The sequence below is a fragment of the Pseudophryne corroboree genome, chromosome 10 (genome assembly GCF_028390025.1).
Source record: "Pseudophryne corroboree isolate aPseCor3 chromosome 10, aPseCor3.hap2, whole genome shotgun sequence".
NCBI lineage: Eukaryota > Metazoa > Chordata > Amphibia > Anura > Myobatrachidae > Pseudophryne > Pseudophryne corroboree.
In genome coordinates, this window is record NC_086453.1 from 333,586,375 (window position 1) to 333,730,553 (window position 144,179).

The 144,179-nt window shown below is 46.8% G+C and overlaps 1 protein-coding gene across 1 annotated transcript; it reads right to left on the bottom strand.

Moving 5' to 3' along the window:
• Positions 1–28,363: 28,363 nt before the first annotated feature.
• On the bottom strand, positions 28,364–98,230 carry LOC134965605 (nicotinamide N-methyltransferase-like). The gene is made up of 3 exons (XM_063941949.1): positions 98,069–98,230; positions 53,749–53,956; positions 28,364–29,163 (listed from the first exon to the last, which is right to left on the bottom strand). Exons 1-3 carry the CDS (start codon positions 98,217–98,219, stop codon positions 28,740–28,742), a joined length of 783 nt encoding a protein of 260 aa, XP_063798019.1. The 5' UTR covers positions 98,220–98,230; the 3' UTR covers positions 28,364–28,739.
• Positions 98,231–144,179: the final 45,949 nt, after the last annotated feature.

The following is a 144,179-nucleotide window of genomic DNA, read 5'->3' on the forward strand; positions in this document are numbered from 1 at the left end:
AGTGTGGCGCATCCGCCACACTTCCGGTGACCGAACATACCTTCTGGGCATGTGCGGCACTCCGGCCCACTTCCATTTCCTAAATGCGCAAGTCCGCGGGAGGGGTCGTGGAACACATGACGTTTTCTTGGATGCGCTTCACATGGTCTTTAGGATGCACTCAGTTGATCCTGGTGGCCATCTTTATGGAGACCAGGAACTGGGGACATTTTTTTATTAATGGTGTTTTCTTTCTCCATAGTTAACATTAAAAACGGAGACACATAAAAGACAAAATAAAGGAAAATAATTATAAAAACGTTTTAGTACTTGTTTTAGCATAATATTAGGAGTAGAGATGTGCACCAGACATTTTTCGGGTTTTGTGTTTTGGATTTGGATTTGGTTCCGCGGTTGTGTTTTTGATTCGGACGTATTTTGGCAAAACCTCCCTTAAGAATTTTTGTTAGATTCGGGTGCGTTTTGGATTCGGGTGTTTTTTTTTTTTAAAAAACCCTCAAAAACAGCTTAAATCATAGAAATTGGGGGTCATTTTGATCCTATAGTATTATTAACCTCAATAACCATAATTTACAATCATTTCCAGTCTATTCTGAAGACCTCACACCTCACAATATTATTTTTAGTCCTAAAATTCGCTGGATGACTAAGCTAAGCGACCCAAGTGGGCGGCACAAACACCTGGCCCATCTAGGAGTGGCACTGCGTGTCAGATAGGATGGCACTTAAAAAATAGTCCCCAAACAGCACATAATGCAAATAATAAATAAAAAAAGATGTGCAAGATGGAATTGTCCTTGGGCCCTCCCACCCACCCTTATGTTGTATAAACAGGACATGCACACTTTAACAAACCCATCATTTCAGCGACATGGTCTGCCACACGACTGTGGCTGAAATGATTGGTTGGTTTGGGCCCCCACCAAAAAAGAAGCAATCAAGCTCTCCTTGCACAAACTGGCTCTACAGAGGCAAGATGTCCACCTCCTCCTCATCCTCCAATTCCTCACCCCTTTCACTGTGTATATCCCCCTCCTCACAGAGTATTAATTTGTCCCCACTGGAATCCACCATCACAAGTCCCTGTGTACTTTCTGGAGGCAATTGCTGGTAAATGTCTCCACGGAGGAATGTATTATAATTCATTTTGATGAACATCATCTTCTCCACATTTTCTGGAAGTAACCTCCTACGCCGATCGCTGACAAGGTGACCGGCTGCACTAAACACTCTTTCGAGTACACACTGGAGGGGGGGCAACTTAGATAAAATAAAGCCAGTTTGTGCAAGGGCCTCCAAATTGCCTCTTTTTCCTGCCAGTATATGTACGGACTGTCTGACATGCCTACAGTGATGCTGTCACTCATATAATCCTCCACCATTCTTTCAATGGTGACAGAATCATATGCAGTGACAGTGGACGACATGTCAGTAATCGTTGGCAGGTCCTTCAGTCCGGACCAGATGTCAGCACTTGCTCCTGACTGCCCTGCATCACTGCCAGCGGGTGGTTTTGGAAATTTCATCCTTTTCCTGGCAGCTCCAGTGGCGGGAGAAATTGTAGGAGGAGCTGTTGGCGGGTCACATTCCGCTTGACTTGACAAGTGTCTCACCAGCAGGTCTTTGAACATCTGCAGACTGTTATGCACACCAGTGCCTGCAGGAATGTACTGGTGTCTGAACTGTTATGCACACCAGTGCCTGCAGGAATGTACTGGTGTCTGAACTGTTATGCACACCAGTGCCTGCAGGAATGTACTGGTGTCTGAACGGATAGGGATGCAAAACAAATGAACTCACAGTCAGACTGGGGAATATGACATTACGTACACAGAAGGTGATAGGGAAACAAAATAAACACAAAGTGAACAGAGAAGCCCAGAGGCTAAGAAACTGGGTGTCTCCCTAGTATTAGGAATGCTCAGATGGAAAAAGCAAGATGTTGTGTTTTAATACGTAGAGAACCCGAAATGCTGTTGCTAAGGGCAACAGCAAAACCCTAAAGGGTTACCAACGGGTGTGGCAGTAAACTCCTTGGTCAGAGATGGAATGATAGACACAAGGAGAGTCTCCACAATCCTAATCCTCATTTGCAGTGCACAGGTTCAGCTTACTGCCACTAAACTGACACCTGAACACCTTGCACAGTGAGAGAGGATTTAGGCAGGCAAGTCTGAGAATACAGCCGCAAACTTGCTAAGTTCACAGAGTAGTAAAAGAACCCCAGCAAGCTCATGCGAGGAGAGGCGGGTAGCCCCAATCTGCATAGGCTCCTCGGAAAATTCCTCAGAGTCTGAGGTTCCCTTGGGAAAGAAGGAAACCTCGGTCTCCCTTTCAAGCCTACGCTCTCTCAGCCGTCTATCCACCCGGATGGATAACTGCATGAGCTGATCCAAGCTATCAGGCAAGGGATATTGTACCAGTTGGACTTTTATCTGGTTAGAAAGACCTCTTCGGTACTGGTGTCTCATTGCTGGGTCATTCCACTGGGTATCATGGGCCAACCTCCGAAACTCCGTACAGTAAACCTCAACTGGCCTTCGCCCTTGCTTAAGGATCGAAATCTGAGCCTCGGCTGAGGCCGTCTTGTCAGGGTCATCATACAACATGCCCAGTGCCGTAAAAAAAGCATCAACACTTTTAAGCGACGGACAGTCAGGCTGCAACCCATATGCCCAGACCTGTGGGTCTCCTTGTAGCAAGGAAATCACTATGCCCACCCGCTGAATCTCCGACCCAGAAGACTGAGGCCTAAGCCGGAAGTATAGCTTGCAGCTCTCCTTGAAACAAAAGAACTGCGAGCGATCTCCAGAAAAACGATCCGGGAGATTTACTTTTGGCTCCTTAACCCCTGAAGGTGCTGCTGCTGCGGGAGCTCCGCCAGCGGCCTGGGAGGTGTGCATTTTAATGGATAAATCATTAAATTGTCGAGTCAGGACCTGCACCTGATCGACCACCTGTTGCAATGTATTTTGAGGGGTATGCTCCATATTCCCACAAAATTTCAACAGGAGTATTGGGCTGCTGAATATGTTATGCACACCAGTGCCTGCAGGAATGTACTGGTGTCTGAACTGTTATGCACACCAGTGCCTGCAGGAATGTACTGGTGTCTGAACTGTTATGCACACCAGTGCCTGCAGGAATGTACTGGTGTCTGAACGGATAGGGATGCAAAACAAATGAACTCACTGTTATGCACACCAGTGCCTGCAGGAATGTACTGGTGTCAGAACTGTTATGCACTCCAGTGCCTGCAGGAATGCACTGGTGTTTGAACTGTTATGCACACCAGTGCCTGCAGGAATGTACCGGTGTCTGAACGGATAGGTATGCAAAACAAATGAACTCACAGACTGGGGAATATGACATTACGTACACAGAAGGTGATAGGGTAACAAAATACACACAAAGTGAACAGAGAAGCCCAGAGGCTAAGGAACTGGGTGTCTCCCTAGTATTAGTAATGCTCAGATGGGAAAAGCAAGATGTTGTGTTTTAATACGTAGAGAACCCGAAATGCTGTTGCTAAGGGCAACAGCAAAACCCTAAAAGGGTTACCAACGGGTGTGGCAGTAAACTCCTTGGTCAGAGATGGAATGATAGACACAAGGAGAGTCTCCACAATCCTAATTCTCACTTGCAGTGCACAGGTTCAGCTTACTGCCACTAAACTGACACCTGACTCCTTGCACAGTGAGACAGGATTTAGGCAGGCAAGTCTTAGAATACAGCCGCAAACTTGCTAAGTTCACAGAGTAGTAAAAGAACCCCAGCAAGCTAAACGACTGACTCCAGTCTTACTGCTAGGTCTGGATTGGCAGAGTGTAGTACCAAATCCCCAGGCCTATTTGCAGTAAGCAACAACAAATACAAAGCTACACAGTACTGGCTAACTTTCAGGAACTGACTAACCAACAAAGATTCAGCAGCATCTGCTTAACCTGAGAAGAGGCCTTATAAAGCAGGTGCTGTCCACGCCCCACTCAGACCTCACAGACTGTGAGCACAAAAACCAGCACCGGATCCCCTGCCGTGCACAGAGCCTGTAACCACTGCACAGCACAAGACCCGAACCGGAGTATCAGCTGCGCTCAGGTTACTCCGCTAGCACTTGTCTCCCGGTTGCCATGACGACGTGGCAGCACAGGGCAGGAGACCCTAACAGTACCCCCCCCTCTGATGAGGGGTCAAAGAACCCCTACCACCGGGTTTATCGGGGAACTGCGAGAAGAAAGAGCATATCAGTCTGGGGGCATGATGATCACAACTGCGCACCCACGACCGCTCCTCCGGGCCATACCCCTTCCAGTGCACCAAAAATGACAGCCGACCCCGAACCATCTTGGAGTCAAGAATCCTTTCAACAACAAACTCCCTCTGGCCACGTATCAGAAGAGGGGAAGGTTTTCCACTGGAAGAAGGATTACTAATCGCGCGTTTTAAAAGGGAACAATGAAATGTTTTATTGATACCCAAAGAACGGGGCAGATCTAACTGAAATGCCACCGGATTGATAACCCTGGTGATCTTATAAGGGCTGAAGAACCGGGGGCCTAACTTATGAGATGGCTGTCTCAACTTCAAATTCTTGGTAGACAACCAGACGAAGTCTCCTAATTTGAAGCTGCAGGGTCTTTCCGCTTATCAAAAACCCTTTTGGTCACTAATGACACAGACACAAGGGCTTTCTTCACTTTCCGCCAAATACCTCTAAGGACCGAAACCACAGAGGAACCACCAGGCGTGGAGTCCAGGGGGTCAAAAGAATTGGCCTTAGGATGATGCCCATACACACAAAGGAAGGGAGAGATCCCTGTAGCAGAGTGAGCCGCGTTGTTATAGGCAAACTCCGCCATGGACAGATGAGCAACCCAGTAAGTCTGACACTTGGAGACATAACACCTGAGGAACTGCTCCAAGGACTGGTTCACCCTTTCAGTCTGCCCATTAGACTGCGGATGGTAGCCTGACGACAAGCTGACAGAAATCTGGAGATCGGAACAAAATGCCCTCCAGAATTTGGCCACAAACTGGGATCCGCGGTCAGAGACCACATCAAGTGGCAACCCGTGGAGACGCACAACATGCAGCATAAATAATTCAGACAGGCGTCTGGCCGATGGCAGCCCAACCAGTGGAACGAAGTGCGCCATCTTCGAAAACCTGTCAACGACAACCCAGATGGCTGTCATCCCCGAGGATTTGGGCAAGTCCACCACAAAATCCATTGAAATGTGGGTCCATGGCTTAGATGGGATAGAGAGTGGATGTAATGGGCCAACAGGAACCCCTCTAGGAGTCTTATTTCGGGCACAGATGTCACATGCCCGAACCCACTGATCCACATCCTTAGCCACCGAGGGCCACCACACCGCCCTAGATAGCAACTCCCGAGTTCTGGCAATACCCGGGTGACCTGCCGACTTCTTGGCATGGAATTCCAGGAACACTCGCTGTCTTAACCTAGGAGGCACAAACAAAAGACCTACCGGAAGGTCTGGAGGAGCCTGCTCCTGTGCTCTAAGGACTAATGATAAGAGGTCCTGGGTAATGCCCACTTTAATACATGATGGGGACACAATGGGCAACAGCTCCTCTGTGGTCTCCTGGATTGGAGCAAAACTCTGCGAGAGCGCATCAGCCTTGATGTTTTTTGACCCAGGGCGATATGTTATCAAAAAATTAAAGCGAGCAAAAAACAAAGCCCATCGTGCCTGCCTGGCATTGAGACGCTTCGCTGACTCTAAATATGCCAGATTCTTATGGTCGGTAAGAATTGAGACCACAAACTTAGCCCCCTCAAGCCAGTGTCTCCACTCCTCGAGTGCATCCTTAATAGCCAACAATTCCCGGTTACCCACGTCATAATTCATCTCGGCAGGCGAAAATTTACGGGAAAAGTAAGCACAGGGATGAAGGCGATTATCAGACACTCCCATCTGAGAAAGCACTGCCCCAATACCCATCTCAGAGGCATCCACCTCCACCACAAAAGGACGCTCTGGATCTGGGTGTCGCAGCACCTTGGCCGATACAAATGCCCTTTTGAGACGGGCAAAAGCCGCTTTAGCCTCACAAGACCAGTGAGCAACATCCGCCCCTTTCTTAGTGAGTGCCACCAAGGGCGCCACTATAGACGAAAATCCAGCGATAAATCGTCTATAAAAATTCGCAAAGCCCAGGAAACGCTGAAGCGCCTTCAAACTAGTGGGCTGCACCCAATCCAGGACTGCCTGTACCTTGGAACCCTCCATTTGGAAACCTTCTGGGGAGATAATATATCCTAGAAATGCGATTTGCTGAACTTCAAATTCGCACTTCTCCAGCTTCGCCCCAAGCCGGTGGTCTCTGAGTTTCTGGAGGACTAAGCGTACATGCTTCCGATGTTCCTCCAGGGAATGGGAGAAAATTAGGATGTCATCTAAGTATACAACTAAGAATCTATCCAAATATTCCCTGAGCACATCATTCATGAAATCCTGGAAGACTGCCGGGGCATTACAGAGCCCAAAAGGCATCACCAAATATTCACAATGCCCTGAGTGGGTATTAAAGGCAGTCTTCCATTCATCCCCCTCTCTTATTCGGATTAGATTGTACGCACCGCGTAGGTCAATCTTAGAAAAAATGGTGGCAGTACGAAGCTGGTCAAACAAGACCGAAATGAGAGGCAGTGGGTATGAGTTTTTAATCGTGATACGGTTCAATTCCCTGAAGTCGATGCAGGGTCGCAACGAACCGTCCTTTTTACCCACGAAGAAGAACCCCAACCCAACTGGAGACTGTGAAGGTCTGATAAATCCCTTAGCCAAGTTCTCCTGAATGTACTCTGCCATAGCCTGAGTCTCAGGACGTGACAGGGAGTACAACCTGCTCTTGGGAAGCTTAGCATTTGGCAACAAATCAATGGCACAGTCATAGGGGCGATGGGGAGGTAGTACCTCTGCAACTTTTTTGGAGAACACGTCCGCAAAATCTGCATAACACCCTGGCAATCCTGGCAAACTTAGCTGCGAGAGCCTGACTGGAAGGCTCAAGCAACTCCTGAAACAATCAGTACCCCAACTAAGAATCTCCCCAGAGACCCAGTCAAATTGAGGATTGTGGGCCCTTAACCAGGGTAACCCCAACACCAATAGGGCAAAAGTACAGACAGTCACATAAAAGGACAATTTTTCAGAGTGTGTGACTCCAATAAACAAAGAAATCTGGCTAGTGCAAGAGGTAATTTTACCTTGGGATAATGGTTCCCCGTTTAACCCACAAATCTCAATTTCCGATGCCAAGGGTACTAAGGGAACAGAGTGTTTCAGGGCGAATTGGCGGTCCATAAAAACCCCGTCGGCCCCACTGTCCACAAAGGCCTCAGTCTTGACAGTTTGACCGAGGATCTTCAAGGTCACCGGAATGATAAAAGTCTTCTTGGGAAATTCTGACTTCTGGCCTGACAGGATATTTCCCATCACCCTCAGGCCCTGAAGTTTTCCGGCTTTTCTGGGCATGATACTACCACATGACCTTTATTCCCACAGTACAAACACAACCCCTGCTGTCTCCTCCGCGTCTTCTCATGCGAGGAGAGGCGGGTAGCCCCAATCTGCATAGGCTCCTCGGAAAATTCCTCAGAGTCTGAGGTTCCCTTGGGAAAGAAGGAAACCTCAGTCTCCCTTTCAAGCCTACGCTCTCTCAGCCGTCTATCCACCCGGATGGATAACTGCATGAGCTGATCCAAGCTATCAGGCAAGGGATATTGTACCAGTTGGTCCTTTATCTGGTTAGAAAGACCTCTTCGGTACTGGTGTCTCAGGGCTGGGTCATTCCACTGGGTATCATGGGCCAACCTCTGAAACTCCGTACAGTAAACCTCAACTGGCCTTCGCCCTTGCTTAAAGATCGAAATCTGAGCCTCGGCTGAGGCCGTCTTGTCAGGGTCATCATACAACATGCCCAGTGCCGTAAAAACAGCATCAACACTTTTAAGCGACGGACAGTCAGGCTGCAACCCATATGCCCAGACCTGTGGGTCTTCTTGTAGCAAGGAAATCACTATGCCCACCCGCTGAATCTCCGACCCAGAAGACTGAGGCCTAAGCCGGAAGTATAGCTTGCAGCTCTCCTTGAAACAAAAGAACTGCGAGCGATCTCCAGAAAAACGATCCGGGAGATTTACTTTTGGCTCCTTAACCCCTAAAGGTGCTGCTGCTGCGGGAGCTCCGCCAGCGGCCTGGGAGGTGTGCATTTTAATGGATAAATCATTAAATTGTCGAGTCAGGACCTGCACCTGATCGACCACCTGTTGCAACGTATTTTGAGGGGTATGCTCCATATTCCCACAAAATTTCAACAGGAGTATTGGGCTGCTGAATATGTTATGCACACCAGTGCCTGCAGGAATGTACTGGTGTCTGAACTGTTATGCACACCAGTGCCTGCAGGAATGTACTGGTGTCTGAACTGTTATGCACACCAGTGCCTGCAGGAATGTACTGGTGTCTGAACGGATAGGGATGCAAAACAAATGAACTCACTGTTATGCACACCAGTGCCTGCAGGAATGTACTGGTGTCAGAACTGTTATGCACTCCAGTGCCTGCAGGAATGCACTGGTGTTTGAACTGTTATGCACACCAGTGCCTGCAGGAATGTACTGGTGTCTGAACGGATAGGTATGCAAAACAAATGAACTCACAGACAGACTGGGGAATATGACATTACGTACACAGAAGGTGATAGGGTAACAAAATACACACAAAGTGAACAGAGAAGCCCAGAGGCTAAGGAACTGGGTGTCTCCCTAGTATTAGTAATGCTCAGATGGGAAAAGCAAGATGTTGTGTTTTAATACGTAGAGAACCCGAAATGCTGTTGCTAAGGGCAACAGCAAAACCCTAAAGGGTTACCAACGGGTGTGGCAGTAAACTCCTTGGTCAGAGATGGAATGATAGACACAAGGAGAGTCTCCACAATCCTAATTCTCACTTGCAGTGCACAGGTTCAGCTTACTGCCACTAAACTGACACCTGACTCCTTGCACAGTGAGACAGGATTTAGGCAGGCAAGTCTTAGAATACAGCCGCAAACTTGCTAAGTTCACAGAGTAGTAAAAAAAACCCAGCAAGCTAAACGACTGACTCCAGTCTTACTGCTAGGTCTGGATTGGCAGAGTGTAGTACCAAATCCCCAGGCCTATTTGCAGTAAGCAACAACAAATACAAAGCTACACAGTACTGGCTAACTTTCAGGAACTGACTAACCAACAAAGATTCAGCAGCATCTGCTTAACCTGAGAAGAGGCCTTATAAAGCAGGTGCTGTCCACGCCCCACTCAGACCTCACAGACTGTGAGCACAAAAACCAGCACCGGATCCCCTGCCGTGCACAGAGCCTGTAACCACTGCACAGCACAAGACCCGAACCGGAGTATCAGCTGCGCTCAGGTTACTCCGCTAGCACTTGTCTCCCGGTTGCCATGACGACGTGGCAGCACAGGGCAGGAGACCCTAACAGTACCCCCCCCTCTGATGAGGGGTCAAAGAACCCCTACCACCGGGTTTATCGGGGAACTGCGAGAAGAAAGAGCATATCAGTCTGGGGGCATGATGATCACAACTGCGCACCCACGACCGCTCCTCCGGGCCATACCCCTTCCAGTGCACCAAAAATGACAGCCGACCCCGAACCATCTTGGAGTCAAGAATCCTTTCAACAACAAACTCCCTCTGGCCACGTATCAGAAGAGGGGAAGGTTTTCCACTGGAAGAAGGATTACTAATCGCGCGTTTTAAAAGGGAACAATGAAATGTTTTATTGATACCCAAAGAACGGGGCAGATCTAACTGAAATGCCACCGGATTGATAACCCTGGTGATCTTATAAGGGCTGAAGAACCGGGGGCCTAACTTATGAGATGGCTGTCTCAACTTCAAATTCTTGGTAGACAACCAGACGATGTCTCCTAATTTGAAGCTGCAGGGTCTTTCCGCTTATCAAAAACCCTTTTGGTCACTAATGACACAGACACAAGGGCTTTCTTCACTTTCCGCCAAATACCTCTAAGGACCGAAACCACAGAGGAACCACCAGGCGTGGAGTCCAGGGGGTCAAAAGAATTGGCCTTAGGATGATGCCCATACACACAAAGGAAGGGAGAGATCCCTGTAGCAGAGTGAGCCGCGTTGTTATAGGCAAACTCCGCCATGGACAGATGAGCAACCCAGTAAGTCTGACACTTGGAGACATAACACCTGAGGAACTGCTCCAAGGACTGGTTCACCCTTTCAGTCTGCCCATTAGACTGCGGATGGTAGCCTGACGACAAGCTGACAGAAATCTGGAGATCGGAACAAAATGCCCTCCAGAATTTGGCCACAAACTGGGATCCGCGGTCAGAGACCACATCAAGTGGCAACCCGTGGAGACGCACAACATGCAGCATAAATAATTCAGACAGGCGTCTGGCCGATGGCAGCCCAACCAGTGGAACGAAGTGCGCCATCTTCGAAAACCTGTCAACGACAACCCAGAAGGCTGTCATCCCCGAGGATTTGGGCAAGTCCACCACAAAATCCATTGAAATGTGGATCCATGGCTTAGATGGGATAGAGAGTGGATGTAATGGGCCAACAGGAACCCCTCTAGGAGTCTTATTTCGGGCACAGATGTCACATGCCCGAACCCACTGATCCACATCCTTAGCCACCGAGGGCCACCACACCGCCCTAGATAGCAACTCCCGAGTTCTGGCAATACCCGGGTGACCTGCCGACTTCTTGGCATGGAATTCCAGGAACACTCGCTGTCTTAACCTAGGAGGCACAAACAAAAGACCTACCGGAAGGTCTGGAGGAGCCTGCTCCTGTGCTCTAAGGACTAATGATAAGAGGTCCTGGGTAATGCCCACTTTAATACATGATGGGGACACAATGGGCAACAGCTCCTCTGTGGTCTCCTGGATTGGAGCAAAACTCTGCGAGAGCGCATCAGCCTTGATGTTTTTTGACCCAGGGCGATATGTTATCAAAAAATTAAAGCGAGCAAAAAACAAAGCCCATCGTGCCTGCCTGGCATTGAGACGCTTCGCTGACTCTAAATATGCCAGATTCTTATGGTCGGTAAGAATTGAGACCACAAACTTAGCCCCCTCAAGCCAGTGTCTCCACTCCTCGAGTGCATCCTTAATAGCCAACAATTCCCGGTTACCCACGTCATAATTCATCTCGGCAGGCGAAAATTTACGGGAAAAGTAAGCACAGGGATGAAGGCGATTATCAGACACTCCCATCTGAGAAAGCACTGCCCCAATACCCATCTCAGAGGCATCCACCTCCACCACAAAAGGACGCTCTGGATCTGGGTGTCGCAGCACCTTGGCCGATACAAATGCCCTTTTGAGACGGGCAAAAGCCGCTTTAGCCTCACAAGACCAGTGAGCAACATCCGCCCCTTTCTTAGTGAGTGCCACCAAGGGCGCCACTATAGACGAAAATCCAGCGATAAATCGTCTATAAAAATTCGCAAAGCCCAGGAAACGCTGAAGCGCCTTCAAACTAGTGGGCTGCACCCAATCCAGGACTGCCTGTACCTTGGAACCCTCCATTTGGAAACCTTCTGGGGAGATAATATATCCTAGAAATGCGATTTGCTGAACTTCAAATTCGCACTTCTCCAGCTTCGCCCCAAGCCGGTGGTCTCTGAGTTTCTGGAGGACTAAGCGTACATGCTTCCGATGTTCCTCCAGGGAATGGGAGAAAATTAGGATGTCATCTAAGTATACAACTAAGAATCTATCCAAATATTCCCTGAGCACATCATTCATGAAATCCTGGAAGACTGCCGGGGCATTACAGAGCCCAAAAGGCATCACCAAATATTCACAATGCCCTGAGTGGGTATTAAAGGCAGTCTTCCATTCATCCCCCTCTCTTATTCGGATTAGATTGTACGCACCGCGTAGGTCAATCTTAGAAAAAATGGTGGCAGTACGAAGCTGGTCAAACAAGACCGAAATGAGAGGCAGTGGGTATGAGTTTTTAATCGTGATACGGTTCAATTCCCTGAAGTCGATGCAGGGTCGCAACGAACCGTCCTTTTTACCCACGAAGAAGAACCCCAACCCAACTGGAGACTGTGAAGGTCTGATAAATCCCTTAGCCAAGTTCTCCTGAATGTACTCTGCCATAGCCTGAGTCTCAGGACGTGACAGGGAGTACAACCTGCTCTTGGGAAGCTTAGCATTTGGCAACAAATCAATGGCACAGTCATAGGGGCGATGGGGAGGTAGTACCTCTGCAACTTTTTTGGAGAACACGTCCGCAAAATCTGCATAACACCCTGGCAATCCTGGCAAACTTAGCTGCGAGAGCCTGACTGGAAGGCTCAAGCAACTCCTGAAACAATCAGTACCCCAACTAAGAATCTCCCCAGAGACCCAGTCAAATTGAGGATTGTGGGCCCTTAACCAGGGTAACCCCAACACCAATGGGGCAAAAGTACAGACAGTCACATAAAAGGACAATTTTTCAGAGTGTGTGGCTCCAATAAACAAAGAAATCTGGCTAGTGCAAGAGGTAATTTTACCTTGGGATAATGGTTCCCCGTTTAACCCACAAATCTCAATTTCCGATGCCAAGGGTACTAAGGGAACAGAGTGTTTCAGGGCGAATTGGCGGTCCATAAAAACCCCGTCGGCCCCACTGTCCACAAAGGCCTCAGTCTTGACAGTTTGACCGAGGATCTTCAAGGTCACCGGAATGATAAAAGTCTTCTTGGGAAATTCTGACTTCTGGCCTGACAGGATATTTCCCATCACCCTCAGGCCCTGAAGTTTTCCGGCTTTTCTGGGCATGATACTACCACATGACCTTTATTCCCACAGTACAAACACAACCCCTGCTGTCTCCTCCGCGTCTTCTCATGCGAGGAGAGGCGGGTAGCCCCAATCTGCATAGGCTCCTCGGAAAATTCCTCAGAGTCTGAGGTTCCCTTGGGAAAGAAGGAAACCTCAGTCTCCCTTTCAAGCCTACGCTCTCTCAGCCGTCTATCCACCCGGATGGATAACTGCATGAGCTGATCCAAGCTATCAGGCAAGGGATATTGTACCAGTTGGTCCTTTATCTGGTTAGAAAGACCTCTTCGGTACTGGTGTCTCAGGGCTGGGTCATTCCACTGGGTATCATGGGCCAACCTCCGAAACTCCGTACAGTAAACCTCAACTGGCCTTCGCCCTTGCTTAAAGATCGAAATCTGAGCCTCGGCTGAGGCCGTCTTGTCAGGGTCATCATACAACATGCCCAGTGCCGTAAAAACAGCATCAACACTTTTAAGCGACGGACAGTCAGGCTGCAACCCATATGCCCAGACCTGTGGGTCTCCTTGTAGCAAGGAAATCACTATGCCCACCCGCTGAATCTCCGACCCAGAAGACTGAGGCCTAAGCCGGAAGTATAGCTTGCAGCTCTCCTTGAAACAAAAGAACTGCGAGCGATCTCCAGAAAAACGATCCGGGAGATTTACTTTCGGCTCCTTAACCCCTGAAGGTACTGCTGCTGCGGGAGCTCCACCAGCGGCCTGGGAGGTGTGCATTTTAATGGACAAATCATTAAATTGTCGAGTCAGGACCTGCACCTGATCGACCACCTGTTGCAACGTATTTTGAGGGGTATGCTCCATATTCCAACAAAATTTCAACAGGAGTATTAGGCTGCTGAATATGTTATGCACACCAGTGCCTGCAGGAATGTACTGGTGTCAGAACTGTTATGCACTCCAGTGCCTGCAGGAATGCACTGGTGTTTGAACTGTTATGCACACCAGTGCCTGCAGGAATGTACTGGTGTCTGAACGGATAGGTATGCAAAACAAATGAACTCACAGACAGACTGGGGAATATGACATTACGTACACAGAAGGTGATAGGGTAACAAAATACACACAAAGTGAACAGAGAAGCCCAGAGGCTAAGGAACTGGGTGTCTCCCTAGTATTAGTAATGCTCAGATGGGAAAAGCAAGTAGTTATGTTAATACGTAGAGAACCCGAAATGCTGTTGCTAAGGGCAACAGCAAAACCCTAAAGGGTTACCAACGGGTGTGGCAGTAAACTCCTTGGTCAGAGATGGAATGATAGACACAAGGAGAGTCTCCACAATCCTAATTCTCACTTGCAGTGCACAGGTTCAGCTTACTGCCACTAAACTGACACCTGACACCTTGCACAGTGAGACAGGATTTAGGCAGGCAAGTCTTAGAATACAGCCGCAAACTTGCTAAGTTCACAGAGTAGTAAAAGAACCCCAGCAAGCTAAACGACTGACTCCAGTCTTACTGCTAGGTCTGGATTGGCAGAGTGTAGTACCAAATCCCCAGGCCTATTTGCAGTAAGCAACAACAAATACAAAGCTACACAGTACTGGCTAACTTTCAGGAACTGACTAACCAACAAAGATTCAGCAGCATCTGCTTAACCTGAGAAGAGGCCTTATAAAGCAGGTGCTGTCCACGCCCCACTCAGACCTCACAGACTGTGAGCACAAAAACCAGCACCGGATCCCCTGCCGTGCACAGAGCCTGTAACCAATGCACAGCACAAGACCCGAACCGGAGTATCAGCTGCGCTCAGGTTACTCCGCTAGCACTTGTCTCCCGGTTGCCATGACGACGTGGCAGCACAGGGCAGGAGACCCTAACACTCACAGACAGACTGGGGAATATGACATTACGTACACAGAAGGTGATAGGGAAACAAAATAAACACAAAGTGAACAGAGAAGCCCAGAGGCTAAGAAACTGGGTGTCTCCCTAGTATTAGGAATGCTCAGATGGAAAAAGCAAGATGTTGTGTTTTAATACGTAGAGAACCCGAAATGCTGTTGCTAAGGGCAACAGCAAAACCCTAAAGGGTTACCAACGGGTGTGGCAGTAAACTCCTTTGTCAGAGATGGAATGATAGACACAAGGAGAGTCTCCACAATCCTAACCCTCACTTGCAGTGCACAGGTTCAGCTTATTGCCACTAAACTGACACCTGAACTCCTTGCACAGTGAGAAAGGATTTAGGCAGGCAAGTCTGAGAATACAGCCGCAAACTTGCTAAGTTCACAGAGTAGCAAAAGAACCCCAGCAAGTTAAACGACTGACTCCAGTCTTACTGCTAGGTCTGGATTGGCAGAGTGTAGCACCAAACCCCAAGGCCTATTTGCAGTAAGCAACAACAAATACAAAGCTACACAGTACTGGCTAATTTTCAGGAACTGACTAACCAACAAAGATTCAGCAGCATCTGCTTAACCTGAGAAGAGGCCTTATATAGCAGGTGCTGTCCACGCCCCACTCAGACCTCACAGACTGTGAGCACAAAAACCAGCACCGGATCCCCTGCCGTGCACAGAGCCTGTAACCACTTCACAGCAAATGACCCGAACCGGAGTATCAGCTGCGCTCAAGTTACTCCTCTTGCACTTGTCTCCCGGTTGCCATGACGACTTGGCAGCAAAGGGCAGGAGACCCTAACACAGACTTGTGTATGCCGGAAAGAGAGATACAATGTAGGCTTTAAACCTAGGATCGAGCACGGTGGCCAAAATGTAGTGCTCTGATTTCAACAGATTGACCACCCGTGAATCCTAGTTAAGCGAATGAAGGGCTCCTTCCACAAGTCCCACATGCCTAGTGGAATCGCTCCGTTTTAGTTCCTCCTTCAATCTCTCCAGCTGCTTCTGCAAAAGCTTGATGAGGGGAATGACCTGACTTAGGCTGGCAGTGTCTGAACTGACTTCACGTGTGGCAAGTTCAAAGGGTTGGAGAACCTTGCACAATGTTGAAATCATTCTCCACTGCGCTTGAGTCAGGTGCATTCCCACTCCTTTGCCTATATCGTAGGCAGATGTATAGGATTGAATGGCCTTTTGCTGCTCCTCCATCCTCCGAAGCATATAGAGGGTTGAATTCCACCTCGTTACCACTTCTTGCTGCAGCTGATGGCGGGGCATGTTCAGGAGTGTTTGCTGGTGCTCCAGTCTTCGGCATGCGGTGGATGAATGCCAAAAGTGTCCCGCAATTCTTCGGGCCACCGACAGCATCTCCTGCATGCCCCTGTCGGTTTTTAAAAAATTCTGCACCACCAAATTCATTTTATGTGCAAAACATGGGACGTGCTTGAATTTGCCCACATGTAATGCACGCACAATATTGGTGGCGTTGTCCAATGTCACAAATCCCCAGGAGAGTCCAATTGGGGAAAGCCAATCTGCGATGATGTTCCTCAGTTTCCGTAAGAGGTTGTCAGCTGTGTGCCTCTTATGGAAAGTGGTGATACAAATCGTAGCCTGCCTAGGAACGAGTTGGCGTTTGCAAGATACTGCTACTGTTGCCGCTGCTGCTGTTGTTGCTGCAGGAGGCAATACTTCTACCCAGTGGGCTGTCACAGTCATATAGTCCTGAGTCTGCCCTGCTCCACTTGTCCACATGTTCGTGGTTAAGTGGACACTGGGTACAACTGCATTTTTTAGGACACTGCTGACTCTTTTTCTGAGGTCTGTGTACATTCTCGGTATCTGCCTGCCTAGAGAAGTGGAACCTAGATGGTATTTGGTACCGGGAACACGCTACCTCAAGAAATTCTATAAGTACCTGTGAACTAACGGCGGATACCGGACGCACGTCTAACACTAACATAGTTGTCAAGGCCTGAGTTATCCACTTTGCAACAGGATGACTGCTGTGATATTTCATCTTCCTCGCAAAGGACTGTTGGACAGTCAATTGCTTACTGGAAGTAGTACAAGTGGTCTTCCGACTTCCCCTCTGGGATGACGATCGACTCCCAGCAGCAACAACAGCAGTGCCAGCAGCAGTAGGCGTTCCACTCAAGGATCCATCGGAGGAATTCCAGTTAGGAGAGGACTGGTCAGTCTTGCCAGTGACATGGCCTGCAGGACTATTGGCGTTCCTGTCTAAGGAGGAAATTGACATTGATGGAGTTGGTGGGGTGGTTTGCAGGAGCTTGGGTACAAGAGGAAGAAGGGATTTAGTTGTCAGTGGACTGATTCTGCTGTCACCCAAAGTTTTTGAACTTGTCAATTACTTCTGATGAATGCGCTCCAGGTGACGTATAAGGAAGGATGTTCCTAGGAGGTTAACGTCCTTACCCCTACTTATTACAGCTTGGCAAAGGCAACAAACAGCTTGACACCTGTTGTCCGCATTTCTGTTAACATAATTCCACACCGAAGAGGTGATTTTTATTTTTATTTTGACCAGGCATGTCAATGGTCATATTCATCCCACGTACAACAGGTGTCTCCCCGGGTGTCTGACTTAAACAAACCACCTCACCTTTAGAATCCTCCTTGTCAATTTCCTCCTCAGTGCCAGCAGCACCCATATCCTCATCCTGGTGTACTTCAACAGTGACATCTTCAATTTGAATATCAGGAACTGAACTGTGGGTGCTCCTTCCAGCACTTGCAGGGGGCGTGCAAATGGTGGAAGGAGCCACCTCTTCCCGTCCAGTGTTGGGAAGGTCAGGCATCGCAATCAACACAATTGGATTCTCCTTGGGGATTTGTGATTTAGAAGAATGCACAGTTCTTTGCTGTGCTCTTTGCAGCTTAACTCTTTTCATTTTTCTAGCGGGAGGATGAGTGCTTCCATCCTCATGTGAAGCTGAACCACTAGCCATGAACATAGGCCAAGGCTTCAACCATTCCTTGCCACTTCGTGTAGTAAATTGCATACTGGCAAGTTTACGCTTCTCCTCAAACGATATTAATTTAGATTTTTGGGTCATCATTTTACTGAACTTTTGCTTTTTGGATTTTACACGCTCTCTACTATGACATTGGGCATCGGCCTTGGCTGACGACGTTAATGGCATTTCATCGTCTCTGCCATGACTAGTGGCAGCAGCTTCAGCACTAGGTGGAAGTGGATCTTGATCTTTCCTTATTTTACTCTCTAAATTTTTGTTCTCCATTTTTTAATGTGTGGAATTATATGCCAGTAATATATCTGGAATTAGACGGCAGTAATCACTAGATGGATACCAGATACCACTGTGACTGGAATGATGATGACCTATGCACAGTGACAGGACACTAGCACAGCACCCTACAGCAGCAAGATGCAGCACAAGACACTGGACTTTTAGTCACCACAATGCAGCACTGACACTGACCAGTGATTCTGAACACTGATGAGGATACTAGAACTGCCACTGGGCAGCAAGAACAGCACTGGACTACTGTACTGTACTACTATATACTGGTCACCACAATGCAGCACTGACACTGACCAGTGATACTGAGCACTGTTCAGGATACTAGAAGTAACACGGAGCAGCAAGATACAGCAATGGGCTACTGTACTGTACTACTATATACTGGTCACCACAATGCAGCACTGACACTGACCAGTGATACTGAGCCCTGATGAGGATAGTAGAACTGACACTGGGCAGCGAGAACAGCACTGGACTACTGTGCTGTACTACTATATACTGGTCACCACAATTCAGCACTGACACTGACCAGTGACACTGAGCACTGTTCATTATACTAGAAGTGACAGGGAGCAGCAAGATACAGCAATGGGCTACTGTACTGTAGTACTATATACTGGTGGTCACCACAATGCAGCACTGACACTGAGCACAGATATTGAGCTTTTTAGGCAGAGAACGTAGCCACATCCCCTCTGCTCAATCTACAATGCACGAGTGAAAATGGCGGTGACGTGCGGTTCTTTATATGGAATACGAATATCGTGAGAATCCGACAGCGGGATGATGACATTTTGCCTCGTTCGGGTTAACCGAGCAAGGCGGGAAGAACCAAGGCTGCCTCAGACCCGTGTAAACCACGTGAAATTCGGGGGGGTTCGGATCTCGACGAACCGAACCCGCTCATCTCTAATTAGGAGGGGTTTATGATACACATATCTTTGTATTAGTATATATTAACATATTATTTTATGTATCAACTGTATATATGGAATGTTTTAATATATACTGTACATCTCATTGCAGGGATTTAGAAATCATATATATTAACATGGAAGACTTAAAATAATAACGTTCTTTTGCTTATTGGTTTGTAATATAGGGTAATTCAAGGAAAAGCTATAGAAGATCCGTGCAGCGTTATACCGAATAAAAGCTCTCTTAAATGTGCCCACATTGTATTATTATAATGCTTTAGATATAGTAAAGTGCTGAGTGACCTGTACACTATAAGTGCATGTATAGTATAATTAAAGTGCACAAGTTCTATGAGGTATTGACTATATTATTGTGAAAACATTCTAAGTATTAAAAATTATTTTATATATATATATATATATATATATATATATAATAGTGAATGATAAGGACTATATCCGTGTTGTATTTTTTAGAATTATGTGTATACTTGTCTATTAATAGTTTACAGTTCCCAATCTTCCCAGGTGGTCACCCAACCTAATACTGGTCAGGCCCCACACTGCTTAGCTTCCAAGATCAGACGAGATTGGGCATTTCCTGTGGGGGTGGCCATATGCTTATAAAACACTTTCACACTACAAGATTCATACTAATCTTTATTTATGAAAGAAAATAAATAAATATAAAGATGTGCAATAGTGTATTATTATATAATTGTATTTAATTTCTTATAAGTAAGAATATGATGAGATGGACAGGTTGTGATATGTGCACAGCAGTGAGGATGAACAGAGGTGTTAAAAAAATACTTCCAGAAGACAGCACCTCTACAGAAATGGAGCTATTTCATAATTGTCGTTGAACCCAGAAGGATGCATGTTCTGAAGTTGGAAAATCCAAAACATCTCACGTCTTGAAAGATTATTCGCCAAGTCCCCTCCTCTTTCTCCAATTTTGCCCATTTCGATTGTTTTTTTAGTTAAATCTTTTGGATTTTTAATGTGACAAATGTTGAAATGCTTGGATATTGCATGAGTCTCTACTTTGTTTCTTATGTTTCGAATATGTTCTTGAATACGAATCTTCAGTGGTCTTTTGTTTTTTCCAACATACTTTTTCTTACATTTACATTCCAGGAGATAAATGACCGAAGTGGTGTTGCAATTCATAAATTCTTTGATATTATATTCCTTCTTCTCCTGTGTGTCACTAAAGGTTTTCCTGTTCGGGTGAAGATATTTTCATATGTTGCCTTGTCCACATTTATATGATCCTATGCATTTCAGGGTGTTCTCAGTGTTGTTTATGGTTCTTGGTAGCATGCTTGGTGCCAATAAATCCTTAAGGTTTTTGGATTTTTTTGTAGACAATCTGAGGTTTTGGTGGTAATATTTCTTTCAAAATCGGATCCATAAGTAAAATATCCCAATGTTTACCAAATGAGTTTCTTATGATATCCTCGTGACAACTGTAAGTAGCGATGAACTGTAAGTAGCGATGTAAGTAGCCACCTGTTCCTTCTTTTCTCCTTTATTCTTATATTCCAGTAATTGTTCTCTGTCATCGTCCATTACTCTTGTGATGGCATCCTGTATAATGCATATATAATTTCTTAGCAGCACCATAACGGTGTTGTTTCATGGTTCGTAATAAAACCAAACACTTATAATTTACCATTTCATTTGCACAAACTGTATTAATTCTGATGCAAAACATAGACAAGTAGTTTGCACTCATGGTCTTTGCAAAGCTTTGCACAGCACAAAAACATTATGTACTTTGAGTATAAGTATATATATATATATATATATATCAAATTGTAATGGGTGGCACTTCAAGGATTTGAAAAAAACAGACAGCTCACCAAGCTATTGACATAAAATTCTGAGCAGTATACTGAATGAAGCAGCAAGGTAACTGCTGGACCTATGAGATTGCTAAGGAATCTGGTGATGGGAGGGGCTTAGCCCTTATGACGGGAGGACTGATTAGGTTCTCCCTCTTTTCCTCAGAAAAAACTGAACAGTGAAGTGCTCTGTGTTTGTGTTGTACTGAACTGTTTATAACTGTGAATTTGTGGTATTTTCTTCTAAATTTTCCTTTCAATCTTTACTACTCTCTATTTTTCTCACCCCTTTTTCTCTAAATCTTTTTTTTTCTAACTATTCTATCCTTTAACATGCTAAGGCCTAGTCGTGCTGCGGGTCCCCTATCCGTTTTATTGAAAGTGGTGGAACAGATACTGCTGCGTCTGTGTCAGGTGGGGGACAGCTTATTTTATCACAGGGAAGACAGTGAGGCGTATTAAATCTGGGTAATTCTGCCACCAGGGCTCGTGTACTTTTATTTTATCAACAGTGCCCCTGTATTTTTACAGCATACAGGACCAGTGTACTTTTATTTTAACAACAGCACCCCTGTATTTTTACAGCATACAGGACCAGTGTACTTTTATTTTAACAACAGTGCCCCTGTATTTTTACAGCATACAGAACCAGTGTACTTTTATTTTAACAACAGCACCGCTGTATTTTTATAGCTTACAGGACCAGTGTACTTTTATTTTAACAACATTGCCCAAAGTTTTTTACAGCATACAGGGCCAGTGTACTTTTATTTTAACAGCACCCTGAATTTTTACAGCATACAAGACAGGGACAGTGTACATTTATTTCACTGACTACATCCCAGATATTTTACAGCATACAAGACAGGGCCAGTGTACATTTATTTTCACTAACTGCACCCCAGATTTTTTACAGCATTCAAGACAGGGCCATTGTATATTTATTTCCTCCGCTCCCTAGATTTTTTTACAGCAAACAAGACATAGACAGTGTACATTTAATTTCAATAACTGCACCCCAGATTTTTACAGCATACAAGACAGGGCCAGTGTACATTTATTTTTACTGCTCCCCAGATTTTTTTACAGCATACAAGACAGGGTCAGTGTACATTTATTTTACAGCACCCCACATTTTTTTAAGCATACAAGACAGGGACAGTGTACATTTATTTTCAGTGACTGCACCTCAGATTTTTTAAGCATACAAGACAGGGACACTGTACATTTATTTTCACTGCTCCCCAGATTTTTTTTACAGCATACAAGACAGGGAAAGTGTCAATTTATTTTCACTGACTGCAACCCAGATTTTTTACAGCCAGCACCCCTGTATTTTCACAGCATACAGGAGGGCAGTGCCCCTGCCCCCTGTACTACACAGTGACAGCCAGGACAGCACCCCTAACAGCACAGGTACATTACAGTGACAGGAACAGCACCCCTAGAGAGCACACACTGAACTCACCCGACGCCACCACCCACAGAGAGACAGAGGTCTGTCTCCCTCACTCTCCAAGTACGGAGTGAAAATGGCGGCGACGCATGGCTGTTTATATGGAATCCAAAACCCTATGAGAATCCGACAGCGGGATGATGATGTTTTGCCTCGTTCTGGTTTCCGAGTTTGGCAGGAAGTCCCGAGCCAGGCTCGGAGCTGTGCTCGGAGTGTGAAGTTTGGAGGGGGGGGGTCGGATCCGAACCTGCTCATCTCATATATATATATATATATATAGTTTTATGATCCAGCACTCAGATGGCCTCTGCTGGCCCAATAGCTTGCTCCTGTGCCATCCAACATGGGGTGCATCCCCATACCATATAACCAAACAGCAGAAGGCGGCACTCAGAGACTCTTTGCAAAGTGAAAAAAAAAGTGGTAGCCTTTAATCAACATTTCGGGGCCACAACGCCCCTTCCTCAGGATACAGCAAATACAAGTGTCAAAGTGATAAAAACACAATTTATAACACACCCCTCCGGACCCCACAGCCATCCATCCGTGCACGCCGCACCAGCTTCCGGGTCGTCCACTTCCGGTCGCAGCCGCCCATCATCATCCTGAAGTGACGTCACCTGTCACCGGCGGGTGGCTCTGTGGACGCTGTCTAAACAAATATAAAGTGAGTTAAGTGCATTAGGCTTGGTTTCATATCAAATTACAATAGGATATACCAAATATAAAAAGAATATATCAACATACACACGTGCATAAATACATAAAATATAAAATTGCTTCTCTGACTTGCCTCTTAATGTGAGCTGCATGCAATAAGTGACATCTGACAATAGGTGTCACTATGCTAGCTACAAATAAATGTATTATAATTTTGTAATTTAAGATCACTATGTTACAGTGTCAGTTTTTCAACATTTATTAACTTTTATAGTTTTAAATAAACATTTTTCATATTTAATCCCAGATAAATAAATTCCTGTACTTAATGTCATATAACAAACTGTCCTAAATGGAGAATTGTGACAAGATTATAAAAAAATATGCATATGTGCTGACTCATTTAATCGCTTAGGTAACAGGGTATCCAGTTAAAATATCCATTGCGCTTCTAGTTGTAATAGCTTTTTCGCTCTCTTACCACCTCTCAGGGACATTGGGATATGGTCTATGATTATATATTTTAATTAAGTCATACTATGGTTAGCAGCCGCAAAATGACTTGCAACCAGTTGTTCACTGACACCCGATTATACTGCTGCCCAAATGGCTGACCGGTGTTGCGCCAGTCGCTCCTTGAATTAGCACTGGGTCTTCCTAACATAGTATAACCCACAAGGGCATACCAATACATATATAACAAATGTAGAACTGCAGGTTAGGGGCCAACAAATATACATTTTCTCGCCAGTATACAGGTGTGAGATAGTGTCACCTGCCAACATGTACCCTCAAGTCGTGCATCCCACACATATGTAGCAACCATTTTTTGTGCTCAAAAAATGTGTAGGTTTACTTTTAACATCTGTAATGTCATTTCTCACAACCATGTCCCTGATATTCATACTACGGGTATTTCTTGGCATTACCCTAGTGTTTTTTATCAACAGCAACTCAGTGGGGGCCATTCTGACCCGATCGCACGCTGCAGTTTATCTCGGGACAGAACTGCGCAGGCGTCGGCACCGCAGTGCGCCGGCGCATGCCAGACGGCCAAAGGCCGTCAGGCAGCTACTATCGATTGACAGGCAGAGGCAGTCGCTGGGCGGGGGGGGCGGAACGGCGGCATTTGGCCGCCGTTTTGTGGGCACGGTCCGGCCAACGCAGGCATGACCAGACCGAATGGGAGGCGGGCCGCAGCAGCTGCGTGACGTCACACGCAGCCGCTGCCGGCTGTGGAGCGATGAATAGCTCCCGGCCAGCACGCTAAAGCTGCGCTGGTCAGGAGCTACTCTTGAAGTGCAAAGGCATCGCCGCTGTGCAATGCCTTTGCACTTCTGCGGGGAAGGGGGGGCGGCACTGACATACGGGGCATGATAGCCCTGTGCTGGGTGCCCCCCCACATGTCAGTGTGAATGATCGTAGCTGTGCTAAATTTAGCACAGCTACGATCATCTCGGAATGACCCCCAGTATCTGTTGCTACCAAGGGCCACCATTTTTTAACCTGTTTGCTTATCACAGTGCTTGCAGTGTTACACTCATTGATCTATGAGAAAGGGGATACCTTGCTTTTCTTTGTTTGAATTTGCAATAATTATCTCCTGTCCTTCGCTAAGACATGTTCTTTAGCATTTTTTAATTCACGTTGGGGATAACCCCGTTGTGCAAATTTATCCACCTTCAGATTTAACTGGGTCTCTGTTTCTGCTGGCTCACTAGTAATTCTGCATACCCATAATAACTGGGAAAATTGAAACCCCTATACAGTGGCTCCAGGGTGGAAGCTGTCATGTCTCAACAGAGTAATCCTATCCGTTAGTGTCGTAAATAAGGTGGTCTTGATTTTCCCATCTTGGATTGAGATTTTAATATCCAAGAAACAGATCTCTGTATCACTTCTATTCATCGTGAATTTTACTGGACTGTCTGATACATTGTGTTGATGCTTTTAAAATGCTTTTAAAACTGCTTCCTCCCCCGTCCAAAATAATAACAAATCATCTATATAGCAATGATACAGGAATAGATTGTCTTCTCCCTGTCCTCCAAAAAAGGGGGGTAATTCAGATCTGATCGCTGCTGTGCTCTTTCGCAAAGCGGGCGATCAGGGCCAAACTGCGCATGCGTATGCATCGCAATGCACAGGCACATCCGATAGCTACAACGGGAATTGCCAGTCAGTGACGGGATGGTGTGAAGGTCCATTCACATGGGCATACGTAAGGTGATTGATAGGAAGAGGTAATTTGTGGGTGGCAACTGACAATTTACAGGGAGTGTCCGGAAAAACCCAGGCATGTTCAAGCATTTTGAGGGAGGGTGTCTGACGTCAGCTCCGGCCCCGATCAGCCTGAATCTATCGCACTGGAAGAGTAAGTCCTGGGCTGTGCACACACTGCACAAACTGATTTTTAGCAGCTCTGCTAACACATAGGAGCGCACACTTGTGCAGCGAAATAAACTCCCTCTGCAGGCAGCAATTATCTGATTCCAGGAAATCAAAAAAGCAGCCCAGTGATCAGATCTGAATTACCCCCAGGGTGCATTCCACCTGCCACATATAGGCATTGGCAAAGGACGGTGCTACGGACAGTGCTACGCGATGATCCCATCATGTTAACTTTAGGTATATCCAGTTGTCCAGAAAATTAGACACAGAGATTACAGATTCCATTACAATACAATCCATTTATTTTTTTGGTGTGTTCTCAGGTGGTTTCATGGAGGGACACTGTGGTTCTACCAGTTCTCAACAACATCCTACCACAAGTGAGCCTATGGAATGTGAACCATGCCTGTCCTCCTCAGTCCCGCTGTCAGAACTGTGTCAGTCCTCCACCGTGCTTCATCAACCCGGTCCTGCTCTGTCAACAGATCTCAGTTCCGATGACCCTGTTCCTGCAGCTCAGACTACAAGTAAAAGAAAGAGAGGAAAAAAGTGCAGGAAAAGATTCACGGACGCTATTCACAAAAAACAAAGTAGGGATGCAGCTAAAAAATATACTCAATATCATCTTGATGTTCATAGGAAGGCAGTAATAATGATTCAGAAGACAAAACAGAAGTTAACCATGCAGCTGTAACTAAGTACAATGAAAAAAGGTGTCAGATTAAACTATTGACTTGGACCATTAAAAATCTATCAGGTCTCAAATATGACCCCCAAGTTGATTAAGGTAAGGACAAGATTGTCGATGTTGGGCCTCAGTCGACTTGTAGCTGATGCAATGCTAAGAAGTGGAAGGATGAGAACCACGGCTTGTGCTGAAGTAATGGCAAAGTCCAGCTGTCTGCCTTACAACAGTATCCTGAACCTCTGCTTAGCCACTTGCCTGGCATGGTCGCATCAGATGCGACCACACCAGACAGTGTTTTATCTGACCTGGACACACAGGATGCGACCAGTCAGATAAAGAGTGTTAGCAGCAGCAGGGAAGAGAAACTTCCCTCCGCTGCTGCTGTCAGAGGGACCTGAAGATCACGCTGCCTCCCTGCACCCTCCCCTCAGTGTTGACGTGCTGCCGATCATTGCTGATCGGTCGGCACGGCAGGACACCCCACCCAGCAGCTGCAGCCAATGGCAGCCGCTGGGAAAGTGTAAAACAACCCGCCCAAGCCACCCCTAGACACCTCCTGTGTACCTGGCAGCTGTCTTGGGGGTAAAAATTAATGTTGTGATGTTACAGATGTTCAGATGTTACCGATCTTCCTGACGATGTTTGAGAAAAAGGATTTTTGAAACAAATATTTTTAAAAAAAATATTATTATTTTTTTCGTTTTTTTTTAACTAAAATCATTTTGTATTCATGTTATTTACCTATTTGCACTGATAAAAATAAAAAACAATTTTGGAGCGGTTTTTGGGGAAAAAAATTGTCAGTTAAGTGGTTTTCATCCCTTTGGGATTATAATATACTTGAAATTATGCAGTGAAGCATGGGTATTCAGCTAGGATATTGTCTGTCTATCTATCTATCTATCTACATATCTATCTATAAACGTATATACTGTATATATGTTACGATCTGTTCCTATTGGATCAACTTGATATGTTTTCCTGCATTCCCAGTTTATTTCAGATTCCTGCATGTCCCTGTGTGTTCAGCTTCAGCTGCAATATAATGAGGAGTTTTGTCTGTGTGTGTAGCTGAACAGGTGCATTGAGTCTCCTCATCAGAGGGCCTGGTCTCCCTGGCTGCTCTGATTGGGTGTCGTCTCCTATATATGTGTTTCCTGTCCCTCATTCCATGCTGGTCATAGTTCCTGGTTCCGGGTGGAGCCCTCATCATTGTGCTCCAGTCATCGTCTGCAGAGATCTCACCTGCCTTCCAGCTCTCACAGTGTCAGCTCTGGTGTCCAGCCTCAGGTCGTACCAGCTTACTATAGAAAAATCCTGCAGTATATATACCCTGTGTCTTTACTTTAAGTATTAGTTAGTACTTTCTGTTAGTGTTAGTACGGCACCTCCCATCACAGGGGTTATCTCCAGTTAGGGGTATATTTTGTGTTAATTCTCCTCAGTATTTTCCTCTCCCTGTCCTGGCAGTCCCTTATCCTCTCAGTACTTTAGTTCTAGCTATTTAGCCATTGTTTGCCTTCCCTTCTCCCCATTCATCTCTGCTGCACACTAGTTATTTTAAGGTTCAGGTCCTGCCGGCTTTAACTCAGGTCACCCAGGTGTTGAGCTCATACTACCACCAGTGGTGTAAGTCCTGGTGGGCATCCCTGTACCAGTAGACGCATACAGTCTTATGGGAAAAGCGGCTCTTATAGGCGAGAAGACCTGCTGTTTGCGTTCTTTGAGTCTCAACCTTGGGTGTACAGGGGTCACTGCCTGAAGACTTGCAAGAAACTCTGAATCCATATGAAGAACTCCATTCCAATGTTTCAAAAAAATAAAATATATATATATATATATATATATATATATTAGCCCAGATCTGTGGCTCAATTCCTAATGCTGGGTGTGGCTAGGAGCTCTCATTGGGTTAGCGGCAGGTCTATCACACCCAGCCCACAGCTGATTGGGCGAGAAACGTCCTCCCATACAGGTTACTCTCTCCCTGACTATTCTTTCTATACTCTGTAGTAGGACTCCATAGATTGACTCTGCATGTAAATGACCATTTGAAGTTCATGTGTGGATTGCAGGTTCTTGTGTTGTGACAAGGTTGTCAGGTTCTGAGTGTCACAAGCCAAGTGCACACAGCGCTGCCCTGCCAGGCACTCTCTCACCTCTCCTGCTCCAAATTAGTTCAATGAAAAATGTTATAAAGTTACCTTAAAGTAAACCACAAACAGTTATAACTATCCCTCTTCTTATCTGTGGCATCAAGTCTCATCTTATCCTTATACTTATGTCAAATAAAAAAATTGGTGGGGTGATAAAATATGTTGGATGTTGTAGTAAATGTGAGTTTTCTGAGAGAATTACAGCAATGATCCTTGGTGGGCTGACAGAACTACACACAGATCACAAATGATTCTGAGGCTCTTTAATCAAAGCGTAAGCTGCAAACATTGATTAATTACTTTATGTTAACCAGGTCTTAACATCAATAAGGTCAACAAATTTACAGTTATATATTGGAATTATTTTTGGTAAGGTTTAACACTTTAATAATTTATAGGAAGATCTGTTACAGTTATGTTTCCTTTGTTTGTAATTATCTCTGAGCTGTGATAACAAAGAAGCTTTATATATACTTCTGCATGTATGCATCTAAAATCACTACTGTGGCCCTGTATACCCACAATCAGGATGCATGTGCTCAATTTAGATGCATGCACAGGGAAAAGAAATTGCTCAGCTGCACCACCCAACATCAACGTAGCATGCAACTCAGAACCAGGCCCTTAATTCTCTTTGTGAGCTGCAATATATAAAATTGCACCATAATCACAAAGGTCACTCACTGCATTTCTTTTCTTGACTGCACAGTGATCAATAATAAACCCTTCTTCAGTGAAAACTTGTTTGACAAAGTTCTCATCATGTTTGAACACATGAATCTTATCCTGCCCAACTGTTAAATAAGTTGTATTTAACATCGCAATGATTATCAGGTTTCCTTTAGGTTTCAATAACTTCCCAATTTTCCTGAAATTCTTTCTATAAACATCTTGGTCTTTGCTGATGAGTTCCAGCAGCCACACAGTGATCACACAGTCTGCAGGTGGAAGCACCTCCGGGTCTGTCAGATTTTCTTTTTCAAAGTCACATTTCATGATGTTTGCAATTGCTGTCTTCAACGTAATATCTTCGCCCTGAAACAGGTCACTGAAATATACAATGACAATAAGGTTAATTTGGATGTATTACTAGCTATGCATGCACACAAGAAATAACATAGACAGTAGTTTTGTGTAGACCAGATTTTAAACTGAGATTCAATTGGTGGGACGGGAACATTTAGGGAGGCATTATCTGTTTTCTGGAAGGGTTCCTTAAAGGTGGTGGAGATTCAGTTATATTCGGAACCTTTAATGAGACACCCCTTTAATCTTCTGTGTGCATTTTTAATGGCAGTAGTGGCCTTTGGGTACCTTATATTTTCAGTGACACTAAGCTTCTTACAACTTTATTGTATTGCTCAGACTTTTTCTCGGCTTAAAACTAGAGATATCATTGGGTTTTGGTTCGGATTCAGTTTTTGGTTCAGTTTAAAAATTGTTAAAAAAGCAATAATTATTGATAAAAATTAGGGATGAGTTGGTTCGGCTCCTCAGGGACCGAACCCTATTGCACATCATGTCCCGAGCCCGGATCTGAGTCCAGCTCGGGATTTCCCACAAGACTCAGAAACCAGAACGAGGCAAAACATCATCCTCCCTCTGTCAGATTTTCGCGGGCTTTGGATCCCATATAAACAGCCGCGTGTCACTGCCATTTTCACTCCGCACTTGGAGAGTGAGGGAGACTGACCTCTCTGTGGGTGGTGGCATGGGGTTAGTGTGTGCTCTGTTGGGGTGCTGCTGCAGTCTAGTAGTGTAGCTTTGCTGTATTAGGAGTGCTGACCTGGCTATCCCTGCTGTCCTGGCTGTCACTGGTGTTACTGCCAGGTGCTGCAGTTGTACATGTGTGTTGCTGTCCTGGCTGTCACTGTGTTGTACACAGGTCAGGGACACTGTGAAATATAGGGGTGCTGATGTCTTATTAACATTACACTGGCCCTGTCTGCTATAACAGTTTGGTTGCTGGTTAAAAATTAAAATCCAAGAAGCAAAAATTAATAATCAGAAAAAAAAGAAATTATCTGATGAGAAATGTAAAATTGGCAATATGCCATTCACTACACGAAGTGGCAAGGTGAGCAAGCCCAGGTGGTGAAACGTACGTCCTAATTACGGCCCTACGCACAGTCTCCTCACTGCAGGGGGAGCCGTGATCAGCAGCAGCAGCTTCAAACGGTCGAGCGGCTTGGATCAACTGAACACGGAGACACCGCGGCCAGCAGCGGTGACTTATAGCGATTTGCGCTTCAGATACAACAATCCGGGGGAACCGTGATCAGCAGCAGCAGCTTCAAGTAATCGAGCGGCTTGGATCAACTGAACACGGAGACACCGCGGCCAGCAGCGGTGACATATAGCGATTTGCGCTTCAGATACAACAATCCGGTACTCCCCATATCTTCTCCTTTCCCCTCTTTCCCTTCACGGATGGACATTTGGTTTCCGGTGGCGCATCCGGACCCTGCAAGGCAATCTAGCATCAGGGTCCGCCTAACACCACTTACGGTTTCTCAAGTTGCCATCCGCCTTTTTCTTCTTTCACGGCACAGCCCACGATCCTACTCTCATCTGTCCTCCGCTCTAATGATGAGGTCAGACAGCAGATGGGATCAGTGAACTGGAGTGCCTACTATCCTTTTTCTTCAGCTTTCACTTGTTAGGAATTCTCAAATGTATGTTTTTCTTTTCTTTTTGCAATAGGTATAAACCTCTTTGAAAAATATGGCAATGAGCAAGGTGTAACAAACGTGGATACACTAATATCAGAGATATTATTCAGTCTGTGCTCACAAGGATATATATTGAAATCAGTCTCTAATAGCAATATTATCAATTTAGGAGCAATTTAGATGTGGGCAATTGCAGTCTAAATTTTAAATTTAAACCTTGCTCTAAAGAACAAAAGATTTATTGATCTTATCTCTCATAACTTTAGCTGAGAGCATAAATTTAATTTTTCACTATTTATTATTTTTCCTTTCATTTCGGACTCTGGCTCTGTCCCAAGTGGCGCATTTAGACCCTGCAAGGCTCATCAGCATCAGGGCCTACCTAACACCACGACGGGGTCTTCAGCCAGTGTGCCTGTCTTTCATACTTCCACGGCACAGCCGACGGTCCCACTCTCATCTTTCCTCCGCTCTTGGATGAGGTCGGACAGCAGATGGGATCAGTTTACTAGAGTGTCTACACTTATTTTCTTTACCCCCCCTCTCTTTTGTTATATCACAATATAAATTTTGCCTATATGCAGTAATGTGATTCCAGAATACGGACAATTACTAAAGAGTACAGGATCTGTAATGTATATTGATACCTTTTTTTCAAATGTGATTATGTGCTGATTGATTCATATGTTTTTGTTACACTGTGACTGGAATGTGGCCCTAACACAAGGTGGCTATCTATGCACCAGCACCCGTTCCATACAATTTTGATACAACATGTATCAGGTTCTTGTTTAAGAAGTCAAATTGCAACCATGTATTCTTTATTTACTAACACAGTTATGGATAACATTTCTGTTCCATCTCTATGGAAAAGGCATCAGTCTTTTGTGCACAAGCTTGACTGAAGGGTGGGGAGAAGCTGATCCAAAGAAGTTTTCTAGCATTATTTACACCGCTTGATAAAATCCAGACGCATATAATTGGTCTGAATTTATTTGTGATATTTAAAGTTCAAAAAGATTAATGAATTTTCTGATTATATGTGAGTAAAAAATATCACTACTGCTGTCTATCTGAATAGTCTGATAGATTACTATCATTGTCCTTTTTATTTTTGAGCAAAATACATCACTATAAAAAACGACTGTATTTGCTCCCATTTATAGATTTTTACCACTGTTTATAAAGGGATTCATTAATTGATACTTATAGTATACCCCTTTCATTTTTTAGTCAAGTAATGAATAATAAAAGCTAAGTTTTAATATAAAGTAATTTTTCATCAATTCATATAGATTATTTAAAAGAGTGCTCCAAACAAAGGAATTTCTTTTCTTTTGGTGAGATGTGGGTTCTTCCACATCCACTAAATCAATGTGTATCTGGTACATTATTCCTTGGAGCACCTCCAACGTTAGAATAGTTGCCCATGGGGGCCTTATTTTTTCTTTTTTCTTTTGTTCAGTTGGTTATCACTATTTAGTCAATTAATTATATTTAGTCTGGTGCAGGATAAACCTTGCTTTGTCATAAAAATTAAAAGCACACTGCTCCTGTATGCTGTGAAATATAGGGGTGCTGCTGATTTCTTAACAACATTACACTGGTCCTGTCTGCTATAAAGGTTTGGGGGCAGTTAAAAATTAAAAGCACACTGCTCCTGTATGCTGTGAAATATAGGGGTGCTGATGTCTTAATAACATTACACTGTCCCTGTAGGTTGTATATATTTAGAGGTGCTGTTGCTGTTAAAATAAATTACACTGGTCTTGTATGCTGTAAGAATACAGGGGCGCTGTGAAAATAAAGGGGTACAGTTCTGTGTGCTGTAATAATAAAGGGGTGCTGTCCTGTAAAATGGAGAACAATTTGGAGGAAAAAATACTGGAAGATCAGGAACCACTTCCAGTTCCTAGTACTAGTGATGAAGCTGCTGCTGCCACCAGTCATGACATTGATGATGCAATTCCATCAACGCTGTTTGCTAAGGCCGATGTTTAATGTCATAGAGGGTATGGAAAATCCAAGAAGCAAAAATTAATAATCAGAAAAAAAAGAAATTATCTGATGAGAAATGTAAAATTGGCAATATGCCATTCACTACACGAAGTGGCAAGGAAAGGCTAAGGCCTTGGCCTATGTTCATGACTGGTGGCTCAGCTTCTCATGTTTAGCTTAGCCCTCCAGCTACCTCAGTGCACCTCTTTTTTTCTTTGCATCATGTGCTGTTTGGGGCCTATTTTTTAAAATCTGCCATCCTGTACGACAATGCAGTGCCACTCCTAGATGGGCCAGGTGTTTGTGCAGCTCACTTGTGTCGCTTAGCTTAGCCATCCGGCTACCTCATTGCACCTATTTTTCTTCTTTGCATGATGTGCTGTTTGGAGCATAGTTTTTAAAAGTGCCATCCTGTCTGCCACTGCAGTGCCACTCCTAGATAGGCTAGGTGTTTGTGCCGCACACTTGTGTCGCTTAGCTAAGTCATCCATCTACCTCAGTGCAACCGTTTGGTCTAAAAACAATAATGTGAGGTGTTCAGAATAGAGTGGAAATGAGTGGACATGAATGTTATTGAGGTTAATAATACTGTAGGATAAAAATTACCCCCAAATTCTATGGTTTTAGCTGTTTTTTTAAAAAAAATCATCCAGATCCAATCCAAAACTTCAGGAAATCGATACTGGGTTTTGGATCAAATCCACAAAATTTATCTGGATTTGAATTTCTGAAGAACCGAACTACACATCTCTACAGATAGAATAAATTATAAAACAGAGATTTAGGCTGAACATGATCAGAGCATCAGAAATCTTCATTTATAAACCTCTTTCATACAGTTCAATGAGGATATTTGGGATCTCTGAGCGTTTGTGGCACTTTTGGGTTAGTGGCAGAATTTAGTGGCATGTACAGTTATGATTGGCATGTGGGGGCATTTGTGCCCAGTGGTGATTTGAGGGCATGTGGGGGAATTTTCAGGTGAGTTTAGTGTCTGAGTTGAATATGGAAGATATAGCAGCATATAGTTGTATTTTTGAAATGCAAGTGGCTAATATAGGGTGAGGAAGACATCTGGGAATTGTTTTTTAATATTATTTCTGAGATTAAGTGCATCATTAAGGATAAAGCACAGCACCTGCAAAGTGTTTTTACAAGAACACATAATTACTGCATACACTAAATAAAACAAATGATGTCACAATTTTATACAGAGAAATGCGTTGTTAGTAATATTGCCAAATTATGATGACTGCATTTTGGAAATTACTTGCATCCAAAGTCTAAAAATAAAGATTCCTGACACAAAATGACTGTGGATCCCTAATTGAATACCTGGGAGAAGTGAGAACTCATGCCCATTTATATAATTCACTATTAGATAGATAGGGACAGTTAATTGTTGGAATTAGTAATCCAATTATTAGTGAATTTATGAACATTATGGGCCAAATGTAACAGCCTGGGGGAGGGGGGGGGGGGGTAATTTAGTTTGCTGATGTTTCAGAGATTTAGCCACACGATTTTAATCAATATAATTTAGGAGAATTTAGGCCAAAACACTGGGTGGATTAAAGAGACGAGTAAGGTGGGAAGTATTAAGTATGGTGGGGGTGGAAAGGGCGTGAGAAGGACAGTCCATAAGAGTAACTCTAGGGAGGCTCTAGTAAACCATGATAGGATACCTTTAAAAAAAACAAGTGGATAAGGGAACCACAAAACTAAAATGTATGCTTGCAAATGCAAGAAGTCTAGCAGGTAAAATGGGGGAATTGAAATTGTTAGCATCGAAGGCTGAGTATGATATTATAGGTATTACGGAAACATGGTGGGAGTGACTCTTAAGACTGGGTTGCAAACTTGGAGGGGTATTCTCTTTTCAGGAGGGACAGGGCAAGCAAAAGAGGAGGAGGTGTATGTCTTTATGTTAAACCATCTCTTAAACCAAATAAAGGAGGTTATTTATGAGGAGCCAGGCAATAATGTGGAGTCACTATGGGTTGACATCTCAAGTGGGGGTACTGATTAAATTTTTTTTACAAATAGCAAGATATTAGCATACAAGAGGAAGAACAACTCTTGCAGGAAATCGAATGGACTGCGGGATTGGGGGACATCCTAGTGATTGGGGATTTTAAGTATCCTGATATTAATTGGAGTAACGATTCATGTGTTAAAGCTAGGGGCATCAGGTTCTTGAATATGTTAAAAGATCACTACTTGCCTCAATTAGTCGAGGACCCTACTAGAGGTAAAACTACTCTAGATCTACTAATTACTAATAATGTAAACATCATATCAGATACTAAAGTTGGGGAGACTTTGGGTAACAGTGATCACTATATGATCACATTCGACATCAGTTTCAGGAAACATAGCTATAAGGGTTCAACAAAAACATTTAACTTTATGAAGGCTAACATCAGTATGCTGAGATGTACATTAATCGACATTGAGTGGGAAGTTTTGTTTCATGGTAAGAACACTTCTGAAATGTGGGATGCTTAAAAAGGGTTGCTAGATAGCAATATTCACAAATTTATTCCCATGGGCAGTAAGCGCAGGATTACCAAACTTAAACCAAAGTGGCTTAACAAGAAGCTCAAGGTCTGAAATCGATAAAAAGAAGCGTTCAAAGCATTTAAATCTAATGGAAAGGAGGATTCATTCCAGTACTACAAGGAATGCAATAAAAGATGCAAAAATGCAACAAGAGCAGCTAAAATTGAAAACAAAAAGCAAATTGCTATAGAGAGTAAAACCAATCCTAATTTTTTTATTAAATACATAAACCGTAAAAGGTTAAAAAAGGAGAACATAGGTCCATTAAAATATGAATTTGGAGTATTGTTAAATGATAATGAATCAAAAGCAGAAATACTGAACAGATTTTTTTCATTAGTGTTCACCAGAGAAGAACTGACAGTGGGAGAAGTACATAGCGATAGTGACCGTAAGGATTCGTGGTTAGATACTGTACTTGTTTAATTGAAGAAGTAGTCAGAGAGAGATTAAACAAAATAAAGATTAATAAATCACCTGGCTCGGACGGACTTCATCTGGGGGTTTTTATGGAGCTTAGGTCACAACTAGCAAGACCCTTATATTTGATTTTCAATAGGTAAATTAGATCTGGCATGGTACTGAAGGATTGGCGTATAGCAGACGTAGGGCCATTATTTAAAAAGCGATCTAAAAATAATCCAGGTAACTACAGGCTGGTTAGTTTGACATCTATAGTGGGGAAAATATTGGAAGGAATTCTAAGGGATAGCATACAGGAGTATCTGCAGACCACTAAGATTATTAGCAAGAACCAGCATGGGTTTGTGAAGGACATATCATGTCAAACTAACTTAGTTAACTTCTACAAGGAAGTGAGCGACAATTTTGATCAAGGAAAAGCAGTGGATGTGGTCTATTTAGATTTTGCAAAAGCCTTCGATACAATGCCTCACAGCAGACTAATCATCAAATTAAAAGAGCTTGGCCTAGGAAAAACTGTTTGTACATGTATAAGTAACTGGCTGGACAAAAGGGTACAGGGAGAAGTGGTCAATGGGAAGTCCTCAAGCTGGACACCAGTAGTCAGTGGAATACCACAGGGGTCCGTACTCGGGCCACTACTGTTCAACATGTTTATCAATGACCTAAAAATAGGCCTGGAACGCACAGTGTCAATCTTTGCAGATGATACTAAACTGTGTAGGGTAATTAATTCAGAAATAGATGTGGAGTCTCTGCAGAATGACTTATCTAAATTAGAAATCTGGGCATCTAAATGGAGAATGAGGTTCAATATAGAAAAATGCAAGGTTGTGCATTTTGGAACTAAAAACAAACTTGCATCCTACATATTAAATGGGGAAAGTCTAGGGATAACAGTTTTGGAAAAGGATTTGGGGTACTCATTGATAATAAACTTAATAACCGTATACAATGTCAAAGCGCAGTAAAGAAGGCAAGTAAGGTGTTAGCGTTCATAAAACGGGGAATTGAGTCAAGAAACGTGGATGTAATTCTGCCACTGTACAAATCATTGGTACGTCCGCAGCTGGAATATTGTGTTCAGCTTTGGGCACCACTGTATAAATAAGATATTGGTGAACTCGAAAGGGTTCAAAGATGAGCTACTAAATTGATTAAATGGCTAGAGGGACTGGATTATGAGGAAAGGCTTACTAGGTTGAACATGTATACACTGGAAAATAGGCATCTAAGAGGAGACATTATTAATGTCTTCAAATATATGAAGGGGCACCACAAAGAGTTATCAGAGGAATTATTTATTAAAAGAACTCTGTTTAGGACACGTGGGCACTCGCTGAGGCTGGAGGAGAGAAAATTCTGTACACAACGGAGGAAAGAGTTCTTCACTGTTAGGGCAATAAGTATTTGGACTTCCTTGCCAGGGAAGGTGGTAATGGCGGACTCTGTAAATGCATTTGAAAGGGGATTTGAAATGTTAAAAATCAGAAATTTGTCCTATCAGCCTAATTATATATTGTCACTAATTATATGCTTAGTCTACACTGGAGTTCCAGATGTCAATAATTAATCTGCTCAATTACCCCTATACATTATTTTAAGAATTGTCCATTAGGGTGCGCTGTTGTTTAATCCAATCTAGGATCAATTATGAATTAATTTTTCGCTGCCTATTACCCAAGATGGGAGTAAAAATATTAAAACTGTTACTTTTCTAACAGTTTCATGAGGCTATATTATTATTTCAGCTAATTTGTGATTTGACTGTCTCTCAGGGGACCTGTATTTTAACTACACCAATTAATGCTAATATTATTTAAACTTTCATTACATTTTTATTTTCCCTACAATGAGTGCGCCTGATAAGGGTTTTTCTTTCTTTTTCCTTGTGTATATCTGAATATACAAGGAATGATATGCCTACTTTTAGCTTCTCTGCATGCTGTAATACTGCCACTGTTACTTTTGATGCCACAATATTACACCAGTGCTCAAACAATCACCACTTGCATGAACCCCATGGTAGGTGCAATTTCTCTGCCTGATCGTGGCCTCCTATGGCTGCGGCTGTGTGTCTATGAATGTGGCCGGTTATATTGATACAGGCAACTACCATAACAACCCCATGAGAAGAATTTTTTTTGTGCACTTTAAGCCATCTCCCCGCAGTGCCGTAACTAGACATTTTAGCGCTGCGTGCAAAAACCATCATCGGTGACCCCACCTCTTATGTAAAATAAGGACAGTGTGCGCCGCAGGAGTGTGAAAAATATATAGGGGCGTGGCTTCATGGGGAAGAGGTGTGGCCACAAAATAATACCAATTCATGCTACGTTGCACAGTAGTCTCCATTATTCAAATTATGCCACGCAGTAGCGCCACTACACCATGTAGAGCCCCTGTTACACATTACGGAGGACAGATTCCCCTTTTTACACATTACGGCAGACAGTCGCCCTTTTTTACACATTACGGCAGACAGTCCCCCTTTTTTACACATTACGGCAGAAAGCATCCCCTTTTTACACATTATGGCAGAGAGCATCCCTTTAGTATACATTACGGCAGACAGCATCCCCTTATTACACATTACGGCAGACAGCGTCCCCTTTTTACACATTACGGCAGACAGCGTCCCCCTTTTTACACATTACGTCAGACAGCGTCCCCTTTTTACACATTACGTCAGACAGCGTCCCCTTTTTACACATTACGGCAGACAGCGTCCCCTTTTTACACATTACTGTAGACAGCGTCCCCATTTTACACATTACTGTAGACAGCGTCCCCTGTTTTATGCTTTATGGCATGCAGCGTCCCCTTTTTACGCTTTATGGCAGACAGCGTCCCCTTTTTACACTTTACAGCAGACAGCGCCCCCTTTTTACTAGTGATGTGCACCGGAAATTTTTCGGGTTTTGTGTTTTGGTTTTGGATTCGGTTCCGCGGCCGTGTTTTGGATTCGGAAGCATTTTGGCAAAACCTCCCTGAAAATTTTTTGTCGGATTCGGGTGTGTTTTGGATTCGGGTGTTTTTTTTACAAAACCCCCTCAAAAACAGCTTAAATCATAGAATTTGGGGCTCATTTTGATCCCATAGTATTATTAACCTCAATAACCATAATTTCCACTCATTTCCAGTCTATTCTGAACACCTCACACCTCACAATATTATTTTTAGTCCTAAAATTTGCACCGAGGTCGCTGGATGGCTAAGCTAAGCGACCTAAGTGGCCGACACAAACACCTGGCCCATCTAGGAGTGGCACTGCAGTGTCAGACAGGATGGCAGAATTAAAAAATAGTCCCCAAACAGCACATGATGCAAAGAAAAAAAGAGGTGCACCAAGGTCGCTGGATGGCTAAGCTAAGCGACCCAAGTGGCCGACACAAACACCTGGTCCATCTAGGAGTGGCACTGCAGTGTCAGACAGGATGGCAGATTTAAAAAATAGTCCCCAAACAGCACATGATGCAAAGAAAAAAAGAGGTGCAATGAGGTAGCTGTGTGACTAAGCTAAGCGACCCAAGTGGCCGACACAAACACCTGGTCCATCTAGGAGTGGCACTGCAGTGTCAGACAGGATGGCAGATTTAAAAAATAGTCCCCAAACAGCACATGATGCAAAGAAAAAAAGAGGTGCAATGAGGTAGCTGTGTGACTAAGCTAAGCGACCCAAGTGGCCGACACAAACACCTGGCCCATCTAGGAGTGGCAATGCACTGTCCTCCTACTATATATACTGCGCACAACAACTAAAATGCACCACAGGTATGGATGGATAGTATACTTGATGACACAGAGGTAGGTAGAGCAGTGGCCTACTGTACCGCACTGCTATATATTATTAACTGGTGGTCAGCAAAATTATGCACTGTCCTACTACTATATATATATACTGTGCACAACTTAAATGCACCACAGGTATGGATGGATAGTATACTTGACGACACAGAGGTAGGTAGAGCAGTGGCCTCCTGTACCGTACTGCTATATATTATATACTGGTGGTCAGCAAACTGTGCGAAACTGAAATGCACCACAGGTATGGATGGATAGTATAATTTACGACACAGAGGTAGGTAGAGCAGTGGCCTACTGTACCGTACTGCTATATATTATATACAGGTTGAGTATCCCTTATCCAAAATGCTTGGGACCAGAAGTATTTTGGATATAGGATTTTTCCGTATTTTGGAATAATTGCATCCCATAATGAGGTATCATGGCGATGGTACCTAAGTCTAAGCATATAATGCATTTATGTTTCATATACACCTTATACACACACCCTGAAGGTAATTTTAGCCAATATTTTTAATAACTTTGTACATTAAACAAAGTGTGTGTACATTCACACAATTCATTTATGTTTCATGTATACCTTATGCACACAGCCTGAAGGTCATGTAATACAATATTATTAATAACTTTGTGTATGAAACAAAGTTTGTTTACATTGTGCCATCAGAAAACAAAGATTTCACTATCTCACTCTCACTCCAAAAATTCCGTATTTCGGAATATTCCGTATTTCAGAATATTTGGATATGGGATACTCAACCTGTACTGGTAGTCAGCAAAATTATGCACTGTACTCCTACTATATTTACTACAATGCAGCACAGATATGGAGCGTTTTTCAGGCAGAGAATGTATAATACTGGTGGTCACTGGTCAGCAAAACTCTGCACTGTACTCCTGCTATATAATACTGGTGGTTCCCAGTCCCCACAATAAAGCAATTATCACACTGAGCACAGATATTTGCAGCACACTGAGCACAGATATGGAGCGTTTTTCAGGCAGAGAACGTAGATATTTGCAGCACACTGAGCACAGATATTTGCAGCACACTGAGCACAGATATTTGCAGCCCCCTGAACATAGAAACTGAGAGGACGCCAGCCATGTCCTCTCACGATCATTTCCAATGCACAAGTGAAAAATGCTGGCGACGAGCGGCTTTATATAGAATCCGAATCCGACAGCGGGATGATGACGTTCGGGCACGCTCGGGTTAACCGAGCAAGGCGGGAGGATCCGAGTTGCTCGGACCCGTGCAAAAAAAGGTGAAGTTCGGGCAGGTTCGGATTCCGACGAACCGAACCCGCTCATCACTACTTTTTACACATTACGGCAGACAGTCCCCCTTTTTACACATAACGGCAGACAGCGTCCCCATTTTTACACATTACGGCAGACAGCGTTCCCATTTTTACACATTACGGCAAACAGCATCAACATTTTCCCACATTACGGCAGACAGCATCCCCCTTTTACACATTACAGCAGACAGCATCACCCTTTCACAAAATTATGGCAGACAGCATTCTCTTATTACACATTATGGCAGACAGCGTCCCCCTTTTTACACATTATACCAGCCAGTCCCCATTTTACACATTAGTTAGAAAGGATAGAGAGAGAGAGAGAGTGACAGACAGAATAGATGATACTTACCATCTCTCTGCTGGCTCAGGCAGTCAGGCTCCTCGGTGCTGGCAGCTCCGGAGGAAGGGGAGAAGTAGGAAGAAGGGGGACTCAGAAGCCGCAGCAGTGCACTGTAATTGGTATCGGCGCTGCTGCAGCTGTCCCTCTCCTTCCACATTGGCTGGCTGCTACCGCTGTGAATGCTGGGATGAGGGAAGCGCATCCCAGCATTCACAGCAGCGTCGGTCAGCCTATGTGGAAGGTGAGGGACAGCTGCAGCGGTGCTGCCACCAATTACATAGTGCTGCTGCGGCTCCTGAGTTCCTCTCCCTCCTCCTCCCCTGCCACCGGAGCTGCTCCTCTCCGGCAGCACACGCACACAGGCGGCTCGTAATGAGTCAGTTTGACTCATTACAATGCCGCTGATGACTTTAGGGAATGAGGGCAGTTGCGCCCTCAGGGCAACTGCGCTGTGTGCCAGGCACACTTGGCACACACGTAGTTATGGCTCTGCCTCCCAGTCAACGACCATCACTTGCTCTTTGTCTGGGCTTGGAGTATAACTGAGAGTCTCAGACTAAAGTCAAGGACAGTTCAACCTTTATGATGATTCTTTGGTAAAGAGAAGTTTCTGCTCAAAAGCAGAAAACAGGAAAGGATAGCAGGACTCACCATATACAGTAGATCACAACAGTTCCCTGATATATTTCTGTATAGTTAACAGTATTACCAAGGATGAAAGTTGGCATGTTTTTAAGGGTGAGGAAGGTCCCTATGGTGAGATCAGCAGATGTGGGTCTGGGAATGAAGTGGAATGCTTTTCCAGTACTTTGAAGCCAAAAGTCATGCTCCAGACCCTCGTACATGGGCCCTCATTCTGAGTTGATCGCTCACTAGCTACTTTTTGCAGCCGTGCAAACGCATAGTCGCCGCCCACGGGGGAGTGTATTTTCACTTTGCAAGTGTGTGATCGCATATGCAGCCGAGCGGTACAAAAACATTTTTTGCAAAACAAGACCAGCCCTGAAGTTACTTATCCTGTGCGATGATCCTACCGACGGAGGTCCTGGAATTGACGTCAGACACCTGCTCTGCAAATGCCTGGACATGCCTGCGTTTTCCCTACCACTCCCAGAAAATGGTCAGTTGACATCCAAAAACACCCTCTTCCTGTCAATCTCCTTGCGATCGGTTGTGCAAATGGATTCTTCGCTAGAAGTATTGCACAGCAATGGAGCTGTTTATACCCATAAGACGCATGTGCGCATTGCGGTGCATATGCATGTGCAGTTTTGGTGTTTTTTTAACTGATCCCTGCGCTGTGAAAATCGGCAGCAAGCGAACATCTCGGAATGACCCCCATGGTGCACTAATAACTGCGGCAATGTAATGATATTATTATGCATGCACAGTGGAACCTGAGTTGGCTCTTAAGGCTTACAGGCTGTAACAGAGATTTAACGCCCACGAAGAGGCACTACTGGGATCTTCTTGTGTCATGGGGCTGAAGGACCCTTGAGAATACTTTTCTGATGCTATAAGTTTTACATATATTCTTTGAAGCAACAAAGTATTTCTGATAAATGTAAACAGGGAAACAGACATTTTAATTTACAGTTTGTTCTGTGCAGATTCTATCCTTTCCTCATATTCTGGTTCTCACTTATGCAGAATGCACAATCCCACCGGCAAAAATATAAGGCAGTATGTTAATCGATCTAACATATAGGTATGTTCATTCATTGATCACAAGAGGACAATAAATGATCAGCCAAAATAATGGTTCTCTTGTACTGCAGCCTGGTTGGGTATAGAAGGCTCCTTTTGCTTAATTCATGTTTAGACTTTATGAAGATTAAAATAATTTCTCTCTCTAAGGAGTTTTTATTTTTTATTTTTGCTCTACTTCAGGAAAGCAGAGAAGAAGAATTCATATCGATTTAGGTGATGAATGATATTGAAATCTTGGTATTTGGCCAAGATGTTTAATTCAAATAAAAGGTTTAGGGGGACATGTACTAAGCAGTGATAAAAGTGGAGAAGTGAGCCAATGGAGAAGTTTCCCATGGCAACCAATCTGCTGCTCTGTATATTTTTATAGTATGCAAATTATAAATGTTATGTCAATGCTGATTGGTTGCCATGGGCAACTTCTTTACTGGCTAACTTCTCCACTTTTATCACTGCTTAGTACATGCTCCCTAAGTGCCTTATTTAGAGATGGACACAGCCGATGCATTTGCATGCAGCGGCTGCACCAATCAGGTCTGCACACGTGCACTGGCGATAATGCATGTGTGTGACCCTTCACCATGTGGCCGCTAGGGATGAGCGGGTTCGGTTCCTCGGAATCCGAACCCGCCCGAACTTCAGTTTTTTTCACACGGGGCCGAGCGACTCGGATCTTCCCGCCTTGCTCGGTTAACCCGAGCGCGCCCGAACGTCATCATCCCGCTGTCGGATTCTCGCGAGGCTCGGATTCTATCGCGAGACTCGGATTCTATATAAGGAGCCGCGCGTCGCCGCCATTTTCACACGTACATTGAGATTCATAGGGAGAGGACGTGGCTGGCGTCCTCTCCGTTTATAGAGAAGAGAGTGAGACAGTAGAGAGAGACACAGTAGTAATTTTGGGGAGCATTAGGAGGAGTACTAGTAGTTACTTGCTGAAGTGATAGATAGTGTGACTGTATTATCTGACTTGTGGGGGAGACACTGACAGTGGGGAGCAGTTAGAGTCTGAGAGCAGGACTCAGGAGTACATATAACGTACAGTGCACACTTTTGCTGCCAGAGTGCCACACTGCCATTGTGACCACACTGACCACCAGTATAATATATATTGTGATTGTCTGCTTAGGAGTACTACTTGCAAGTTGCTGATAGTGTGACCACTGACCAGTGACCTGACCACCAGTTTAATAATCACCACCAGTGAGTTTAATATATATATATATATATATATATATAATTGTATATAATATTGTATAGCACCTACCCGTGGTTTTTTTTTTTCTTTCTTCTTTATACATACTACTATAGTAGCTTACTGTAGCAGTCTGCGGTGCTGCTGAGCTGACAGTGTCCAGCAGGTCCGTCATCAGTCATTACATAATAAATATATCTACCTGTCCGGCTGCAGTACTAGTGATATTATATATATATATATATATATATATATTGATTTCATCTCATTATCATCCAGTCTATATTAGCAGCAGACACAGTACGGTAGTCCACGGCTGTAGCTACCTCTGTGTCGGCAGTCGCTCGTCCATCCATAATTGTATACCACCTACCCGTGGTTTTTTTTTTCTTTCTTCTTTTTACATACTACTATAGTAGCTTACTGTAGCAGTCTGCGGTGCTGCTGAGCTGACAGTGTCCAGCAGGTCCGTCATCAGTCATTACATAATAAATATATCTACCTGTCCGGCTGCAGTACTAGTGATATTATATATATATATATATATTGATTTCATCTCATTATCATCCAGTCTATATTAGCAGCAGAAACAGTACGGTAGTCCACGGCTGTAGCTACCTCTGTGTCGGCAGTCGCTCGTCCATCCATAATTGTATACCACCTAACCGTGGTTTTTTTTTTTCTTTCTTCTTTATACATACTACTATAGTAGCTTACTGTAGCAGTCTGCGGTGCTGCTGAGCTGACAGTGTCCAGCAGGTCCGTCATCAGTCATTACATAATAAATATATCTACCTGTCCGGCTGCAGTACTAGTGTGATATTATATATATATATATTGATTTCATCTCATTATCATCCAGTCTATATTAGCAGCAGACACAGTACGGTAGTCCACGGCTGTAGCTACCTCTGTGTCGGCAGTCGCTCGTCCATCCATAATTGTATACCACCTACCCGTGTTTTTGTTTTTTTCTTTCTTCCTTTTACATACTACTATAGTAGCTTACTGTAGCAGTCTGCGGTGCTGCTGAGCTGACAGTGTCCAGCAGGTCCGTCATCAGTCATTACATAATAAATATATATAACTGTCCGGCTGCAGTACTAGTGATATTATATATATATATATATATATATATATTGATTTCATCTCATTATCATCCAGTCTATATTAGCAGCAGACACAGTACGGTAGTCCACGGCTGTAGCTACCTCTGTGTCGGCAGTCGCTCGTCCATCCATAATTGTATACCACCTAACCGTGTTTTTTTTTTTTCTTTCTTCTTTATACATACTACTATAGTAGCTTACTGTAGCAGTCTGCGGTGCTGCTGAGCTGACAGTGTCCAGCAGGTCCGTCATCAGTCATTACATAATAAATATATCTACCTGTCCGGCTGCAGTACTAGTGTGATATTATATATATATATATATATATAAATACTCTGCGCTCCGGCACTCTCGGCCTCCCCCATAGGGTGTACCTTGCTCCGGTGCCCTCCTCAGGGTAAGCGACCCTTATACATGCACAAATAGACAATAAGAGGCGGCACTCAGCAGACTTGTGATGCAAAATCAAAAAAGTGTAATAGGTACGGTCAACGTTTCGGGGACCACCTCCCCGTCTTCGTCCTGAAGACGGGGAGGTGGTCCCCGAAACGTTGACCGTACCTATTATACTTTTTTGATTTTGCATCACAAGTCTGCTGAGTGCCGCCTCTTATTGTCTATTTGTGCATATATATATATATATATATATTGATTTCATCTCATTATCATCCAGTCTATATTAGCAGCAGACACAGTACGGTAGTCCACGGCTGTAGCTACCTCTGTGTCGGCAGTCGCTCGTCCATCCATAATTGTATACCACCTAACCGTGGTTTGGTTTTTTTTTCTTTCTTCTTTATACATACTACTATAGTAGCTTACTGTAGCAGTCTGCGGTGCTGCTGAGCTGACAGTGTCCAGCAGGTCCGTCATCAGTCATTACATAATAAATATATCTACCTGTCCGGCTGCAGTACTAGTGTTATATTATATATATATATATATTGATTTCATCTCATTATCATCCAGTCTATATTAGCAGCAGACACAGTACGGTAGTCCACGGCTGTAGCTACCTCTGTGTCGGCAGTCGCTCGTCCATCCATAATTGTATACCACCTAACCGTGTTTTTTTTTTTTGTTCTTTCTTCTTTATACATACTACTATAGTAGCTTACTGTAGCAGTCTGCGGTGCTGCTGAGCTGACAGTGTCCAGCAGGTCCGTCATCAGTCATTACATAATAAATATATCTACCTGTCCGGCTGCAGTACTAGTGTGATATTATATATATATATATATTGATTTCATCTCATTATCATCCAGTCTATATTAGCAGCAGACACAGTACGGTAGTCCACGGCTGTAGCTACCTCTGTGTCGGCAGTCGCTCGTCCATCCATAATTGTATACCACCTACCCGTGGTTTTTTTTTCTTTCTTCTTTATACATACTACTATAGTAGCTTACTGTAGCAGTCTGCGGTGCTGCTGAGCTGACAGTGTCCAGCAGGTCCGTCATCAGTCATTACATAATAAATATATCTACCTGTCCGGCTGCAGTACTAGTGATATTATATATATATATATTGATTTCATCTCATTATCATCCAGTCTATATTAGCAGCAGACACAGTACGGTAGTCCACGGCTGTAGCTACCTCTGTGTCGGCAGTCGCTCGTCCATCCATAATTGTATACCACCTAACCGTGGTTTTTTTTTTTTTTTTCTTCTTTATACATACTACTATAGTAGCTTACTGTAGCAGTCTGCGGTGCTGCTGAGCTGACAGTGTCCAGCAGGTCCGTCATCAGTCATTACATAATAAATATATCTACCTGTCCGGCTGCAGTACTAGTGTGATATTATATATATATATATTGATTTCATCTCATTATCATCCAGTCTATATTAGCAGCAGACACAGTACGGTAGTCCACGGCTGTAGCTACCTCTGTGTCGGCAGTCGCTCGTCCATCCATAATTGTATACCACCTACCCGTGGTTTTTTTTTTCTTTCTTCTTTATACATACTACTATAGTAGCTTACTGTAGCAGTCTGCGGTGCTGCTGAGCTGACAGTGTCCAGCAGGTCCGTCATCAGTCATTACATAATAAATATATATACCTGTCCGGCTGCAGTACTAGTGATATTATATATATATATATTGATTTCATCTCATTATCATCCAGTCTATATTAGCAGCAGACACAGTACGGTAGTCCACGGCTGTAGCTACCTCTGTGTCGGCAGTCGCTCGTCCATCCATAATTGTATACCACCTAACCGTGGTTTTTTTTTTCTTTCTTCTTTATACATACTACTATAGTAGCTTACTGTAGCAGTCTGCGGTGCTGCTGAGCTGACAGTGTCCAGCAGGTCCGTCATCAGTCATTACATAATAAATATATCTACCTGTCCGGCTGCAGTACTAGTGTGATATTATATATATATATATATATATATTGATTTCATCTCATTATCATCCAGTCTATATTAGCAGCAGACAGTACGGTAGTCCACGGCTGTAGCTACCTCTGTGTCGGCAGTCGCTCGTCCATCCATAATTGTATACCACCTACCAGTGGTTTTTTTTTTTCTTTCTTCTTTATACATACTACTATAGTAGCTTACTGTAGCAGTCTGCGGTGCTGCTGAGCTGACAGTGTCCAGCAGGTCCGTCATCAGTCATTACATAATAAATATATTTACCTGTCCGGCTGCAGTACTAGTGATATTATATATATATATATATTGATTTCATCTCATTATCATCCAGTCTATATTAGCAGCAGACACAGTACGGTAGTCCACGGCTGTAGCTACCTCTGTGTCTTTTAGTTGTGCCTATTAAAATATGGAGAACAAAAATGTTGAGGTTCCAAAATTAGGGAAAGATCAAGATCCACTTCTACCTCTTGCTGAAGCTGCTGCCACTAGTCATGGCCGAGACGATGAAATGCCAGCAACGTCGTCTGCCAAGGCCGATGCCCAATGTCATAGTACAGAGCATGTAAAATCCAAAACACAAAATATTAGTAAAAAAAGGACTCCAAAATCTAAAATAAAATTGTCGGAGGAGAAGCGTAAACTTGCCAATATGCCATTTACCACACGGAGTGGCAAGGAACGGCTGAGGCCCTGGCCTATGTTCATGGCTAGTGGTTCAGCTTCACATGAGGATGGAAGCACTCAGCCTCTCGCTAGAAAACTGAAAAGACTCAAGCTGGCAAAAGCACCGCAAAGAACTGTGCGTTCTTCGAAATCCCAAATCCACAAGGAGAGTCCAATTGTGTCGGTTGCGATGCCTGACCTTCCCAACACTGGACGTGAAGAGCATGCGCCTTCCACCATTTGCACGCCCCCTGCAAGTGCTGGAAGGAGCACCCGCAGTCCAGTTCCTGATAGTCAGATTGAAGATGTCAGTGTTGAAGTACACCAGGATGAGGAGGATATGGGTGTTGCTGGCGCTGGGGAGGAAATTGACAAGGAGGATTCTGATGGTGAGGTGGTTTGTTTAAGTCAGGCACCCGGGGAGACACCTGTTGTCCGTGGGAGGAATAGGGCCATTGACATGCCTGGTGAAAATACCAAAAAAATTAGCTCTTCGGTGTGGAAGTATTTCACCAGAAATGCGGACAACATTTGTCAAGCCGTGTGTTGCCTTTGTCAAGCTGTAATAAGTAGGGGTAAGGACGTTAACCACCTCGGAACATCCCCCCTTATACGTCACCTGCAGCGCATTCATAATAAGTCAGTGACAAGTTCAAAAACTTTGGGCGACAGCGGAAGCAGTCCACTGACCAGTAAATCCCTTCCTCTTGTAACCAAGCTCACGCAAACCACCCCACCAACTCCCTCAGTGTCAATTTCCTCCTTCCCCAGGAATGCCAATAGTCCTGCAGGCCATGTCACTGGCAATTCTGACGAGTCCTCTCCTGCCTGGGATTCCTCCGATGCATCCTTGCGTGTAACGCCTACTGCTGCTGGCGCTGCTGTTGTTGCTGCTGGGAGTCGATGGTCATCCCAGAGGGGAATTCGTAAGCCCACTTTTACTACTTCCACCAAGCAATTGACTGTCCAACAGTCCTTTGCGAGGAAGATGAAATATCACAGCAGTCATCCTGTTGCAAAGCGGATAACTGAGGCCTTGACAACTATGTTGGTGTTAGACGTGCGTCCGGTATCCGCCGTTAGTTCACAGGGAACTAGACAATTTCTTGAGGTAGTGTGCCCCCGTTACCAAATACCATCTAGGTTCCACTTCTCTAGGCAGGCGATACCGAGAATGTACACGGACGTCAGAAAAAGACTCACCAGTGTCCTAAAAAATGCAGTTGTACCCAATGTCCACTTAACCACGGACATGTGGACAAGTGGAGCAGGGCAGGGTCAGGACTATATGACTGTGACAGCCCACTGGGTAGATGTATGGACTCCCGCCGCAAGAACAGCAGCGGCGGCACCAGTAGCAGCATCTCGCAAACGCCAAGTCTTTCCTAGGCAGGCTACGCTTTGTATCACCGGTTTCCAGAATACGCACACAGCTGAAAACCTCTTACGGCAACTGAGGAAGATCATCGCGGAATGGCTTACCCCAATTGGACTCTCCTGTGGATTTGTGGCATCGGACAACGCCAGCAATATTGTGTGTGCATTAAATATGGGCAAATTCCAGCACGTCCCATGTTTTGCACATACCTTGAATTTGGTGGTGCAGAATTTTTTAAAAAACGACAGGGGCGTGCAAGAGATGCTGTCGGTGGCCAGAAGAATTGCAGGACACTTTCGGCGTACAGGCACTACGTACAGAAGACTGGAGCACCACCAAAAACGCCTGAACCTGCCCTGCCATCATCTGAAGCAAGAAGTGGTAACGAGGTGGAATTCAACCCTCTATATGCTTCAGAGGTTGGAGGAGCAGCAAAAGGCCATTCAAGCCTATACAATTGAGCACGATATAGGAGGTGGAATGTACCTGTCTCAAGCGCAGTGGAGAATGATTTCAACGTTGTGCAAGGTTCTGCAACCTTTTGAACTTGCCACACGTGAAGTCAGTTCAGACACTGCCAGCCTGAGTCAGGTCATTCCCCTCATCAGGCTTTTGCAGAAGAAGCTGGAGTCATTGAAGGAGGAGCTAAAAGAGAGCGATTCCGCTAGGCATGTGGGACTTGTGGATGGAGCCCTTAATTCGCTTAACAAGGATTCACGGGTGGTCAATCTGTTGAAATCAGAGCACTACATTTTGGCCACCGTGCTCGATCCTAGATTTAAAACCTACCTTGGATCTCTCTTTCCGGCAGACACAAGTCTGCTGGGGTTCAAAGACCTGCTGGTGACAAAATTGTCAAGTCAAGCGGAACGCGACCTGTCAACATCTCCTCCTTCACATTCTCCCGCAACTGGGGGTGCGAGGAAAAGGCTCAGAATTCCGAGCCCACCCGCTGGCGGTGATGCAGGGCAGTCTGGAGCGACTGCTGATGCTGACATCTGGTCCGGACTGAAGGACCTGACAACGATTACGGACATGTCGTCTACTGTCACTGCATATGATTCTCTCACCATTGAAAGAATGGTGGAGGATTATATGAGTGACCGCATCCAAGTAGGCACGTCAGACAGTCCGTACTTATACTGGCAGGAAAAAGAGGCAATTTGGAGGCCCTTGCACAAACTGGCTTTATTCTACCTAAGTTGCCCTCCCACAAGTGTGTACTCCGAAAGAGTGTTTAGTGCCGCCGCTCACCTTGTCAGCAATCTGCGTACGAGGTTACTTCCAGAAAATGTGGAGAAGATGATGTTCATTAAAATGAATTATAATCAATTCCTCCGTGGAGACATTGACCAGCAGCAATTGCCTCCACAAAGTACACAGGGAGCTGAGATGGTGGATTCCAGTGGGGACGAATTGATAATCTGTGAGGAGCGGGATGTACACTTTGATATATCGGAGGATGATGATGAGGTGGACATCTTGCCTCTGTAGAGCCAGTTTGTGCAAGGAGAGATTAATTGCTTCTTTTTCGGTGGGGGTCCAAACCAACCCGTCATTTCAGTCACAGTCGTGTGGCAGACCCTGTCACTGAAATGATGGGTTGGTTAAAGTGTGCATGTCCTGTTTATACAACATAAGGGTGGGTGGGAGGGCCCAAGGACAATTCCATCTTGCACCTCTTTTTTCTTTCATTTTTATTTGCGTCATGTGCTGTTTGGGGAGTGTTTTTTGGAAGGGCCATCCTGCGTGACACTGCAGTGCCACTCCTAGATGGGCCAGGTGTTTGTGTCGGCCACTAGGGTCGCTTAGCTTACTCACACAGCTACCTCATTGCGCCTCTTTTTTTCTTCTTTGCGTCATGTGCTGTTTGGGGAGTGTTTTTTGGAAGGGCCATCCTGCGTGACACTGCAGTGCCACTCCTAGATGGGCCAGGTGTTTGTGTCGGCCACTAGGGTCGCTTATCTTACTAACACAGCTACCTCATTGCGCCTCTTTTTTTCTTCTTTGCGTCATGTGCTGTTTGGGGAGTGTTTTTTGGAAGGGCCATCCTGCGTGACACTGCAGTGCCACTCCTAGATGGGCCAGGTGTTTGTGTCGGCCACTAGGGTCGCTTAGCTCACTCACACAGCTACCTCATTGCGCCTCTTTTTTTCTTCTTTGCGTCATGTGCTGTTTGGGGAGTGTTTTTTGGAAGGGCCATCCTGGGTGACACTGCAGTGCCACTCCTAGATGGGCCAGATGTTTGTGTCGGCCACTAGGGTCGCTTAGCTTACTCACACAGCTACCTCATTGCGCCTCTTTTTTTCTTTGCGTCATGTGCTGTTTGGGGAGTGTTTTTTGGAAGGGCCATCCTGCGTGACACTGCAGTGCCACTCCTAGATGGGCCAGGTGTTTGTGTCGGCCACTAGGGTCGCTTAGCTTAGTCATTCAGCGACCTCGGTGCAAATTTTAGGACTAAGGTATTCAGAATAGACTGAAAATGAGTGGAAATTATGTTTTTTGAGGTTAATAATACTTTGGGATCAAAATGACCCCCAAATTCTATGATTTAAGCTGTTTTTTAGTGTTTTTTGAAAAAAACACCCGAATCCAAAACACACCCGAATCCGACAAAAAAAATTCGGTGAGGTTTTGCCAAAACGCGGTCGAACCCAAAACACGGCCGCGGAACCGAACCCAAAACCAAAACACAAAACCCGAAAAATTTCAAGTGCACATCCCTAGTGGCCGCATCACCAAAGGATGTGGCTGCAAGGTGATTGACAGCAGTTGTCGTTGAGATCCTGACAACGCAGGTGAGTCTGGACCATTTTTGGGGCAGCTGATGTCACACGCAGCTTCTCCAAGAAAGAAAATGGTGTCAGACCTCCTTCCAGTGGAGCAAGGCCGCGCAGTCAGGGCTTGACATCATATTGATGTGTTTGCAATTAAATTGTGAACGAATCACGGGATGGTGCCTCACACATGCTGGATCAGGGACGGATCTACACTTTTCTTTTGGGGGGGGCGGTTTATTTATTCCTGACTCCTCCACTACACATTACTCCTCCCACTTCCTATACCAACTGTCCATTAATGCTGTAAAGAGCATATAAAGCATTGCCAGGCTGCACATGTGCTTCTTATGTAGCACACACAACCGGGTGCATGTAACTGCTAACACACATATGGGCGGCACACACTGCCCAAGGTGGGGGTGACAGCATGTGATGATGGCAGATGGGGCTAGAGGCCCCAGGGACACGGAGGATGGGGAGGGATGTTAGTGCAGCCACACACCATCACCTGGCAGCAGCCCCCACCTCATGTAAGTGGGAGTGGCTATGACAGTTAGGGGGGGTGTTCGCCCCATTCGCCCCTCCCTGGATCCGGCCCTGTGCTGGATGGCCTTGCCCTGTGCTGGATGGCCCTCAGCATGTACTGTAAGTAGATGGACGCAGATCTTAGTAGATTGATGACGAAGTAAGATCTGAGTCCATCTCTGAGTAACCCCCTAAGGCTGGATGTACTACAGTCAAAATGTTGTCACAACTCTGAAAACTACCATTTCCGAGGTTTGACCACATTCCCCATGTGTACAAAGCTCCAGAAAGTCAAACTTTTTTGGAGCTTCTACCGAGTAGATGGTGTTATGTAATGGACGCCTATGGGCTTCTTTTCACATTATTCCCTGGGAGGGATCCAATAGAGTCCCTCCCAGTGTCCCCATGACTAGCGCATAAGAAGGCGCATGCCCAGAAAAACTCTAGGATCATAACCCCAGAAGTTCTGTATTTGCAGAAGACAGCTTTTTTGGAACAGCATTCCTTTGTGAGTTTAATCATACTTGTACATATATACTGGTATTATTAACGCAGCTATGCATGTGATAAGTAGCTGGACATATTGCATCTAATATGCAATGGTTGATACATAGAGGATTTAGTAATATTAGCTAATCATGCTGAACAACATATACCAGCAGACCCTGGCATATACTGTACAATGTATTTTGTGTGTAGAGCATTTGGAAAAGCTTTGTGGGTAATAACAATGGGTTTACTCCTGATAGATGTTTGGGCAGATCCATTACCTTTTTCCTTCTAGGTCTTTAACAAGTGAAAATATGTGAGACCAATCAAATGCTCCTGTACGTTTGTGAATCCATCGGTTGAGTTCCATGATGCATTTATCAGCGCACCTCAGTACGCAGACCTGTTTAAAACATCCACTGGCTGAATAGAGATGATGAACGTAGGATCCACTACTGATGTCAATCAAAAGGTCACCCTTAATGAGACCTGCAGGAAAAGATTACAGTCATTACAAAGTGCAAAATGCCATGTTTATTCTATGCACCATACTTTACTATCATCTTAAAGGTAAGCAAGTGCCTCCCAACACTCCTATTACAGCTTCAGAGTACTGCATACTGTACAGTAAATTAAGGTGTATCTGAAAATTTCACAAAGTACACCGATCAAATTTTTTTTTAAATTGTTTCAACAATTTTTAGCTTTATTGAAGCATAAACAATGTACAGAAGTTACATCCACAAGAAGGGCTGTTTAGCATGACTGCTAGAGGACACAGAGGCTAGAGGACACATGCGTAGAGAGGACACATACAACACATAGGCTTCACATGAGAAAACAATACACACATTGGACATCACATCAATATGTGCCAGATCCACCTATGCTGTGAACGGGTTGAACAGTTGTTACCCACATTAATAGTTGTTAGGCGTGTGTGTGTGTGTGTGTGTGTGTGTGTGTGTGTGTATATATATATATATATATATATATGAAATGGGGTGTGACGGGCGGCACTCCAGCATGTAGATAAATCAAACAGAAGACCAAAGTAGTAGCCAACGTTTCGGAGCTATGCTCCTTTATCAAGACTTAGAGAATACTGACATGAAATACATTTAAATACCTTACTGTGTACTCACCACGTGTGCACAAGGAAACCGCCGCCGCTGTCCGTTCCGGAGTCCGTGTGACGTCATTGGCAGCCGCCGGCGCCCAGGATCCGTCGCAGGGGCGTGAGGCGGGGGGAGTGACCACCATCACCATGGTGACAAGTGAAAACAGACTACGGAGAGACAGGCACAGAGATAAGCAATACTGAATGCCCTAAACCAATGATGATGGCACAACAATATGAGACTATAGCGCGCTGTACAATATGTGAGGACTAAAGATTATGGCACATGCTAAAATGTGCATCTATGTCACACAATAATGAGAGCATATATAATGCTCAATACAATGAAACAGCATTCTGCCAATCTGAGGAATAGGGTCAATGACAAATATGTATACCACTAGGCACATGTTGGAGCAATCAGTCACTTACTAACACATGGATCCGCAGGCACAATCATATAAAGAGTATAGCACCAAATAGAGAACTCTACTATGGTGAAAGCATAGATGAAAAATCTATATGCAGCAAGAGAAAGCTTAAAATTTATAAGAAACAGGTAAGTGCAAGTGATTCATTAAGTCCCAATGGTTGGACAGTTTGTAGCACATGTATCCATTTCGCTTCTTTCTGGAGTAGGGTACGGCCTCTGTTACCGCCTCTCGGATTGGGGGGAATCCAATCGATGATGCGGTACCTGATGGCGGACAGGTTGTGATGCAAGTCTCTAAAGTGAGGAGCAACTGGCTGATCACAAACTTTGCCTTCAAGGGCTGCACGTATGCTGGACCTATGTTGGGTCATGCGTTCCTTCATTTGTCTGGTGGTCTTGCCCACGTATAGTAGACTGCACGGGCATTTAATATAATATACCACGAATCTCGTGGTGCATGTGACCGGATGCTGTTTCTTAAATATTTTGCCCGACCTGGGTTGCGAAAAGGTGTTACCTGTCTCCAAAAAGCTGCAGGTAGTGCAACCCAAACATCAATAGTTGCCCCCCTTCCTACTCAAAAAATGGGTGGCTGTAGTGGCCGTGTGCTGGCTGATGTCATTATGGACCACTACATCTTTGATGTTTCTTCCTCGAAAAAATGATGGTAGAATGGTCGTGTCCTGTAAAGCTGGTAGACTGCGATCCTGTGATATAATGGGCCATATGTTCTTGGCAGATTTCAACAAAGCATTACTTGAAGTGGTGTATTGTTGAGTCCATGCGATTCGATCCCCACGTGCCGCGTGGTTAGTTTTGTGTAATGCCTGTTGTCTAGAGATGGATAGGGCCTTTTGTTTAGCTATTTTCAGCGCTCGGGGATGATAACCACGTGCCAGGAACTTGATGAGCATTTTATCGATTTGGTCGATGGTGTCAATGGGGTCACTGCATATACGAATAATTCTCAAGAACTGTGAGAATGGGAGACCTTTGATTAAAGAAGGTGGATGATGACTGGCTACATGTAACAGCGTGTTACGGTCTGTGGGTTTAAAATACATAGAGGTGTGCAGAGTACAGTCCTCCTTTTGTGTTATTGTCACGTCTAAATAGTGAATGCACTCAAAGCTGGTGTCAGAGGTAAATTTAATAGGACTTTCTTGGCCATTAATGTCCTTCATCATGGCAAGGAATGTTTCTTGGGTCCCATTCCAGAACAAGCAGATGTCATCGATATACCTAGTATACCCAGTGATCTGCTGACGTCGGATATCATCCGCAAAGAAGAAATCCTTTTCCACCGCAAACATGTAGATATTCGTGAAGCTTGGTGCTATGCAGGAACCCATGGCGCAGCCTGAGCGTTGGATGAAAAACTTGCCGTCAAAGATGAAGTAGTTCCGCATAAGCGTTAGCCTTAGTAGTTGAATGAAGAATTCCACATCGGGAAACTCCATAAAAATCCTGACAAACCTCCTGGCCGCCCCATCATTACGGCTAGGGACTCTCTCTACTACAATATCTCTAAGTATTTAGACCATTTTTTACAGCCTTTAATCAATCAGGAAGCTTCTTTCCTCAAGGATACGACCACATTTATTTTGTGGTTACAGCAACTTTCACCGTTGCCAGTGAAACAGCTCATGTGCACCATTGACGTCGTGAGCTTATATACATCAATTCCACAAGAACATGGCATTGAGATGGTGAAACGTTACATTAGGGATCATCCGCTTTACACTGGGCCCGATGTGGAATTCTTCATTCAACTACTACGGCTAACGCTTATGCGGAACTACTTCATCTTTGACGGCAAGTTTTTCATCCAACGCTCAGGCTGCGCCATGGGTTCCTGCGTAGCACCAAGCTTCGCGAATATCTACATGTTTGCGGTGGAAAAGGATTTCTTTGCGGATGATATCCGACGTCAGCAGATCACTGGGTATACTAGGTATATCGATGACATCTGCTTGTTCTGGAATGGGACCCAAGAAACATTCCTTGCCATGATGAAGGACATTAATGGCCAAGATAGTCCTATTAAATTTACCTCCGACACCAGCTTTGAGTGCCTTCACTATTTAGACGTGACAATAACACAAAAGGAGGACTGTACTCTGCACACCTCTATGTATTTTAAACCCACAGACCGTAACACGGTGTTACATGTAGCCAGTCATCATCCACCTTCTTTAATCAAAGGTCTCCCATTCTCACAGTTCTTGAGAATTATTCGTATATGCAGTGACCCCATTGACACCATCGACCAAATCGATAAAATGCTCATCAAGTTCCTGGCACGTGGTTATCATCCCCGAGCGCTGAAAATAGCTAAACAAAAGGCCCTATCCATCTCTAGACAACAGGCATTACACAAAACTAACCACGCGGCACGTGGGGATCGAATCGCATGGACTCAACAATACACCACTTCAAGTAATGCTTTGAGGAAATCTGCCAAGAACATATGGCCCATTATATCACAGGATCGCAGTCTACCAGCTTTACAGGACACAACCATTCTACCATCATTTTTTTGAGGAAGAAACATCAAAGATGTAGTGGTCCATAATGACATCAGCCAGCACACGGCCACTACAGCCACCCATTTTTTGAGTAGGAAGGGGGGCAACTATTGATGTTTGGGTTGCACTACCTGCAGCTTTTTGGAGACAGATAACACATTTTCGCATCCCAGGTCGGGCAAAATATTTAAGATACAGCATCCGGTCACATGCACCACGAGATTCGTGGTATATTATATTAAATGCCCGTGCAGTCTACTATACGTGGGCAAGACCACCAGACAAATGAAGGAACGCATGACCCAACATAGGTCCAGCATACGTGCAGCCCTTGAAGGCAAAGATTGTGATCAGCCAGTTGCTCCTCACTTTAGAGACTTGCATCACAACCTGTCCTCCATCAGGTACCGCATCATCGATTGGGTTCCCCCCAATCCGAGAGGCGGTAACAGAGGCCATATCCTACTCCAGAAAGAAGCGAGATGGATACATGTGCTACAAACTGTCCAACCATTGGGACTTAATGAATCACTTGCACTTACCTGTTTCTTATAAATTTTAAGCTTTCTCTTGCTGCATATAGATTTCTCATCTATGCTTTCACCATAGTAGAGTTCTCTATTTGGTGCTATACTCTTTATATGATTGTGCCTGCGGATCCATGTGTTAGTAAGTGACTGATTGCTCCAACATGTGCCTAGTGGTATACATATTTGTCATTGACCCTATTCATCAGATTGGCAGAATGCTGTTTCATTGTATTGAGCATTATATATGCTCTCATTATTGTGTGACATAGATGCACATTTTAGCATGTGCCATCATATTAGTCCTCACATATTGTACAGCGCGCTATAGTCTCATATTGTTGTGCCATCATCATTGGTTTAGGGCATTCAGTATTGCTTATCTCTGTGCCTGTCTCTCCGTAGTCTGTTTTCACTTGTCACCATGGTGATGGTGGTCACTTCCCCCGCCTCATGCCCCTGCGACGGATCCTGGGCGCCGACGACTGCCAATGACGTCACACGGATTTCGGAACGGACAGCGGTGGCGGTTTCCTTGTGCACACGTGGTGAACACACAGTAAGGTATTTAAATGTATTTCATGTCAGTATTCTATTCTCTAAGTATTGATAAAGGAGCATAGCTCCGAAACGTTGGCTACTACTTTGGTCTTCTGTTTGATTTATCTACATGCTGGAGTGTGCCCGTCACACCCCATTTCATATTGCTCTTTGGAAGGGCACCCAGACCGGTTGATCACAGTTCTATTGGAGTGCCGGACACCATCCCTGTCTATAATATATATATATATATATATATATATATATATTAGAGATGTGCGGCGAGCACTTCTTGTGTTTTGGTTTGGTTCTAATTCCACTTTCGTGTTTTGGTTTTGGCTTGGTTTTGCCAAAACCACCCTTTCGCGCTATGGTTTTGGAACTATATGAATTTTAAAAAAAACATAAAAACAGCTAAAATCACAGAATTTGGGGGTTATTTTGCTCCTACGGTATTATTAACCTCAATAACAATCTTTTTAACTCATTTCCAGTCTATTCTGAACACCTCACAATATTGTTTTTAGGCCAAAAGGTTGCACCGAGGTTGCTGGATGACCAAGTTAAGCGACACAAGTGTGCGCACAAACACCTGGCCCATCTAGGATTGGCACTGCAGTGTCAGACAGGAGGGCAGATATAAAAAAAAGGCCCCAAACAACGCATCATGCAAAGAAAAAAAAGAATTGCAATGAGGTAGTTGTATGACTAAGCCAAGCTACACAAAAAATTGGCCCATCTAGGCATGGCACTGCAGTGGCAGACAGGAGGGCAGATATATAAAAAAGGCCCCAAACAGTACACCATGCAAAGAAAAAAAAGAATTGCAATGAGGTAGTTGTATGACTAAGTCAAGCGCCACAAACAATTGACCCATCTAGGTGTGGCACTGCAGTGACAGACAGGAGGCTAGATATAAAAAAATGGCCCCAAACAGAACATCATGCAAAGAAGAAAAAGAATTGCAATGAGGTAGTTGTATGAATAAGCCAAGCAACACAAACATTTGGCCCATCTAGGCGTGGCACTGCAGTGGCAGACAGGAGGGAAGATATAAAAAAAGGCCCCTAACAGCACATGATGCAAAGAAAAAAAAAGTGCACAGAGGTTGCTGTATGACTAAGCTAAGTGACACAACCACCTGGCCCATCTAGTAGTGTCGCACAGTGGCTGAATGTCGAGAGTGGGCCGCAATTGTTCAGTCCACTGACAGCATCTCCAGCACGCTCCAGTCACTTTAAAAAAAATCTGCAATTGGTGGACTTATACGGCAGTACCCCAGGACCAATACAGCAGTACCCCTGCACTCATGTGGCAGTGTCGCACAGGATGGCACTTTTCAAAAACTAGGCCCCAAACAGCACCTCATGCAAAGATGTCGAAGAGGTGCAATGAGGTAGCTCTATGACTAAGCCAAGGGACACAAACAATTCCAACTGGAATTATACGTCCAAATCACTGGAATTATACGTCCAAATCACTGTAATTAATTGGCAAGATCACTGTAATTATACGTCCAAATCACTGTAATTAATTGGCAAGATCACTGTAATTAATAATTATACATCTAAATCACTAGAATTATACGTCCAAATCACTGGAATTAATTGGCAAGATCACTGTAATTATACGTCCAAATCACTGGAATTAATTGGCAAGATCACTGTAATTAATAATATGTCCAAATCACTGGAATTAAATGGCAGAATCTCGCTATCATCTGCCTAGTGAAGTGGAATCTAGATGCGATTTGGTACCGGGGACACAATACCTCCATCAATTGTCTAAATCCCACTGCACTAATGGCGGATATCGGATGCACATCTAACATAAACATAAATGTCAAGGCCTCAGTTATGAGGGCTTCCATCGTCATGTGAAGCTGAACCACTAGTCATGAACATAGGCCAGGATTTGTGGAGAAATTATTCCACACCGAAGAGGTGGCTTTTTTGGTATTTTGCCCAGGCATCACAATCAGCTTCTTCATCCCATGGACAACAGGTGTCTGTCCCAGTGCCTCATTTAAACAAACCACATCACCATCAGTATCCTCATCATCAACTTTCTCCTCAGCGCCAGCAACACCCATATCCTCATCCTGATATACTTCAACAGTGACAACTTCAATTTGAATATCAGAAACTGGACTGTGGGTGCTCCTTCCAGCACTTGCAGGGGGTGTGCAAATGGTGGAAGTAGCCACCTCTTCCCATCCAGAGTTGGGAAGGTCCGACATCGCAACCGCCGACACACTTGGACTCTCCTTGGGGATTTGTGATACCATCTTAGAATGTACAGTTCTTTTCTGTGCTTTTTCCAGCTTAACTCTTTTCATTTTTCTAGCGGGAGGATGAGGGCTTCCATCGTCAAGTGAAGCTGAACCACTAGTCATGAACATAGGCCAGGGCATTAGCTGTTCCTTGCCACTTCGTGTCGTAAATGGCATATTGGCAAGTTTGCATTTCTCCTCAGACCATTTCAATTTCTTTTTTGGGGTCTTTTTACTGAACTTTGGCTTTTTGTATTTTGCATACCCTCTACTATCACATTGGTCATCGGCCTTGGCAGACGACGTTGATGGCATTTCATCATCTATGTCATGACTAGCAGCTTCAGCAGTAGGAGGAAGTGGTTATTGATCTTTCCCTATTTTATCCTCCAAATTTTTGTTCTCCATTATTTTTATGGAGTTATATAACAATATGTGGTACAGTATTTGGATTAAATATTAATAACCCCTTTATTTGGAGTAAATAATATACAGCACAGTACAGCACCACTGAACTTATATGGCAGCACCACTGGACTGGACTTATACGGAATTATATGGAATTATAGGTCAGGATCACTGGAATTATACGCCAGTACCACTGTAATTATACAGCAGGATTACTGGACTTTTACGGCAGTACCACTGGAATTATACGGCAGGATCACTCGAATTATGGCAGTACTGCTGGACATATACGGCAGTACCGCTAGACATATATGGCAGTACCAATACAGCAGTATCAATGGACATATACGTCAGGATCACTGGACATATACGTCAGGATCACTGGACATATACGGCAGGATCACTGGACATATACTGCAGGATCACTGGAATTATACGGCAGTACCACTGGAATTATACGGCAGTACCACTGGACATATACGGCAGTACCACTGGATATATACGGCAGTACCACTGGACATATACAGCAGTACCACTGGACATATACAGCAGTACCACTGGACATATACGGCAGCACAGGAACTGAAGCAGGAAAACACAACACCACTGCAGTGGACTGGACTTATACAGCAGCACTGGGCATATGGCAGCAGAGGACACCACAGTGACTGGTCACTGGACTGACTGATGCACAGGACACTACCTCTGGTCTGATGCAGGACAACACAGCAACACTGTAAAGGACTTGTTATACAGCAGCACTGGACATATGGCAGCAGAGGACACCACTACTGTGACTAGACTGATGCAGTACAATACACCACCACTGAACTGATGCTGCACAGCACAGCACCCTATACAGCAGCACTGGTCATATGGCAGCAGAGGACACCACTGTGACTGGTCACTGGACTGACTAATGCACAGGACACTACCAGTGGTCTGGTGCAGGACAACACAGCAACACTGTAAGGGACTTGTTATTATACAGCAGTACTGGACATATGGCAGCAGATGACACCACTGTCACTGGTCACTGGACTGACTGATGCACAGGACACTACCAGTGGTCTGATGCAGGCCAACACAGCAACACTGTAACGAACATGTTGTTATACAGCACCACTGAACTGATGCAGCACAACACAGCACCCTACACAGCAGCACTGGACATATGGCAGCAGAGGACACAACCACTGTGACTGGACAGATGCAGCACAAGACACGGACACTGAGAGAACGGAGGCACGCCCTACTCTATACTCTCCAATGCCATATTGAAAATGGCGGCGACGCGCAGCTGCTTATATGGAATTCAAACCCTGCGAGAATCCGATAGCGGGATGATGACATTTTGCCTCATTCTGGTTTCTGAGTCATGCAGGAAAACCCGAGCATGACTCGGATAAGGGCTCGGAGCATGCAGTCTGGTAGGGTTTGGTTCTCTGAGAACCGAACCCACTCATCTCTACTACAAATACCTCTGACAGTGGGCATGCTTTCAGAATTTTTGATGTACACATCTTGTGGCAGGAATAGTATGATTCCACATGAGGGTAATGTGGAATTGGAGTCTTTTGCAGGTTTGGAATGGCAGCAGGGTGCAGAAGGCAGTGTTTGAGGGGCAGGGTGCATTGAGCAGGGGGTGAGGGGCAGGGGGCAGTGTGTGAGGTGCTGGGTACAAGGGGCAGTGTGTGAGGGGCAGTGTGTGAGGTGCTGGGTAAAGGGTGCAGTGTGTGAGGGGCAGGGTTCAGTGGGTAACATGTGTGATGGGCACAGTATATGGGGAACTGTGTGAGGGGCAAGGTGCAGGGGCAGTGTGTAAGGTGCTGGGTACAGGGGGCAGTGTGTGAGGGCAGGGTACAGGGACCAGTGTTGAGGGCTGGGTATAGGGGGCAGTGTGTGAGGGGCAAGGGGCAGTGTGTGAACTGCTGGGTAAAGGTGGCAGTTTGTGAGTGGCAGGGCAAAGGGGTTAGTGTGTGAGGTGCTGGGTACAGGGGGCAATGTGTAAGGTACTGGGTACAGGGGACAGTGTGTGAGGGGCAGGATGCAAAGGTCAGTGTGTGAGGTGCTGGGTACAGTGAGCAGTGTATGAGGGGCAGGGTGCAGGGGGCAACATGTGAGGTGCTGGGGGCAGTGTGAGATGTGCTAGGTACAGGGGGCAGTGTGTGAGGTGCTGGGTACAGGGGGCAGTGTTTGAAGTGCTGTGTACAGGAGGCAGTGTGTGAGGTATTGGGTACAGGGGGCAGTGTGTGAGGTGCTGGGTACAGGGGGCAGTGTGTGAGAGGCAGGGGACAGGTGGTAGTGTGTGAGGTGCTGGGTACAAGGGGCAGTGTGTGAGGGGCTGGGCACAAGGGGCAATGCGTGAGGGGATGGGAACAAGGGGCAATGTGTGAGGGGCAGGGTACAGGGGGCTGTGTGTGAGGGGCAGGGGCCAGTGTGTGAGGGGCAGGGTGCCGGGGCAGTGTGTGAGGGACTGGGCACAGGGGGCAATGTGTGAGAGGCAGGGTGCAGGGGCAGTGTGTGAGGTGCTGGGTACAGGGGGCAGTGTTTGAAGTGCTGTGTACAGGAGGCAGTGTGTGAGGTATTGGGTACAGGGGGCAGTGTGTGAGGTGCTGGGTACAGGGGGCAGTGTGTGAGAGGCAGGGGACAGGTGGTAGTGTGTGAGGTGCTGGGTACAAGGGGCATTGTGTGAGGGGCTGGGCACAAGGGGCAATGTGTGAGGGGATGGGAACAAGGGGCAATGTGTGAGGGGCAGGGTACAGGGGGCTGTGTGTGAGGGGCAGGGGCCAGTGTGTGAGGGGCAGGGTGCAGGGGCAGTGTGTGAGGGACTGGGCACAGGGGGCAATGTGTGAGAGGCAGGGTGCAGGGGCAGTGTGTGAGGTGCTGGGTACAGGGGCAGTGTGTGAAGGGCAGGGGGCAGTGAGTGAGGTGCTGGGTAGAGGCGGCAGTGTCCGAGGGGCAGGGTGCAGGGGCAATGTGTGAGGTGATGGGTAGAGGGGGCAGTTTATGATGGGCAGGGTGCAGGAGGCAGCGTGTAAGGTGCTGGTTACAGTGGGCAGTGTGTGAGGTGCATGGGGCTGTGTGTCAGTGTGTGACTTGCTGGGTGGAGGGGCTGTGTGTCAGTGTGTAAGATGTTGCGTACAGGTGGAAGTGTGTGAGGTGCTGGGTACAGGGGGCAGTGTGTGAAGGGCAGGGTCTAAGAGGCAGTGTGTGAGGTGTGGGTATAGGGGTAGTGTGTCAGGCTCAGGGAACAGGGTGCAGTGAGTGATGTGCTGGGTACAGGGGGCAGTGTGTGAGGTGCTGGTTACAGTGGGCAGTGTGTGAGGGGCAGGGGGCAGTGAGTGACGTGCTGGGTACAGGGGGCAGTGTGTGAGGGGCAGGGTGCAAGGGATAGTGTGTGATTTGCTGGGAACAAGGGTTAGTGTGTGAGGGGCAGGGGGCAGTGTGTGAGGGCAGGGTACAGGGGGCAGTGTGTGAGGTGCTGGATGCAGGGGGCAGTGTGTGAGGGAAGTGTACAGGGGGCAGTGTGTGAGGTGCTGGGTACAGGGTGCAGTTTGTGAGGGGCAGGGTTCAGGAGGGAGTGTGTGAGGTGCTGGGTACAAGGAGCAGTGTGTGAGGGGCTGGGTACAGGGTGCATTGTGTGAGGCACAGGATACAGGAGGCAAAGTGTGAGGAGCAGGGGGCAATGTGTGAGGTGTTGGGTGCAGGGGGCAGTGTGTGAGGGGCAGGATGCAGGGGCAGTGTGTGAGGGGCAGGGTACAGGGGGCAGTGTGTGAGGGGCAGGGAGCAGTGTGCAAGGTGCTGGGTACAAGAGAAACTGTGTGAGGGGCTGGGCACAGGGGGCAGTGTGTGAGAGGCAGGGGGCAGTGTGCAAAGTGCTTGGTACAGGAGATAGTGTGTGAGGGGCTGGGCACAAGGGGCAATGTGTGATGAGCAGGGTGTAGGGGGCAGTGTGTTAGGGGCTGGGTACAGGGGGTAGTGTGTGAGGGGCAGAGTGCACTGTGTGAGGTGCTGGTACAGGGGGTAGTGTGTGAGAGGCTGGGGACAGGGGGTAGTGTGTGAGGGGCTGGGCACAAGGGGCAATGTGTGAGGGGATGGGCACAAGGGGCAATGTGTGAGGGGCAGGGTACAGGGGGCAGTGTGTGAGGGGAAGGGGGCAGTGTGTGAGGTGCTGGGTACAGGGGGCAGTGTGTGAGGGGCAGGGTGCAGTGGTAGTGTGTGAGGGCAGGGTACAGGGGGAAGTGTGTGAGGGGCAGGGGGCAGTGTGCAAGGTGCTGGGTACAGGAGATAGTGTGTGAGGGGCTGGGCACAGGGGGCAATGTGTGAGGGACAGGGTGTAGGGGGCACTATGTGAGGTGCTGGTTACAGGGGCAGTGTGTGAAGGGCAGGGGCAGTGAGTGAGTTGCTGGGTAGAGGCAGCAGTGTATGAGAGGCAGGGTGCAGGGGTAGTGTGTGAGGTGCTGGGTAGAGGGATCAGTTTATGATGGGCAGGGTGCAGGAGGCAGTGTGTAAGGTGCTGGTTACAGTGGGCAGTGTGTGAGGTGCTGGGTGCATTGGGCTGTCTGTCAGTGTGTGAAGTGCTGGGTACAGGGGGCAGTGTGTGAAGGGCAGGGTACAAGAGGCAGTGTGTGAGGTGTGGGTATAGGGGCAGTGTGTCAGGCTCAGGGTACAGGGGGCAGTGAGTGATGTGCTGGGTACAAGGGGCAGTGTGTGAGGTGCTGGTTACACGGGGCAGTGTGTGAGGGGCAGGGGGCAGTGAGTGACGTGCTGGGTACAGGGGGCAGTGTGTGAGGGGCAGGGTGCTGGGGATAGTGTGTAATTTGCTGGGTACAAGGGTCAGTGTGTGAGGGGCAGGGGGCAGTGTGTTAGGTGCTGGGTACAAGGGGCAGTGTGTGAGGGCAGGGTACAGGGGGCAGTGTGTGAGGTGCTGGATGCAGGGGGCAGTGCGTGAGGAAAGTGTACAGGGGGGAGTGTGTGAGGTGCAGGGTACAAGGGGCAGTGTGTGAGGGGCTGGGTACAGGGTGCATTGTGTGAGGCACAGGGTACAGGGGGCAAAGTGTGAGGAGCAGGGGCAATGTGTGAGGTGTTGGGTACAGGGGGCAGGGTGCAGGGGCAGTGTGTGAGGGGCAGGGTACAGGGGGCAGTGTTTGAGGGGCAGGGAGCAAGGTGCTGGGTACAAGAGATAGTGTGTGAGGGGCTGGGCACAGGGGGCAGTGTGTGAGGGGATGGGCAGAAGGGGCAATGTGTGAGGGGCAGGGTACAGGGGCAGTGTGTGAGGGGCAGGGGGCAGTGTGTGAGGTGCTGGGTACAGGGGGCAGTGTGTTAGGGGCAGGGTGCAGGGGTAGTGTGTGAGGGGCAGGGTACAGGGGGCAGTGTGTTAGAGTCAGGGGACAGGGGGTAGTGTGTGAGGTGCTGGGTACAAGGGGCAGTGTGTGAGGGGCTGGGCACAAGGGGCAATGTGTGAGGGGATGGGCAGAAGGGGCAATGTGTGAGGGGCAGGGTACAGGGGCAGTGTGTGAGGGGCAGGGGGCAGTGTGTGAGGTGCTGGGTACAGGGGGCAGTGTGTTAGGGGCAGGGTGCAGGGGTAGTGTGTGAGGGGCAGGGTACAGGGGGCAGTGTGTGAGGGGCAGGGGGCAGTGTGCAAGGTGCTGGGTACAGGAGATAGTGTGTGAGGAGCTGGGCACAGGGGGCAATGTGTGAGGGGCAGGGTGTAGGGGGCACTATGTGAGGTGCTGGTTACAGGGGCAGTGTGTGAAGGGCATGGGCAGTGTGTTAGGGGCTGGGTACAGGGGGTAGTGTGTGAGGGCAGTGTGTGAGGGGCAGGGTACAGGGGGCAGTGTTTGAGGGGCAGGGAGCAAGGTGCTGGGTACAAGAGATAGTGTGTGAGGGGCTGGGCACAGGGGGCAGTGTGTGAGGGGATGGGCAGAAGGGGCAATGTGTGAGGGGCAGGGTACAGGGGCAGTGTGTGAGGGGCAGGGGGCAGTGTGTGAGGTGCTGGGTACAGGGGGCAGTGTGTTAGGGGCAGGGTGCAGGGGTAGTGTGTGAGGGGCAGGGTACAGGGGGCAGTGTGTTAGAGTCAGGGGACAGGGGGTAGTGTGTGAGGTGCTGGGTACAAGGGGCAGTGTGTGAGGGGCTGGGCACAAGGGGCAATGTGTGAGGGGATGGGCAGAAGGGGCAATGTGTGAGGGGCAGGGTACAGGGGCAGTGTGTGAGGGGCAGGGGGCAGTGTGTGAGGTGCTGGGTACAGGGGGCAGTGTGTTAGGGGCAGGGTGCAGGGGTAGTGTGTGAGGGGCAGGGTACAGGGGGCAGTGTGTGAGGGGCAGGGGGCAGTGTGCAAGGTGCTGGGTACAGGAGATAGTGTGTGAGGAGCTGGGCACAGGGGGCAATGTGTGAGGGGCAGGGTGTAAGGGGCACTATGTGAGGTGCTGGTTACAGGGGCAGTGTGTGAAGGGCATGGGCAGTGTGTTAGGGGCTGGGTACAGGGGGTAGTGTGTGAGGGCAGGGGGCAGTGTGTGAGGTGCTGGTACAGGGGGCAGTGTGTGAGAGTCAGGGGACGGGGTAGTGTGTGAGGTGCTGGGTACAAGGGGCAATGTGTGAGGGGATGGGCAGAAGGGGCAATGTGTGAGGGGCAGGGTGCAGAGGTAGTGTGTGAGGGGCAGGGTACAGGGGGCAATGTGTGAGGGGCAGGGTGTAGGGGGCACTATGTGAGGTGCTGGGTACAGGGGCAGTGTGTGAAGGGCATGGGCAGTGAGTGAGGTGCTGGGTAGAGGCAGCAGTGTATGAGAGGCAGGGTGCAGGTTTAGTGTGTGAGGTGCTGGGTAGAGGGGTCAGTTTATGATGGGCAGGGTGCAGGAGGCAGTGTGTAAGGTGCTGGTTACAGTGGGCAGTGTGTGAGGTGCTGGGTGCATTGGGCTGTCTGACAGTGTGTGAAGTGCTGGGTACAGGGGGCAGAGTGTGAAGGGCAGGGTAAAGAGGCAGTGTGTGAGGTGTGGGTATAGGGGTAGTGTGTCAGGCTCAGGGTACAGGGGGCAGTGAGTGATGTGCTGGGTACAGTGAGCAGTGTGTGAGGTGCTGGTTACACGGGGCAGTGTGTGAGGGGCAGTAGGCAGTGAGTGACGTGCTGGGTACAGGGGGCAGTTTGTGAGGGGCAGGGTACAGGGGGCAATGTGTGAGTGGCAGGACGTAGGGGTAGTGTGTAATTTGCTGGGTACAAGGGTCAGTGTGTGAGGGGCAGGGGGCAGTGTGTTAGGTGCTGGGTACAGGGGGCAGTGTGTGAGGGCAGGGTACAGGGTGCAGTGTGTGAGGTGCTGGATGCAGGGGGCAGTGTGTGAGGGCAGGGTACAGGGGGCAGTGTGTGAGGTTCTGGGTACAGGGTGCAGTTTGTGAGGGGCAGGGTTCAGGGGGGAGTTTGTGAGGTGCTTGGTACAAGGGGCAGTGTGTGAGGGGTAGGGTGCATGGGGCATTGTGTGAAGGACAGGGTACAAGGGGCAGTGTGTGAGGTGTGGGTATAGGAGTAGTGTGTCAGGCTCAGGGTACAGGGGGCAGTGAGTGATGTGCTGGGTACAGGGGGCAGTGTGTGAGGTGCTGGTTACACGGAGCAGTGAGTGAGGGGCAGGGGGCAGTGAGTGAGGTGCTGGGTACAGTGGGCAATGTTTAAGTTGCTGGGAACAGGGGGCATGGTGCAGAGGGCAGTGTGTGAAGTGCTGGATACAGGGGGCAGTGTATGAGGGGTAGGGTGCTGGGGATATGTGTGAGGTGCTTGGTACAGGGGGCAATGTGCGAGGTGCTGGGCACAGAGGCAGTGTGTGAGGTGCTGGGTACAGGGGCAATGTCTAAGGTGCTGAGTACAGGGGCAGTGTGTGAGGTGCTTGGTACGGGGGCAGTGTGTGAGGGGCAGGGGGCAGTGTGTAAGGTGTTGGGTACAGGGGGCTATATTTGAGGGGCAGGGTGCAGGGGGCAGTGAGTGAGGGGCAGGGGGCAGTGTGTGAGTTGAAGGGTGCTGGGGGCAGTGTGTGAGGTGCTGGGTACAGGGTCCAGTGTTTGAGCGGCAGGGTACACGGGGCAGTGTGTGAGGTGCTGGGTGCAGGGGAGCAGTGTGTGAGGTGCTTGGTACATGGTGCAGTGTATGAGGGGTAGGGTGCAGGAGGCAGTGTGTGAGGTGCTGGGTACAGGAGGCAGTGTGTGAGGTGCTGGGTACATGGGGCAGTGTGTGAGGGGCAGTGTGCAGGGGGCAATGTGTGAGCTGCTGGGTACAGGGGGTAACATGTGAGGTGCTGGGTACAGGTGGCAGTATGTGAGGTGCTGGGTATAGGGGGCAGTGTGTGAGGAACTGGGTACAGGGGCAGTGTGTCAGGTGCTGGGTACAGGGGGCAGTGTTTGAGGGGCAGGGAGCAAGGTGCTGGGTACAAGAGATAGTGTGTGAGGGGCTGGGCACAGGGGGCAGTGTGTTAGAGTCAGGGGACAGGGGGTAGTGTGTGAGGTGCTGGGTACAAGGGGCAGTGTGTGAGGGGCTGGGCACAAGGGGCAATGTGTGAGGGGATGGGCAGAAGGGGCAATGTGTGAGGGGCAGGGTACAGGGGCAGTGTGTGAGGGGCAGGGGGCAGTGTGTGAGGTGCTGGGTACAGGGGGCAGTGTGTTAGGGGCAGGGTGCAGGGGTAGTGTGTGAGGGGCAGGGTACAGGGGGCAGTGTGTGAGGGGCAGGGGGCAGTGTGCAAGGTGCTGGGTACAGGAGATAGTGTGTGAGGAGCTGGGCACAGGGGGCAATGTGTGAGGGGCAGGGTGTAGGGGGCACTATGTGAGGTGCTGGGTACAGGGGCAGTGTGTGAAGGGCATGGGCAGTGTGTTAGGGGCTGGGTACAGGGGGTAGTGTGTGAGGGGCAGGGGGCAATGTGTGAGGTGCTGGTACAGGGGGCAGTGTGTGAGAGTCAGGGGGCAGGGGGTAGTGTGTGAGGTGTTGGGTACAAGGGGCAGTGTGTGAGGGGCTGGGCACAAGGGGCAATGTGTGAGGGGTTGGGCAGAAGGGGCAATGTGTGAGGGGCAGGGTGCAGGGGTAGTGTGTGAGGGGCAGGGTACAGGGGGCAGTGTGTGAGGGGCAGGGGGCAGTGTGCAAGGTGCTGGGTACAGGAGATAGTGTGTGAGGAGCTGGGCACAGGGGGCAATGTGTGAGGGACAGGGTGTAGGGGGCACTATGTGAGGTGCTGGGTACAGGGGCAGTGTGTGAAGGGCATGGGCAGTGAGTGAGGTGCTGGGTAGAGGCAGCAGTGTATGAGAGGCAGGGTGCAGGTTTAGTGTGTGAGGTGCTGGGTAGAGGGGTCAGTTTATGATGGGCAGGGTGCAGGAGGCAGTGTGTAAGGTGCTGGTTACAGTGGGCAGTGTGTGAGGTGCTGGGTGCATTGGGCTGTCTGACAGTGTGTGAAGTGCTGGGTACAGGGGGCAGAGTGTGAAGGGCAGGGTACAAGAGGCAGTGTGTGAGGTGTGGGTATAGGGGTAGTGTGTCAGGCTCAGGGTACAGGGGGCAGTGAGTGATGTGCTGGGTACAGTGGGCAGTTTGTGAGGTGCTGGTTACACGGGGCAGTGTGTGAGGGGCAGTAGGCAGTGAGTGACGTGCTGGGTACAGGGGGCAGTTTGTGAGGGGCAGGGTACAGGGGGCAATGTGTGAGTGGCAGGACGTAGGGGTAGTGTGTAATTTGCTGGGTACAAGGGTCAGTGTGTGAGGGGCAGGGGGCAGTGTGTTAGGTGCTGGGTACAGGGGGCAGTGTGTGAGGGCAGGGTACAGGGTGCAGTGTGTGAGGTGCTGGATGCAGGGGGCAGTGTGTGAGGGCAGGGTACAGGGGGCAGTGTGTGAGGTTCTGGGTACAGGGTGCCGTTTGTGAGGGGCAGGGTTCAGGGGGGAGTTTGTGAGGTGCTTGGTACAAGGGGCAGTGTGTGAGGGGTAGGGTGCATGGGGCATTGTGTGAAGGACAGGGTACAAGGGGCAGTGTGTGAGGTGTTGGGTATAGGAGTTGTGTGTCAGGCTCAGGGTACAGGGGGCAGTGAGTGATGTGCTGGGTACAGGGGGCAGTGTGTGAGGTGCTGGTTACACGGAGCAGTGTGTGAGGGGCAGGGGGCAGTGAGTGAGGTGTTGGGTACAGTGGGCAATGTTTAAGTTGCTGGCAACAGGGGGCATGGTGCAGAGGGCAGTGTGTGAAGTGCTGGATACAGGGGGCAGTGTATGAGGGGTAGGGTGCTGGGGATATGTGTGAGGTGCTTGGTACAGGGGGCAATGTGCGAGGTGCTGGGCACAGAGGCAGTGTGTGAGGTGCTGGGTACAGGGGCAATGTCTAAGATGCTGAGTACAGGGGCAGTGTGTGAGGTGCTTGGTACGGGGGCAGTGTGTGAGGGGCAGGGGGCAGTGTGTAAGGTGTTGGGTACAGGGGGCTATATTTGAGGGGCAGGGTGCAGGGGGCAGTGAGTGAGGGGCAGGGGGCAGTGTGTGAGTTGAAGGGTGCTGGGGGCAGTGTGTGAGGTGCTGGGTACAGGGTCCAGTGTTTGAGCGGCAGGGTACACGGGGCAGTGTGTGAGGTGCTGGGTGCAGGGGGGCAGTGTGTGAGGTGCTTGGTACATGGTGCAGTGTATGAGGGGTAGGGTGCAGGAGGCAGTGTGTGAGGTGCTGGGTACAGGGGGTAATGTGTGAGGTGCTGGGTACAGGAGGCAGTGTGTGAGGTGCTGGGTACATGGGGCAGTGTGTGAGGGGCAGTGTGCAGGGGGCAATGTGTGAGCTGCTGGGTACAGGGGGTAACATGTGAGGTGCTGGGTACAGGTGGCAGTATGTGAGGTGCTGGGTATAGGGGGCAGTGTGTGAGGAACTGGGTACAGGGGCAGTGTGTCAGGTGCTGGGTACAGGGGGCAATGTGTGAGGGGCAGTGTGTGAGGTGCTGGGTGAAGGGGGCAGTGTTTGAGTGGTAGAGTTCAGGGGGCAGTGTGTGAGGTGCTGGGTACAGGGGGCAATGTGTGAGGTTCTGGTTAAAGGGGGCAGTGTGTGAGGTGCTCGGTATAGGGGACAGTGTGTGTGGTGCTGGGTGAGGGGGAAGTGTGTGAGGGTCAGTATGCAGTGGGCTGTATGTGAGGTGCTGGGTACAGGGGGGCAGTGTTGGAGGGGTAGGGTACAGGGGGCAGTGTGTGAGGTACTGGCTACAGGGGGCAATGTGGGAGGGTCAGGTGGCATTGTGTGAGGTGCTGGGTACAGGGGGCAGTGTGGGTAGGGCAGGTTTCAGGGGGCAGTTTGTGAGGTTTTGAGTACAGGGGCAGTGTATGAGGTACTGAGTACAGGGGCAGTGTGTGAGGTGCTGGGTACAGGTGGCAGTGTGGAAGGGGTAGGGTACAGGGGGCAGTGTGTGAGGGTCAGGTGGCAGTGTGTGAGGTGCTGGGTGCAGGGGGCAGTGTGTGAGGGGCAGGGTTTAGGGGGCAGTGTGTGAGGTGGTGTGTATAGGGGGCAGTGTATGAGGGGCAGGGTGCAAGGGCAGTGTGTTAGGTGCTGGGTAGAGGGGGCAGTTTATGATGGGCAGGAGGCAGTGTGTAAGGTGCTGGGTACAGGGGGCAGTGTGTGAGGTGCTGGGTGCATGGGGCTGTGTGTCAGTGTGTAAGATGTTGGGTACAGGTGGAAATGTGTGAGGTGCTGGGTACAGTGGTCAGTGTGTGAGGAGCGGGGTGCATGGGGCAGTGTGTGAAGGGCAGGGTACAAGAGGCAGTGTGTGAGGTGTGGATATAGGGGGTAGTGTGTCAGGCTCAGGATACAGGGGGCAGTGAGTGATGTTCTGGGTACAGGGGGCAGTGTGTGAGGTGCTGGTTACACGGGGCAGTGAGTGAGGGGCAGGGGGCAGTAAGTGAGGTGCTGGGGGCAGTGTGTGAGGGGCAGGGTGAAGGGGACAGTGCGTGACTTGCTGGGTACAGGGTGCCGTGTGTGAGGGCAGGGTACAAGCGACAGTGTGTGAGGTGCTGGGTACAAGGTGCAGTGTGTGAGGGGCGGGGTGAGTGTGTGAGGGGCAGGGTGCAGGGGGCAGTGTGTGAGATGCTGGGTACAGGGGGCAGTTTGTGAGGGGTAGGGATCATGGGGGAGTGTGTGAGGTGCTTGGTACAAGGGGCATGGTGCAGAGGGCAGTGTGTGAGGGGCTGGGTACAGGGGGCAGTGTATTAAGGGTAGGGTGCAGGGGGCAATGTGTGAGGAGCTGGGAACAAGGGGTAACATGTGTGCTTGTTACAGGGGGCAGTGTGCGATGTGCTGGGTATAGGGGGCAGTGTGTGCGGTGCTGGGTACAGGGGCAGTGTGTTAGGGGCAGTGTGTGAGGTGCTGGGTAAAGGGGTCAGTGTGTGTGCTGCTGTTTGAGGGTCAGGGTGCAAGGGGCAGTATGTGAGGTGCTGGGTACAGGAGGCAGTGTGTGAGGTGCTGGGTACATGGGGCAGTGTGTGAGGGGCAGTGTGCAGGGGGCAATGTGTGAGCTGCTGGGCACAGGGGGTAACGTGAGGTGCTGGATACAGGTGGCAATATGTGAGGTGCTGGGTATAGGGGGCAGTGTGTGAGGTGCTGGGTACAGGGGGTAGGGTGCAGGAGGCAGTGTGTGAGGTGCTGGGTACAGGGGGCAGTGTGTGTGGTGCTGGGTACAGGGGGCAGTGTGTGAGGGCAGGGGACAGTGTGTGAGGGTACAGGGGGCAGTGTGTGTGATACTGAGTACAGGGGCAGTGTGTGAGGTCAGGGGGCAGTGTGTGAGGGTACAGGGGGCAGTGTGGGAAGGGCAGGGTACAGGGGGCAGTGTGTGAGGGGCAGGGGGCAGTGTGTGAGATGCTGGGTACAGGGGGCAGTGTGTGAGGTGCTGGGTACAAGGGGCAGTGTATGAGGGGTAGGGTTCAGGGGGAAGTGTGTGAGGTTCTGGTTAAACGGGGCAGTGTGTGAGGTGCTGGTACAGGGGGCAGTGTGTGAGGTGCTGGGTACACGGTGCAGTGTGTGAGGGGCAGTGTGCGGTGGGCTGTGTGTGAGCTGCTGGGTACATGGGGCAGTGTTGGAGGGTTAGGGTACATGGTGCAGTGTGTGAGGTGCTGGGTACAGGGGGCAGTGTTGGAGGGTCAGGTGGCATTGTGTAATGTGCTGGGTGCAGGGGGCAGTGTGTGATGGGCAGGTTTCAGGGGGCAGTGTGTGAGGTGTTGGGTACAGGGGGCAGTGTATGAGGTGCTGGGTACATGGGGCAGTGTGAGGCACAGGATACAGGGGGCAAAGTGTGAGGAGCAGGGGGCAATGTGTGAGGTGTTGGGTACAGGGGGCAGTGTGTGAGGGGCAGTGTGCTGGGGGCAGTGTGTGAGGTGCTGGGTACAGGGGGCAGTGTGGGAGGGGTAGGGCACAGGGGGCAGTGTGTGAGTTGCTGGTAAGAATGTCAAATTGCTTTCTCACAAATATTTAAAATGCCCGCTCTAATATATATTGTAAACGCCTGCACCTCTTATTAACATATCCCATGAATGTGCGCTATACATAGCAAAACCCTGCTTTCCATAAGAGAAAACAATACACCCACACATTATCTGAGTTCCAAAGCTCATTGATGTATATATTTGTTTTTAAAAGGATATGGATTCAATATATATTACAAAGGACAGTATACCTATAGTTACATGGTTACACTCACACAGTAAGCAGTTAATACATACAGTTACATACAGTTTCAGTTACAGGCCAGCGATACAATTACCATTCCCTCCAATGCATCTTATGTCTCTCTCTCTCTGTAAATAAATACAGGATCTGAACTGGCAGCAAGTCCATCATCCTCTGAGACCAAAAAGCCACTGAGCTCCTGTGTGATCAATGTGTTATCTAGTTTCTGGGGGAGGGGTTCACGATGAGTCACCAGTCCCTTTGTATATGGTAATCAGGTTCAGCCTTGAAGACATCCAAAGGGCTGGCTGAGTTTCCTGTCCACTGTCCTAATAAGAGTGATTTTAGCTTTAATACATTTAATCATAATTATCCGCTGCAATGTCCCACAACTTCACAACTAGCATCAAATGAATCTACACATCAATCTGGTTGCTTCAATAGTAAACATGACCGGTCTATCTTGTTTCGTTCAAATAATACACATACATGACACCACTCCATCATATACAATTCTAAATCATCATGATGTCTGGCGCTTGATACCACCACAATTATGTACTGCATGAAATAAGTGTCGAATCCATCTCTGTGGCATGTCCGTGTAAATGCGTGTGTTACCATATATTGCTGTGCTCTCTGCACGTATTTGCAAGTATAGCTACTTCTATGTGTGTAGTTTGTATGTTCTCTTTATGTAATATTTTTGACTTCGACACTGGGTACAGGGGGCAGTGTGGGAGGGTCAGGTGGCAGTGTGTGAGGTGCTGAATGCAGGGGGCAGTGTGTGTGGGGCAGGGTTCAGGGGGCAGTCTGTGAGGTGGTGAGTGCAGGGGGCAGTGTATGAGGGGCAGGGTGCAGGGGGAAATGTGTGATGTACTGAGTACAGGGTCAGTGTGTGAGGGACATGTACAAGGGGCAGAGTGCGATTTGTTGGTTACTGGAGGCAGTGTATGAGGGGCAAGGGGCAATGTGTGAGGTGCTGGGTACAGGTGGCAGTGTGTGAGGTGATGGGTACAGGGGCAGAGTGTGAGGGGCAGTGTGCAGGGGGCAGTGTGCGAGGGGTAGGGTACAGGGGGCAGTGTGTGAGTTGCTGGGTACAGGGGGCAGTGTGGGAGGGTCAGGTGGCAGTGTGTGAGGTGCTGTATGCAGGGGGCAGTGTGTGATGGGCAGGTTTCAGGGGGCAGTGTGTGATGTGTTGGGTACAGGGGGCAGTGTATGAGGTGCAAGGTACATGGGCCAGTGTGTGAGGGGCAGTGTGCAGGGGGCAGTGTTTGAGGTGCTGGGTACAGGGGGCAGTGTGGGAGGGGTAGGGTACAAGGGGCAGTGTGTGAGTTGCTGGGTACAGGGGGCAGTACGGGAGGGTCAGGTGGCATTGTGTGAGGTGCTGGATGCAGGGGGCAGTGTGTGAGGGGCAGGATTCAGTGGGCAATGTGTGAAGTGGTGAGTGCAGGGGGCAGTGTATGAGGGGCAGGGTGCAGGGGGAAATGTGTGATGTGCTGAGTACAGGGTCAGTGTGTGAGGGACATGTACAGGGGGCAGTGTGTTATTTTCTGGTTACTGGAGGCAGTGTATGAGGGGCAGGGGGCAATGTGTGAGGTGCTGGGTACAGGTGGCAGTGTGTGAGCTGATGGGTACAGGGGCAGAGTGTGAGGGGCAGGGGGCAGTGTGTGAGGTGCTGGGTACAGGGGGCAGTATGGGAGGGTTAGGGTACAGGGGGCAGTGTGTGAGTTGCTGGGTACAGGGGGCAGTGTGGGAGGGTCAGGTGGCAGTGTGTGAGGTGCTGGATGCAGGGGGCAGTGTGTGATGGGCAGGTTTCAGGGGGCAGTGTGTGAGGTGTTGGGTACAGGGGGCAGTGTATGAGGTGCTGGGTACATGGGCCAGTGTGTGAGGGGCAGTGTGCAGGAGGCAGTGTGTGAGGTGCTGGGTACAGGGGGCAGTGTGGGAGGGGTAGGGTACAGGGGGCAGTGTGTGAGTTGCTGGGTACAGGGGGCAGTGTGGGAGGGTCAGGTGGCAGTGTGTGAGGTGCTGGATGCAGGGGGCAGCGTATGAGGGGCAGGGTGCAGGGGGAAATGCGTGATGTGCTGAGTACAGGGTCAGTGTGTGAGGGACATGTACAGGGGGCAGTGTGTGATTTGCTGGTTACTGGAGACAGTGTATGAGGGGCAGGGGGCAATGTGTGAGGTGCTGGGTACAGGTGGCAGTGTGTGAGGTGCTGGGTACAGGGGCACAGTGTGAGGGGCAGTGTGTGAGTGTGGGGTTGAAGAGAACTGTCATATGTGGGCTGCAGCCAGGGTAGTGAGTAGTGAGCTGATCACAGGGGCTGCCTTTCAGAAACAAAGCTGGCCAGTCCCCTTCCTACTTACCTAAGCCTGCTTCTTGGAGCCAGTTTCCAATCTCAGCAGCTCAGGTCGGAAGCTATTTCTCAGCCATCATACCTGCACCTCGCAGCAGCTCCGGTCCGTGACTCAGGTTTCTATTACCGCTTTCAGATCGCAAATGCCAGATCCCACCCGGTAAGAGAAACGGGTCCTTACCGGGTGGGATCCGGCATTTGCTCTCCTTTGCTGGCTTTCCGACCCGGCAATATACTGGGTCGGTTGCCATAGCAGCGGGGGGGAGCAGCAGCAGCAGGGTTGGGGGTGGAGGCGGCGCTGGGAGATGAGCTCATCTCCTGCACTGCCTCTCCCTATGCTGTGAATGGGAACCGTGTCGCATCGACGCGGCTCCCATTCACACTGCACTTGACCCGGTATTCAACCCGGATATAATCCTTCTTTTATACCGGGTTGAATTACCGGGTCAGGCGACCCGCTAGTTCTCGAAAAGTGCTTTCACATCGCACACTGACCCATGTCGACACGGCAATATGCCGTGTCTATACCGGGTTATTTGTGCGATGTGAAAGGGGTATAAGTGAGGCACTCCTTGGTAGTTTGAGTTGATTCCAACAGGAAGTCACCCACTATGCAAATATCCCTGCCACAGCAGAGCAGTGAGAGGCCTCCAGGATATGTGTGATGCCCGGCCCCTCACTGCGCTGGCTGCAGATGGGGCATTTGCATAGTGGGCGGCATCCAGCCACTTCATGTCCAGCGGCTGCAGTTGTGACAAGAAATTAATTGGCCCAGTGTTGGCGAGGGCAGGGGGAAGGTAGGGAGAGTGAGTATGGCCACAACGGAAAGGACGGAGCTCACAGCAAAGCCCACAGGCAATCCGTCCCGGCATCCCGGCATACCAATCTGCCTCTGACTGTTTGTGGTTACCAGAACTTGGAATGTTATACTGCTGTTTTGGAACTGCCTTTAAAACCAGACCTGCAAAACCTGCATGTAAAGCTGTGTCCTGCCTGAGGTGTAAATAAAGTGTGTTGGATTATACTCCATTTATGTGAGTCCTATCACAGCGGGTCATTCAGACCCGATCGCACGCTGCATTTTTTTGCAGCTGTGCAATAGAGTCTGTACTGCGCATGCGTGTGACCCGCAACGTGCAGGCGCGTCGGCCGCTGGCGACAGCCGTGGCCGGGCAGCAATGAAATGAACGAAGAAAGCGATCGCACCGGTGATCGCAAGAAGATTGACAGGAAAAAGGCGTTTGTGGGCGGCAACTCACCATTTTCAGGGAGTGTCCTGAAAAATGCTGGCGTTAACTGCCGTTTCCAGGGAGGGTTCCTGACGTAAACAACATCCCGGATTGTCGCAGCGGCTTTAGTAAGTCCTGGACTGTGCAGAAACTGCACAACTTTAGTTTGTGCAGCTCTCTGCGCAGCCGATAACACCCCTGCACAGCGTTTACCCCCTCCCTTGTAAGTAGAGATGAGCGGGTTCGGTTCTCAGAGAACCGAACCCTACTGAACTTCACGACTCGTGCCCAGATCCGAGCCCGGCTCGGGGTTTTCCTGCCTGAATCGGAAAGCCGAACGCGGCAAAACATCATCATCCCGCTGTTGGATTCTCGCGGGATTTAGATTCCATATAAGGAGCCGTGTGTCGCGCCCATTTTCACTCCAGTCTCGGAGAGTGTATAGAAAGGACGTGTCCTCGGTGTTCAGTGTCTGTGTGTTGGGGCGGGAAAGTGAGGTGGCAAGTGTTGTGCTGCTCAGTCCAGTCCAGTGTAGTCACTCAGTGTATTGTGCTGCATCAGACCAGGCAGTCACAGTGTTGGTGTTCCCTGCTGCCATATATCCAGATTCCAGTGTAGCTGTAAAGCAGGGGTGGGGAACCTTTTTTCTACCGAGGGCCATTTGGATATTTATAAAATCCTTCGGGGGCCATACAAAAATTCTCAACTTAAAAAATTACCCTGCCCCCCAGCAGGTCTGCCCCATAGAGGTACTGTGTGTGCGCGCCGGAGGCGCGCTCGCCCAAAAAATGAGTGTGGCCAGTTAAAATGGGACGTGATACACATATGCCCCCAATAGTGCAGTGCCAGATCCACAATTGCCCCCACAGTGCCAGGTATACAAATGCCCCTCACAGTGCCAGGTATACAAATGCCCCCACAGTGCCAAGTATACAAATGCCCCTCACAGTGCCAGGTGTACAAATGCCCCTCACAGTGCCAGGTATACAGATGTCCCCACAGTGCCAGGTATACAGATGCCCCCACAGTGCCAGGTATACAGATGCCCCCCCACAGTGCCAGGTATACAAATGCCCCCACAGTGCCAGGTATACAGATGTCCCCACAGTGCCAGGTATACAGATGCCCCCACAGTGCCAGGTATACAAATGCCCCCACAGTGCCAGGTATACAGATGCCCCTCACAGTGCCAGTTATACAAATTCCCCTCACAGTGCCAGGTATACAGATGTCCCCACAGTGCCAGGTATACAGATGCCCCCACAGTGCCAGGTATACAAATGCCCCCACAGTGCCAGGTATACAGATGACCCCACAGTGCCAGGTATACAGATGCCCCCACAGTGCCAGGTATACAAATGCCCCTCACAGTGCCAGGTATACAGATGCCCCCACAGTGCCAGTTATACAGATGCCCCCACAGTGCCAGGTATACAGATGCCCCCCACAGTGCCAGGTATACAAATGCCCCCCACAGTGCCAGGTATACAGATGCCCCCACAGTGCCAGGTATACAAATGCCCCCACAGTGCCAGGTGTACAGATGCCCCATGCCCCCCACAGTGCCAGGTATACAGATGCCTCCACAGTGCCCCCCTCCGTGCTACTTACCGCTCCTTTCGGCGGGACACGGAGGAGAGCGCGGCTATGTTGGGCGGCGGCGTGTAGAACTGGAAACCAGCCGCCGGTTCGAGAGCCAATCAGAGCTCGCGGACCGTCAGCCGCGGCTCCTGATTGGCTGCCGGTCCGCGAGCTCTGATTGGCTCACGAACCGGCGGCTGGTTTCAAGTTCTACACGCCGCCGCCATGCTCTCCTCTCTGTCCTGACACTGACAGCTGAGACATGCTGCCGCTGGACTGAGCGGCGGCGTGTCTCACTGGGAGAAGCGGGTAAGCCGGAGCAAACCGCTTTGCGGGCCTTATACGGCCCGCGAGCCGGAGGTTCCCCACTCCTGCTGTAAAGTAATGCTGTGTTGTGCAGACCAGTGGTAGTAATTCCAGTGACGATATATGCTGCTGCTATATAGTAGACACATCTTTGCTTTTTTTTACAAATTTGGCACAACATGCAAAACATGGCTAAGCTGTTTTTCATGAGTAGCGAGTAAATGAATTTTAAAATGTTTGCTTGCCATAATAGAATATGTATAAAGTAATATATTGAAGAAGCAAATAAAGAAAAATCACAAGGCATGGATAAATATTTGAGTCTATAGCATGCCAAACTGTGCCATACTTGGTGGGATATAGCAAAGATGTATGTGGACACATCTGTATATGTCCACTGCTGTAGTATAACAATTCTAACAACCTGTTGGGCTGCATCAGAGCAGTGGTAGTGTCATGTATCATCAGTAATTCCAGTGACGATATACGCTGCTGCTATATATCCACTGCTGCAGTATAACAATTCTAACAACCTGTTGGGCTGCATCAGACCAGTGGTAGTGTACTGTGTCATCAGTAATTCCAGTGACGATATACGCTGCTGCTATATATCCACTGCTGCAGTATAACAATTCTAACAACCTGTTGGGCTGCATCAGACCAGTGGTAGTGTCCTGTCTCATCAGTAATTCTAGTGATGATATACGCTGCTGCTATATATCCACTGCTGCAGTATAACAATTCTAACAACCTGTTGGGCTGCATCAGACCAGTGGTAGTGTCTTGTATCATCAGTAATTCCAGTGACGATATACACTGCTGCTATATATCCACTGCTGCAGTATAACAATTATAGCAACCTGTTGGGCTGTATCAGACCAGTGGTAGTGTACTGTGTCATCAGTAATCCCAGTGACGATATACGCTGCTGCTATATGTCCACTGCTGCAGTATAACAATTCTAACAACCTATTGGGCTTAATCAGACCAGTGGTTGTGTCCTGTGTCATCAGTTATTCCAGCCATTCCTGTGACGCATATTGGTGGTCATTCCGAGTTGTTCACTAGCTGCTTTCGGTCGCAGCACGGCGATCAGGCTAAAAATCGGCTTTTCTGCACATGCGTATGGGGCGCAGTGCGCACGCGCGACGTACTTTCACAAAAAAACTATGCAGATTTACACAAGGTCGAGCCACTATTTTCAGTCGCTCGGCTGATCGGTGAGTGATTGACATGAATGGGGCGTTTCTGGAAGGTTACTGACCGTTTCCCTGGAGTTTGCTAAAAAAAACCGCAGGCGTGTCAGATGATAATGCAGGTGTGCCTTGGGAAACAGGGGAGTGGCTGGCCGAACGCAGGGCATGTATGTGATGTCAAAACAGGAACTAAATAGTTTGCAGTGATCGCAAGGTAGGAGTAGGTCTGCAGCTACTCAGAAACTGCATGAAAATATTTTGGAGCAGTTCTGCGAACCTTTCGGTCGCACTTCTGCTAAGCTAAGATACACTTCCAGAGTGCGGCGGCTTAGCGTTTGCACTGCTGCTAAAAGCAGGTAGCGAGCGATCAACTCGGAATGAGGGCCATTGTCTAATATAACTCCCAAAAAATAATGGAGAACAAAAATATTGAGGAGAAAATAGAGAAAGATCAAGAATAACCACTTCCTCCTAGTGCTGAAGCTGCTGCCACTAGCCATGGCATAGACGATAAAAAGCCATCAACGTTGTCTGCCAAGGCCGATGCCCAATGTGATAGTAGAGGGCATGTAAAATCCAAAAAGCCAAAGTTCAGTAAAAAGAACCCAAATAAAAGAAATTTTAATCATCTGAGGAGAAACATAAATTTGCCAATATGCCATTTATGACACGGAGTATCAAGGAACGGCTGAGGCCCTGGCCTATGTTCATGGATAGTGGTTCAGCTTCACATGACAATGGAAGCCCTCATCCTCCCGCTAGAAAAATTTAAAGAGTTAAGCTGGAAAGAGAACAGAAAAGAACTGTGCGCTCTGAGATGGTATCACAAATCCCCAAGGAGAGTCCAAGTGTGTCGGCGGTTGCGATGCCAGACCTTCCCAACACTGGACGGGAAGAGGTGGCTCCTTCCACCATTTGCACGACCCCTGCAAGTGCTGGAAGGAGCACCCACAGTCCAGTTCCTGATATTCAAATTGAAGATGTCACTGTTGAACTACACCAGTATGAGGATATGGGTGTTGCTAGCGCTGAGGAGGAAGTTGACGATGAGGATTCTGATGGTGATGTGGTTTGTTTAAGTCAAGCACCGGGGGAGACACCTGTTGTCATTGGGACGAAGAAGCTTATTGTAATGCCTGGGCAAACTACCAAAAAAGCCACCTCTTCGGTGTGGAATTATTTCTCCACAAATCCAGACAACAGGTGTCAAGCCATCTGTTGCCTCTGTCAATCTGTAATAAGTAGGGGTAAGTTTGTTAACCACCTAGGAACATCTTCCCTTATATGTCACCTGCTGCGCATTCATCAGAAGTCAGTGTCAAGCTGTGAAACTTTGGATGAGTGTAAGCAGTACACTGACACCTAAATCCCTTCTTCATCCTGTACCTAGGCTCCTGCAAGCCACACCACCAACTCCCTCAACGTCAACTTCCTTCTCAGTCAGGAACGTCCGTAGTCCTGCAGGCCATGTCACTGTCAAGACTGAGGAGTCCTCTCCTAACCGGGATTCCTCCGTAGGATCCTTGAGTGGTACGCCTGCTGTTGGTGCTGCTGCTACTGTTGTTGCTGCTGGGAGTCAATTGTCATCCCAGCAGGGAAGTCAGAAGACCACTTGTATTACTTCCAGTAAGCAATTGACTGTCCAACAGACCTTTGTGAGGAAGATGAAATATGACAGCAGTCATCCTTTTGTAAATTGGATAACTGAGGCCTTGACAGCTATGTTGGTGTTAGAGGTGCGTCCGGTATCCACCATTAGTTCAGTGTCACTTAGAGATTTGATGGAGATAGCGTGTCCCCAGTATCAAATCCCATCTAGTTTCCACTTCTCTAGGCAGGCGATACCGAGATTGAACAGAGACGTCAGAAAACAAGTCACCGGTGTCCCACAATATGTGGTTGTATCCAGTGTCCACTTAACCACGGACATGTGGACAAGTGGAACAGGGCAGACTAAGGACTATAGGACTGTAACAGCCCACTGGGTAGATGTATGGCCTCCCGCAGCGGCACCAGTAGCAGCATCTTGCAATCACCATCTCGTTCCTAGGCAGGCTATGCTATGTATCACCACTTTCTATAAGAGGCACACAGCTGACAACCTCTTATAGAAACTGAGGAACATCATCGCAGAATGGCTTAACCCAAATGGACTCTCCTGGGGATTTGTGATATCTGACACCACCAATATTGTGCGTGCATTACATCTGGGCAAATTCCAGCATGTCCCATGTTTTGCACATATAATTCATTTGGTGGTGCAGAATTTTTTGAAAAATGAGAGGGGTGTGCAGGAGATGCTGTCGGTGGCCCGAAAAATTGCGGGTCACTTTCGGCATTCTGCCACTGCATGCCGAAGACTGGAGTGCCAGAAAACACTCCTGAACCTGCCCTGCCATCAACTGAAGCAAGAGGTGGTAATGAGGTGGAATTCAACACTCTATATGCATTAGAGGATGGAGGAGCAGCAAAAGGCCATTTAAGCCTATACATCCACCTACGATATAGGCAAATGAGGGGGAATGCACCTGACTCAAAGGCAGTGGAGAATGATTTCCGTCTTGTGCAAGGTTCTCCAACCTTTCGAACTTGCCACACGTGAAGTCAGTTCAGACTCTGCCAGCTTGAGTCAGGTCGTTCCCCTCATCAGGCTTTTGCTGAAGCAGCTGGAGAAATTGAAGGAGGAGCTAAGATGGAGCGATTCCGCAAAGTATGTGGGACTTGTGTATGCAGCCCTTCATTCGCTTTGCCAGGATTCAAGGGCCACCGTGCTCGATCCTAGGTTTAAAGCCTACGTTGTATCTCTCTTTCCAGCAGACACAAGTGTGCAGAGGTGCAAAGACCTGCTGGTTAGTAAATTGTCAACTCAAGCGGAACGTGACCCGTCAACAGCTCCTCCTTCAATTTCTCCCGCCACTGGGGCTGCAAGGAAAAGGATATGATTTCCTAGCCCACCCGCTGGCAGTGATGCAGGGCAGTCAGGAGCGAAAGCTGACATCTGGTCCAGACTGAAGGACCTGCCAATGATTATTGACATGTCTACTGTCACTGCATATGATTCTGTCACCATTGAAAGAATGGTGGAGGATTATATGAGTGACATCATCCAAGTAGGCATGTCAGACAGTCCGTACGTTTACTGGCAGGAAAAAGAGGGAATTTGGAGCCCCTTGCACAAACTGCAGCCGGTAACCTTGTCAGCGATCGGCTTAGGAGGTTACTTCCACTAAATTTGGAGAAGATGATGTTCATCAAAATGAATTATAAAGTCCTCCGGGGAGACCTTTACCAGCAATTGCCTCCAGAAAGTACACAGGGACCTGTGATGGTGGATTCCAGTGGGGATGAAGTAATACTCAGTGAGGAGGATGTACATGGTGAAAGGGGTGGGCAATCGGAGGATAATTATGAGGTGGACATCTTGCCTCTGTAGAGCCAGTTTGTGCAAGGACAGATTGATTGCTTCTTTTTTGGTGGGGGCCCAAACAAACCAGTCATTTCGGCCACAGTCGTGTGGCAAACCCTGTCGCTTAAATGATTGGTTTGTTAAAGTGTGCATGTCCTGTTTATACAACATAACAGTGGTTGGGAGTAGAGATGAGCGCCTGAAATTTTTCGGGTTTTGTGTTTTGGTTTTGGGTTCGGTTCCGCGGCCGTGTTTTGGGTTCGAACGCGTTTTGGCAAAACCTCACCGAATTTTTTTTGTCGGATTCGGGTGTGTTTTGGATTCGGGTGTTTTTTTCAAAAAACACTAAAAAACAGCTTAAATCATAGAATTTGGGGGTCATTTTGATCCCAAAGTATTATTAACCTCAAAAACCATAATTTACACTCATTTTCAGTCTATTCTGAATACCTCACACCTCACAATATTATTTTTAGTCCTAAAATTTGCACCGAGGTCGCTGTGTGAGTAAGATAAGCGACCCTAGTGGCCGACACAAACACCGGGCCCATCTAGGAGTGGCACTGCAGTGTCACGCAGGATGTCCCTTCCAAAAAACCCTCCCCAAACAGCACATGACGCAAAGAAAAAAAGAGGCGCAATGAGGTAGCTGTGTGAGTAAGATTAGCGACCCTAGTGGCCGACACAAACACCGGGCCCATCTAGGAGTGGCACTGCAGTGTCACGCAGGATGGCCCTTCCAAAAAACCCTCCCCAAACAGCACATGACGCAAAGAAAAAAAGAGGCGCAATGAGGTAGCTGTGTGAGTAAGATTAGCGACCCTAGTGGCCGACACAAACACCGGGCCCATCTAGGAGTGGCACTGCAGTGTCACGCAGGATGTCCCTTCCAAAAAACCCTCCCCAAACAGCACATGACGCAAAGAAAAAAAGAGGCGCAATGAGGTAGCTGACTGTGTGAGTAAGATTAGCGACCCTAGTGGCCGACACAAACACCGGGCCCATTTAGGAGTGGCACTGCAGTGTCACGCAGGATGTCCCTTCCAAAAAACCCTCCCCAATCAGCACATGATGCAAAGAAAAAGAAAAGAAAAAAGAGGTGCAAGATGGAATTGTCCTTGGGCCCTCCCACCCACCCTTATGTTGTATAAACAAAACAGGACATGCACACTTTAACCAACCCATCATTTCAGTGACAGGGTCTGCCACACGACTGTGACTGATATGACGGGTTGGTTTGGACCCCCCCCAAAAAAGAAGCAATTAATCTCTCCTTGCACAAACTGGCTCTACAGAGGCAAGATGTCCACCTCATCATCACCCTCCGATATATCACCGTGTACATCCCCCTCCTCACAGATTATCAATTCGTCCCCACTGGAATCCACCATCTCAGCTCCCTGTGTACTTTGTGGAGGCAATTGCTGCTGGTCAATGTCTCCGCGGAGGAATTGATTATAATTAATTTTAATGAACATCATCTTCTCCACATTTTCTGGATGTAACCTCGTACGCCGATTGCTGACAAGGTGAGCGGCGGCACTAAACACTCTTTCGGAGTACACACTTGTGGGAGGGCAACTTAGGTAGAATAAAGCCAGTTTGTGCAAGGGCCTCCAAATTGCCTCTTTTTCCTGCCAGTATAAGTACGGACTGTGTGACGTGCCTACTTGGATGCGGTCACTCATATAATCCTCCACCATTCTATCAATGTTGAGAGAATCATATGCAGTGACAGTAGACGACATGTCCGTAATCGTTGTCAGGTCCTTCAGTCCGGACCAGATGTCAGCATCAGCAGTCGCTCCAGACTGCCCTGCATCACCGCCAGCGGGTGGGCTCGGAATTCTGAGCCTTTTCCTCGCACCCCCAGTTGCGGGAGAATGTGAAGGAGGAGATGTTGACAGGTCGCGTTCCGCTTGACTTGACAATTTTGTCACCAGCAGGTCTTTCAACCCCAGCAGACTTGTGTCTGCCGGAAAGAGAGATCCAAGGTAGGCTTTAAATCTAGGATCGAGCACGGTGGCCAAAATGTAGTGCTCTGATTTCAACAGATTGACCACCCGTGAATCCTTGTTAAGCGAATTAAGGGCTCCATCCACAAGTCCCACATGCCTAGCGGAATCGCTCCGTGTTAGCTCCTCCTTCAATGTCTCCAGCTTCTTCTGCAAAAGCCTGATGAGGGGAATGACCTGACTCAGGCTGGCAGTGTCTGAACTGACTTCACGTGTGGCAAGTTTAAAGGGCATCAGAACCTTGCACAACGTTGAAATCATTCTCCACTGCGCTTGAGACAGGTGCATTCCACCTACTATATCGTGCTCAATTGTATAGGCTTGAATGGCCTTTTGCTGCTCCTCCAACCTCTGAAGCATATAGAGGGTTGAATTCCACCTCGTTACCACTTCTTGCTTCAGATGATGGCAGGGCAGGTTCAGTAGTTTTTGGTGGTGCTCCAGTCTTCTGTACGTGGTGCCTGTACGCCGAAAGTGTCCCGCAATTCTTCTGGCCACCGACAGCATCTCTTGCACGCCCCTGTCGTTTTTTAAAAAATTCTGCACCACCAAATTCAAGGTATGTGCAAAACATGGGACGTGCTGGAATTTGCCCATATTTAATGCACACACAATATTGCTGGCGTTGTCCGATGCCACAAATCCACAGGAGAGTCCAATTGGGGTAAGCCATTCCGCGATGATCTTCCTCAGTTGCCGTAAGAGGTTTTCAGCTGTGTGCGTATTCTGGAAAGCGGTGATTCAAAGCGTAGCCTGCCTAGGAAAGAGTTGGCGTTTGCGAGATGCTGCTACTGGTGCCGCCGCTGCTGTTCTTGCGGCGGGAGTCCATACATCTACCCAGTGGGCTGTCACAGTCATATAGTCCTGACCCTGCCCTGCTCCACTTGTCCACATGTCCGTGGTTAAGTGGACATTGGGTACAGCTGCATTTTTTAGGACACTGGTGACTCTTTTTCTGAGGTCTGTGTACATTTTCGGTATCGCCTGCCTAGAGAAATGGAACCTAGATGGTATTTGGTACCGGGGACACAGTACCTCCAACAAGTCTCTAGTTGGCTCTGCAGTAATGATGGATACCGGAACCACGTTTCTCACCACCCAGGATGCCAAGGCCTCGGTTATCCGCTTTGCAGTAGGATGACTGCTGTGATATTTCATCTTCCTCGCAAAGGACTGTTGGACAGTAAATTGCTTGGTGGAAGTAGTAAAAGTGGTCTTACGACTTCCCCTCTGGGATGACCATCGACTCCCAGCAGCAACAACAGCAGCGCCAGCAGCAGTAGGCGTTACACGCAAGGATGCATCGGAGGAATCCCAGGCAGGAGAGGAATCGTCAGAATTGCCAGTGACATGGCCTGCAGGACTATTGGCATTCCTGGGGAAGGAGGAAATTGACACTGAGGGAGTTGGTGGGGTGGTTTGCGTGAGCTTGGTTACAAGAGGAAGGGATTTACTGGTCAGTGGACTGCTTCCGCTGTCACCCAAAGTTTTTGAACTTGTCACTGACTTATTATGAATGCGCTGCAGGTGACGTATAAGGGAGGATGTTCCGAGGTGGTTAACGTCCTTACCCCTACTTATTACAGCTTGACAAAGGGAACACACGGCTTGACACCTGTTGTCCGCATTTCTGGTGAAATACCTCCACACCGAAGAGCTGATTTTTTTGGTATTTTCACCTGGCATGTCAAATGCCATATTCCTCCCACGGACAACAGGTGTCTCCCCGGGTGCCTGACTTAAACAAACCACCTCACCATCAGAATCCTCCTGGTCAATTTCCTCCCCAGCGCCAGCAACACCCATATCCTCCTCATCCTGGTGTACTTCAACACTGACATCTTCAATCTGACTATCAGGAACTGGACTGCGGGTGCTCCTTCCAGCACTTGCAGGGGGCGTGCAAATGGTGGAAGGCGCATGCTCTTCACGTCCAGTGTTGGGAAGGTCAGGCATCGCAACCGACACAATTGGACTCTCCTTGTGGATTTGGGATTTCGAAGAATGCACAGTTCTTTGCTGTGCTGCTTTTGCCAGCTTGAGTCTTTTCATTTTTCTAGCGAGAGGCTGAGTGCTTCCATCCTCATGTGAAGCTGAACCACTAGCCATGAACATAGGCCAGGGCCTCAGCCGTTCCTTGCCACTCCGTGTCGTAAATGGCATATTGGCAAGTTTACGCTTCTCCTCCGACAATTTTATTTTAGGTTTTGGAGTCCTTTTTTTTCTGATATTTGGTGTTTTGGATTTGACATGCTCTGTACTATGACATTGGGCATCGGCCTTGGCAGACGACGTTGCTGGCATTTCATCGTCTCGGCCATGACTAGTGGCAGCAGCTTCAGCACGAGGTGGAAGTGGATCTTGATCTTTCCCTAATTTTGGAACCTCAACATTTTTGTTCTCCATATTTTAATAGGCACAACTAAAAGGCACCTCAGGTAAACAATGGAGATGGATACTAGTATACAATTATGGACTGCCTGCCGAGTGCAGACACAGAGGTAGCCACAGCCGTGAACTACCGTACTGTACTGTGTCTGCTGCTAATATAGACTGGTTGATAAAGAGATGTCTATGTAACTATGTATGTATAAAGAAGAAAGAAAAAAAAACCACGGTTAGGTGGTATACAATTATGGACGGACTGCCTGCCGAGTGCAGACACAGAGGTAGCCACAGCCGTGAACTACCGTACTGTACTGTGTCTGCTGCTAATAATATAGACTGGTTGATAAAGAGATGTCGTAGTAGTATGTATGTATAAAGAAGAAAGAAAAAAAAACCACGGTTAGGTGGTATACAATTATGGACGGACTGCCTGCCGAGTGCAGACACAGAGGTAGCCACAGCCGTGAACTACCGTACTGTACTGTGTCTGCTGCTAATATAGACTGGTTGATAAAGAGATGTCTATGTAACTATGTATGTATAAAGAAGAAAGAAAAAAAAAACACGGTTAGGTGGTATACAATTATGGACGGACTGCCTGCCGAGTGCAGACACAGAGGTAGCCACAGCCGTGAACTACCGTACTGTACTGTGTCTGCTGCTAATATAGACTGGTTGATAAAGAGATGTCGTAGTAGTATGTATGAATAAAGAAGAAAAAAAAACCACGGTTAGGTGGTATACAATTATGGACGGACTGCCTGCCGAGTGCAGACACAGAGGTAGCCACAGCCGTGAACTACCGTACTGTGTCTGCTGCGACTGGATGATAAATGATATAAAAAATATATATATATCACTACTGCAGCCGGACAGGTATATATTATATATTATATAATGACGGACCTGCTGGACACTGTCTGTCAGCAGAATGAGTTTTATTTTTATAGAATAAAAAAAAAAAACAACACACAAGTGAAGTCACACGACGAGTGTTTAACTTTTTCAGGCAATCACAATATAAGTATACTACTAACTATACTGGTGGTCAGTGTGGTCAGGTCACTGGTCAGTCACACTGGCAGTGGCACTCCTGCAGCAAAAGTGTGCACTGTTTAATTTTAATATAATATTATGTACTCCTGGCTCCTGCTATAACCTATAACTGGCACTGCAGTGCTCCCCAGTCTCCCCCACAATTATAAGCTGTGTGAGCTGAGCAGTCAGACAGATATATAATATATATAGATGATGCAGCACACTGGGCTGAGCCTGAGCAGTGCACACAGATATGGTATGTGACTGAGTCACTGTGTGTATCGCTTTTTTCAGGCAGAGAACGGATATATTAAATAAACTGCACTGTCTGGTGGTCACTCACTATATAATATTATGTACTCCTGGCTCCTGCTATAACCTATAACTGGCACTGCAGTGCTCCCCAGTCTCCCCCACAATTATAAGCTGTGTGAGCTGAGCAGTCAGACAGATATATAATATATATAGATGATGCAGCACACTGGGCTGAGCCTGAGCAGTGCACACAGATATGGTATGTGACTGAGTCACTGTGTGTATCGCTTTTTTCAGGCAGAGAACGGATATATTAAATAAACTGCACTGTCTGGTGGTCACTCACTAGTAAACTCTCTGCACTCTCTACACTTCTACAGTACTCCTCCTAGTCCTAAACTCCAGTAAATCTCTCTCTCTTATAATCTAAATGGAGAGGACGCCAGCCACGTCCTCTCACTATCAATCTCAATGCACGTGTGAAAATGGCGGCGACGCGCGGCTCCTTATATAGAATCCGAGTCTCGCGAGAATCCGACAGCGTCATGATGACGTTCGGGCGCGCTCGGGTTAACCGAGCAAGGCGGGAGGATCCGAGTCTGCTCGGACCCGTGAAAAAAACCATGAAGTTCGGGCGGGTTCGGATTCAGAGAAACCGAACCCGCTCATCTCTAGTTGGGAGGGCCCAAGGGCAATTCCATCTTGCACCTCTTTTTCTTCTTTGCATCATGTGCTGTTTGTTGACTAGTTTTTTTAAGTGCCATTCTGTCTGTAACTGCAGTGCCACTCCTAGATGGGCCAGGTATTTGTGCCGCACACTTGTGTCGCTTGGCTTGGCCATCCAGCTACCTCATTGCACCTCTTTTTCTTTTTTGCACCATGTGCTGTTTGGGGCCTATTTTTTAAATCTGCCATCCTGTCTGCCCCTGCAGTGCCACTCCTAGATGGGCCAGGTGTTTGTACCACACACTTTTTTAGCTTAGCTTAGTCATACAACTACCTCATTGCACCTCTTTTTCTTCTTTGCATCATGTGCTGTTTGGGGCCTATTAATTAAATGTGCCATCCTGTTTGTAACAGCAGTTCCACTCCTAGATGGGCCAGGTGTTTGTGCCACACACTTGTGTCGCTTAGCTTGGCCATCCAGCTACCTAATTGCACCTCTTTTTCTTCTTGGCATCATGTGCTGTTTGGGGACTAGTTTTTGGAATAGTGCCATCTTGTCTGCAACTGCAGTACCACTCCTAGATGGACCAGGTGTTTGTGCCGCACACTTGTGTCGCTTAGCTTGGCCATCCAGCTACCTAATTCTACCTCTTTTTCTTCTTTGCATCATGTGCTGTTTGGGGACTAGTTTTTGAATAGTGCCATCTTGTCTGCAACTGCAGTGCCACTCCTAGATGAGCCAGGTGTTTGTGCCGCACACTTGTGTCGTTTAGCTTAGTCATACAGCCACCTCGGTGCAACTTTTAGGCCTAAAAACAATATTGTGAGGTGTGAGGTGTTCAGAATAGACTGGAAATGAGTGGAAATGATTGTTAGTGAGGTTAATAATATCGTAGGAGGAAAAATTACCCCCAAATTCTGTGATTTTAGCTGTTTTTATGTTTGTTTGTTTTTCAAAAATCATCCAGATCCAAAACCAAAACACGAAACGGTGGCTTTGGCAAAACCAAGCCAAAACCAAAACATGAAAATGGAATTAGAACCAAAACACAAAACACGAAAAGTGCTCGCCGCACATCTCTTCTTGTAAGCGGCGATTACCTGTGCAAAAAATAGCCTGCGTGTGACCAGGTCTGAACTAGGCCCACAGTCTATATTTTTTTGTAGATCCTAAATTGTCTGTTCTTTTTATACTTATCTGAACTGTATTCTCTTCACTAAATGTACTCTTCCTCTTAATATATTATTTTCATGTCTACTATACTTTTGAATGTATTTATATTTGCATATGCTGATTCTACATGATACCACTTGAAATGCACTTCTTTGTTTTGATGTCATTTTTTTATGCCTTTTGAAAAACAATAAAAAATACATGATTAAAAAAATAGAAATATATAATCCTAGTTCCAATGTAAAGTATTACTGTTACCATAACTTTACATTAGAGATGTGCACCGGACACTTTTCGGGTTTTGTGTTTTGGTTTTGGATCTGGTTCTCCTTTCATGTTTTGGATCTGGATTGGTTTGCCAAAACCACCCTTTCAGGTATTGGTTTTGGTTCTAGATTTTTTTTTTAAACAAACAAACAAACAAACAAACAAACATAAAAACAGCTAAAATCACAGAATTAGTTTTTTTTTGTTCCTACGGTATTATTGACCTCAATAACATTAATTTCCACTCATTTCCAGTCTATTCTGAACACCTCACATCTCACAATATTGTTTTTAGGCCAATAGGTTGCACAGAGGTAGCTGGATGTCTAAGGTGGTCATTCCGAGTTGATCGCTCGCTAGCAGTTTTTAGCAGTCGTGCAAACGCTATGCCGCCGCCCTCTGGGAGTGTATTTTAGCTTAGCAGAAGTGCGAACGAAAGGATCGCAGAGCGACTACAAAAAAATTGTGCAGTTTCAGAGTAGCTCCAGACCTACTCCTAGCTTGCGATGACTTCAGACTGTTCAGTTCCGGATTTGACGTCACAAACACGCCCTGCGTTCTCCCAACCAAGCCTGCGTTTTTCTTGGCACGCCTGCCTTTTTTCGCACACTCCCTGAAAACGGTCAGTTGCCACCCAGAAACGCCCACTTCATGTAAATCACTCTGTGGACAGCAGTGCGACTGAAAAGCTTCGCTAGACCTTGTGTAAAACTAGATTTGCCGTTGTGAAAGTATGTTGCGCGTGCGCATTGCGGCGCATACGCTTGTGCAGAAGTGTCGTTTTTTGCTTCATCGCTGCGCAGTGAACATTTTCAGCTAGCGATCAACTCGGAATGACCCCCTATGCTAAGCGACACAAGTGGGTGGCACAAACACCTGGCCCATCTAGGAGTGGCACTGCAGTGGCAGACAGGATGGCAGTTTTAAAAACTAGGCCCCAAAGAGCACATAATGCAAAGAAAAAAAAGAGGTGCAAGATGGAATTGTCTCACCCACCATTATGTTGTTTAAACAGGACATGCACAGTTTAATAATCCCATAATTTCAGCGACACGTGGTCCTCCTGGAAAAAGACAAACATACCAACCCCATAATTGATGACTTTTCACATTATGAGAAGAGGCAAGAGGAAGAAGACAGTTTCACGGATTACGATAATCTCAGATTTAATACTGGAATGCAAATAAACTGATTCATACCACAGGATCAAGATTGGATATTTTCCCCTCCACGGAGTCCAGAGACTTATTTTATGAAAATCTTGTGGGTTTCTTTTTTCCATTTTTTAATTGCATTTTTATTTACATATTTTGTGGCAGATGCCTTATTTTAATTTTCCACAGCTCTCCGTTACACGCATGTGAGCATACCTGTGTGTCTTGTTTATTTTATTCATATTTTATTTTTAAGCAAAGCAGGCCCTTAGATGTTTTAGCAGCCCCTTGTGAGCCCCCACAGCAGCCCCAGATCAGGCAAATTGAGTTTGGGTAGGTTCAGTACAGTACTAAACAGGACTGTGCTGTGAATTTTGTTATTCAGCCCCTACCCTACTGGAGTTTACCACTCTACAGTCCAAACTCATTTCATACTACAAGTAGGACTGTGGAAGGAAGCAATGCTAAACTCTGTGCCACCAGCATGCCTCAGCCTGGCAAGCCAGACACCTTCTTGGCTGTAAGCCACCATGAGACTCCATGCTGGGCCCATATTCATTTACTGTTTGTGCCTCACCGGAGTTCCTGCCCCATCTAGTGCTGCAGTGCAATGGAAAACTGAGATTTCATTTTGCAATGCAAAATCATTGAAACTCTGTTCTTCTAACACTGCAAAGTCTTGAGATAACCGTACGCAGCCCTTACATTGTACAATTACTGTATTAAGGAGAAAACAGTTACAAAACAAATAACTCTTTAAAACAAATGCACATCTTGTGAATAATCTCAAAATGTGGAACATTAATAAATCAAGATTAAGGTTTACTAATTGGAACCATTTATTTGAGTCCCTAACATGAAATAAATGAGAAGAACCTCTCTTTAATGCTGGGTATAGAGTGCATACTAGAATATCTAGTAGAGATGAGCGGTTTTGGACAGGGCACCCCTGGAATTACATGGCAGACATAGGTGTGTTTGGAAAATCTCGTTTTCTCTGGCAGTTGCTAGAGAAAATGAAGTAGGAGATGTTGCCATGTCACATCCGCTGGATTATGATTCTGTCTCTCCTGAGTCTGACTGACTTTGGCCACAAATGTGGTTTCTCCTCATTTTATTGGAAAACACTTCGTCAAACTTGAAATTTCCATATCCACCTTTGCGGCTATATGTTTTCACAAATCTGGTTGTGATGTTGAAGCTTGTTTCATATTCTGCTCTAGGCTTTAGTTTAAACCTAAAATCAAGTACATCAGCACCCCTGGAATTATACAGCAGCACCTCTGGAGTTATACAGCAGATAGGCAGAACCCCTGGACTTACACAGCAGATATGCAATACCCCTTGACTTATACATTATAGGCTGCACCTCTGGAGAATTATACAGCCCAACAGACAGGCATCAGCACCCCTGGACTTTTACAGCAGTGGGGCAGCACCCCTGGAATGATATGGCAGACAAAGAAAAGACGTGCAATATCGAATTGTCCTTGAGCCCTCCCACCCTTATCTTGTATAAACAGGACATGCACACTTTAACAAACCAATCATTTAAGCGACAGGGTCTGCCACACGACTGTGGCTGAAATGATTGGTTTGTTTGAGCCCTCACAAAAAGAAGCAATTAATCTCTCCTTGCACAAACAGGCTGTACAGAGGCAAGATGTCATCCTCATTTTCAGATTCACCTCCACTTCAGTGTTTACATCCTCATCCTCACAGAGAAATAATATTCAAACGAACAAACAAACCGCATCATTTAGGTGTCAGTGGACTGCTTATGCTATTACCCAAAGCTTCTGAACTTGATAATGACTTATGATGCAGGTGACATATATAAAATAATTCCACACCAAAGATGTGGGTTTTTGGTATTTTGCCCAGGCATGACAATGGCCTTCTTCATTCCATGGCCAACAGCTGTCTTTACTGGTTCCTTATTCAAAAAATCACATCATTATCAGAATCCTCATCTTCAACTTTCTCCTCAGTGCCAGCTACACCAATATCCTCCTCATCCTGGTGTACATCTACAGTGACATTCTCAATCTCAATATCAGCAACTGGACTGGCAGTGCTCCTCACAGCACTTGCAGAGGGTGTGCAAATGTTGGTAGGAGCCTCCTCTTCCCATAAATTGTTGTGATGGTCAGGCCTAGACATCGCAACCGCGGACACACTTGGACTATCCTTGGGGATTTGTGATATTTGTTTCCTGTGCTTTAACAAGCTTTATTTTTTTTATTTTTTTGAGAGGGAGGAGGGCTTCCATCATCATGAGAAGCTGAACCACCAGTCATAAACATAGGCCGAGTTCTTAGCCTTTCCTTGCCACTCCGTTTTAATTAGGTTCCTTACATTTCTTAGACTGCATGCAGAGCAAGGTGAGTCCTGCACAAATGTATATTGGATTATCAGATGGGGGTGCATTTCCGGGGTGTGGGTCCCCCTGGACTGTTGTGGCTGTTTTGCCTCAGGAGCAATACATATTAACACTTATTTTCATATTTACTTTCATCCCTATCATGTGTTTTGTTTCAATGTAATTCATTTCCTACCTTCACTTTTCACTACTTTACCTCTCACTACTTTATCTCTCCCTTCATTACCTCTCACTAATTTACCCCTGCTCTTTTCAGCAGCCTCCCTCACTAACCTATTTTCACTTTTTCACTATATATTTTTTCACTTTTGTGTTGCCCTGGGGTCACTCAGCTGCTTCATTTTTGGGGGGGTCCCGCACCCTAGATTTGTACCCCCCAAAATGTTAGGGACTTGCCCGACTAATGAGGTCACCTGGTCGCGGTGGGCAAGCCGTTACTTATGGCCATAACTATGCAAAGAACCTCGCTCAAAATGCAAAATTTTATTGCAATGATTATTATTAATAAATTGGTAATGTTTGAATTGTGCACCTGCAACCTTTTTCTTTGTATGCAGTTCTACTGAAAGGTCTCCGCAGGGTCGCACCTCTCATTACCGGTGTGCACCCCAGGACCCCTCCCTTGTATACCACTCCGTATTGTGAATTTTACATGTCCTCTATGACATTGGGCATCAGCCATAGCAGATGAAGTTGGTCGAATTGCATCATCATTGTCATGACTGGTGGCAGCAGCTTTGGCACTAGTACTAGGAAGTGGTTCCTGATCTTTCACTATTTTTTCCTCCAAAATTTTGTTCTCCATTTCACAGGACAGCAGCCCTTTATTTTTACAGCACACAGAACAGTACCCCTTTATTTTTACAGCACCCCTTTATTTCTACAGCACACAGAACAGTGCCCTTTTATTTTGACAGCACACAGGACAGGGCCACAGCACCCCTTTATTTTTACTGCACACGGAACAGTACCCCTTTATTTTTACAGCAGCCCTTTTTTTTTTACAGCACACAGAACAGTGCCCCTGTATTTTTACAGCAGCCCTTTATTTTTACAGCACACAGAACAGTACCCTTTTGTTTTTACAGCACACAGGACAGGGCCACAGCACCCCTTTATTTTTACAGCACACAGAATAGTGCTTATTTATTTTTACAGCACCCCTTTATTTTTACAGCACACAGAACAGGGTCCCTGTACAGCACAGGACTGCAGCACCCCTGTACAGCACCCCAAACAGCACAGGACACAACAGAACAGCACCTCAGATCAGCACTGCTGTACAGCACAGGACAGCAGCACCTCTAGCAGCACAGGACACCAGAAGACACCACCCAGAACAGCACAGGACAGCAGCACCCCTGTACACCATCACCCACAGAGAGACAGAGGTCTGTATCCCTCACTCTCCAAGTCCGGAGTGAAAATGGCGGCAACACGCAATTTCTTATAAAGAAATCAAAATACTGCAAGAATCTGACAGCGGAATTATGGTGTTTTGCCTCAATCTGGCATCCGAGTCTGGCGGGAAGTCTCGATCTCAGAGATCAGAATGCGCTCAGCCCTACTTTACATAGCACCAGCATTTTATGCAGCGCTGTACAAAGAATATATTTTTAATGCACATCAGTCCCTGCCCTATTGGAGAATACAGTCTAAATTCCCTAACATAATGTACAACCATGCACATACACACATTAGGGCTAATATTGTCATTGTAGTATATAGTACATACCCTCATTGAAAGCACGGTATAAACTCTCCATGGGAAATTGAAGTGAATCATCTTTAAATACCATTTCTTCTTTGTTAGAAAAATATGATTCCAGATTCTCTCTAGAGTCAAAGCCATGTACATGATAGAATTTGGTAGAGCAGGAATCCATCTTCTATTATTGTATCACGGACTGGCTGACTCTCACGTCGTTGTCCCACTTTATTTTTTCTCTGGCACAGGAATTCTGTTTATATTCACCAGGATCCAGTTATGCATATTCATCAGTAGTTCAAACATTGATGTTATCACACGGTGGTTTATCATAGTCATGATGGGTTTGCAGGTGATGGTATGATGATCTCTTAAATTAACAAAAACTAAAATAAAATACATTTTTAATTTTCTATTTAAATATTGTTAAATGTTCAATTCAATTTAATTAGAATAATTCTAGTGCAAACACATATGCAAAAATGACACAATTCATACAACTCCAAAGTCTTCCTTCTGCTCCATTTCTGGCATGACTTTTCATTAGAGAAACACTTTGGGTGGTATTTAAATGATATATCACACCCAATCTCCTTTCTAAAGTGATCCCCATTATCGCACATATCGTAAGCACAGTAATCAGGTTTAGCTGCGTAAAGGAATAGGGCACCTCACTACCCCAGGGGTAACGAGCTGAAATGATGATACCACACCCGTCAGCAGACACAGAATGGGAAGCCGTTTTCTGGGTGCACTGAGGGGGTAATTCCGAGTTGATCGTAGCTGTACTAAATTTAGCACAGCTACAATCATTCACACTGACATGCGGAGGGACGTCCAGCACGGGGCTAGTCCGCCCCGTATGTCAGTGCTGCCCCCTCCCCCCCAGCAGAAGTGCAAAGGCATTGCACAGCAGCGATGCCTTTGCACTTCAAGAGTAGCTCCCGACCAGCGCAGCTTTAGCGTGCTGGCCGGGAGCTACTCATCGCTCCCTAGCCCGCAGCGGCTGCGTGTTACATATCGCAGCCACCGCGGCCCGCCCCCCCAAGGGTCCAGCCATGCCTGCATTGGCCGGACCAAGAACAAATAACCAGAAACCCATGGCGCAAACACACTTGTGCAGCCACTTGAGGAAAAAAAGGGCCACCTTACCCTTATAACCAATGATACAAAAAACAAATACTCAAAGTAGGCGCTGAGTGTGGTTTCATACAATCAAAAAAAGGTCAATACTTAAAGTCCATAAGTAACGAAAAGTCCAACTTCAATAAGAGCCTCTTGTGGAGATGTTATCGAATCTTCTAATCCACAGGTACCTCACGGTAATATGCAATGGAAAAACAGATAAAAAATCATAGTGTAGTATGTCCAATATCACCGCAATATTCTTTCAGACAGTTAAACCAGATATTCAAGGGTGGCGTACCCCACTCACAATGGAAAGAGTATAACTCCACACATCAAGGTATCTTTTAAAACTGGATAGTATAGATGTTCAATAGCATTGATAGCGTACCATTACTCACTCAAAATGTGGTTTGGATCCTCCTATAACGGTTTCTTTGAATATTCTGCTCCAATCACGGACAAATGGAGTATAGATAAAACTTGTTTATTAAAATAAGATTAAAACAACAGGATTAACAGGAGACCACATATATGATCACAGGGGTAGAGGTGACAAAGCCAGTGTTACATCTCGCAGCCACCGCGGCCCGCCCCCCCAAGGGTCCAGCCATGCCTGCATTGGCCGGACCGCTCCTCCTAAATGGCAGCTTAACGCCGCCATCTAGCCCCCTCCCGCCCAGCGACTGCCTCTGTCTCAAAGGCGATCACTAGGCAATGATGGCTGCCATGCGCCGGCGCACTGCGGCGCTGGCGCATGTGCAGTTCCAACCCGATCGCTGCGCTGCGACAAACTGCAGCGAGTGATCGGATCGGAATGACCCCCTGAGAACCTTACAATTTTCAAATAAGTAGATAAAACATATCTTTTATTATTTCTATTGAAAATATTCAGCCATATGAAATATAAAAAAGGAGGATAATAGATAAGTGAAAATAGAAATCAGAAATTTTGATATTAAAATAATTTTCTTCCACAGAGACTGCTATTACTATGCTGAGGATTTCTACTCTTATGAAGGCATAATAGCCCCCGCTGCTATTGAAAATGTTTATTTTTTTAGATACTGTCAATTTCCAGTATTTTAAACAACATACATCAGTATTTCTCATTCTTTAATCTTATAGAGTTTCTCATACCATGTATAATGCTTAACTCTTTATTTGTTACAATTAGTGATGAGCGGGTTCGGATCCTCGGGATCCAAACCCGCCCGAACTTCACATTTTTTACACGGGTCCGAGCGACTCGGATCCTCCCGCCTTGCTCGGTTAACCCGAGCGCGCCCGAACATCATCATCCCGCTGTCGGATTCTCGCGAGATTCGGATTCTATATAAGGAGCCGTGCGTCGCCGCCATTTTCACACGTGCATTGAGATTGATAGGGAGAGGACGTGGCTGGCGTCCTCTCCATTATATTAGAAAAGAAAAGAGTAAACTGAGTGACTTAGTTATAATTGTGGGGAGGATTGGGGACGGGGAGCAGCTGTTAGGGAGTACAGTGCAGGGTTTACCACCAGTGAGTTTAATCCTTTGTTTCTCTACATGAAAAAAACGCTCGACCATATCTGTGCTCAGAGTGCTGCACTGCTGCATGATATATCTGTGCTGAGTGCACTGCTCAATCTGCCTAATTCTGGGGACTGGGGAGCAGTTATAGCAGGAGTACAGTGCACAGTTTTGCTGATAGTGACCACCAGTCCAGTATACGTTTGTCTGCCTGAAAAACACTCCTGTGGTGGTTTTTTTTTCTTCATACTAGTTTAGCAGTCTGCTGACAGTGTCCACCAGGTCCGTTATATACAGTATATTATTATATATATAAGCAGTACGGTAGGCCACGGCTGTACCTACCTCTGTGTCGTCAGTGCACTCGTCGTCCATAAGTACTATAATACTATACTATCCATCCATCTACATTGTATACCTGTGGTGTTTTTTTTTTTTCTTCATACTAGTTTAGCAGTCTGCTGACAGTGTCCACCAGGTCCGTTATATACAGTATATTATATATATAAGCAGTACGGTAGGCCACGGCTGTACCTACCTCTGTGTCATCAGTGTTATGAGCCACGGCTGTGGCTCATTCCTGTTTTGCATTTTTGTTCTATATTTTATGTTATACTTCTGTTTATGTTCCCCGTGGGTGTCATGGGGTGCTCGGAGCTCACCCTTAAGGAGGGGATACTGTTATGAACCACAGGTAGTGGTTCATTCCTATTTTATGTTTATAAAGTTGTCTTGCATGCCAGGATTTCCCGTTGCTCTGTTTTAGAATACTCTTGTCTGCTGCCGCTGGTGAGTCTGTGTAATTGCAGCTTGTTCCCATGTGTTCAGCCTCACCTGGCTGCTAATTGCATCTTGTCAGTTTAGAGTCATGCAACAGGGCAGCTGCATGGGATTATTAATTAGGCCTCTCTGTTATATGCTGGCTGACTGCAATTCACAGATGCTGGTGATATTTCTTGGTTTTCAGTCTGCTTGAAGTCTGACCTGGTTCCTGCCAGTCCCTGAGCTCCTGTATAGCAGTGTCTGACTAGCTGCTTCCTGTGTTGATTCCTGTGTCAGTCCCTGTGTCGATTCCTGTGTCTGATCCCGTGTCCTGCTGTGAGGAGTTCCTGCCCTGAGGTCCAGTGGCTTTGCCTATCCCTGGTCAAGTTCCTGGTTTCCTGGTGTCCACCGGTCTGTCGTTTGGGATTCTGCCTGTCCTCCAGTTCTGAGAGTGTGTGTCGGCATCATTGAGGGTTCCTGTCCGTTTGCCAGTATTCGTACCGGTTCCGTGAGTAGCGGCTCTGCCGCGTCCGTTGGCCTAGGCCGCTGTATTCCATTATTGTTTCTGTCCCTGGTGTTTTGCAGAGGGTTCTGCTTATGCTGTCACTGCCGGTACACAAAGGTATTGTGTCGGCGTGTGATCAGCATTTCCTTTGTTGTTATTTTCCTTTGGCGGTTTCTCCGCACATACTTTAGGTTTTTAGTTAGCTTGTAGCCCCTGGCCTGTTTGCTTAGTTAGAGGGCCTCTTGTTATCATCCTGTCTCGGATTTCCCTTTGTCTCTCACTAAGACCGGGGGACATCGGAGTTGGGCAGACATAATCCGCCCTTCAAACGCGGCTGCCAAGGGCTCAAGAAACCATAGTCTCGCAAGGGATTTCTGACAGCACGGGTGAGACAACAGAGTTAGGGCGCCAGGGGCTATTCCCTTTCCATTCCCCTTTCCCAGCGTTACGTCCTGGTGCTTTGGACTCACTTCATGAACATCTTCCTTGTTCTGAGCACCAGGAACCTAACATTATCACCAGCCATACCACAAAAAAGAAATACATTTTTTTTTTCTTTTTTGGCCCAGTCCAGTGTCTAGTCTAGAATCCAGTCCTGTCTAGAATTCAGTGTGCAGAATCCAATACGGTGTTTAGAATCCAGTCTTGTCTAGAATTCAGTGTGCAGAATCCAATCCGGTGTTTAGAATCCAGTCCTGTCTAGAATTCAGTGTTTAGAATCCAGTCCGGTGTTTAGAATCCAGTCCGGTGTTAGAATCCAGTCCGGTGTTAGAATCCAGTCCGGTGTTTAGAATCCAGTCCGGTGTTTAAAAAAAAAAAAAAAAAAAGTCTTGTTTTGTTTAGCAAAAATTTAGTCCTGCCTTGTCTAGTCCAGCCTTGTCCAGTCCAGCCTTGTCTAGTCCAGCTTTGTCTAGTCCTGCCTTGTCTTGTCTAGTATTAAATCCTCCTATGTCTACTATGCAAGCCCTGCAGGCATCTCTCGCAGCCCTGAACTCTGTTTTCAGTGCTTTGAGACCAGAGCGACTAGAAGTTTTGCAGCAATCCCTAAAGCAACTGCAAAACCTTCTGACTAAAATCTTGCTCATCTTGCCAGAAGTCGTTGAGAGTACATCTATCTCTAAAGAGACTCTTGTTCACAGTATGGTGACAAGAGAATCCTCTGGTTTAATTGAAGAGAAAAGGTTTAAAAGTTTTCTGCGGCCCAGACTCTCAGAAGAGGAGCGTCTGCGTCGCAGAAACTTAAAATTATGCCTATATTGTGGGGGTTTAGGCCACTATCTGCAGACCTGTGAGTTGCGCAAGCCAAAGTGTGGTGACGAGTCTTGCCCTCTGGCCAAGTTGAGTCAGGATACAAGACCTACTCCTGTCTCTACTGTGGCAGAGGTACTTGTCACACAACCCACACTAAAAAACTCTCTGTCCTATAATTGGGGTCCTTGGGCAAGGGAGCCCCATTATAGATTTAGGAATCAAAAGAGAATGTTTCTCTCCTCTCTTGAGGTTCCTGTTGAAGCAGAGTTGCAAGCCCCTGGAGTGGTGCCCGTTGCCCAGGTTCCTGGAGTGGTGCCCGTTGCCCAGGTTCCTGGAGTGGTGCCCGTTGCCCAGGTTCCTGGAGTGGTGCCCGTTGCCCGCGTTCCTGGAGTGGTGCCCGTTGCCCAGGTTCCTGGAGTGGTGCCCGATGCCCAGGGTCCTGGAGTGGTGCCCGATGCCCAGGGGCCTGGAGTGGTGCCCGATGCCCAGAGTCCTGGAGTGGTGCCCGTAGCCCAGGGTCCTGGAGTGGTGCCTGTAGCCCAGGGTCCTGGAGTGGTGCCCGTAGCCCAGGGTCCTGGAGTGGTGCCCGTAGCCCAGGGTCCTGGAGTGGTGCCCGTAGCTCAGGATCTTGGTGCGGTACCCGATGCCCAGAGTGCTGGTGCGGTACCCGATGCCCAGAGTGCTGGTGCGGTACCCGATGCCCAGAGTGCTGGTGCGGTACCCGATGCCCAAGCTTATAGAGGGACATCAAATATTGTAGTTAAGGTGTCCATACCAGAAGGGGTCTCAGAAGCTGTTACCCCAGGTAGGGACTTGAAGAGCGCAACCCTAGAAAGGGTCTCTAAAACCATAGTTCTTGAAGGGAACTCGAGAAGCAAAACCCCAGAAGGGATCTTTGAAGTAATATCCCCAAGTGGGGTCTCGAGAGACGCAGCCCCAAAGAAGGGTCTAGAAGTCGCTTCCCCAGGAAAGAACTTAAGAAGCATAGCATTAGTGGAGGATCTGAACGTTATTGCTTCAGCAAAAGTCCCGGAAGTCATAGTCCCGGGAGAACTTTCGATAATTATCGACTCAGAGAGGGAGGCCGATGGCCCGATCCCAGTCAGGGAGGCCAACGGCCCGGTCCCAGTAAAAGAATCCGAGGTGCTGACCCCAGCGGTTTTCCCGGAGGCCACTGCCCCAGCGGGGTTCCCGGAGGCCACTTCCCCAGCTGGGTTCCCGGAGGCCACTGCCCCAGCGGGGTTCCCGGAGGCCACTGCCCCAGCGGGGTTCCCGGAGGCCACTGCCCCAGCGGGGTTCCCGGAGGCCACTGCCCCAGCGGGGTTCCCGGAGGCCACTGCCCCGGGTGGGGTTCAGAAAGTCACTGCCCCGGGTGGGGTTCAGAAAGTCACTGCCCCGGGTGGGGTTCAGAAAGTCACTGCCCCCGGTGGGGTTCAGAAAGTCACTGCCCCGGGTGGGGTTCAGAAAGTCACTGCCCCGAGTTGGGTTCAGAAAGTCACTGCCCCGGGTGGGGTTCAGAAAGTCTCAGCCCCAGGTGGGGTTCAGAAAGCAACTGCCCCGGGTGGGGTTCAGAGAGTCTCAGCCTCGAGTAAGGTCAATAGTGACCAGGTCCTAGCAAAGCACTCCAGTCAGTCAGATGAGAAGGAAACAGATCCTGACTCTGATATCTCAACATCCATAACCTTTGATGGGGACTTAGCCCAATTTCTGGCGCTTTTCAAACACTATTACACTATTATGTTGTCTAGACCATTTCTGGGCATCACTTCAGAAAACCTTGGGCTCTATCTGATTTATTTTTTTAGAGGAGAGCCTTTTGAGTGGGCGACCAGCCTAATGAAAGCTGAAGATCCCATTCTTCTGGATCCCCTAGCATTCTGTGATGCAATTATTAAAAGATATGGTTCCAAAGAAATTGGTTCAGGTTCCTCTAAGTCACCCATCTTGTCTGCTGAGAGTCCACCAAATACTGTAAACTCGGCACAAGAGTCCCAGCCCGTTGTTTTGACTGCAGGATGTGCTTTTCTGACTTCTTCTTCTAATAATAGTACTTTACCAGAAAGTTCAGCTCCCAAGGGTAAGAGACCTGTCTCTGATTTGAACGCAGCCTTGCTGGGTGGTACCATCAGTTCAGACAATGTTTGGGGAATTACCTTGGTCAGACCTAAAGAGCTTTGTAAAAAGAAGAAGAAGAAAAAGAAATAATTTTTGACTCTTGCCTTGATTAAAAAAAAAAAAAAAGATTTTTTTTTTCCTTGTCTTGTGTCCAGTGGCCACCATCAAGGGGAGGGCACTGTTACAAGTTGTTGCTACAGCTTGTTTTTTGTTTTCTTGTCTGTTAGACCAGTGTGTCAGGTTTTTTTTTTGTTTTTTTTGTATCCCTTGTTCTGGATAGTCTGAATTTTGGGGTCTTTTGACCCCTCCTCAAGGGGGGGGTAATGTTATGAGCCACGGCTGTGGCTCATTCCTGTTTTGCATTTTTGTTCTGTATTTTATGTTATACTTCTGTTTATGTTCCCCGTGGGTGTCATGGGGTGCTCGGAGCTCACCCTTAAGGAGGGGATACTGTTATGAACCACAGGTAGTGGTTCATTCCTATTTTATGTTTATAAAGTTGTCTTGCATGCCAGGATTTCCCGTTGCTCTGTTTTAGAATACTCTTGTCTGCTGCCGCTGGTGAGTCTGTGTAATTGCAGCTTGTTCTCATGTGTTCAGCCTCACCTGGCTGCTAATTGCATCTTGTCAGTTTAGAGTCATGCAACAGGGCAGCTGCATGGGATTATTAATTAGGCCTCTCTGTTATATGCTGGCTGACTGCAATTCACAGATGCTGGTGATATTTCTTGGTTTTCAGTCTGCTTGAAGTCTGACCTGGTTCCTGCCAGTCCCTGAGCTCCTGTATAGCAGTGTCTGACTAGCTGCTTCCTGTGTTGATTCCTGTGTCAGTCCCTGTGTCGATTCCTGTGTCTGATCCCGTGTCCTGCTGTGAGGCGTTCCTGCCCTGAGGTCCAGTGGCTTTGCCTATCCCTGGTCAAGTTCCTGGTTTCCTGGTGTCCACCGGTCTGTCGTTTGGGATTCTGCCTGTCCTCCAGTTCTGAGAGTGTGTGTCGGCATCATTGAGGGTTCCTGTCCGTTTGCCAGTATTCGTACCGTTCCGTGAGTAGCGGCTCTGCCGCGTCCGTTGGCCTAGGCTGCTTGCTGTATTCCATTATTGTTTCTGTCCCTGGTGTTTTGCAGAGGGTTCTGCTTATGCTGTCACCGCCGGTACACAAAGGTATTGTGTCGGCGTGTGATCAGCATTTCCTTTGTTGTTATTTAACTTTGGCGGTTTCTCCGCACATACTTTAGGTTTTTAGTTAGCTTGTAGCCCCTGGCCTGTTTGCTTAGTTAGAGGGCCTCTTGTTATCATCCTGTCTCGGATTTCCCTTTGTCTCTCACTAAGACCCGGGGGCATCGGAGTTGGGCAGACATAAACCGCCCTTCAAACGCGGCTGCCAAGGGCTCAAGAAACCATAGTCTCGCAAGGGATTTCTGACAGCACGGGTGAGACAACAGAGTTAGGGCGCCAGGGGCTATTCCCTTTCCATTCCCCTTTCCCAGCGTTACGTCCTGGTGCTTTGGACTCACTTCATGAACATCTCCCTTGTTCTGAGCACCAGGAACCTAACAGTCAGTGCACTCGTCGTCCATAAGTAATATAATACTATACTATCCATCCATCTACATTGTATACCTGTGGTGTTTTTTTTTTTCTTCATACTAGTTTAGCAGTCTGCTGACATTGTCCACCAGGTCCGTTATATACAGTATATCATATATATAAGCAGTACGGTAGGCCACGGCTGTACCTACCTCTGTGTCGTCAGTGCACTCGTCGTCCATAAGTAATATTATACTATACTATCCATCCATCTACATTGTATACCTGTGGTGGTTTTTTTTTTCTTCATACTAGTTTAGCAGTCTGCTGACATTGTCCACCAGGTCCGTTATATACATTATATTATATATATATAAGCAGTACGGTAGGCCACGGCTGTACCTACCTCTGTGTCGTCAGTGCACTCGTCATCCATAAGTAATATAATACTATACTATCCATCCATCTACATTGTATACCTGTGGTGGCTTTTAGTTGTGCGCAAAATATGGAGAACAAAAATGTGGAGGTTAAAAAAATAGGGAAAGATCAAGATCCACTTCCACCTCGTGCTGAAGCTGCTGCCACTAGTCATGGCCGAGACGATGAAATGCCATCAACGTCGTCTGCCAAGGCCGATGCCCAATGTCATAGTACAGAGCATGTAAAATCCAAAACACAAAAGATCAGTAAAAAAATGACCCAAAAATCAAAATTAAAAGCGTCTGAGGAGAAGCGTAAACTTGCCAATATGCCATTTACGACACGGAGTGGCAAGGAACGGCTGAGGCCCTTGCCTATGTTCATGGCTAGTGGTTCAGCTTCACATGAGGATGGAAGCACTCATCCTCTCGCTAGAAAAAAGAAAAGACTTGCGGCAAAAGCACAGCAAAGAACTGTGCGTTCTTCAAAATCCCAAATCCCAAAGGAGAGTCCAATTGTGTCGGTTGCGATGCCTGACCTTCCCAACACTGGACGGGAAGAGCTTGCGCCTTCCACCATTTGCACGCCCCCTGCAAGTGCTGGAAGGAGCACCCGCAGTCCAGTTCCTGATAGTCAAATTGAAGATGTCAGTGTTGAAGTACACCAGGATGAGGATATGGGTGTTGCTGGCGCTGTGGAGGAAATTAAAAAGGAGGATTCTGATGGTGAGGTGGTTTGTTTAAGTCAGGCACCCGGGGAGACACCTGTTGTCCGTGGGAGGAATATGGCCATTGACATGCCTGGTCAAAATACAAAAAAAATCAGCTCTTCAGTGTGGAATTATTTCAACAGAAATGCGGACAACTGGTGTCAAGCCGTGTGTTGCCTTTGTCAAGCTGTAATAAGTAGGGGTAAGGACGTTAACCACCTCGGAACATCCTCCCTTATACGTCACCTGCAGCGCATTCATAATAAGTCAGTGACAAGTTCAAAAACTTTTGGGTGACAGCGGAAGCAGTCCACTGACCAGTAAATCCCTTCCTCTTGTAACCAAGCTCGCGCAAACCACACCACCAACTCCCTCAGTGTCAATTTCCTCCTAACCCAGGAAAGCCAATAGTCCTGCAAGCCATGTCACTGGCAAGTCTGACGAGTCCTCTCCTGCCTGGGATTCCTCCGATGCATCCTTGAGTGTAACGCCTACTGCTGCTGGCGCTGCTGCTGTTGTTGCTGCTGGGAGTCGATCGGCATCCCAGAGGGGAAGTCGTAAGACCACTTGTACTACTTCCAGTAAGCAATTGACTGTCCAACAGTCCTTTGCGAGGAAGATGAAATATCACAGCAGTCATCCTGTTGCAAAGCGGATAACTAAGGCCTTGACAACTATGTTGGTATTAGACGTGCGTCCAGTATCCGCCGTTAGTTCACAGGGAACTAGACAATTGCTTGAGGTAGTGTGCCCCCGTTACCAAATACCATCTAGGTTCCACTTCTCTAGGCAGGCGATACCGAGAATGTACACGGACGTCAGAAAAAGAGTCACCAGTGTCCTAAAAAATGCAGTTGTACCCAATGTCCACTTAACCACGGACATGTGGACAAGTGGAGCAGGGCAGACTCAGGACTACATGACTGTGACAGCCCACTGGGTAGATGTATTGCCTCCCGCTGCAAGAACAGCAGCGGCGGCACCAGTAGCAGCATCTCGCAAACGCCAACTCGTTCCTAGGCAGGCTACGCTTTGTATCACCGCTTTCCAGAATACGCACACAGCTGAAAACCTCTTACGGCAACTGAGGAAGATCATCGCAGAATGGCTTACCCCAATTGGACTCTCCGGGGGATTTGTGGCATCGGACAATGCCAGCAATATTGTGCGTGCATTACATCTGGGCAAATTCCAGCACGTCCCATGTTTTGCACATACCTTGAATTTGGTGGTGCAGAATTATTTAAAAAACGACAGGGGCGTGCAAGAGATGCTGTCGGTGGCCAGAAGAATTGCGGGCCACTTTCGGCGTACAGGCACCGCGTACAGAAGACTGGAGCACCACCAAAAACACCTGAACCTGCCCTGCCATCATCTGAAGCAAGAGGTGGTAACGAGGTGGAATTCAACCCTCTATATGCTTCAGAGGATGGAGGAGCAGCAAAAGGCCATTCAAGCCTATACATCTGGCCACGATATAGGCAAAGGAGGTGGAATGCACCTGTCTCAAGCGCAGTGGAGAATGATTTCAACGTTGTGCAAGGTTCTGCAACCTTTTGAACTTGCCACACGTGAAGTCAGTTCAGACACTGCCAGCCTGAGTCAGGTCATTCCCCTTATCAGGCTTTTGCAGAAGAAGCTGGAGGCATTGAAGGAGGAGCTAAAACAGAACGATTCCGCTAGGCATGTGGGACTTGTGGATGGAGCCCTTCATTCGCTTAACCAGGATTCATGTGTGGTCAATCTGTTGAAATCAGAGCACTACATTTTGGCCACCGTGCTCGATCCTAGATTTAAAACCTATGTTGGATCTCTCTTTCCGGCAAACACAAGTCTGCAGAGGTTCAAAGAACTGCTGGTGAGAAAATTGTCAAGTCAAGCGGAACGCGACCCGTCAACATATCCTCCTTCACATTCTCCCGCAACTGGGGGTGCGAGGATAAGGCTACGAATTCCGAGCCCACCCGCTGGCGGTGATGCAGGGCAGTCTGGAGCGACTGCTGATGCTGACATCTGGTCCGGACTGAAGGACCTGCCAACGATTACTGACATGTCATCTACTGTCACTGCATATGATTCTCTCACCATTGAAAGAATGGTGGAGGATTATATGAGTGACCGCATCCAAGTAGGCACGTTAGACAGTCCGTACGTATACTGGCAGGAAAAAGAGGCAATTTGGAGGCCCTTGCACAAACTGGCTTTATTCTACCTAAGTTGCCCTCCCTCCAGTGTGTACTCCGAAAGAGTGTTTAGTGCCGCCGCTCACCTTGTCAGCAATCGGCGTACAAGGTTACTTCCAGAAAATGTGGAGAAGATGATGTTCATTAAAATGAATTATAATCAATTCCTCCGTGGAGACATTCACCAGCAGCAATTGCCTCCAGAAAGTACACGGGGACCTGAGATGGTGGATTACAGTGGGGACGAATTAATAATCTGTGAGGAGGGGGATGTACACAGTGAAAGGAATGATGAATCGGACGATGATGATGAGGTGGATATCTTTCCTCTGTAGAGCCAGTTTGTGCAAGGAGAGATTGATTGCTTCTTTTTTGGTGGGGGCCCAAACCGACCCGTCATTTCAGTCACAGTCGTGTGGCAGACCCTGTCGCTGAAATGATGGGTTCGTTAAAGTGTGCATGTCCTGTTTTTACAACATAAGGGTTTTTGGGAGGGCCCAAGGACAATTCCATCTTGCACCTCTTTTTTCTTTCATTTTTCTTTGCGTCATGTGCTGTTTGGGGAGTATTTTTTTGAAGGGCCATCCTGCGTGACACTGCAGTGCCACTCCTAGATGGGCCAGGTGTTTGTGTCGGCCACTAGGGTCGCTTAGCTTAGTCGTCACACAGCTACCTCATTGCGCCTCTTTTTTTCTTTGCGTCATGTGCTGTTTGGGGAGTATTTTTTGGAAGGGCCATCCTGCCTGACACTGCAGTGCCACTCCTAGATGGGCCAGGTGTTTGTGTCGGCCACTAGGGTCGCTTATCTTAGTCGTCACACAGCTACCTCATTGCGCCTCTTTTTTTCTTTGCGTCATGTGCTGTTTGGTGGAGTATTTTTTGGAAGGGCCATCCTGCCTGACACTGCAGTGCCACTCCTAGATAGGTCAGGTGTTTGTGTCGGCCACTAGGGTTGCTTAGCTTAGTCGTCACACAGCTACCTCATTGCGCCTCTTTTTTTCTTTGCGTCATGTGCTGTTTGGGGAGTATTTTTTGGAAGGGCCATCCTGCGTGACACTGCAGTGCCACTCCTAGATGGGCCAGGTGTTTGTGTCGGCCACTTGTGTCGCTTAGCTTAGCCATCCAGCGACCTCGGTGCAAATTTTAGGACTAAAAATAATATTGTGTGGTGTGAGGTGTTCAGAATAGACTGTCAATGAGTGTAAATTATGGTTATTGAGGTTAATAATACTATGGGATCAAAATGACCCCCATATTCTATGATTTAAGCTGTTTTTTAGGGTTTTTTGAAAAAAACACCCGAATCCAAAACACAACCGAATCCGACAAAAAAAAATTTGCGTTTTGCCAAAACGCGTTCGAACCCAAAATACGGCCGCGGAACCGAACACAAAACCAAAACACAAAACCCGAAAAATTTCCGGTGCACATCACTAGTTACAATAAACTCTTATTACAAGGGCATGTATCTCTTTTATAGCTATTGCTCTCACATTAAATGGGCATGGTAAGCCAATATCCTCTCCTTTTTATTGAACAATATACATGCAGCTATCCTTATATAAATATTTTGGTACCATATATATATATATATTATATAAATCACTGTGCCGGTGTCCTGCGGGATCGCCAGTGACACCGCACAATGGCCCTCATTCCGAGTTGTTCGCTCGGTAATTTTCTTCGCATCGCAGCGATTTTCCGCTAACTGCACATGCGCAATGTTCGCACTGCGCCTGCACCAAGTAAATTTGCTAAGAAGATTGGTATTTTACTCACGGCATTACGAGGTTTTTTCTTCGTACTGGAGAGCGGAGTGTGATTGACAGGAAGTGGGTGTTTCTGGGCGGAAACTGGCCGTTTTATGGGAGTGTGTGAAAAAACGCTACCGTTTCTGGGAAAAACGCGGGAGTGGCTGGAGAAACGGAGGAGTGTCTGGGTGAACGCTGGGTGTGTTTGTGACGTCAAACCAGGAACGACAAGCACTGAACTGATCGCACTGGAAGAGTAAGTCTCGAGCTACTCAGAAACTGCACAGAGAAGTCTTTTCACAATATTGCGAATCTTTCGTTCGCAATTTTGATAAGGTATGGTTCACTCCCAGTAGGCGGCGGCTTAGCGTGTGCAATGCTGCTAAAAGCAGCTTGCCAGCGAACAACTCGGAATGAGGGCCCATGGGCCTAATTCTGAGTTGATCGCAGCAGCAAATTTGTTAGCAGTTGGGCAAAACCATGTGCACTGCAGGGGGGGCAGGTATAACATGTGCAGAGAGAGTTAGATTTGGGTGGGGTGTATTCAAACTGAAATCTAAACTGCAGTGTAAAAATAAAGCAGCCAGTATTTACCCTGCACAGAAACAAAGTAACCCACCCAAATTTAACTCTCTCTGCAAATGTTATATCTGCCCCCCCTGCAGTGCACATGGTTTTGCCCAACTGCTAATAAACATGCTGCTGCGATCAACTCAGAATTACCCCCCATGTGTTTCTCCATATATGTATATGAGATCACAGATAAATAGTTAATTGCAGCAATATGCATTAGTCAATATATGCATGTAGGTAGCAGATTGTATCCCATGTTCCATGTTCCATTAAGGGTAGTGAGGGTGCTTGTATTTATCACCGTACTTTCTCAGTTCCAATGTTTATATAATATTGTGTCTAGCCTCACCCTTGTTACAATTCACCCTTGTTATAAAACATTGAATCTATCTCTGTGCAGTGTTTGTATTATTGACAATGCCGCCAGCGGCTACCGCACTATGTCTATTTTCTCACTATCCGTGAGCCGAGCTGCGTGCAGCAGCTCTGGGTTACCCGGCGTGTACAGCCAGCTGTTGGTCTCCAGGGCCGGTTCAAGGGCACTCTGCGCCCCGGGCAGGAAAAGGGGCGTGTCCCTCTACAGGGGGCGTGGTCAGTTACGCCCCCTGTACATTGCTAGCGCCGCTTGAATGCTGAGCGGTGCGCGATGATGTCATTGCGCACCGCACAGCAAAATGTCCTCTCCACGAAGGGAAACTAGACGCTATGCGTCTAGTTCCCTTCGTGGAGAGAACCTTTGCTGTGCGGTGCGCGATGACGTCATCGCGCACCGCTCAGCAAAGTTACTCTCCACGAAGGGAAACTAGACGCATAGCGTCTAGTTCCCTTCACAGGAGGCGGACGGGGACGGCAGCGGGCAGCGGGCAGCGGAGGCGGACGGGGGACACAGCGGGCAGCAGTGGCGGATCTTGCCACAGTGCGGCGCCCTCCGGAAGGCGCCAGCGCCCTCCGGAAGGCGGCGCCCCGGGCAAAAGTCCTGCTTGCCCGTGGCAAGATCCGCTACTGTTGGTCTCACATGTTCACCTCTGTGCCCGCTCCAGAATGGGTGTGGAAGGGGGTGAAAAGAATTGAATACTGCCCTTTGTGTCCATGGCTATCCATTGAAATTGTCTCTGATCAAGGTATACAGTTTATGTCCAAATTCTGGATGTCCTTGTGTAATGCTGGCCATACACCTAAAGATTTAACGTCTGCTGACCATTGCTCCAAAATACCGGAAAGTTGACAAAAATAGTTGTTCAGACAAATCGGTTAAAGCTAATGGATTTAACCAATTTGTGTGATTGACCATTTTGTGTCTGTTTTTCAGTGTTTGGGAGCAAATGGTCAATTGCTATATGCTCCCATAAATTACCAGATTTTCATTCTAACCAGCCAGATGGACAATAAATCTTTAGATGTATTGCAAGTCTAAGAGGACCTACACACTGGCCGACATCCCTTAAAGATATGAACGATCTCGTTCATTAATGAACGAGATACCGTTCATATCTTTGAGTGTGGTGGCACCAGATCTCGTCCATATTTGCCTGCACTTCTATGGAGCCGGGTGACGGGGGGAGTGAAGAAACTTCACTCCCCCTGTCACTGCCCCCCCCCCCCCCCCCCCCGCCGTCGGGCAGCTCGACGGCGGATCGGCCAATGTGTAGGGCCCTTAAGGCATTAGTGTAATTCATCTTTTCTTCTGTTTGTCAACTGCAATACAACTAGTAGAAGAAGCGACTCATCTGGATGTGAATTAAATGATCAACAGTGTTGAGGCAGACAATACTTAGGTAAGCTTTATTACTTCATTATAAAAACATTATAAAAACAGTCATTATAAAAACAGTGTGTTGATCGACAGAATCATAAGGTCAACATTAAAATTGCCCACTGTATCAATACATCAACACATTAAATATTAAATATATAAGATAGACATACAATAATGGTCTACATTAATTAGATAGACAATTAATTGTGCGACAATGTAAAGACCAACTGTATAAATGGGTCTTCTTAAACAATGTAGACAGCTAATAGATCGACAGTGTAATGACATATGAGTTCTAGATCGACCATTATAAAGGTATATAGCTAATAGATCGACAGACAAATGATCGACAGTTAAATGGTAGACACTAATATAGATCGACAGATAAATGATCGACAGTTAAATGGTAGACACTAGTGATGTGCACCGGCAATTTTTCGGGTTTTGTGTTTTGGTTTTGGGTTCGGTTCCGCGGCCGTGTTTTGGGTTCGAACGCGTTTTGGCAAAACCTCACCAAATTTTTTTTGTCGGATTCGGGTGTGTTTTGGATTCGGGTGTTTTTTTTTCAAAAAACCCTAAAAAACAGCTTAAATCATAGAATTTGGGGGTAATTATGATCCCATAGTATAACCATAATTTCCACTAATTTTCAGTCTATTCTGAACACCTCACACCTCACAATATTATTTTTAGTCCTAAAATTTGCACCGAGGTCGCTGGATGGCTAAGCTAAGCGACACAAGTGGCCGACACAAACACCTGGCCCATCTAGGAGTGGCACTGCAGTGTCAGACAGGATGGCCCTTCAAAAAAATACTCTCCAAACAGCACATGACGCAAAGAAAAAAAGAGGCGCAATGAGGTAGCTGTGTGACTAAGCTAAGCGACCCTAGTGGCCGACACAAACACCTGGCCCATCTAGGAGTGGCACTGCAGTGTCACGCAGGATGGCCCTTCAAAAAAATACTCCCCAAACAGCACATGACGCAAAGTAAAAAAAGAGGCGCAATGAGGTAGCTGTGTGACTAAGCTAAGCGACCCTAGTGGCCGACACAAACACCTGGCCCATCTAGGAGTGGCACTGCAGTGTCACGCAGGATGGCCCTTCAAAAAAAATACTCCCCAAACAGCACATGACGCAAAGAAAAAAAGAGGCGCAATGAGGTAGCTGTGTGATTAAGCTAAGCGACCCTAGTGGCCGACACAAACACCTGGCCCATCTAGGAGTGGCACTGCAGTGTCACGCAGGATGGCCCTTCAAAAAAATACTCCCCAAACAGCACATGACGCAAAGAAAAAAAGAGGCGCAATGAGGTAGCTGTGTGACTAAGCTAAGCGACCCTAGTGGCCGACACAAACACCTGGCCCATCTAGGAGTGGCACTGCAGTGTCACGCAGGATGGCCCTTCAAAAAAAATACTCCCCAAACAGCACATGACGCAAAGAAAAAAAGAGGCGCGATGAGGTAGCTGTGTGACTAAGCTAAGCGACCCTAGTGGCCGAAACAAACACCTGGCCCATCTAGGAGTGGCACTGCAGTGTCACGCAGGATGGCCCTTCAAAAAAATACTCCACAAACAGCACATAACCCTTCAAAAAAATACTCCCCAAACAGCACATGACGCAAAGAAGAATGAAAGAAAAAAGAGGTGCAAGATGGAATTGTCCTTGGGCCCTCCCACCCACCCTTATGTTGTATAAACAGGACAAGCACACTTTAACGAACCCATAATTTCAGCGACAGGGTCTGCCACACGACTGTGACTGAAATGACGGGTCGGTTTGGGCCCCCACCAGAAAAGAAGCAATCAATCTCTCCTTGCACAAACTGGCTCTACAGAGGCAAGATGTCCACCTCATCATCATCGTCCGATTCATCACCCCTTTCACTGTGTACATCCCCCTCCTCACAGATTATTAATTCGTCCCCACTGGAATCCACCATCTCAGGTCCCCGTGTACTTTCTGGAGGCAATTGCTGCTGGTGAATGTCTCCATGGAGGAATTGATTATAATTTATTTTAATGAACATCATCTTCTCCACATTTTCTGGAAGTAACCTCGTACGCCGATTGCTGACAAGGTGAGCGGCAGCACTAAACACTCTTTCGGAGTACACACTGGAGGGAGGGCAACTTAGGTAGAATAAAGCCAGTTTGTGCAAGGGCCTCCAAATTGCCTCTTTTTCCTGCCAGTATACGTACGGACTGTCTGACGTGCCTACTTGGATGCGGTCACTCATATAATTCTCCACCATTCTTTCAATGGTGAGAGAATCATATGCAGTGACAGTAGACGACATGTCAGTAATCGTTGGCAGGTCCTTCAGTCCGGACCAGATGTCAGCACTCGCTCCAGACTGCCCTGCATCACCGCCAGCGGGTGGGCTCGGAATTCGTAGCCTTTTCCTCGCACCCCCAGTTGCGGGAGAATGTGAAGGAGGAGCTGTTGACGGGTCACATTCCGCTTGACTTGACAATTTTCTCACCAGCAGGTCTTTGAACCCCTGCAGACTTGTGTCTGCCGGAAAGAGAGATACAAGGTAGGTATTAAATCTAGGATCGAGCACGGTGGCCAAAATGTAGTGCTCTGATTTCAACAGATTGACCACCCGTGAATCCTGGTTAAGCGAATGAAGGGCTCCATCCACAAGTCCCACATGCCTAGCGGAATCGCTCTTTTTTAGCTCCTCCTTCAATGTCTCCAGCTTCTTCTGCAAAAGCCTGATGAGGGGAATGACCTGACTCAGGCTGGCAGTGTCTGAACTGACTTCACGTGTGGCAAGTTCAAAAGGTTGCAGAACCTTGCACAACATTGAAATCATTCTCCACTGCGCTTGAGACAGGTGCATTCCACCTCCTTTGCCTATATCGTGGGCAGATGTATAGGCTTGAATGGCCTTTTGCTGCTCCTCCATCCTCTGAAGCATATAGAGGGTTGAATTCCACCTCGTTACCACCTCTTGCTTCAGAGGATGGCAGGGCAGGTTCAGGCGTTTTTGGTGGTGCTCCAGTCTTCTGTACGCGGTACCTGTACGCCGAAAGTGGCCCGCAATTCTTCTGGCCACCGACAGCATCTCTTGCACGCCCCTGTCGTTTTTTAAATAATTCTGCACCACCAAATTCAAGGTATGTGCAAAACATGGGACGTGCTGGAATTTGCCCAGATGTAATGCACGCACAATATTGCTGGCGTTGTCCGATGCCACAAATCCCCCGGAGAGTCCAATTGGGGTAAGCCATTCTGCGATCTTCCTCAGTTGCTGTAAGAGGTTTTCAGCTGTGTGCGTATTCTGGAAAGCGGTGATACAAAGCGTAGCCTGCCTAGGAACGAGTTGGCGTTTGCGAGATGCTGCTACTGGTGCCGCCGCTGCTGTTCTTGCAGCGGGAGGCAATACATCTACCCAGTGGGCTGTCACAGTCATGTAGTCCTGAGTCTGCCCTGCTCCACTTGTCCACATGTCCGTGGTTAAGTGGACATTGGGTACAACTGCATTTTTTAGGACACTGGTGACTCTTTTTCTGAGGTCTGTGTACATTCTCGGTATCGCCTGCCTAGAGAAATGGAACCTAGATGGTATTTGGTACCGGGGACACAGTACCTCAATCAAGTCTATATTTGGCTCTGAAGTAACGATGTTTACCGGAACCACGTTTCTCACCGCCCAGGCTGCCAAGGCCTCAGTTATCCGCTTTGCAGCAGGATGACTGCTGTGATATTTCATCTTCCTCGCAAAGGACTGTTGGACAGTCAATTGCTTACTGGAAGTAGTACAAGTGGTCTTCTGACTTCCCCTCTGGGATGCCGATCGACTCCCAGCAGCAACAACAGCAGCGCCAGCAGCAGTAGGCGTTACACTCAAGGATGCATCGGAGGAATCCCAGGCAGTAGAGGACTCGTCAGACTTGCCAGTGACATGGCCTGCAGGATTATTGGCTTTCCTGGGTAAGGAGGAAATTGACACTGAGGGAGTTGGTGGTGTGGTTTGCGGGAGCTTGGTTACAAGAAGAAGGGATTTACTGGTCAGTGGACTGCTTCCGCTGTCGCCCAAAGTTTTTGAACTTGTCACTGACTTATGATGAATGCGCTGCAGGTGACGTATAAGGGAGGATGTTCCGAGGTGGTTAATGTCCTTACCCCTACTTATTACAGCTTGACAAAGGCAACACACGGCTTGACAAATGTTGTCCGCATTTGTGTTGAAATAATTCCACACCGAAGAGCTGATTTTTTTTGTATTTTGACCAGGCATGTCAATGGCCATATTCGTCCCACGGACAACAGGTGTCTCCCCGGGTGCCTAACTTAAACAAACCACCTCACCATCAGAATCCTCCTTGTCAATTTCCTCCCCAGCGCCAGCAACACCCATATCCTCATGCTGGTGTACTTCAACACTGACATCTTCAATTTGACTATCAGGAACTGGACTGCGGGTGCTCCTTCCAGCACTTGCAGGGGTCGTGCAAATGGTGGAAGGCGCAAGCTCTTCCCATCCAGTGTTGGGAAGGTCAGGCATCGCAACCGATACAATTGGACTCTCCTTGGGGATTTGTGATTTCGAAGAACGCACAGTTCTTTGCTGTGCTTTTGCCACCTTAAGTCTTTTCTTTTTTCTAGCGAGAGGATGAGTGCTTCCATCCTCATGTGAAGCTGAACCACTAGCCATGAACATAGGCCAGGGCCTCAGCCGTTCCTTGCCACTCCGTGTCGTAAATGGCATATTGGCAAGTTTACGCTTCTCCTCAGACGCTTTTAATTTTGATTTTTGGGTCATTTTTTTACTGATCTTTTGTGTTTTGGATTTTACATGCTCTGTACTATGACATTGAGCATCGGCCTTGGCAGACGACGTTGATGGCATTTCATCGTCTCGGCCATGACTAGTGGCAGCAGCTTCAGCACGAGGTGGAAGTGGATCTTGATCTTTCCCTATTTTTTTAACCTCCACATTTTTGTTCTCCATATTTTAATGCGTACAACTAAAAGCCACCACAGGTATACAATGTAGATGGATGGATAGTATAGTATTATATTACTTATGGACGACGACTGACGACACAGAGGTAGGTACAGCCGTGGCCTACCGTACTGCTATATATATATGATATACTGTATAATATAATAACGGACCTGGTGGACACTGTCAGCAGACTGCTAAACTAGTATGAAGAAAAAAAAAGCCACCACAGGTATACAATGTAGATGGATGGATAGTATAGTATTATATTACTTATGGAGGATGAGTGACGACACAGAGGTAGGTACAGCCGTGGCCTACCGTACTGCTATATATATATATATAATATGCTGTATAATAATAACGGACCTGGTGGACACTGTCAGCAGACTGCTAAACTAGTATGAAGAAAAAAAAAGCCACCACAGGTATACAATGTAGATGGATGGATAGTATAGTATTATATTACTTATGGACAACGACTGACGACACAGAGGTTGGTACAGCCGTGGCCTACCGTACTGCTATATATATATAATATACTGTATAATATATTAACGGACCTGGTGGACACTGTCAGCAGACTGCTAAACTAGTATGAAGAAGAAAAAAGCCACCACAGGTATACAATGTAGATGGATGGATAGTAAAGTATTATATTACTTATGGAGGACGAGTGACGACACAGAGGTAGGTACAGCCGTGGCCTACCGTACTGCTATATATATATATATATATAAAATATACTGTATAATAATAACGGACCTGGTGGACACTGTCAGCAGACTGCTGAACTAGTATGAAGGAAAAAAAAGCCACCACAGGTATACAATGTAGATGGATGGATAGTATAGTATTATATTACTTATTTACGACGATTGACGACACAGAGGTAGGTACAGCCGTGGCCTACCGTACTGCTATATATATATAATATACTGTATAATATAATAACCGACCTGGTGGACACTGTCAGCAGACTGCTAAACTAGTATGAAGAAAAAAAAAGCCACCACAGGTATACAATGTAGATGGATGGATAGTATAGTATTATATTACTTATGGACGACTGACGACACAGAGGTAGGTACAGCCGTGGCCTACCGTACTGCTATATATATATATAATATACTGTATAATAATAACGGACCTGGTGGACACTGTCAGCAGACTGCTAAACTAGTATGAAGAGAAAAAAAGCCACCACAGGTATACAATGTAGATGGATGGATAGTATAGTATTATATTACTTATGGATGACGACTGACGACACAGAGGTAGGTACAGCCGTGGCCTACCGTACTGCTATATATATATATAATATACTGTATAATAATAACGGACCTGGTGGACACTGTCAGCAGACTGCTAAACTAGTATGAAGAAAAAAAAAGCCACCACAGGTATACAATGTAGATGGATGGATAGTATGGTATTATATTACTTATGGACGACGACTGACGACACAGAGGTAGGTACAGCCGTGGCCTACCGTACTGCTATATATATATATAATATACTGTATAATAATAACGGACCTGGTGGACACTGTCAGTAGACTGCTAAACTAGTATGAAGAAAAAAAAAGCCACCACAGGTATACAATGTAGATGGATGGATAATATAGTATTATATTACTTATGGAGGACGAGTGACGACACAGAGGTAGGTACAGCCGTGGCCTACCGTACTGCTATATATATATATATATATATAAATATAATATACTGTATAATAATAACAGACCTGGTGGACACTGTCAGCAGACTGCTAAACTAGTATGAAGAAAAAAAAAGCCACCACAGGTATACAATGTAGATGGATGGATAGTATAGTATTATATTACTTATGGACGACGACTGACGACACAGAGGTAGGTACAGCCGTGGCCTACCGTACTGCTATATATGTATATAATATACTGTATAATAATAACGGACCTGGTGGACACTGTCAGCAGACTGCTAAACTAGTATGAAGAAAAAAAAAAGCCACCACAGGAGTGTTTTTCAGGCAGACAAACGTATACTGGACTCGTGGTCACTGTCAGCAAAACTGTGCACTGTACTCCTGCTATAACTGCTCCCCAGTCCCCACAATTAGGCAGTGTGAGCAGTGCACTCAGCACAGATATATCATGCAGCAGTGCAGCACACTAAGCACAGATATGGTGGAGCGTTTTTTTCAGGCAGAGAAACAATGGATTAAACTCACTGGTGGTATTATAATCGAAACCCTGCACTGTACTCTCTAACAGCTGCTCCCCGTCCCCAATCCTCCCCACAATTATAACTAAGTCACTCTTTTCTACTATAACGGAGAGGACGCCAGCCACGTCCTCTCCCTATCAATCTCAATGCACTTGTGAAAATGGCGGCGACGCGCGGCTGCTTATATAGAATCCGAGTCTCGCGAGAATCCGACAGTGGGATGATGACGTTCGGGCGCGCTCGGTTTACCCGAGCCACACGGGAGAATCCGAGCACGGCTCGGACCCGTGTAAAAAGGCTGAAGTTCGGGGGGGTTCGGTTTCCGAGAAACCGAACCCGCTTATCACTAGTAGACACTAATATAGATTGACAGATAAATGATCGACAGTTAAAGGGTAGACACTAATATAGATTGACAGATAAATGGCCATTCCAAACCACGAGAAAACTATACAACAATGTCCTGTTATTTTTGACCCACCTGACTCCACTTTGAAATACAGTATGGTACTACAAGTACCGCACTGCCCTTTCAGCTCTACAACACCCTGATAGTACTATAAGCACCAGCACCTATCCAGCCATGCTTGCCCTTAACTGATGGGCGCTTTCTGTCACCTTACTGCAGACATGTACCATCACCAGTCCCCTATGCTCCCTGTAATTTCACGCAACCTTGAACTAGGCATAGCATCGCCCCTTTATGCACCCCAGCTAGACCAAACTGGCTCATTCTAGCACAGGAAATATATTTATTATGGGCTTGTGGTATATGTACTGTTTTGTTTTGAGATAACCAATTAACTAAAATAAATTGTATAACCGCCAGCATCCAGCCAATAAAATGGCTGCAAGCACGCCCTGAGACATATTAGTAGTGCAGCATGACCTGGCGTTTAGTGGAGTCACAGAGCAAACCAATTAAACATAAATCCTATTCAGAAGGAGGAGCAATTGTGCTCTATTACATAGATTATAAAAACTTTGGCCCATCCTAGCTTGGGCACCATTTTCCTATGGCTGCAGTGGCGTAAGTTTATCCAAGTCACATGGAGGCAAGAAATATTTGGTGCCCCCCATGCTGACTCTTGACTGTGCAAAATAAATGACATGTCCACAACATTCCTATGACAATTATTTGTATTGTGTGTGACTCAGCACACCCCATCCAGTTATAGCCCATTTCCCACTAACCTATGAAGGATTAGCCCATGGGTACCGAGAGCATTTTTTTTGACCATCAGATAATACTATCAGCAGTTTAGTGACCACTACACCCCAAACAAAACGAAGAGCGTTAGTGTGACCGACCGACAATACGTAGAGCATTAGTGTGACCGACCGACAATACGGAGAGCGTTAGTGTGACCGACCGACTATACGGAGAGCGTTAGTGTGACCGACCGACAATACGGAGAGCGTTAGTGTGACCGACCGACAATACGGAGAGCGTTAGTGTGACCGACCGACAATACGGAGAGCGTTAGTGTGACCGACCGACAATACGGAAAGCGTTTTAGTGATCACTCCATTTACATTGCATTTTATGAAATAAGAAAGCAACTGTATTTTTATAATCCCCCCAACCCCTGCTATTCTGGGGATAGATAGATAGATAGATAGATAGATAGATAGATAGATAGATAGATAGATAGATAGATAGATAGATAGATCTTATCTGATCTTATCTCGCTTTACACTCCCAACCGTCCTCTTCGCTCTGCTAATGAACACCGACTCTCCTGCCTACGGATTACTTCCTCCCACTCCTACCTCCAAGATTTTTCACGTGCTGCACCACTTCTCTGGAATTCCCTACCTCTCCCCCTCAGACTCTCCACCTCTCTACAAAACTTCAAACGGGCTCTCAAGACCCACTTCTTCATCAAACCCAGCCAAATCTCATCCTAAACCTCTGTTCCACGCTCTCTATGTACCCCATCTGTCTCACCCCTGTCTGTCTACCCCTCCCCTTTAGAATGTAAGCTCTCACGAGCAGGGCCCTCTTCCCTCATGTGCTTACTCTTTTCTTACTTTATTAATCTTCAGCTGCACCAAATCCAGCAGTCTTCTGCCACCTGATACTTATTCCAGTGTCATCTGCTGATGTAGCTATGTTTATTTACCCTGTACTTGTCCTATATTGTCATCATCTGTAAGTTGCTGTTTTCCTGTTTGATTATTTGTTTATGTACTCTGTAATTGGGCGCTGCGGAACCCTTGTGGCGCCATATAAATAAAGGATAATAATAATAGATAGATAGATAGATAGATAGATAGATAGATAGATAGATAGATAGATAGATAGATAGATAGATAGATAGTATTTCACTTAGTAGCACTGGAGATGTACCTTACCTGTCAGAAAAATATTATTACACTATATTGCCTTTTAAACATAGTATATGACTGTGATTATATATATTCTTACAGATAAATATAGTGTAATAATTTAATTATATAATAGGTGCACCTCCAGTACTACCAAATTAAATACACTTTTTATCTATGGAATGCACATAATTTCTAACACCTTCCCCAGTACCTGCCCCCTAGGGTGTGCACTAGAGATGTGCACTTGAAATTTTTCGGGTTTTGTGTTTTGGTTTTGGGTTCGGTTCCGCGGCCGTGTTTTGGGTTCGACCGCGTTTTGGCAAAAACTCACCGAATTTTTTTTGTCGGATTCGGGTGTGTTTTGGATTCGGGTGTTTTTTTAAAAAAACACTAAAAAACAGCTTAAATCATAGAATTTGGGGGTCATTTTGATCCCAAAGTATTATTAACCTCAAAAACCATAATTTCCACTCATTTTCAGTCTGTTCTGAACACCTCACACCTCACAATATTATTTTTAGTCCTAAAATTTGCACCGAGGTCGCTGGATGACTAAGCTAAGCGACCCTAGTGGCCGACACAAACACCTGGCCCATTTAGGAGTGGCACTGCAGTGTCACGCAGGATGGCCCTTCCAAAAAACACTCCCCAAACAGCACATGACGCAAAGAAGAAAAAAAGAGGCGCAATGAGGTAGCTGTGTGAGTAAGATAAGCGACCCTAGTGGCCGACACAAACACCTGGCCCATCTAGGAGTGGCACTGCAGTGTCACGCAGGATGGCCCTTCCAAAAAACACTCCCCAAACAGCACATGACGCAAAGAAGAAAAAAAGAGGCGCAATGAGGTAGCTGTGTGAGTAAGATAAGCGACCCTAGTGGCCGACACAAACACCTGGCCCATCTAGTAGTGGCACTGCAGTGTCACGCAGGATGGCCCTTCCAAAAAACACTCCCCAAACAGCACATGACGCAAAGAAAAATGAAAGAAAAAAGAGGTGCAAGATGGAATTGTCCTTGGGCCCTCCCACCCACCCTTATGTTGTATAAACAGGACATGCACACTTTAACCAACCCATCATTTCAGTGACAGGGTCTGCCACACGACTGTGACTGAAATGACGGGTTGGTTTGGACCCCCACCGAAAAAGAAGCAATTAATCTCTCCTTGCACAAACTGGCTCTACAGAGGCAAGATGTCCACCTCATCATCATCCTCCGATATATCACCGTGTACATCCCGCTCCTCACAGATTATCAATTCGTCCCCACTGGAATCCACCATCTCAGCTCCCTGTGTACTTTGTGGAGGCAATTGCTGCTGGTCAATGTCTCCACGGAGGAATTGATTATAATTCATTTTAATGAACATCATCTTCTCCACATTTTCTGGAAGTAACCTCGTACGCCGATTGCTGACAAGGTGAGCGGCGGCACTAAACACTCTTTCGGAGTACACACTTGTGGGAGGGCAACTTAGGTAGAATAAAGCCAGTTTGTGCAAGGGCCTCCAAATTGCCTCTTTTTCCTGCCAGTATAAGTACGGACTGTCTGACGTGCCTACTTGGATGCGGTCACTCATATAATCCTCCACCATTCTTTCAATGGGGAGAGAATCATATGCAGTGACAGTAGACGACATGTCCGTAATCGTTGTCAGGTCCTTCAGTCCGGACCAGATGTCAGCATCAGCAGTCACTCCAGACTGCCCTGCATCACCGCCAGCGGGTGGGCTCGGAATTCTGAGCCTTTTCCTCGCACCCCCAGTTGCGGGAGAATGTGAAGGAGGAGATGTTGACAGGTCGCGTTCCGCTTGACTTGACAATTTTGTCACCAGCAGGTCTTTGAAACCCAGCAGACTTGTGTCTGCCGGAAAGAGAGATCCAAGGTAGGTTTTAAATCTAGGATCGAGCACGGTGGCCAAAATGTAGTGCTCTGATTTCAACAGATTGACCACCCGTGAATCCTTGTTAAGCGAATTAAGGGCTCCATCCACAAGTCCCATATGCCTAGCGGAATCGCTCCCTTTTAGCTCCTCCTTCAATGCCTCCAGCTTCTTCTGCAAAAGCCTGATGAGGGGAATGACCTGACTCAGGCTGGCAGTGTCTGAACTGACTTCACGTGTGGCAAGTTCAAAAGGTTGCAGAACCTTGCACAACGTTGAAATCATTCTCCACTGCGCTTGAGACAGGTACATTCCACCTCCTATATCGTGCTCAATTGTATAGGCTTGAATGGCCTTTTGCTGCTCCTCCAACCTCTGAAGCATATAGAGGGTTGAATTCCACCTCGTTACCACTTCTTGCTTCAGATGATGGCAGGGCAGGTTCAGGCGTTTTTGGTGGTGCTCCAGTCTTCTGTACGTGGTGCCTGTACGCCGAAAGTGTCCCGCAATTCTTCTGGCCACCGACAGCATCTCTTGCACGCCCCTGTCGTTTTTTAAAAAATTCTGCACCACCAAATTCAAGGTATGTGCAAAACATGGGACGTGCTGGAATTTGCCCATATTTAATGCACACACAATATTGCTGGCGTTGTCCGATGCCACAAATCCACAGGAGAGTCCAATTGGGGTAACCCATTCCGCGATGATCTTCCTCAGTTGCCGTAAGAGGTTTTCAGCTGTGTGCGTAATCTGGAAACCGGTGATACAAAGCGTAGCCTGCCTAGGAAAGAGTTGGCGTTTGTGAGATGCTGCTACTGGTGCCGCCGCTGCTGTTCTTGCGGCGGGAGTCCATACATCTACCCAGTTGGCTGTCACAGTCATATAGTCCTGACCCTGCCCTGCTCCACTTGTCCACATGTCCGTGGTTAAGTGGACATTGGGTACAACTGCATTTTTTAGGACACTGGTGAGTCTTTTTCTGACGTCCGTGTACATTCTCGGTATCGCCTGCCTAGAGAAGTGGAACCTAGATGGTATTTGGTAACGGGGGCACACTACCTCAAGAAATTGTCTAGTTCCCTGTGAACTAACGGCGGATACTGGACGCACGTCTATCACCAACATAGTTGTCAAGGCCTCAGTTATCCGCTTTGCAACAGGATGACTGCTGTGATATTTCATCTTCCTCGCAAAGGACTGTTGGACAGTCAATTGCTTGGTGGAAGTAGTAAAAGTGGGCTTACGACTTCCCCTCTGGGATGACCATCGACTCCCAGCAGCAACAACAGCAGCGCCAGCAGCAGTAGGCGTTACACGCAAGGATGCATCGGAGGAATCCCAGGCAGGAGAGGACTCGTCAGAATTGCCAGTGACATGGCCTGCAGGACTATTGGCATTCCTGGGGAAGGAGGAAATTGACACTGAGGGAGTTGGTGGGGTGGTTTGCGTGAGCTTGGTTACAAGAGGAAGGGATTCACTGGTCAGTGGACTGCTTCCGCTGTCGCCCAAAGTTTTTGAACTTGTCACTGACTTATTATGAATGCGCTGCAGGTGACGTATAAGGGAGGATGTTCCGAGGTGGTTAACGTCCTTACACCTACTTATTACAGCTTGACAAAGGCAACACACGGCTTGACAAATGTTGTCCGCATTTCTGGTGTAATACTTCCACACCGAAGAGCTGATTTTTTTGGTATTTTCACCAGGCATGTCAATGGCCCTATTCCTCCCACGGACAACAGGTGTCTCCCCGGGTGCCTGACTTAAACAAACCACCTCACCATCAGAATCCTCCTTGTCAATTTCCTCCCCAGCGCCAGCAACACCCATATCCTCCTCATCCTGGTGTACTTCAACACTGACATCTTCAATCTGACTATCAGGAACTGGACTGCGGGTGCTCCTTCCAGCACTTGCAGGGGGCGTGCAAATGGTGGAAGGCGCATGCTCTTCACGTCCAGTGTTGGGAAGGTCAGGCTTCGCAACCGACACAATTGGACTCTCCTTGTGGATTTGGGATTTCGAAGAACGCACAGTTCTTTGCGGTGCTTTTGCCAGCTTGAGTCTTTTCATTTTTCTAGCGAGAGGCTGAGTGCTTCCATCCTCATGTGAAGCTGAACCACTAGCCATGAACATAGGCCAGGGCCTCAGCCGTTCCTTGCCACTCCGTGTGGTAAATGGCATATTGGCAAGTTTACGCTTCTCCTCCGACAATTTTATTTTAGATTTTGGAGTCCTTTTTTTACTGATATTTGGTGTTTTGGATTTTACATGCTCTGTACTATGACATTGGGCATCGGCCTTGGCAGACGACGTTGCTGGCATTTCATCGTCTCGGCCATGACTAGTGGCAGCAGCTTCAGCACGAGGTGGAAGTGGATCTTGATCTTTCCCTAATTTTGGAACCTCAACATTTTTGTTCTCCATATTTTAATAGGCACAACTAAAAGGCACCTCAGGTAAACAATGGAGATGGATGGATACTAGTATACTTATGGATGGACCAGCGACTGCCGACACAGAGGTAGCTACAGCCGTGGACTACCGTACTGTGTCTGCTGCTAATATAGACTGGATGATAATGAGATGAAATTTATATATATATATATATATATATATATATAATATCACTAGTACTGCAGCCGGACAGGTATATATATTTATTATATAATGACTGATGACGGACCTGCTGGACACTGTCAGCTCAGCAGCACCGCAGACTGCTACAGTAAGCTACTATAGTAGTATGTATCAAGAAGAAAGAGAAAAAAAAAAACCACGGGTAGGTGGTATACAATTATGGATGGACCAGCGACTGCCGACACAGAGGTAGCTACAGCCGTGGACTACCGTACTGTGTCTGCTGCTAATATAGACTGGATGATAATGAGATGAAATCAATATATATATATATATATAATATCACTAGTACTGCAGCCGGACAGGTATATATATTTATTATGTAATGACTGATGACGGACCTGCTGGACACTGTCAGCTCAGCAGCACCGCAGACTGCTACAGTAAGCTACTATAGTAGTATGTATCAAGAAGAAAGAGAAAAAAAAAACCACGGGTAGGTGGTATACAATTATGGATGGACCAGCGACTGCCGACACAGAGGTAGCTACAGCCGTGGACTACCGTACTGTGTCTGCTGCTAATATAGACTGGATGATAATGAGATGAAATCAATATATATATATATATAATATCACTAGTACTGCAGCCGGACAGGTATATATATTTATTATGTAATGACTGATGACGGACCTGCTGGACACTGTCAGCTCAGCAGCACCGCAGACTGCTACAGTAAGCTACTATAGTAGTATGTATCAAGAAGAAAGAGAAAAAAAAAAACCACGGGTAGGTGGTATACAATTATGGATGGACCAGCGACTGCCGACACAGAGGTAGCTACAGCCGTGGACTACCGTACTGTGTCTGCTGCTAATATAGACTGGATGATAATGAGATGAAATTAATATATATATACATATATATATATAATATCACTAGTACTGCAGCCGGACAGGTATATATATTTATTATGTAATGACTGATGACGGACCTGCTGGACACTGTCAGCTCAGCAGCACCGCAGACTGCTACAGTAAGCTACTATAGTAGTATGTATCAAGAAGAAAGAAAAAGAAAAAAAACACGGGTAGGTGCGGTATACATATACAATTATATATATATTATATACAATTATATATATATATATATATATATATATATATATTAAACTGGTGGTGATTAATTAAACTGGTGGTCAGGTCACTGGTCACACTATCAGCAACTTGCAAGTAGTACTCCTAAGCAGACAATCACAATATATACTGGTGGTCAGTGTGGTCACAATGGCAGTGTGGCACTCTGGCAGCAGAGTGCCAGCAAAAGTGTGCACTGTACGTTAAAATATGTACTCCTGCTCTCAGACTCTAACTGCTCCCCACTGTCAGTGTCTCCCCCACAAGTCAGATATACAGTCACACTATCTATCACTTCAGCAAGTAGTAGTACTCCTCCTAATGCTCCCCAAAATTACTAAAGTAAATAATACTGTGTCTCTCTCTACTCTAGTCTCACTCTCTATAAACGGAGAGGACGCCAGCCACGTCCTCTCCCTATCAATCTCAATGCACGTGTGAAAATGGCGGCGACGCGCGGCTCCTTATATAGAATCCGAGTCTCGCGATAGAATCCGAGCCTCGCGAGAATCCGACAGCGGGATGATGACGTTCGGGCGCGCTCGGGTTAACCGAGCAAGGCGGGAAGATCCGAGTCGCTCGGCCCCGTGTAAAAAAAAATGAAGTTCGGGCGGGTTCGGATTCCGAGGAACCGAACCCGCTCATCTCTAGTGTGCACTAAATAGAATGTTGTTGCTTTGCGCAATCCTTTGGCTTCTCGAATACTGACAGTGACAGCCACTCAGCACGCCCACCAGCTCACCACGCACTCTCCCGTCACGCCACTGCTCCCGCTCCAGGGATAGCCCTAACCGCACATTACTGCCCAGCTCCTGGCTCCCGGCTCCCAGCACGCCACTGCTCCCGCTTCAGGAATTGCCCTTACCGCACATCACTGCCCTGCTCCCAGCACACCACTGCTCCCACTCCAGGGATGGCTAGTATAAACACGTCACAGCCTTGCTCCCAGCATGCCACTGCATCTGCTTCAGGGATGACCCTTACTGCACATCACTGCCCAGCTCCCAGCACACCACTGCTCTCACTCCAGGGATGGCCAGTACCGCACGTCACAGCATGGCTCCCGGCTCCCAGCATGCCACTACATCTGTTTCAGGGATGGCCCTTACCACACATCACTGCCCGGCTCCCAACTCCCTGCTCACTTGCTCAGGTTGCGGATCACATTACATGTGTCAGGTGACGTCCTCAACCATAGAGAGCAGTGAGACCAGGTCACGGGGGATATAGCACCATGATGATGTGTGCTCTTCATGGTGGCTCCACAGTCCTCTCAAACTGTGGGATAGACACGGAAGGGGACAATGGAGTGCCCCCTTCTGGGCTGGGAGCATGGTGGCAAGAGACTCCATTGTCTCCAGCAGTTCTGCCCCTGTATGGTCGCTCCATCCCTTACAAACTGCGACAGTGTCTTGGAAGTGGCTTACGGGAATAACTGATTACCGATAAGAGCAATTATCACTGACTGACTGACTGACTGGCTGCCAGCAAGTAAACCAATCCGATCAAGGAAGGAAGAGAACTATTTCCTCTCCCTCTTAAGGTAAGTAGCACTGAAATCACTGTATACTTATTTTTTAACTGTACACCTTAATATACTATCCACTTCCTGTATTTTTCTGATTGTCTGTCTTTTATTATCTGCTTCATTTATGCTTAAAGTAGAGATGAGTGGGTTCGGTTCCCAGAGAACCGAACACCCCCGAACTTCACTATCCGAGCCCAGATCCAAGCATGGCTCGGGTATTCCTGCCTGACTCAGAAACCAAAGCGAGGCAAAACGTCACCATCCTGCTGTTGAATTCTCGTGGGTTTTGGATTCCATATAAGGAGCCGTGTTTCACCGCCATTTTCACTCCTGTCCTGAAGAGTGTAGCGTGAGGATGTGTCTCAGTCCTCAGTGTCTGTGCGGGAGGGAAAGTTGGGTGGCGATTCCAGTGCTGTCTTATGCTGCTCAGTCCAGTGTAGTGTCTTATGCTACATCAGTCCAGTCACAGTGGTGGTGTAGCTGTATAAATCCAGTGCAGTGGTGCTATGTTGTCCTGCATCAGTACAGTGGTAGTGTCTTGTGCTGCATCAGTCCAGTCACAGTGGTGGTGTACTCTGCTGCCATATGTCCAGTGCTGCTGTATAAGTCCAGTCCATTGCAGTGGTGCTGTGTTGTCCTGCATCAGTCCAGTGGTGGTGGCCCTGTGCTGCTTTATAACTCCAGTGGTACTGCCGTATATGTCCAGTGATACTGCAGTATATGTCCAGTGATACTGACGTAACAGTCCATTGATACTGCTGTATAAATCCAGTGGTACTGGAGTATAAATCTAGTCCAGTGATACTGCTGTATATGTCCAGTGATACTGCCGTATATGTCCAGTAGCACTGCCATACAAGTCCAGTGATACTGCCATATTAATCCAGTCAAGTGGTACTGCCATATAAGTCCAGTGATATTGCTGTATAAGTCCAGTGATACAGCCATATATTTCTGGTGGTACTGTCGTATAAGTACAGTGGTACTGCCGTATAAATCCAGTCCAGTAGTACTGCATATAAGTCCAGTGGTACTGTCATATAATTCCAGTGATACTGACGTATAATTCCAGTGATACTGCTGGTACCGCCGTATAAATCCAGTGGTACTTCTGTATAATTCCAGTGATTCTGCCGTATAAATCCAGTCCAGTAGTACTGCCATATAAGTCCAGTGATACTGTCCCGAGCTGTATATCATTTACTCCATTTAAAGGGGTTATTAATATTTAATCCAAATAATTTTTACAGAGTTTACCCTGTGCGGTGTAGGGATGCGCTGTCCTGTGTTATATAACTCCAGAAAAATAGTGAAGAACAAAAATTTGGAGGATAAAATAGGGAAAGATCAAGAACCACTTCCTCCTTGTTCTGAAGCTGCTGCCACTAGTCATAACATAGACTATGAAATGCACTCAACGTCGTCTGCCAAGGACGATGCCCAATGTGATAGTAGAGGGCATGTAAAATCCAAAAAGCCAAAGTTCAGTAAAAAGACCCAAAAAAATAAATGTACATGGTCTGGGACGAAATGTAAACTTGCCAATATGCCATTTATGACATGGAGTGGCAAGGAACAGCTAAGGCCCTGGTCTATGTTCATGACTAGTGGTTCAGCTTCAAATGACAATGGAAGCCCTCATCCTCCCGCTAGAATAATTAAAAGAGTTAAGCTGGAAAAAGCACAGAAAAGAACTGTGCATTCTAAGATGGTATCACAAATCTCCAAGGAGAGTCCAACAGAAGTGTCAGCGGTTGCGATGCCTGACCTTCCCAACACTGGATGGGAACAGGTGGCTCCTTCCACCATTTACACACCCTCTGCAAGTGCTGAAAATAGCACCCACAGTCCAGTTTCTGATATGTCACTGTTGAAGTACACCAGGATGAGGATATGGGTGTTGCTGGTGCTGAGGAGGAAGTTGACGATGAGGATTCTGTCGGTGATGTGGTTTGTTTAAATAAAGCACCAGGGGAGACAGTTGCTCTCTGTGGGATGAATAAGCCCATTGTGATGCCCAAGCAAACTACCAAAAAAGTCACCTCTTCGGTGTGGAATTATTTATCCACAAATCCAGACAACAGGTGTGTTGCCTTTGTCAATCTGTAATAAGTAGGGGTAAGAATATTAACCACCTAGGAACATCCTACCTTATACCTCTTATACATCTTTGGTGTGGAATTATTTATCCACAAATCCAGACAACAGGTGTGTTGCCTTTGTCAATCTGTAATAAGTAGGCGTAAGAATATTAACCACCTAGGAACATCCTACCTTATACGTCACCTGCTGCACATTCATCAGAAGTCATTGTCAAGTTCAGAAACTTTAGGTAAGAGCATAAGCAGTCCACTGACACCTAAATCCCTTTTTCTCTTGTACCCAAGCTCCTGCAAGCCACACCACCAACTCCCTCAATGTCAACTTCCTCCTCAGTCAGGAACGTCAGTAATCCTGCACAGCTGCATCTCTAGAAAGGAGGGGACCCATGTGCAGACTCCATGTGTGGGCCCCCTCCTCTCCTGTAGCCATCACTGCCACTGTCCGCCGCTGTCAGCGGTGAGACTGGCACAGTGCCAGAGTCTACAGCGCATGCACAGGACTCCGATCGCAGTGATCGCAAAAATGCGCTATGGCGCATATTTTACCCCAGAATTGACAGTGTGGACCTGAAAATAAAAAAATGCTGGGTCCTTCAGGATGCACTTTGGCCAGCAGCACTGCCCGTGTCCTGTGCCACACGCCGCCTATAGTGTGTTCTGGTGATGTGAGCTCCTGCTGGTGCTCTGTGCCCATTGTCATGGCGCTATATGGGTGCCGCATCCATGCTGCCTGTGGATTCTGGAAGTGAGTGCCGCACACTCACGCAGCGGCACTCCATTTGCCTGCCCGCTCCACACCGGTCAGGAGCGGGCAGGCAAATGGAGCACAGCACCCGCTACCCCCCCTCGTGCTGCGGCCCCCAGTGTTCAACACCCCCCCCCCCCAGTAAGCTTACAGTCTGTACATGCGGTAGAGGATGTAGACATGTACGCTAGGGCTATAACCTACCAGTACACTGTTTGTCTGAATTGTGGGAGGAAACCGGAGAAGATGCCCACAGCCCCAATCTGCTTTATAGTCTAGACTAGATAAATGACACAGCTGGTGGGCCGCGGTGGGCAAAATGCCTCCCTCCACTCTCTCCCCATGGCATGATACATCTCACAGGCACTCATCCTGCAGTCCCCCAATAACAGGCTGGAGACTGGCTGGTTGTAAGAAGCAGCTTAATGAGCCCAGTTTCTCGGTCATGTGGTTATGGCTGCGATCATCACCGAGGAATAATAGGTGGCCGCCCCATTACCAGTGCAGCTAGGGAACACACAGTCACGTGACTGTAGTTTCCGCCCATGATTGACAGGTAGCTCCTTTACTAATAATGTAGCTAGTTATGCCCTATAAACACATGGTCACCTGACTGGCACTCCGAAAATGTGACCGGAACCTATAAAGATAAACAACAGCCTGTTTCTGTCTCCGCTTTCAGTTTTTATTATTTTTTTAATCAATTTTATCACTTTTTTTTTGTCTCACAAATTCTATGAACTCACCTACTGTTTCTATATCGAAAATATTATAAAATTACTGTATATAAGGATTATTGTTTTGTAATTGGTGATTAGTGGAACCCAATCTATGACATAATTTCTCCTATAAAAGGGGAGTCAGTTGAAGAGTACATTACATTACATTACATAAAGCTGCCTGGAGCGTCAGCAACCAGGACACCAGGCTGCTGGACCTTTTTATTGCACATCTGCTCCCAGGGACATCACCAAGGATGGCACAACCGATCACTGCATACTGTGAACCAGGATCCACCTACCACTGCCTAATATTGCTGCATTTGTGATCATCTACTTGGATTCTTCAGTTTGGAACAGAGAATACGGGACAGTAAAATAATTTTTTCCATGCCAACTGTGGACCAGAATCCTCACATGGATGCAGTTGTCATATGGAAGATCTATTCTTTTGGATCCCCATTGTGGAACACAAGATCAGTAAAGTGTACACCAACTGATTTATTCTCTTGGAACTTTCCACTCTTTGGTTGTCCCCATTCATGGCTATGAACTAATATATCCGTACCTAAAAGGGAGCTATTATACATGTGCCACATGTTACAAATCCAGCTACTGGTGCATTATCAACTGATTATATTACTCACATGTTCATTAATTTTTGTTTTTAAAATTGTTTATTAAATACATATTTTATTTAGTGAGATTGTTTAGCACTGTATATCCATATATCATACCTGGTACTCAAGAGCAGTTGACTGACTGCTGTGTCATTCCACGGTCTGAAGAAGCTGGGACCACTGAGGGACTCTTGGTGCCTGGGGAAACACAGATTTTTTCAATTAGTTATTGGATCTACTGCTCAAGGTTACCATTTTCTTTTTAAACACTGAATCACATGTTCTATTTTGATACATATTAGTTAATACTTTGTAGAAATACATTAAATACTTATGACATGCTGACATGGAGTCCCAGAAAGGCCAGCAAGAAAGCATTGGAGAGGCAAGAAGAGGTCAAACAGATCCTGTACGAATGGAAGATCAATTCACCCTAATGTCACAAAGAATGGACGATCAAATTCCCAGACAGTCGCAGAGGATGGACTTTATTAAAGAAATGGAATATCTGCATGTTCACTGATTGTAACTAGGCCTCACAGCATTGACATTTTAGCAGTATCTCAGGGACTATCAAATTATCTTACAGAGCAAGTCCATCACTGCATGCTCAACTGGCAGCAACAAGCAAATGCCAACAGGTCATTGATTGCCACAAGTCAACAGGTTATGTTTGAAGATTTCCTAAGAACATTATCATAACAGTCAACAGTGCTTTCCCACCATCATACTACCTGATGGGGCTTTGTGTGCAAATTGAGTACATGATGATAACAAACCTGCCTCCAGATACCCCAGAAGCTTCTTAAAGGAATTCAAATGAGGTTAGACGCACATACAAAAAATCTTAATGTCAACAAAGATGTAATTTATGCTCAAACATTAGCGTCCTTCATCAATTTAAATGTGTGCTTTAAATGTTTCATATTTTAATGTCTTGTAACACAGCCTTCTACACCGCAGATTGTGATGAATCAAGGAAAGACAATTGTATAGTCATGAAAAACCACTGGATAAAGAACAAATATCTGAGGGGTCCAGTCTGCAAGAAGACCGCTATAAGATTATTAGGCTGTCATAGATCTATCACATTGCAAAGCGGTCATTATCTACCTTTTTTGTTTGGGTGGGGTGGTTGGGGTGAGGAAGTGTTTTGGTTCATAGCCTATGGTTTCACAAACTCTGCCATTTCTTTCTAAGATTTAAGATAATCTATGCTTGAGCTGAGGTGGGTAAAATGATTTAATCATGCAAGTAGTGTTTATACAGTTGGACTTAAGCATAAACAGGGCTATTTTTTATACGGAATTCTCCCGAACGCCATTCCTGAAGGGCGTAAGTTTATCCAAGTCACATGGAGGCAAGAAATATTTGGTGCCCCCATGCCGACTCTTGACTTTGCAAAATAAATTACATGTCCACAACATTCCTAAGACAATTAGTTGTATTGTGTGTGACTCAGCACACCCCATCCAGTTATAGCCCATTTCCCACTAACCTATGAAGGATTAACCCATGGGTACCGAGAGCATTTTTTTTTGACCATCAGATAATACTATCAGCAGTTTAGTGACCACTACACCCCAAACAAAACGAAGTGCATTACTGTGACCTCCAGACAATACGGAGAGCATTACTGTGACCTCCAGACAATACGGAGAGCATTATTGTGACCTCCAGACAATACGAAGAGCATTATTGTGACCTCCAGACAATACGGAGAGCATTATTGTGACATCCAGACAATACGGAGAGCATTATTGTGACCTCCAGACAATACGGAGAGCATTATTGTGACCTCCAGACAATACGGAGAGCATTACTGTGACCTCCAGACAATACGGAGAGCATTATTGTGACCTCCACACAATACGGAGAGCGTTATTGTGACCTCCAAACAATATGGAGAGCATTAGTGTGACCGACCGACAATACGTAGAGCATTTTAGTGATCACTCCATTTACATTGCATTTTATGAAATAAGAAAGCAACTGTATTTTTATAATCCCCCCAACCCCTGCTATTCTGGGCACCAGGAGCACTTGAGATAGATAGATAGATAGATAGATAGATAGATAGATAGATAGATAGATAGATAGATAGATAGATAGATAGATAGATAGATAGATAGATAGATAGAATTTCATTTAGTAGCACTGGAGATGTACCTTACCTGTCAGAAAAATATTATTACACTATATAGCCTTTTAAACATAGTATATGACTTTGATTATATATTCTTACAGATAAATATAGTGTAATAATTTAATTATATAATAGGTGCACCTCCAGTACTACCAAATTAAATAAATTTTTTATCTATGGAATGCACATCATTTCTAACACCTTCCCCACTACCTGCCCCCTAGGGTGTGCACTAAATAGAATGTTGTTGCTTTGCGCAGTCCTTTGGCTTCTCGAATACTGACAGTGACAGCCACTCAGCACGCCCACCAGCTCACCACGCACTCTCCCGTCACGCCACTGCTCCCGCTCCAGGGATAGCCCTAACCGCACATCACTGCCCAGCTCCTGGCTCCCGGCTCCCAGCACACCACTGCTCCCGCTTCAGGGATTGCCCTTACCGCACATCACTGCCCAGCTCCCAGCACACCACTGCTCCCACTCCAGGGATGGCCCGTATAAACACGTCACAGCCTTGCTCCCAGCTCCCAGCATGCCACTGCATCTGCTTCAGGGATGACCCTTACCGCACATCACTGCCCAGCTCCCAGCACACCACTGCTCTCACTCCAGGGATGGCCAGTACCGCACGTCACTGCATGGCTCCCGGCTCCCAGCATGCCACTTCATCTGTTTCAGGGATGGCCCTTACCACACATCACTGCCCGGCTCCCAATTCCCTGCTCACTTGCTCAGGTCGCGGGTCACATTACATGTGTCAGGTGACGTCCTCAACCATAGAGAGCAGTGAGACCAGGTCACGTGGGATATAGCACCATGATGATGTGTGCTCTTCATGGTGGCTCCACAGTCCTCTCAAACTGTGGGATAGACACGGAAGGGGACAATGGAGTGCCCCCTTCTGGGCTGGGAGCATGGTGGCAAGAGACTCCATTGTCTCCGGCAGTTCCGCCCCTGTATGGTCGCTACCATCCCTTACATACTGCGACAGTGTCTTGGAAGTGGCTTACGGGAATAACTGATTACCGATAAGAGCAATTATCACTGACTGACTGACTGACTGGCTGCCAGCAAGTAAACCAATCCGATCAAGGAAGGAAGAGAACTATTTCCTCTCCCTCTTAAGGTAAGTAGCACTGAAATCACTGTATACTTATTTTTTAACTGTACACCTTAATATACTATCCACTTCCTGTATTTTTCTGATTGTCTGTCTTTTATTATCTGCTTCATTTATGCTTAAAGTAGAGATGAGTGTGTTCGGTTCCCAGAGAACCGAACACCCCCGAACTTCACTACCCGAGCCCAGATCCAAGCATGGCTCGGGTTTTCCTGCCTGACTCAGAAACCAAAGCGAGGCAAAACGTCATCATCCTGCTGTTGGATTCTCGTGGGTTTTGGATTCCATATAAGGAGCCGTGTTTCGCCGCCATTTTCACTCCTGTCCTGAAGAGTGTAGCGAGAGGATGTGTCTCCGTCCTCAGTGTCTGTGCGGAAGGGAAAGTTGGGTGGCGATTCCAGTGCTGTCTTATGCTGCTCAGTCCAGTGCAGTGTCTTATGCTACATCAGTCCAGTCACAGTGGTGGTGTAGCTGTATAAATCCAGTGCAGTGGTGCTATGTTGTCCTGCATCAGTACAGTGGTAGTGTCTTGTGCTGCATCAGTCCAGTCACAGTGGTGGTGTACTCTGCTGCCATATGTCCAGTGCTGCTGTATAAGTCCAGTCCATTGCAGTGGTTCTGTGTTGTCCTGCATCAGTCCAGTGGTGGTGGCCCTGTGCTGCTTTATAACTCCAGTGGTACTGCCGTATATGTCCAGTGATACTGCAGTATATGTCCAGTGATACTGACGTAACAGTCCATTGATACTGCTGTATAAATCCAGTGGTACTGGAGTATAAATCTAGTCCAGTGATACTGCTGTATATGTCCAGTGATACTGCCGTATATGTCCAGTGGCACTGCCATACAAGTCCAGTGATACTGCCATATTAATCCATTCAAGTGGTACTGCCGTATAAGTCCAGTGATATTGCTGTATAAGTCCAGTGATACAGCCGTATATTTCTGGTGGTACTGTCGTATAAGTACAGTGGTACTGCCGTATAAATCCAGTCCAGTAGTACTGCATATAAGTCCAGTGGTACTGTCATATAATTCCAGTGATACTGACGTATAATTCCAGTGATACTGCTGGTACCGCCGTATAAATCCAGTGGTACTTCTGTATAATTCCAGTGATTCTGCCATATAAATCCAGTCCAGTAGTACTGCCATATAAGTCCAGTGGTACTGTCATATAATTCCAGTGATACTGATGTATAATTTCAGTGATACTGCTGGTACCGCCGTATAATTCCAGTGATTCTGCCGTATAAATCCAGTCCAGTAGTACTGCCATATAAGTCCAGTGATACTGTCCCGAGCTGTATATCATTTACTCCATTTAAAGGGGTTATTAATATTTAATCCAAATATTTTTTACAGAGTTTACCCTGTGCGGTGTAGGGATGCGCTGTCCTGTGTTATATAACTCCAGAAAAATAGTGAAGAACAAAAATTTGGAGGATAAAATAGGGAAAGATCAAGAACCACTTCCTCCTTGTTCTGAAGCTGCTGCCACTAGTCATAACATAGACTATGAAATGCACTCAACGTCGTCTGCCAAGGACGATGCCCAATGTGATAGTAGAGGGCATGTAAAATCCAAAAAGCCAAAGTTCAGTAAAAAGACCCAAAAAAAATAAATGTACATGGTCTGGGAAGAAATGTAAACTTGCCAATATGCCATTTATGACATGGAGTGGCAAGGAACAGCTAAGGCCCTGGTCTATGTTCATGACTAGTGGTTCAGCTTCAAATGACAATGGAAGCCCTCATCCTCCCGCTAGAATAATTAAAAGACTTAAGCTGGAAAAAGCACAGAAAAGAACTGTGCATTCTAAGATGGTATCACAAATCTCCAAGGAGAGTCCAACAGAAGTGTCAGCGGTTGCGATGCCTGACCTTCCCAACACTGGATGGGAACAGGTGGCTCCTTCCACCATTTACACACCCTCTGCAAGTGCTGAAAATAGCACCCACAGTCCGGTTTCTGATATGTCACTGTTGAAGTACACCAGGATGAGGATATGGGTGTTGCTGGTGCTGAGGAGGAAGTTGACGATGAGGATTCTGTCGGTGATGTGGTTTGTTTAAATAAAGCACCAGGGGAGACAGTTGCTCTCTGTGGGATGCCCATTGTGATGCCCAAGCAAACTACCAAAAAAGCCACCTCTTCGGTGTGGAATTATTTATCCACAAATCCAGACAACAGGTGTGTTGCCTTTGTCAATCTGTAATAAGTAGGGGTAAGAATATTAACCACCTAGGAACATCCTACCTTATACGTCACCTGCTGCACATTCATCAGAAGTCATTGTCAAGTTCAGAAACTTTAGGTAAGAGCATAAGCAGTCCACTGACACCTAAATCCCTTCTTTATCTTGTACCCAAGCTCTTACAAGCCACACCACCAACTCCCTCAATGTCAACTTCCTCCTCAGTCAGGAACGTCAGTAATCCTGCACAGCTGCGTTTCTAGAGAGGAGGGGACCCATGTGCAGACTCCATGTGTGGGCCCCCTCCTCTCCTGTAGCCATCACCGCCACTGTCCGCCGCTGTAGCGGTGAGACTCTGGCACAGTGCCAGAGTCTACAGCGCATGCACAGTACTTCGAAAAATTTCCCGGAGCGCCATTTTTCCAGAGTCCTGCTCATGCGCTGTAGACTCTGGCACTGTGCCAGAGTCTCTACCAGTCAGTGCGCTAGCAGCAGTGGTAACAGCTACAGAATAGGATCTCATGGGCCCGTGCGCACCGCACACACTGCACCTATTATATATATACGCCAGTGGTCCTGCAGGCCATGTCACTGGCAAGTTTGAGGAGTCCTCTCCTAACCGCGATTCCTATGGAGGATCCTTGAGTGGTACGCTTACTACTGCTGCTGCCGCTGCTGTTATTGCTCCTGGGAGTCGATTGTCATCCCAGAGGGGAAGTCGATAGACCACTTGTACTACTTCAACTAAGCAATTGACTGCAGTGATCGCAAAAATGCGCTATGGCGCATATTTTACCCCAGAATTGACAGTGTGGAAAATAAAAAAATGCTGGGTCCTTCAGGATGCACTCTGGCCAGCAGCACTGTCCGTGTCCTGTGCCACACGCCGCCTATAGTGTGTGCTGGTGATGTGCACTCCTGCTGGTGCTCTGTGCCCATTGTCATGGCGCTATATGGGTGCCGCATCCATGCTGCCTGTGGATTCTGGAAGTGAGTGCCGCACACTCACTCAGCGGCACTCCATTTGCCTGCCCGCTCCACACCGGTCAGGAGCGGGCAGGCAAATGGAGCACAGCACCCGCTACCCTCCCTCGTGCTGCGGCCCCCAGTGTTCAACGCCCCCCCCCCCCAGTAAGCTTACAGTCTGTACATGTGGTAGAGGATGTAGACATGTACGCTAGGGCTATAACCTACCAGTACACTGTTTGTCTGAATTGTGGGAGGAAACCGGAGAAGATGCCCACAGCCCCAATCTGCTTTATAGTCTAGACTAGATAAATGACAGAGCTGGTGGGCCGCGGTGGGCAAAATGCCTCCCTCCACTCTCTCCCCATGGCATGATACATCTCACAGGCACTCATCCTGCAGTCCCCCAATAACAGGCTGGAGACTGGCTGGTTGTAAGAAGCAGCTTAATGAGCCCAGTTTCTCGGTCATGTGGTTATGGCTGCGATCAACACCGAGGAATAATAGGTGGCCGCCCCATTAACAGTGCAGCTAGGGAACACACAGTCACGTGACTGTAGTTTCCGCCCATGATTGACAGGTAGCTCCTTTACTAATAATGTAGCTAGTTATGCCCTATAAACACATGGTCACCTGACTGGCACTCCGAAAATGTGACCGGAACCTATAAAGATAAACAACAGCCTGTTTCTGTCTCCGCTTTCAGTTTTTATTATTTTTTTAATCAATTTTATCACTTTTTTTTGTCTCACAAATTCTATGAACTCAACTACTGTTTCTATATCGAAAGTATTATAAAATTACTGTATATAAGGATTATTGTTTTGTAATTGGTGATTAGTGGAACCCAATCTATGACATCATTTCCCCTATAAAAGGGGAGTCAGTTGAAGAGTACATTACCTTTGATAAAGCTGAATGGAGCAGGGAAACGCGTCAGCAACCAGGACACCAGGCTGCTGGACCTTTTTATTGCACATCTGCTCCCAGGGACATCACCAAGGATGGCACAACCGATCACTGCATACTGTGAACCAGGATCAACCTACCACTGCCTAATATTGCTGCATTTGTCATCATCTACTTGGATTCTTCAGTTTGGAACACAGAATACAGGACAGTAAAATCATTTTTTCCATGCCAACTGTGGACCAGAATCCTCACATGGATGCAGTTGTCATATGGAAGATCTATTCTTTTGGATCCCCATTGTGGAACACAAGATCAGTAAAGTGTACACCAACTGATTTATTCTCTTGGAACTTTCCACTCTTTGGTTGTCCCCATACATGACTATGAACTAATATATCCGTACCTAAAAGGGAGCTATTATACATGTGCCACATGTTACAAATCCAGCTACTGGTGCATTATCAACTGATTATATTACTCACATGTTCATTCATTTTTGTTTTTAAAATTGTTTATTAAATACATATTTTATTAAGTGAGATTGTTTAGCGCTGTATATCCATATATCATACCTGGTACTCAAGAGCAGTTGACTGAGTGCTGTGTCATTCCACGGTCTGAAGAAGCAGGGACCACTGAGGGACTCTTGGTGCCTGGGGAAACACAGATTTTTTCAATTAGTTATTGGATCTACTGCTCAAGGTTACCATTTTCTTTTTAAACACTGAATCACACGTTCCATTTTGATACATATTAGTTAATACTTTGTAGAAATACATTTAATACTTATGACATGCTGACATGGAGTCCCAGAAAGGCCAGCAAGAAAGCATTGGAGAGGCAAAAAGAGGTCAAACAGATCCTGTACGGATGGAAGATCAATTCACCCTAATGTCACAAAGAATGGACGATCAAATTCCCAGACTGTCGCAGAGGATGGACTTTATTAAAGAAATGGAATATCTGCATGTTCACTGATTGTAACTAGGCCTCACAGCATTGACATTTTAGCAGTATCTCAGGGACTATCAAATTATCTTACAGAGCAAGTCCATCACTGCATGCTCAACTGGCAGCAACAAGCAAATGCCAACAGGTCATTGATTGCCACAAGCCAACAGGTTATGTTTGAAGATTTCCTAAGAACATTATCATAACAGTCAACAGTGCTTTCCCACCATAATACTACCTGATGGGGCTTTGTGTGCAAATTGAGTACAAGATGATAACAAACCTGCCTCCAGATACCCCAGAAGCTTCTTAAAGGAATTCAAATGAGGTTAGACGCACATACAAAAAATCTTAATGTCAACAAAGATGTAATTTATGCTCAAACATTAGCGTCCTTCATCAATTTAAATGTGTGCTTTAAATGTTTCATATTTTAATGTCTTGTAACACAGCCTTCTACACCGCAGATTGTGATGAATCAAGGAAAGACAATTGTATAGTCATGAAAAACCACTGGATAAAGAACAAATATCTGAGGGGTCCAGTCTGCAAGAAGACCGCTATAAGATTATTAGGCTGTCATAGATCTATCACATTGCAAAGCGGTCATTATCTACCTTTTTTGTTTGGGTGGGGTGGTTGGGGTGAGGAAGTGTTTTGGTTCATAGCCTATGGTTTCACAAACTCTGCCATTTCTTTCTAAGATTTAAGATAATCTATGCTTGAGCTGAGGTGGGTAAAATGATTTAATCATGCAAGTAGTGTTTATACAGTTGGACTTAAGCATAAACAGGGCTATTTTTTATACGGAATTCTCCCGAACGCCATTCCTGAAGGGC

Bases quoted from the DNA above. Each gene is read 5' to 3' on its own strand.
- LOC134965605 (XM_063941949.1), bottom strand. From the start codon at position 98,219: ATGGATTCCTGCTCTACCAAATTCTATCATGTACATGGCTTTGACTCT. The intron at 53,957-98,068 runs GTATGTACTATA...CTTTTCCTGCAG, and splicing joins ATACCGTGCTTTCAATGAGG to GTCTCATTAAGGGTGACCTT. The intron at 29,164-53,748 runs GTAATGGATCTG...TGTATATTTCAG, and splicing joins AAAGACCTAGAAGGAAAAAG to TGACCTGTTTCAGGGCGAAG.